This window comes from Amia ocellicauda, chromosome 11, assembly GCF_036373705.1.
Source record: "Amia ocellicauda isolate fAmiCal2 chromosome 11, fAmiCal2.hap1, whole genome shotgun sequence".
NCBI classification, from domain to species: Eukaryota; Metazoa; Chordata; class Actinopteri; order Amiiformes; family Amiidae; genus Amia; species Amia ocellicauda.
Window position 1 is genome coordinate 37786585 of NC_089860.1, and position 106892 is coordinate 37893476.

The 106892-nt window shown below is 43.4% G+C and overlaps 6 protein-coding genes and 1 long non-coding RNA gene across 9 annotated transcripts in view; all 7 read left to right on the forward strand.

Annotated features, from left to right (window-relative positions):
• LOC136762817 (uncharacterized) overlaps positions 1 to 3282 on the forward strand; it is a 3670-nt gene extending 388 nt beyond the window's left edge. The window contains exons 2-3 of the long non-coding RNA XR_010820906.1: positions 1044 to 1156; positions 2901 to 3282. This is a non-coding gene — a long non-coding RNA (uncharacterized LOC136762817). The remainder of the gene's footprint in view (positions 1 to 1043; positions 1157 to 2900) is intronic.
• A 19487-nt stretch (positions 3283 to 22769) lies between these two features.
• csf3r (colony stimulating factor 3 receptor) lies at positions 22770 to 55290 on the forward strand. Of its 2 annotated transcripts, XM_066717759.1 has the most exons (18): positions 22770 to 22909; positions 31703 to 31766; positions 31951 to 32030; positions 37372 to 37446; positions 44097 to 44399; positions 46276 to 46405; positions 46863 to 47029; positions 47376 to 47539; positions 48101 to 48242; positions 48679 to 48752; positions 49043 to 49247; positions 50349 to 50534; positions 50979 to 51080; positions 51696 to 51842; positions 51923 to 52063; positions 52654 to 52750; positions 53232 to 53313; positions 53494 to 55290. In XM_066717759.1, the coding sequence occupies exons 3-18, from the start codon at positions 31961 to 31963 to the stop codon at positions 54016 to 54018; spliced, it is 2610 nt and encodes an 869-aa protein (XP_066573856.1). In that variant the 5' UTR covers positions 22770 to 22909; positions 31703 to 31766; positions 31951 to 31960; the 3' UTR covers positions 54019 to 55290. The 2 variants fall into 2 exon arrangements, with proteins under 2 accessions (XP_066573856.1, XP_066573857.1); XM_066717760.1 differs by lacking the exon at positions 22770 to 22909 and having other exon boundaries at positions 31536 to 31766.
• Positions 55291 to 57846: 2556 nt separating this feature from the next.
• mrps15 (mitochondrial ribosomal protein S15) lies at positions 57847 to 63211 on the forward strand. The gene is made up of 8 exons (XM_066717761.1): positions 57847 to 58136; positions 59997 to 60059; positions 60657 to 60732; positions 61115 to 61163; positions 61520 to 61604; positions 62113 to 62171; positions 62349 to 62540; positions 62994 to 63211. Exons 1-8 carry the CDS (start codon positions 57974 to 57976, stop codon positions 63060 to 63062), a joined length of 756 nt encoding a protein of 251 aa, XP_066573858.1. The 5' UTR covers positions 57847 to 57973; the 3' UTR covers positions 63063 to 63211.
• A 1578-nt stretch (positions 63212 to 64789) lies between these two features.
• On the forward strand, positions 64790 to 68679 carry LOC136763632 (PLAC8-like protein 1). The gene is made up of 4 exons (XM_066717763.1): positions 64790 to 64878; positions 65488 to 65615; positions 65824 to 65960; positions 68075 to 68679. Exons 2-4 carry the CDS (start codon positions 65504 to 65506, stop codon positions 68171 to 68173), a joined length of 348 nt encoding a protein of 115 aa, XP_066573860.1. The 5' UTR covers positions 64790 to 64878; positions 65488 to 65503; the 3' UTR covers positions 68174 to 68679.
• A 97-nt stretch (positions 68680 to 68776) lies between these two features.
• Positions 68777 to 79044, forward strand: oscp1b (organic solute carrier partner 1b). The gene is made up of 10 exons (XM_066717762.1): positions 68777 to 69100; positions 71550 to 71704; positions 72200 to 72367; positions 72876 to 72956; positions 73235 to 73338; positions 74270 to 74398; positions 75054 to 75123; positions 77445 to 77581; positions 77731 to 77794; positions 78151 to 79044. Exons 1-10 carry the CDS (start codon positions 68989 to 68991, stop codon positions 78268 to 78270), a joined length of 1140 nt encoding a protein of 379 aa, XP_066573859.1. The 5' UTR covers positions 68777 to 68988; the 3' UTR covers positions 78271 to 79044.
• A 1079-nt stretch (positions 79045 to 80123) lies between these two features.
• lsm10 (LSM10, U7 small nuclear RNA associated) lies at positions 80124 to 81233 on the forward strand. The gene has a single exon (XM_066717764.1). The coding sequence runs from the start codon at positions 80545 to 80547 to the stop codon at positions 80905 to 80907; it is 363 nt and encodes a 120-aa protein (XP_066573861.1). The 5' UTR covers positions 80124 to 80544; the 3' UTR covers positions 80908 to 81233.
• Positions 81234 to 86859: 5626 nt separating this feature from the next.
• On the forward strand, positions 86860 to 102534 carry stk40 (serine/threonine kinase 40). 2 transcript variants are annotated; one of them, XM_066717765.1, is made up of 11 exons: positions 86860 to 87016; positions 91092 to 91244; positions 91878 to 91963; positions 92037 to 92180; positions 92971 to 93195; positions 93397 to 93449; positions 96579 to 96694; positions 97631 to 97775; positions 97935 to 98054; positions 98465 to 98549; positions 98812 to 102534. In XM_066717765.1, the coding sequence occupies exons 2-11, from the start codon at positions 91127 to 91129 to the stop codon at positions 99028 to 99030; spliced, it is 1311 nt and encodes a 436-aa protein (XP_066573862.1). In that variant the 5' UTR covers positions 86860 to 87016; positions 91092 to 91126; the 3' UTR covers positions 99031 to 102534. The 2 variants fall into 2 exon arrangements, with proteins under 2 accessions (XP_066573862.1, XP_066573863.1); XM_066717766.1 differs by having other exon boundaries at positions 86861 to 87016; positions 91116 to 91244.
• The last annotated feature ends 4358 nt before the right edge of the window (positions 102535 to 106892 follow it).

Below are 106892 nucleotides of genomic sequence, written 5' to 3' on the forward strand. Positions count from 1 at the left end.
TGTTTTTGTGTTTTTCTTTTTGCAATTGTGTGTTTATTTTTGCATTTGTGTTTTGCACTTTAGGGCCACCGTAGTGTCTGGTCATTTGTGTTTCTTTAAAACAACAAAACAAACGAAAATGTGGTTCTTAAGCAGTCAGTGTAATTAAGTGAGGGGAAGAAACTCAAATATAGTAAATAAAACGCAAACATTGTATATAAGATCTGTGCATTAAAAGTGCAAACACAAAACTCAGTGATAGGAACACCCTAATCACAGTTAGTGACATATTCTCTCTGTCTCCCATGACAATGAAATTGAATAATAGTGTATTGAAAAGAGACTCGTTTGCCTTATTTTGAAGGTGTTCATTTCCGTCTGAAATCAGAAAGTTGTGTTGTGCAGGAGAACAGCTGCATTTAAATCACGTTATTTGTGTACCTTTATTTTGTATTTGATTCTTCTTTGGCTGTTTTTGTGGAACTAATTTTGTAGACACTTTCTGTTATCATTATTATTATTTATTCATTGTTCTCTTTATATTTGGCACTATTTTTCATTGTATATATTGGCTGATCAGGACACAGTAAATTAATCTCGTCTTCCTTTTACCATTTGGACTCCGGACTCAGGTTTATTATTGTGCATTTGTCAGCAGGGTACCTCACAGAGACACGGCTGGTGGCGCAGTTGTGTGACAGGGGGGACGGGTCATGGGTGGGGGGCAGCGCAGGTGCGTGTTAGTCAGGCTGTCAGGAGTCATTGAAGCAAAGCAGGAAAAACATACCCCATTAATCAATGCAAAGTGAAACAGTGCACAAATTAAAGTAATGATCCAAATAATAATTGCAAGATATGATGTTAAAGAATGTGAAAGTAAATGTGTAGTAAATAGTAAATAACACCAATTACACATTTGAAGGGAACCTGCACTTCAGATTGCTGGAATAATTAAGCTTTTTTTAAATGGTATAATTATAGTTACTAAACAAAGTGGGGAAATATTATATAAAAATCAATCATTGAACACGCTGAATCTGGTCATTATTTTCCGATGGCTGTAGGAGACGCGCAGTTCAGCCCAGAGCCAGAGAAGCTGCTGAGTGTCTGAACGGCCCGGCAGCGCCACAGAGAAGCAGGGCTCCATATCCTTTGTAGGCGTTAAATGTGTGTCGAAGTAAGTTAAGTTCAGTATTTGAGAACTGTAAAGACGCTGCTGCTACAGAATATTATTTCAGTTGCAAAAGTATTCACACCCTTCCTATGGTGACCCATTTGGTGAAATTACAAACATTTTTTTTGTACGTAATATTTTTTCAAAACTTGAATGCTCAGACTGAAGACTTCTAAAGGTAAGTTACAGTAAATTTCAGTAAGAACTAAAGAGAACAAACGTACGTATTTTGAGTGCATGTGTTTTCAAACCCCTTAAATCAATATTTGGTGGGAGCAATTACAGCAGCAGATCTTTAGGTCTCTAACAACTTTGCAAGCCATCTTGGTGCAATGTTTGCCCATTCTTCTTGGCAGATATGCTCAGGCTCTCTCTAGTTGCTTGGGGAATCACTTAAGGACAGCAGTTTTCAAGTGTGTCCACAGATTCTCGGTAGGATTCAAGTCTGGACTTTGACTAAGACACTCAAGGACATTCACTCTCTTATTCTTTAAGAGTACGAAATCCTGACCTGTCCTTTTCCTTGTCCTGACTCTATCCCTGACTTGGTCTGAAAGCTCCTTGGTCTTCATAGTGGAGTCTTTGAGTGAAATTCATTGCCTGACCAACGAACCTCACAGAGACGGCTGCTTTAATCTGAAATCATGAGAACCTCTATTATTGCACACAGTGGGGCCACTTGAGTAACTGTGTGTGTCATTAAGGTCATTCTGTGCACCTGATTTAGTTTAGGTTTGTGTAATGTAACTCCTGTCCACGGTGAGTCACGTGACACAGACGACTGCAGGTATTGAGTGTGAGGACGTTTCTCCTGTTCTCTGTCCCTAATGTCTTTAAACTCCATGTCCGTTTGTGTCCCTGGGTCTTTCATGTAAATATAAAGATTAATTTCTATCTGTATCTTTTACCACCTGTTTTATATTGTTTGTCAAGGAAATTACAACCAACAGAAAGATTTTTAATCAAATGTAAACAACGTATTCTGCTGCAGGTTGTTTCTGGGTTACCTTTGCCTTTGAAGTATTTTTGCTTCACAAATCAATGGAGAAAAAATTAAAAATAAAATACAGTGTGTCTGCTTTAAGATTCCTGTGTTGTACCACCGGGAATCGGTACAGCACTGATACGGCACATCACATTTTGCAGGGCATGGCCTGTTTGAGGCCCAGGCACACTGGAGCATCACTGGGGAGCCACAGTGAGCTTCAAATTAGTCTCAGAGCCATATCAGGTCACAGCCAGCAGGATCCAGACACAAAGAAGTTCCCTCATTGTGCCACATCGATCTGCAGTGAGTGTGTAACCAGCAATACGGGCCGAGGTGGTGCAGAAGCAAATTCCTCAGTCTGAACCAACGGCTGGGCAGCGATCACTGCTGACACGCTTCAAGGGCAAACAGTTGGCAGATTGAGTGGAATAATGTGAATGTAATTAATGAGATTTATGTTGGGATTGGATTGGAAATACTAATTATGGCTGAACATTAACAATAACAATAACTATAATCGCTCTGTCAATTCGGCTGAAGGCATTACCAGCACAACCAATTGCCTCTAGTTTCTGCAAGTTTAACTACACTTCTTCAAACTCCTCTTCAAACTTCCTGAAGCCTCTTCTGGCTCATCTGAGTGCAGGTGAAATAAAACTGAAAATGTCTTAATTTCATTTCCTTTTCCAGTGCCTAAGTGATCTCTTGTAAAAACTTTGGAAAATATGCCATTTATCATTTGTCTTTTCATGCTCACAGTGTTTTGACTGGCTCAGATGGCTGGATTCCCCTCAAAAGACTCCTTCATCTGCAACACTTATCTCCTGCGCTAGAGGAGAGCGTCTCTCTCCCGTCCTCCGGTTCACATCACTTCCAATTTGAATTCCATTACAATGATTCCGGTCTCCAATAATGGGAAGTCCCATTAATTACCAAATTATGGAGGCAGGGTAAAGGTGAATTTGCAATTAAGTTCAATCAAGTCACAGTTTTACTTGTCTGTCCTGTCAGAAATAATTTGGATGAATTATGAAATGCCTTTTCTAGTTTCGATACAATAATTGGAGAACATTTTCATGTAATATGTGTCAAGGTGAGACTATAATATGATTATTAATGGTATTGCATTGGTTTATGTCCACATATCCTGTACATATCAGATACATTGTATAATATTGTTTTTGTGTATCATGCCCTGGACAAGGGCATCTGTTAATAAATAAATAAATAAATAAATAAATAAATAAATAAATAAATAAATAAATACAAATAAAATGCTATTCCTTCAAAACCTCTGGATGATGGTTTTTTTTTTTCATTTTTAATCAGATCTCATGTTAATGTCTCCCTCAGGCTGGAATTAAACAAGTAAAGTGTGTTAATTTGTGCTGTTAGATTTACACTTGATGCATTTAGACACATTTAGTCTTCAAAGACACATACATACTATTCTGAACAGCTTAAACCTCCACAAATCTTTTTATCTGGAATCAGGAGGTGGCTGAATTATACAAACACTCGCCTGTTTTAAATGTATCCCTTCAGTTAATTACAAGTTAAACACATGTACTCCCGTCGCCATGGCAACAGGAGGAGGATGCTCCTTATCAACTCCGCGCAGAATCGCTGCCTTTTTTGTTTAAAATAAGCTGCCTTAGTATTTTACTTTCCTCGTGAAGTTATTTCAAACTGCCAAGCCTGGCCCAGTTCTACTGAAGGGCGAAGAATCTGCAAATCTCTGAATCCAGGCAGAAGAGAAATGTGTTCATCGTGTCAGTCTGTCCTCACCCTCATCCTGAAGAGGAATCAGACTGGTCTGTCTTCAACAACAATACACAACAAGCCCAGTGTTTGGAACCAAAACACAAATATGTCGAGACAGACTGGAGCACAACGCAACATCGCTGCTTCCCTCAAATATAAATCTTCGTTTTCATAGACAGAAAAGTCTCTTTTTATGAAAACACACTTTAGATGCCGATGAATAAACTGAGCAGCAAAACAAATTGTAGGAAATAGTTTGTCTACATCATCTTTCTACTCCCTGCTTCAGCCCCTCGACAGTTGATAAGGTCGTATTTTAGACAGTACTTTACATGTGCAGTGGTTGCACAACATTTAACACGATTGGAAGAAAGCTATTGTGTGTGTAGTTGTGGCTCAGAGGCCTCTCTACTACTTAAAGTATTTATTTTGATTATTTCTGACTGGGCCACCTAAAGACAGGTACAGGCACTGGGATACACTGGGGACATCATTAATAGTTCTATGATGAACAACAAAGTAAACAGTTACAATTTGTTAAGGTACAACCACTTCAACAGAAATGAACCCTTCAGGTTCCCTGGACTAGGATAACCCCTGGACTAGGATAACCCAGCGGCGTTAGTGCTGGATAGTGGATCCTCAGCAGGAGATGAAGTCGGGAAGAAAAAAGTCACCGACACAATGCCAGATCATTCAGTTTATTTCTGCCGCAGCACACACTTTTATACATATCAGAAGTCTGTTTTGGGGCAGGACATATTACAGATCTAGTTGCTAGGCAGACATGGAATGTCTCAATATATCACATTATTATTACATACAGTTACAGATTTATACAGCTGGGGTTGTACTGGAGCATTCTGGGTAAAGTGCCTGGCTCAAGCAGTGCCCCCCCCAATTGGGACTGACGCCCCCCTCAGTCCACAACCCTGACCGCCACTCCACACTAAAAAGATAATATGCAAACTGTTATGTTAGACTCCACATTATTAAAATGTTCTGTAAATCATAATAAAAAATAAAAAGCACTAAAAACCAAAAGGGAGTTCCAGGCATCTCAAACACTAAACAAGCATGCAGCTCAAAAACACACCGAGCAAATGGCAAGGGTGCACAATGTCTGGTGCCTTAAAAGCTTTCCAAATCCAGAAAGCATAACTCACCAAAAACATCTGACAAAAGATCAAAGCCATCTTTAATAAAGGGTTAAAATTCAGCTATGCAATGTATGCACAGCAGCCTTGTGCACATATATAAGACTGGCAGAATTTATTTACATAGAAATACTCACAATGTACACACGCTAAGAGCACATGTGACCTCCTAGACACTTACAGAGTCAATGGCAAGCTGTGGGGGTGGGCCGCCTGGGGGACTCACACTACAGCGTCTCATCATCTGGCATGACCTGCACGGTGCCTTGATGGCCGCTGCCCGTACCAGGGGACAGATGAGCATGAGTAAACTGCTCCAGGCAGAGCACATCAGCACGGTAGACACACTTCCAGCATGCAGGTCACGCCGTTGTCTGGATTTCAGTGCGGCTTTTATAGTTGTGTAGAAAGGGAAGTGGCAGAAGTATAGTTTGTGCTCAGAAGAGTTTTTTGTTTTTGTCTTCTTTTATTTCTTACTGTAAATTATTAATCACTTTCCCCTCCATTCAGTCTGTCACCCTGAGACCCTGCTATTGCAACAGCCCTGACCGAGCCAGCCACCAGCTCAGATATAAGAACGCCTGAATCGTTTTATTTTTTCCAGAAGAAGCTAATCACCAACTCAGATCCATTAGGGACACACACACCTGGGGACACAAATGGAAATTAGGCATTCAAAACGGAAAACAGGAGACGCTTCTTCACACAGAGAGGCGTCACAATCTGAACAAACTCCCCAGCAATGTGGTAGATGCTGAAAATTTGGGAACATTCAAAAACAGACTGGATAGGATCTATGGATCACTCAGTTATTAATGGACACCAAACGAGCACGATGGGTCGAATGGCCTGCTCTCGTTTGTAAACTTTCTTATGTTCTTATTAATGCACACACGTGCCGTAAGGTGCCTTCTCGTATTAGTTCCACTCTTGTTCTCAGTTAGCTTTTCAAACAGAACCAAACAAATAGAAACGCTGATTAAAATCTCCCTGGGAGAGGTGTCAAAACACATAAAGTGTTGTCTTTGTCAGCAATGTCATATTTAGACGCATCCGTGGGGCAGGTCTGTGCAAACATCCTGTGACTGGTGTTTTGATTAAAGTGTGTAGTCATACTTCAGCCTCTGCCGATGTACAGTATAGCCCCGTGCAATTAAAGAGACAATAATAAGTGTTCTGGAGAACTCTGCCAGAGATATGAAGGGTCAGGTTGTAAAACTGTTTCTGTTCTTGTACCCTGTTATAATGATTACTCGTTTACTCCTTCACAGGGCGTACAGTGCCTCTGACAGCCAGGGCAGCCAAGGATACTTTACAAAGGAAGTCTTATAGGAAGCTATTAACCTGCTGCTGATTTGTTTTTCAATGTATAGGAGATCGTTTAATCAGGGATCTTGGCAGAAACCCTGCATAGATCCTCCGCTTGGGGAAAGTGAAATTGGAGGGCAGTCATTGTGTGTGAAGCTCCTGTGTAGAGACTGTAACCACTGGAGAAGGAAACCTGTCGCTGCCTCCTGGAGACGCATCGGTGTCAGCAGACATATTACTGTGTGCTGCAATATCCATGGATCCATTCAATCATTTGACACGGACACTGTACTGTATATTTAACATTCCTGATTGATCGGAAGATTGTGCCCAGTTTTAGCGCTCAGCTCATTTGCTTTAGAAGCCCCCAAAAGGGAGAATCTCAAAATAAAAATGAATTATTTCTGTCAATTCCATTTTACATGGTAACCTGTGGGCCAAATGAACAGGATTTTTATGTTTTTTATAGTACCAATGTGAAAATTTAAACAATTCATGTTAAGCTGTAACTCTTTGTACATAGAGACAAAATTGCACAATTGTATTCAGATACCACTGACATGACTATATATCAATGTATGTAAGTATGTATATGTATATAGCTCTGTGATGGCCTTTCTCAGGTCCCTGTCGTAACAGCTGGGCAGCTGCTGCCAATACGAAACACACCAGACAAACAATCAATAGATGAACCGCTTTTCAGCAGAAGGACCGTCTTCAGTGACAGACAGTTCAGTGTTGTGTGGGATTCTAGTACCAGAGCGAGATCTGATGATGCCCCGAGCCAGCAGGGTCGACTCGCACCTCTTCTTGTTGACAAGTGTGGGTATTGCTTCATGCCGAAGATGTGGTGTGTGCCAAAGCCTGGAACAGGCAGTACGTGCAGCAGAGGTGCGGACATGTCGCTGGTACGGGGCTCAGGTGCTGATGTCTCGCTGTACCGGTGTGGCAGCTACACGACTGACATATTACATGGGTGTGGTTTGCGGCTTTGTTGTGAGTGTCGTTTAGTGTGTAGTGTTTGCCATCAGGGTCTCTGAAATCGCAGTCTTGGCTCACAGGCGGAAACAGCATAAGAGTCCTTGGCAAAGCAGAACACACTGTTCCCAATGGACTCAGGAGGAAAAGAAACCTGTGCAGACAGAAGGAGAATCATGAGTCCTAGCTGCTCCCTTTGTAGACAGCGAAGCTCAGTGGGGGGGGTTCAGGTGTGGACGAGCTGTTGAAGGCTGTTGCCAGGGCGACCCTCCCCCACTGCAGGTGTGCCTTTCAGCTTCAGACCCTCGATACCAAAATACAAGAGTGGTGAAGCAATTACCACAGACAGGCACACATGATTTTGAAAAAGTCATTATTTATTATTAATAAATGCATATGCATTAGAAAGTAGACTGAGGGAACTGAACCTTCTCACCCTGGAACAGAGGAGACTACGTGGGGACTTGATTCAAGTCTTCAAAATCATGAAGGGCATCGACCACATCAAACCAGAGGAGCTTTTGCAGATCAGCAGGGACACACGCACCCGGGGACACAAATGGAAATTGGGCTTCAAGGCATTCAAGACAGAAAACAGGAGACACTTCTTCACACAGAGAGGTGTCACAATCTGAACAAATTCCCCAGTGATGTGGCTGAAGAGACAATTTGGGATCATTCAAAAACAGACTGGATAGGATCCTTGATCACTTAGTTATTAATGGATACCAAACGTACAAGTGAAACATTAAAATAAATAATAAACAATTAGTGAATAATGGAGCTTCTAATCACCTCCTTTGAATTAAATGATTTATGCCAGCTGCTATAATACCTTGAAGCCTGGCTGGATGGAAAACCAAGGTGTATGAGGTTGCTGCTGGAACAGATGACATGGCCAACGAACAGGGACACCAGGCCCCTAACCCGTAAACGAGGCTTAGCTCTTGTAGCTGGGGGTAACCTGGGCACACTGCTGTAGTGTCCAGAAGGAACGTATTTTTTGGGATATTCCACAACTTTCTCCTGCCAGTAATGGGTTGTTCTAGATTGCGTTGCAGTGCTTTTCTCTAGGTGTCTTCACTCTGTCCTGTCGCTTTTGATTACTGAAGCTTCCGGAGCTCATACGTGTTCAACAGACAGGTTTGGCTTTAGCTCCTCTGGCTTGTCAACAGAAAAAGCTTGAATTCTCCATGTGCTTGTAGGCCGGAGTTATCTGTGCAGAGGGTTTCTAAGCTTCCTCACAAAGCTGTTTAAGTAGAGACTCAGCCCTAGGCAGAGCTGTTGTTGAGCTGTGGAAGTGAACGGAATTGAGGACTATCACAACTGCACTGAACGAGAAGAGGTTGAGGAAAGAGAAAACTATGGCAGACAACCCCGCTCGAGATTAAATCATATCTGATGCTGGTACAGACTATAAATCCTCAACATAATCCTCGACACAATCACTGAGAGAATGCAACGCCATTTTCTCATCAGCGCAGCACTGGATGTGGATTGTGCTTGTCTGGACTGTCTCTGACAGAAGAGATTGTGAAGTTAAGATACCAGCACTGAGGCCTTAGTTTTGCCAACCCTGCCATGATCATGTATTCATTACTGTCATTCACCTGGGCTATACTTCCTGCCCATCCTGTGTGTTTCCCACTTTTGTCCCGTTCTTTGAAATCTGGTCTCTGCAGATTAAGATGTGCTAGCTCTCCTGAACGTCGTTTTTCAGGCACAGCAGCCTGCACTTCACATTCACATGTTCCAGTTCTGGCAGCTGGTCGTTTGACTCTACTAAATTATCTGCCGTTTTCTTAACAATATTAAAATCCGTACACACTGTTTGAGATTGGGGTTGACTCCTGGCCAGTGTGACAATAAGGTCAACATGCAAAGCACAATCCAGTTTTGAAATTGATCCAAATGTCTGTAGACCACCAATGAGTTTCACCAATCATGGCGAGTCTTCGACGATAAGTCGATATGAGTAAACATTGCGATGTCATTCGAATTACTATCAACATTTTTGTAGTAGGTTTGCCAGTGGGAAATGTAGTACCTGTGCAAAGCACCAGACATGAACCTGGTCTGGAGCCACGCAGAGAATTCCTTACTTTCTCTTTGCATATTTGCTCATCAGTTGAATTGCCATGTCGATTTTTTGAGAACTGAAATTACATTAGAAAGCAAAGCTAGTATGCCCTGACTGAAGATTCATACTCGTCCAGCGCCAGGAGCTGGTTTCACATCCAACCAGAGGCATGGTGGCATCTTGATTGCAGACAAGGGGAGGGTCTATTCTGTCACTGCACTCAAGGGCCAATCAGCAGCTTTGTTAATGAATTTTCAGTGCTTCCTCCTACTGCCTTTTGGGAAATATATTCTCTTTCAGGTTTTATCTACATTGGCATAGGCTTAAGAGTTGTCTTTCTTTTCTCAGCTCCCTCTATTCACTTTATTGGGGGAAGGGGGTTGTCTATATCTCTGACAGCAGTCTGCAGCAGACCGGGAACACCCCACAAGAGCTGCAGTTTTGGAGATGCTCTGACCCAGTCGTCTAGCCATCACAATTTGGCCCTTGTCAAAGTCGCTCAGATCCTTACGCTTGCCCATTTTTCCTGCTTCTAATACATCAACTTTGAGGACAAAATGTTTACTTGCTGCCTAATATATCCCACCCACTGACAGGTGCCATGATAACGAGATTATCAGTGTTATTCACTTCACCTGTCAGTGGTCATAATGTTATGGCTGATCGGTGTATATGGACCAGTGTGAGGCTGTTGTGTTAAATAGTGAGAATTTCAGTTAATATTTGGTTTCATTTTTATATCCCTTTCTTGTGCAATTGCTTCTTGTATTAATAAACCATGTAGTGTAAGAGTGCCATCTATTGGTGCATTTTGGATTAACAAAGCAGTCATTGTATGTGTAGCTATGGTATGGTATACGTTTTTTTAATTCCATTAATCATTATTTTTACAGGAATTGCTTTGATTCCATTATATTACTGTGTGAGTAGTTTTCTGTTTATATCTATTAAAATCTGGTAAAGCTATTTACATTTTTACATTACATATTTGCATTAACACATTTATTCACATTACAATTTCCTCGTAACCTTCTGTGCTTTTGTGTTTGCCAGGCTGTGTGTGAAGAGCAGACGTAATCCTGGGAGGGAAGATAGTTCGGAGTCTGAGTGTGTTTTAGAGAAAAGGAATATTTTGGGTCAGAGACTGACTGACTGAAGCAGATCTGTCTGGGAGAGACCTGTGTGTATTTAAGACACCTGTGTTGTTTTGTGACTCGGAAAATACTTAGTCATTAAGATGTCTAATTCTGGTAATTCTTGTATGTTTGTGTATCTTAGAAACATCATTTTAATATATAATCTGGCAGCTTTTTAATTAAGAGATCAGCTGAATTAGGCATAGTATCTAAATCTACACAAATTGTGATTTGTCTGCTTTGGACTGAACTCGTACTGTAAGAAGTATTTTTAAGATATCAAGTATTGTTGCTGTGGAATTATAATCAGCCCATATCGATCCACTGAAGGATGAAGGCCTCAACATCTTCTCTGTCATTGTATATCTATCCATTGTCTCACACACACACACACAATAGGGGGGAGTTTATTAGTAGTTCTTCCATTTTCAATGTGTTTAATAGCTGTCTAGAAAGAATAGATAAACGTGTTATTCATAGACTTTTTAGTTTCTCCGTTTCTCTGAAAAAAACAACAACACACAATGCGCTCCATTTTTCCTTCCCTGGGCATTAAAGCGTCATATTAAAAAGATGTGCTGTGCTTACGCTGGGATATGATTAATTAAAGAAAGCTTCCGCTCACATCTTCCGAGCCACAGATAAGGCCTTTGTATGTCACTTTTACTGGCGTTCTTGGCTTTCATTTCTATCTGAAAATGATTAGATGAGTGTGAACAGGAGACAGATAAGGTTGTGTAGAGCAGTTCATAAATCAATCTGCGCCACAACAAAAAAAAGAAAAAGACAGGAGATATGAATGGCCCTCCAGCGAGTAAATGAGAGAGTAAGTGACAGTACAAAGTAATACAATTAACTATGGTTTGGGAATAGGAGGCCAGACCCATACATCATGTATCGAACAGGTGCTCCATGTACGTGTGGGAAGAGTCCTTGCTGGGTACCATGTGCACGTGTGTTTGTTATGGTTTCATGGGGATTCATTTCATTGTTGTGTGTTCATCTATATTAGAAAAAGCAAACTGTCACTCTGCCTTATCATGGTGCCAGTGAACAAGTCATTAGTTAGTTATTAATGGACGCCAAACAAGCATGATTGGGTCAAATGGCCTCCTCTCGTTTGGACACTTTCTTATGTTCTTCTTATGTTCTTACGTTGGTGAGGACTGGGACTGTCTTAAGAACATAGAACATCAGAGAGTGTCCAATCGAGAGGAGGCCATTCGCCCCATCGTACTCGTTTGGTGTCCATTAATAACTAAGTGATCCAAGGATCCTATCCTATCCAATCTGTTTTTGAATGTTCCCAAATGGTCTCTTCAGCCACATCGCTGGGGAGTTTGTTCAGATTGTGACGCCTCTCTGTGTGAAGAAGTGTCTCCTGTTTTCTGTCTCGAATGTCTTGAAGCCCAATTTCCATTTGTGTCCCCGTGTCCGTGTGTCCCTGCAGATCTGGAAAAGCTCCAGTAACTGCCAGTATCTTCACTGAGCAGGTCTTGAAACATTCAGATTTATTTTTAATGACTTATTTCAAACCTTTCCTATCAGCGGATGTTCGTGTGTATTAAGGGTCTTTTCCTGTTCGTACACCCCTGCTCTGAACCGCAGTGTCTGATCTTTTTAAGGAGGTGTCACTCTGTGATCCTGTTGGCATTACAGCACAGAGAACTTGCCAGACAATGCAAGCACATGAATAAATAAGAACATAAATCTACGGCTGTTGAAAGTTGTCTGCGGCTCCTTTGTTCTCTCTCCTCTCTCCCCCCCACGGCTCTGATGTACGCCTCACTCACTGCAGACGACAAGTGCTCCGGATAAAACAAAGTTTGGGGCCGGGCTCCCTCCCCGACTCCGCGGCGCGCTGTCAGGCTCGCTCTGCTCAGTGGCAGAGATTCCTGCGAGCGCGTGTGTTGTGTCTCACCAAGGCCTGGCGACTCACCACGGTGGAGGTGCTGTCACTGTGATGCCAGGCCCGGGAGTCACCGTGGAGCAAAGTGACAGAGACAATAGCACCTCTGCGAGTCAATAACAGTTTGCTTTATTGAGTAAGGACGAAAATAAATGCCAAGGATCCTCCATTGCTATCTTCCCCCTGTCTCTCTGTGGAGGATGAGCTTACCTTGGCTGCTGCCTTACATGCATTTCACTGTTGTTGTTTTCACCTGTATAATTACAGTGTGTATCTGCTGCAAGCATCCAGAGTGGGGCTTTAATATACATGGGTTTAACTGTGCTGCTTGCTTGGCACTAAGAAAGGACTGGTTCAGACAATGCTATCTTTTCAGGGCACAAACAATACAAGCGTACAAAGCACCATAGCCGCACAAGCACACTACACAAAGCAGTGGCACAATGATTCGCTGTGTGGAGCCACAGTGTGAGAGAGATGAGAGAGGAGTGTTAATGCTGATCACCTCGTTTACACACACACGGTCTTGTTGTCCATAAGTGTCGCTGTTGGCGCAACATTACACTGTGCTGCTGTAGACTGTGGTGGTGAAAGACCCAGCGCTGCTTGTCATGTTCACACATCACGTGGCAACATTACTGTAGTGTGCAAGACTTTCATTGTTTATGTTATTACCTCTTTACAAGTAGAGAGTGTTTTATACCCGTTATATTACACACTTGTTCATTGTGTTTAAACTTTTAATGGACACACATCTGTCCCTCATTATATAGTCAACAATCCACTTCAATGTTGCAGATTCGTGCTGTGTGTCGCAGTGGCGTTGTTTCAGTTTTATACTTGTACAAACCCTGCTGCAGCTCCCCCGCACGCCAGACCCCAGCCACACTGTCCATTTTCATTCCTCTCTGTCCCCTGGGCCGACGGCAAACAGACCCCCGTGAAACCATTTGACACTCGGCTGCTGTTCCTATTATTACAGCACTAACCCGCCTTATGGGCCGCACTGAGGCTCATTCCCTCCCTAATAACACATGTACCCAACAGTGGCAGTGTGGCTAATGAGGGTTTTCTCTCTCTCTCTCTGTCTCTCTCTCTCTCTCTCCTTTTTTCTCTCCCGTCTCTGTTCCTTTTTACCAGCTTGTGCAGCCGAGAGAAGTCCCCTCACGAGCCTCCCCTCCCTCTGCCTCCCCGTGACCGGCGGTAAGAGGAAAATCAATAGTCAATTCCATTTTGCAGGCCTGGGCTGACAGCTACTAGATGAGGGTGGATTGGGAGCTTGTAAGAAGCGGGACTGTGCAGCTGAGCTTGTCTTTTTTCTAGGCAGCTATCAAACGCATTAAGCCTGGTTCTGCCTGTTTCCTGCTTTCCACAGGAGGTACTTAGACAAATGTACCTAAATGTACAGTCACGGAGCCCTGGCAGCATTTGGAGTAAATAAATAAATAAATAAATATGGGGTTATAGATGATGGATGTGCAAACTCTGGGCAAGCACAGCACTGCTGCCACATCAAGCCCTGCCCGGACGCCTATCTGTGTCGGTTGATAAACTGTGTTGGGAGCCGAGTCGCTCAGCCACAACAGACAAGGAAACCGGCCCTGATTTCTGCGGACGTTAATTGATGACACAGCGTGGATTCGGTTCAGCCCTGCTGACACCACCTGCACGGTGTTCAAAAGGAGCTGCTTGCAAAGTGATTCTTAAAACATGAGCTATGTACCGAATTACTTCATGTTTACCGGTCCGAGTGACATGCAGATGATATACAATACATACTACTGACTCTGCACTTAAAACAACAGGATTTGTTTGATTTGACCATTTTGTGCCAAAATATTTTACAAAATGTTACAATGCTGGGGTGGGATAAATGGACAAATGTTAAGAAATACATTAATTAGATGCCTAGTTTATAATTAAATCAATGCTTTGTTATAATTAAAAGGTATATAATGTCTGCACAGGCCTACACTACAACTCACGTGCACACAGCATTGATCTTTATTTTATTGTTGACTGAGAGTTTTGATTGTGAACATATCCACGTGTTACAAATAAAAAGTAAGAATTGTCATTAACAGCATAATATTGCAAAGCATCCAATTAGTTAATGAGTGACCAGCCGTTGTGAACAAAGTGAGAACAGTTCACTATTCATATTAAGAACAAAAGAACATAAGAAAGTTTACTAACGAGAGGAGGCCATTCGACCCATAGTCCTCGTTTGGTGTCCATTAATAATTGAGTGATCTAAGGATCCTATCCAGCCTATTTTTAAATGTTCCCAAATTTTCAGCATCTACCACATTTTTGGGAAGTTTGTTCCAGATAGTGAGTACTATCTGTGTGTAGAATTTCCATTTGTGTCCCCGGGTGCGTGTGTCCCTGCTGAGCTGGAAAAGCTCCTCTGGTTTGATGCCCATGTCACCACCTAGTGGGTGATTAGGGGGCGACTACGCAAGACCACGCCACCTCCTTTGATTAACGAGGGAGGAGCTCGTGTCACCCACACTTTTCTCCCCGAACAGCCTCGACAGAATCCCAAGACAAACTCCACACGAACAGGAAGAACAATAATAACAGTATTTATTATTACAGATCCAGGCAGGGCACGAAGGCTGTCCTGGAGTTTACAAAAGAGTAAATTCAAATAACCTAGCTAAAACCGCCTTTCCATTTGTGTCCCCGGGTGCGTGTGTCCGTGCTGATCTGGAAAAGCTCCTCTGGTTTGATGTGGTCACTGCCTTTCATGATTTAGAAGACTTGGATCAAGTCCCCACGTAGTCTCCTCTGTTCCAGGGTGAAAAGGTTCAGGTCCCTCAGTCTCTCAGTAGGACATTCCCTTCAGACCTGGAATAAGTCTGGTTGCTCTCCTCTGAACTGCCTCTAGAGCAGCGATATCTTTCTTGAAGTGTGGAGGCCAGAACTGTCCACAGTATCCAGATGAGCTCTAACTTGTGCATTGTACAGTCTGAACATCACTGCCCTTGTTCTCAATTCTACACTTTTGACAATATACCCTAACATCCTGTTTGCCTTTTTTATTGCTTCCCCACATTGTTTGGATGGATAAAGTGAGGAGTCCAAGTAGACTCCTAGAACTTTCTCATGCATTACTTCATCTAGTTCTATTCCTCCCATAGTGTAATTATAGTGGACATTTTTGTTACCTGCATGTATTACCTTGCACTTGTCCACATTGAATTTCATCTGCCAGGTGTCGGCCCACAACTGAATATTATCTGAGTCCCTTTGAATAGCCTGTGCTGCCGAGATTGTATCTGCTGAGCCACCTATTTTAGTATCATCTGCAAATTTGACAAGTTTGCTAACTATCCCAGAGTCCAGATCATTAATATAGATTAGAAAAAGCAAAGGCCCTAGTACTGATCCCTGTGGAACTCCACTAACAACCTCACTCCAGTTAGAAGCAACTCCTCTAATCGACACCCTCTGTTTCCTATACATCAACCAGTTCATAATCCATCTACTTACATTACCCTGAATGCCTGCAGCTTCCAATTTGAGGATATTGCTCACATGTTCTCATTTCTCAGTTTTCTGTGATAAGGTTTGATAAGGTTCCACACCAAAGACTGATCCTCAAATTGGAAGCTGTAGGTGTCACGGGGGCGGGGCATGACAGTAGTCTATCACTTTATTGATTAATTAATTATTATATTATATCACTTAACTAATTATAATGTGTGCACTTTATTTTTCACGATTTTGGTTGTTTTCACTTATGAAGTCTGTTGTTTTCTTTCTTCCTTATATTGTTTGAAGCACTTTTCTTCTGTTATTAGTTTATTTGGTTATATTGATTGTTTGTTTCTGCCGAGCGCACGCCACCCGCCGCATTCTCACCTGGACTTACCACCTGCACCCCTGTGTATTTAGGCTGAGAGACCGAGTCATAGGTGCGAGAACGGAAGGCCAGACCGGCATGCCCGGGTTGCGCGTAAAGGAGGAATAGCCAGTGCTGAAGAAATGAAAGAGGGAGACTTGGAGCTCGTTCGTTCGTTCCCTGTAATGGATTACAAATAATAACGCGGAGCTGCAGCCCGGAGACGGCGAGGAGACCCACGGAAGACAGCAGCGGAGCAGGACGGCACGGGCTTCAGCAGCAGGTCTGTGGGTTTGTGTCTGTGGTCGCGTAGCGAGGGTGCAGTCGCGGTCATTTATTAAAAGACCCTGAAGAGACTTTCGACCGGCAATTAAGAGACTTGGACAGTATTTGAGAACGGCTTTTATTAAATCAGCCAGATCATTCTCCTGGTTTTTCATCTTTTTGGGGGGGATTATTTTGTGTGGAACTGCCTGTGGAGAGAGAAAGTATAAGACATTTTAGTAGTATGGCAAGATACTGACATTGAGTACTCAATCTACAGGACTGCGAATGTGACCGGTTGATTTTGTTTGGCCAACGGCGCGCCGGCCGGGTCTCTGGGTGGGGGAAGAGACGCCTGCGAGAACTGTGCACTTACCCGGGAGGCTCAGTGGGGGGAAAAAAAAAAAAACTGTTGGGGGGCGGGGGGTGTTATTTTCTTATTTTTAGCGCCGGGGATTAAAGGCGGTTTTAGCTAGGTTATTTGAATTTTCTCTTGTAAACTCCAGGACAGCCTTCGTGCCCTGCCTGGATCTGTAATAATAAATACTGTTATTATTGTTCTTCCTGTTCGTGTGGAGTTTGTCTTGGGATTCTGTCGAGGCTGCTCGGGGAGAAATGTGTGGGTGACACGAGCTCCTCCCTCGTTAATCAAAGGAGGTGGCGTGGTCTTGCGTAGTCGACCCCTAATCACCCACTAGGTGGTGACATGGGCATCAAACCAGAGGAGCTCTTCCAGATCAGCATGGACACAAATGGAAATTCGGCTTCAAGGCATTCAAAACGGAAAACGTGAGACGGATTACTCTGTGTACTCTATCTGGAACAAATTCCCCAGCAATGTGGTAGATCCTGAAAATTTGGGAACATTTAAAAATAGACTGGATAGGATCCTTGGATCACTTAGTTATTAATGGACACCAAATGACCATGATGGGTTGAATGGCCTCCTCTCGATTTAAACTTTCTTATATGATCTAAACTGACTCTGGGGTTCACCAGTGTAAACATCGTTTTGGACTTTTCAAATATTGTGAAATGTATATTATAATCAATTGAAAGAGCATTTTCAATTAACTCATTTACCCAATTAATTTATATATTTTAGATGCCCGTCGCAAAACATTTTACTGGCAAAGACTATATAGGATTTATTCATGATAAATAATCCAAAAACTGTGAATCATTTATTAGTATCAAGCATGTTGTGACTTCTCTGCTGCACAAGTTTGAGCATGTTGCTGGGGTGGAAACTGCAAGGTCTGAGCTTAAAGACCGTGGAAAAACCATTGAAGTCCCTTCTAGACCTAAACGTGTACAGAAGCTGTGCACCCACTTCAGGAATTGGTCACAGGACCCCGACACCAAGTGATGTGCCAAGGTTCTTGTTTGAGTGGACATCCACCTGGACACAGTGCAGGCACTTCTGCAGCTCCTCGGTGAGCGGTGGCATTGGTGGTGTGTCTTCTTTGAGGTGCAACTTTTCTAGCTCGGGAATTGATATTTCAAGAGCTTAATTGCAGAGATTGATCTGAAGGATGTGAGAAGTCAAATAAGTAAGGCCTTGTCAACTTAATCATCATGGGTCCACTGTGGGAGCTGGTGAGGTTCTTGTAGTTGAGAACTGATTGTGCCTTTAAGGGGCTCAGTTCTGGCTTTTTTTATATATAACATTTTTTTAAATGCGGGTTAAAGATGAAGCCTGTTTAGCTTCTGTGCAGTAGAAAGATCGTGTGTGTGGTGTTGTTGTATTTGTAAGATGTACAATTCATAAAGGATACCTGACAGTATACCTTACAGAGAAAAACAGAGATTGGGTATTAAGATTTGCCTTTATTGTCCAGCCAATCAAGCAGCCAGGATTTTTCTCAAGGGCCTGTCTATTCCCCTGCCTGCTCAAATATAGTGTGAAACAAAAATTAATACAATGTGAACACTATCATCAGTTAATTACTGTCTAGTATTCAGTCTATTTATGTATTTATTTTCATACCCCTGCTCCTGCTAAGGGATTGTTTTATGTCTTAATGTCAGTGAATGCTTCTTTGATTTATAAACCCTCATATAACTGTTTTACTTTACATATTTTACAGTTATAATGTATTGCATGTAAGCAGTGTCTGCATGTTATGGTCATTGTTGTGTGCGTTTTGTAGCATTATTTGGGGAACTCCAGTAACATTTTGAAAAGACCCGGATTGATATCTAATTGATATTATATGGCGTTCTCATCCTAGGAAACAAATCCCATGAGAACATGCAAATTGATTTTAATCTCTTCATCTATTGTATAACACAGATGATTCAAGACATCAAAGCAAACCTCGTTGTAAAAAATAAGGTTTCAAATCATTGTAAGTGCTTATAATGCATTGATCTTCACTGGAACAACTCCAAGTGCTTCTAACATGGTAAACGCCAGAATTGTCACGGAGCATCATGTGTAATTTGTTTCCTGCTGAAGATGATCATTAAGGCTGTGTGTTGCTGAAGTCTTGACTTTTTGTTTATTTCATTGTGAACATTTTAATATTAATATTGTGCAGGTTAACTGTGCATCATGTAGAAATCAGAAAATATTGGCAATTAAATCTTTCAGCCCTGGGCCTTACTGTCTGAGAAGGAAATAATAAAGGAACTGAAATGTTAAACTGTTTTACCTGCATATTAAAACAAAATGTCTTGGTTGTCATTTAAATCTGTAGTTGTGTACAAGCCCACCACCTTGTGTTCCTGCCAGATTACTGCAGCCCATCTTCTTTTTGGATGAATATAGTGCCTTATTTTTAATTCTATAATTTTACTTTGCTCCATATGTATAAATAAGATCTGATTAAAATAGTCTCTTTAGGTACATGGATACCCAACATAAAATAAAATTGATTGACTATCAGAACTGAACAAATCAATGCTATTGTGCCACAAAAACCTTCCGATATTTGCAAACAATTAATTTTGTATATCAAACAGGAGCCCTAAATACTGGGAGATCGTTCCATAGTTTCGGGGCCCTATAACTAAATGCTCGACCACCTGTGGTTCTCATGCATGTTGCATTTGCCACCCCCAGTTTCATTATAGTGAGGAGGGGGCCTCACAATCTCTCTCCCCGCACAGGCTGAGCTCAAGTCGGACACACACCAGGAGCAGCACGTGGTTTAAAGAATTACAACAACGTTGCACAAGTATACCAGGAGGACCAAAAGTACAGAAGGGGCCATCCTAAAAATAGTACAACCCATTTAAAATACCTTTAATCTAGGGGCAATAAACTAAAATAGAAAATAAAATGGGCAATTGAATAATTCTAATCTATAAAACTTAAAACAAACCCAGGCCAGCTCTAGCCCGGACTCTAAATACCCAGTACCGGAGACCAATTGTCCAAACCAAGTTCTCCCTAGTCCTCCCCTGGCCAGAAGGCAGTCTCACACTGCTCCATACTCCGCATCGCCTTCCTCCTGGTCTGATCACAGTCGGCGTCCTCGGATGCCCACCGGTGAGGGGAAACCCCCCCAGTTTCTCCTCTGTTCTACTTCCCTTTCTGCCTTTAATCACATTTCTCTCCCCACAGGCTCACCTTCAGCAGGCCCACAGTCATCTGTCTTCCAAGGGATCCCAACTCCACTGGCCCTAAAAGGTCTAGATCATACACATCACTGGTCATATGCAAGTTTCGCAGACCGCGTAATCTCTTCCTTTTCTACAGGAGTGGGAGAGAGAGAGTGGAGGAGGCTTCAAGAGAGCAAGAGAGAGCAGGTCCACAGCAGCAACAGCTTCCAACCAAATCAACACAGCTACACCTCAATGAGGGTCTTAACCCCACTTCCCCCACAAGAGGAAAAAGAAGGCCTCTGTTGCTCCACGGACAGGCTTTTTAAAGTCCACGTCCTTGTTGCAGAAGGCAAAAGGTGCATGGATTGGTCAGTCAGGAGCCGACACCCAGCGTGACAGGTGCGCTGCGTTTGGGCTCAGGGGCTCGTAACAGTGTAACCGAAAAACCTGTGCAAAACAATAATTAACAAATTAAGGTAATGTAACAAAAAAAAAGACATTACAATAGTGATAATAAAACACAAGTAGTGCATAAAAACATAAAACACCTAAAAACAAAATAAACAACCCAAGATACGCCAATATAAGTCAAGGAATAAATAACTAACCCATTATCACCAATAATGAGCTCCAACGCACCATGGACCACTAAACAACGGCTTCCTCAGTCTCAGTGGTGTATCAGTTTCTCAATGTCAGTCGCAGTGCTTCTGGGCTGGAGGAAGGAGGATCTGGACCTATTCTGAGTGTGTGAATCAAAGATTATGTTCACAGATGATGCCCAGGTTTCACATCATCTCCTTAGGGGTGTGAAATGAAAGTTATCATTTCTTAGTTCTGTCAGCGCTTGATGAACATTTAGATTGAGCAGAAGGAAAAGTCTTGTCATCCAGGTTTTAATCTCAGACAGACAGCAGCATAGTTCTGTATAGTGGTTTATTGGATCTAGGATCGGGGGCACAGGCAGTTACAGGCAGACTGCAGGGTAGGACTGCGGGGCTGCAGCCTGACCGAGCTGAGCTGTATTATTATCAGATCACATTAGGGCTCCTCTCCTCTCTTCTGTATAAGACTGGCCTTTCCCAAAAACAATCCCAATCATCCAAAAAAGCCAATTTCAGGGGAAGTCGAAGCACAGAAGGGAGAACACAATATGCTGCCTGTTGAACAAGCAAGTGCACTGTGATCCACTGCATTATAGTGAAACAGAGAGGGCTTCACATTGCAGAGGGAAATCCTCGCCACGCAGATGTGCCATCATTAGACCCAGATAGCCGACTCCATTCAGCAGTGACTGAAGATGCGATTTCTGCTCATTTGCACTGCACAACCCACATGTACAGATCCGATCACTGCCGCCAAACAGATCTTCTGCACCGTTTTCTGGAAAGTCGTGCAGCTCTGGACATTGGCGCCATCGTGTTCATTCAACACTGAAGTGTGTGGACCCAGGCAGCACTCCACACTGCACACTGTAGTTATTTACCATAACTGTCATTCTTCAGAAAACTGCTGTCCTTCCATGTCATTCTCCTGTTATTCAGTGCCTTAGTTTGTCTGAAACAGTATTCCTGGTCCTGGTTCCTGGAATTGTAAGATATAAGTGTATAAGATATTTGTTCCCCAGTATAGTAACGGGCATTCGGGTTTGTCATAATGGTCTACATTATTAGTTTGTTATTTGGTAGTCCAATCAAATAAAATAAGGTTGGATTAAAACATTGCATTTACCTTGATATTAACCTTTATTATTTTTGTTAATAATATTATTTTATTGTAATGTAGGGCCTGATAACCATCGCATGGTTGAGGGCCTCAGCATCTGAAGCCCTGTTTGTAAGTTGCTTTTACATATCAGGCTTTTTTTCTGTTTTGAATTAGTGAATAAAGGTTTCTCTTGCTTGGTTTTACCTGAGAGTCCTCTGCCTTTTTAATCTCCCTGTCTATTTCACAGTATAATGAATCTAGTCTACTAGAGTGTGTCTCTCACACACACAAGGCCCACACCGCCATGTAACAATATTCTGCAATGTGTATCTTTTAAAGTACACTGAACTATTTGTTAAAAAAATAATAATAATAAAAAAAACGTAAATCAAATGTCGCAGAAGTCTTTCAAAATGTTAGAAAATGTCTCATGTCTTTTGACTTCCCACCTGCCCAGCAACAAGGCTGGACAATATGGAACAATATTGAATAATAATAATAATATATAAACCACTTACCACTCATTAGTACATTACTGGTGACCCTGACACTATTGTGCATTGTCGTTTTCTAGCAAACACACATGTTGTGTACCAGAACAATAGGCCAAACGTGCGTTTCACTTACAGGACATATATAATGCATGACCTATGTCTAGCTGCATGTATAATTTATGAACCGGTCATGTTCTATGCAGAGGTGTGATGTTCATTGAAATATACAGTATACAGGAGGCTAACACGCATGTCTGAAATATAGAAACAACAATATCTATAAAGAATGTTTGATTAATAGCAGTTCTTTCAGTTAGACGTTGTTCTAAAAAACGTTTTCTTGGGTTTTGGGAACTTCATCAAACTGGGAAGATGATGTAAAGTGAGTAACGACCGCTAGTCCACAGCGCCTCACAGCGCCGGAGTGACGCGGCTCAGACCCGGGCGGTGCGATCAGTCTCCGGCTCAGAGGACAGACAGAGACGCCGCTGTTTGACACAGTAGCTGTGTTACTTGTGTAGGTGTTATCTGGACCGGAGCACTGGGGCCGCGCTGAGGACCCACACACGGTAAGACAGACCCAGGAGCGGCTGTGGCTCTGAGTCACTCAGCGCTGTCAGAGACATGGAGGAGTGAACAAGGCTGGCGTGCAGTTTCGTGGGCAGATCATCTGAACGAAACGCAGTTTTAACATTGCCTGCAGTTTCGATCGGTTTCATCGCAGTGATGAGTTGAATAAGTGATTGGGCTTCAGATGAGCTCTGCAGAGTCGGAGTTTCTAATAGTGTCAACTTAAACCTGCAACACTTTGAAACTATTTTCCGGGGCACTTGAAATAAATTGCCATTACTAAAATCAATCAAGTGTTTCCAGAGGCAGTTGCTATCTGCCAGTACAGTTCAGCAATAATAATACAGACTACACAGCGCAGTTATAACTCTGAACAGGGAGATGGGTCATTTCACTGCGGTTCAGCCTTTTCTTATTATAAGCTGATTAATAACGTTTTGGTAAGATTTCAATATTTTTAGAATGTAGAATGGTATTTTTTATGACTTGTTTACCTGGACCGAAATATAATCTTCAGTCCTCAAAAAATACAAGAACTGTTTAATTGATTAACTTCTCATTTCACACCTTTAAGTACACAACACTGACGCATGCCACGGGATTGTTTTTATGATTATGATTATTATTATGATTATGGTTATTATTAATATGACTATGCTCCAGAAGCCTTGTATTGAACTGAAATGTGGCAGGTTGTCCAATTGTGGCATTCACTGTCTACGTGAATCCGGTGGCGCAAAGTAAGCAGTCAGTGGAAATGCTCTTAATGAAGGACATCTATGAGATGTCCTGTGCTGCTTGAGGACATTGTGGACTAGTCCGGCCTTCGTCTTTTGCAATTGTAATGAATTTGTGGTCCTGCAAGTGTCTCTGCTGCCACTCCAGCTCACCTAAAACAAATCACAATCATTTTATGTAGCGAATGAGGCAAGAGCAGCCCTTTTAAGTCATTTCTGTGGGATTATAATAATGGAAGAAATTAAAATTTGACTTTACAAATGATTCACTTGCTTAGCCTAATAGTATGACTTACTCAAATTAAATGTATAGTATCGTGCTTAAATAGGTCTCTGCTAACCTTTTATAACAGACATAGTGATTTCAATAATGTGTTTCTAGAATCAATGTACATAGACTTAGACCAAATTGTACAATCGATTTGCTTATTATACTTCTAGTAATAATAATAATAATGTATAAATACAATCTCCAGGGACAGTAGAGTTTCCTTATGAAAACTGAATACTAACTACAACCCAGATCAATGCAAAAAAACAACTAAAAACAGGTTTTTCAACCAGCTGGTGTCTGGGAGGCCCTGCATTCAGATCCCAGGGTCTGCTGCTGTGACCAGACTTGCCAGGAGTGAGCGGCAGAAAACGGAAAAGAAATGGCATATTTGAATAATATTTGGTTTCAAGTTGAATAACCCTACTGACTTCCCAATTTAACACGGATAAAATGAATTTGGCAATTCAGCTGGTGTTTTGTGGCACATGGCAATGTTTTCACTGAACACATTCGCAATATTAAGAATTGATGTTATAAATACATAAATATGATGCTCTGGGATGTTTCCTCCATGAAATCTTATTTGTTCTTCACCTAAACATTGCATTTGTATTGGTATTCTTCATTCTTTAAATTATAAGCACATACTGGACAGCTTAAATTTATTTTATAATTGATTTTGCCATCGATGTGCTCCTGGTAGTAAATTGAATTTAGCCACGTCTGAATAATACTGAACACAGCATATCGCACAGCCATGATTCAAATGTCTTCATGATTCAAATTAGAAAGATTTGAGATGATTAAAGTAACACAAAGGGATGATTGTTAACGATTACTCAATAGGTGGCTCAATGAGGAACTCTGTTGGCCTCATGGGGCTGAAATACAGAAACAAGTCGTGCAAAACGCAACACCCTACAGGTCGGCCATATAGTTTGACAGCCATATTTGTTTTTTAAAGAATTTACAGATACAAAGGTTCTTACTTTCATGATTTTCTCTTTGAAAAATAGAAGTTAAAATTTTGATACACGTTTATCCTTTCATTGTTATATTTAAACTACTTCACTCTTTTTCACATATTATAATTATTATTATTAAGAAATTCTATCAGAATTTGGAGTAGAAACCGGATCCTCCTACAGGTTTGGTTGTAATTGGTTACATGGTTTGGTAAGCATGCTGCATTTGTTGAAAATGTATCATTATAACAAATTATAATTATACCTGATTAATATCAAGAAATGGCCACCACTGACCAATCAAAATGCGTGCTTTTCAAATCGAAGTTTGTAAATGAAAAAGTGTCCCTGTTAAAGGCCACCCCAAAGATGAATGTTTGAATTGTCACACCATTACTGTTTAAGGTCAATAAAATGCCCTATCGGTGACAGTAGGATACTGACAGGAAAGTTCATATGACACAAACAAGCATGCAGGTCCTACTAAATCATTCGAGGAGACATGCTTTAAACAAGGACCTGTAAGAATACAGTAGAGTGATCAAACAAAAAGAATGAGAACTACAACATTCAAACTCAATACAGCGCAGGAAAAAGTACACTTAACTAGGAAGCATGTACAATATGAAATAAAGGGTCTTTACTAATCTGTCTTTGCTGACCGTGTCAACCAGCACAGGACAATAGTTGATCAGTTCAGGTGCATTCAATGCAGCAGTCCAGATGTTCCTGCTTTGAATATTTTATATAATTTTATAGCTAAACAGGAATACTTTGTATCAGAATCTGATAGCATTGTGCTTCATAACACCTTTGTCTGTTAAAGCATCTTCCAAGAATACAAAAGCTAGTGCACTCCAATAACCCCAGAGTATTTTGAGTTTTTAGTTTGGTTTTGATTATGTTCATAATTTAACTTTACATATTTTAATTGATTAAAAACAAAAACATCTCAAATGGTTAAATAAGGAGGGCATGACAATTAAGATTCTCCAGTTTCCTGTCTAAACGCGTGGATTGATTTATATTTTAAATGTGTCAATATTTGACAATTTCCTCAAGAAAGGCTTTGTGTGCAGAGTTTCCTTCCTCTTTTTTCCCAGTGAATTGTGTATCAGTGGCAGAGGTTTGTTTCCACACCACACTTTACTCTGAGTTGAGAAACGTTTTTGCGTCCTTGGTAGTTTAAATTGCATGATCACAACAGCATTTGATTAAATACACACAGATCTTTCTCTCTCTCTCTTAGTTTGTTTTGTTAACGTCTAGTCAAATTTGATGTAATTTCAAAGACTTGGAAAGCATACTGAAGCACATTATATTAATAACTGTGTGTATATGACTGCTCTAGGTACAGAATAACAAAGCCAGACCAAAGGGTTAAAGAGATAATATCGGCCCGTTTAAAGTAGGCAATTAAAAAGTAATAAGGCAACACACAGATAGACAGCTTCACTCGTATTTAACTGACATGACTTCTGTAGCCTGACTGGGATAAAGTATAACATACATTGTTTTAAAAAGCAATCTGAAGCTTGCTACATATGTCTGGAAAAGCTTCCTTTATTTTTATAACACCTCATTTTGAAAGGGCGAGAATCACAAAATTAAGAAGTGTGCTGGTAAATCTGTGAGAAAGAAAGAAGGAAGTTTGCTCCGTCATTGTGTTCCTGTAAAAACAGATTGCCTCACGGCGGATGTGTGGTAACTGAGCATAAAAGCCAAGGAGGACAGATTCGCTCGACTTTGCACACCACCATCTCGTCTCGCTCGCATATCGAGACATCTAATTACAGAGGAAAGTATCCACAGCCTGCACTCGAGACAGTAGGGTCTGATGCATCGCTTAGTCAGTTAATATTCAAATATTTTAATTCAGATTTTGTTGGCCATTGATTCAGCTTCAGCTTCAATAGACTTGTGCAAATTCCAGTTGATTAAGGGAGGGGCAGTCAAATGTTTGCATACCCTCTGTCTTTACTCAATTCAATATCGATGCCCCCTTATAGTTTCCTCTAGGTTGAACTCTGAAAGAAACTATAAATTAATGAACTTCTTATATTTATTAAACTACATTCATCACAGTATATACATGCTCTCTTTGCCTTTTCTAATTATTAGAAAATTTCTAAAATTTTAGATTTTATTGAGGTGGGAACAACTATAAAATGATTATGGTTACGATGATAGCTGTTGACTGTGTGTTTCAGAGTGTTTTTATCAATTGTTGTTGAACTCCTATATTGTATATTGTTCCCTCTTCCTGATTTGGTAAAAACCCTGAATCAAAAGAACCGTCATATCATGTGCAGCTTTCACATAATAATATGGCAAGACTCAATCAAAGTTATAGACATAAGAACACAATAAACATATCTGTTCAAAGCGTATTAGTGCCACTGATGGATATCATTAATTTGAGGCTGCGGAGATAGACATTGCTCTGTGATTCGAATGAGGAAATTGGAATTGCATTTTAAAGCTCATAAAGTGTTATTTGTGTGACTTTGTTATAAAGCCCAATAGGAAATAACTAGATCCTGTGGAACTGAACTAGCTAAGATAATCAGAGCTGTGTTGTCGAGAGCACAGGCTTTTATTATTCAGAGAGATTGAGCTCAAGTATAGACTGTGCTTTCCAAGAACATGGTAATAAGGCTGTTGTGTGTGATTATAAGATTGGATGATGCTGATGTTTAACTCTGTAACCTTTTATAGAGGGGGGGAGTTGGATATGTATAGAGATATGTATAATCTGCATCTTTCTTATGTGAAAGTCACCAGGATACTTCTAGTGTCTTTTTACAGTGAGAGTCAGATAAGATGCTGAGAAAGAGGAATCGGTTTAGCTTCGGGGGGCAGGAATTCAGCAACATAACTGAGGAAGTGACCAATTTAACCTTCGCCACAATCAACCTAATTCATCTATCCCTTTGAGGTTTCCAGATATTGATCATTGAATAGATGCTACTGTTGGCTTCTGGAAAGGTACTTCCTCTGTTTATTTAAGAAACGTAACTTTGTTATTGAAGAGGCAACGAAGACCAACTCTCCTTGCGTTGGACTGCGGGACATATCACTGATGAGTTCTCCCCTTGCCAGCCAGCACAGAGATGGCTACAGACTTTAGAGCAAAGGGAGAGTGTTTTATTGTGTTAGTTACATTGTGAAAAGCTTTATTTTGTATTTGTATGCCATCGCAGAACAGTATATTTATCCTTTGTCTTTCTATTACCACGCACAAACCCAGGGGCAGATCCAGATCACTTCGAATCGCTTCATTCGGAAAACATTCATTGACAATTGGAAACATCTGTAAGTGTGTGTTTTTAATGACGTCAGGATTTAACGCAATGCGTACCTTAAACAAAGCTACACCTGAGAAGTGAGAGCTTGTGTCAGGAAACCGTCTCTGGACCTGGAGGAGAGCACTGAATCAGTAAACCCACACACTCTGATCTGCCCCGAACCCTGTGTCTATTGTGCACACTGTGCTAGTGGAAACCTGCAAGCTCCACTTGTTTTATTTGATTATAGTTCATGGTCATTGAAACCCTCTTCAGTCCTGGCTGTATTAGCAAAGCTACACAATGCAACAGCAGATCTCGAGAGGATGCAAAACTTCCCTTCTGGTCAGTTTCAGAAATCAGTTTTGTGCCGAGTGCCAGCCAGTGGTGAGAAATTCAGAAACCTTTCCTAATCTCAGTCGTCTTTACGAGCCGGCGACTGGTACCCAGGGTATTCAATCATGTTGTTGTTTAGCTGCAAATTGCACAAGAAGTTGTCCACTTCCTTGTGTTCCCAGCTGTAATGCAATTTTGGGGAATGGTTTTGGTTACCATCAGTCAATCAGCAGAGACAGACCGCAGTGTTTACAAAAGAGTCTGAAGTAAGAATCGCACCCTCACTCTACCTTTACTGGCAGATCTGTCTGCAAGGTGATTGCAATAAATGCAATAAATTAATGAACTTGTAGAAAACACTGGTCGCATTTGGAGAAGGGAGTTTTTAATTAAAATTACAATTAGTTGAAATGGTATCACCCAGATGCTCTTATAATAGTGGCTGGTCCGTTGTTTTAATTGAGAAGAACACGATAAATTACATATTTATTTATTTTTAGGCATGAAACTGATGCCTTCTCTATATGTATTTCTTGTGTGGTTCCACTATTGCAAAATATTAACAGATTATATCTCACAGTGACAACAAGAACACCATGTTTATTTTCCATGTCTGCACGAAGACTCCAAAGGTAGATGTACTGGTGACAGTAAAGAATAGGTTGAGCCAATGAATACAAACCACAACATCAACAGTGTTGTGTTCTTCCAACGTTACACAAAGAAGTGTAATTTAGAATGCAGGGTCCTCGTCATGAAGCCTGTATTGTCATCTGCTGTCATAGGATTGTTTGAGTATTGTACTGTCCCATTAGATATAATGGTCTGTAGTTTAGTCAATGCTTTCATCTCAATAGAAATCCAGAACAGCAGGACCGAGCGATGCATCAGTAACACCGTCCATGGAGAGGTTTATGATAGATAGACGCTCGATGACTGCGGGCCATGTCTGAATGTTTTTAAATTGTGAAACAAATCCCTGAAATCAGGGGCAAGGGGTGGTTTACAGAGACTGATATTTAAATGTTTTACGTTCTCAATAGGAAGAAGAATGGATTTTGATTTTGAAAAGTTCTACAGAGAGCTCCAATGCCATGTTGGGTTCTTGTTGTGTGCCATCATTTGTATCTATTAATACTCTCTTTTTTATCTACCTGCACTGCTGTTTCCATTTCATTTGATTACCAGAGAGGTTGACTTAATCAAGGTTTCCGTGCTTCCGTATCGCAGGAAGATCTCCATGGCCTGCATGGAAACTCAAGTGAAATGATTTTATTTGAGATATTTTCCTAAATGGCTGCATGATTACAGTTTCTTCTGGTCGTAAACCTGGCAGAAATCTTTCAATAATCTTAAGAAAAAGTCCTGTTTGTAGGTCTGTAACAAGTGTTTGCGTTTTAAGGAACAGAGCCAGCGTTTGTTCTAAGCAAGCAGAGACACCGTACTTTCTGTACCCCTGCTGACTTAAAGAACTGCTAGACTCACAGGTGGGAGAATGACACAGTTTGGACGAGGTGATCCCAAACATATTGTACGTTCATAGGCTGTCCCATCCTCTCTGTCACCCCGCTGTTGCGTTACAGATTTGTGTTAAAGCTTTGACTCTAAGATTATTCTGCCTACTTACCAAAGAAAGCCACAAATAACACAATAATTGAGTTACTTTAATGGAAAATTGAGATGGACTGCATGTTCAATTATCATGTTAATTCATAATGGCTTTGGATCAGCCCCCGTACAAATAAGCATACTTAGGGACTATCCACATAATGAGCTTCAGTGTGACTCAGTCGAGGAGATTCTAGATACTCACATGTTAACTATTTTATGCAAATTGCTGATAAGATGCGCAGTAAAAGGACAACACTTTCTCATTCCTTTGTTAGTGTTGTTCATGTATGAATATGTACTGAGAATAACTCTTGAGTGTCTTATAGTTGTATATAATCACTAGATGTGAAGCACAAAATGGGTCCCTGTGTGTTACTGCAAAAATGTAACCCTGTGAAACAGAATCGCCAGACCTGGAGGGTTCGGTTTAGCTGACTGGCGTTTTTAGTCAGAAAAGAACAATATCCTCCTCTCAGAGTAACACAAGAAAGGCAAATAAGACCAACAAGCACGAGAATCTATGGCTGATGCTCCGAGGCTCAACACTCGCTGAGGTGTTGTACTGCGGTCTATGCCACTATTCAGCTTATTTGTTCTGCTGCAAATGAGGACTCAGTTAGACACTTTGCCGATCTCTATGCATGTACACACCCCAGCCCATTGATGATGAGCCATCATTATTGTGAGAACAGAGCCCTGTGGCTGCCCTGGAGTTGCCAGGTGTGTGAATGCAGACTGTTGCAGTAGACGTTGCTCAGAGACAAAACCCTTCTTCTGCACATCGAGTCAAGAAAGTGAGTCTTTGTGAGCATCTCTCCGTTGTATGTTTGTTTTGTTTGTTTTATTCATTTATGTATTTGTTGAATGGGGGGTTAAGAGATTTTTATAGATGGCCCATCCTGTGAATGTCAATAAAAGCACCTAAAAGCATCACAGTAATCTGTTCACATTGTACTGGCAGTCCTGTGAGATCTGCGCTCGCCTTTTTACTAAAAGGCAGTCAGATCATCCAGCATTTTTCTCACGTTTCTCGCAGGTTCTCAGAACAGCCCCTGCTCCCCCACTCCGCCACTCCTCCACCCCCTTTATTGCCTCTTAATCAGCAGCATCTCTTCACTGCACACAGGGCCTGTCCTCTCCAATTCAATCAATGCCCAACTACTCAGAAAATGTCTTCAAAGTTCAGATAAACAGCAACGATAAATCACAGAGAGCTCAGATAGGAATCAAACTCCAGGTTAAAGTGTGAAAAAAAACTGTCACAGAGAAGGATTGTCTGTGCAAGGTTTAAACAGCCGAGCACAACACAGGACGTTTCTCAACCATGTGGTTTAGCGATCTGACTAAGAATTGTCATCTGCAAGACTGTCGTGCTTCAGGATGGAGATAAAGCCAGGCTGGTGTGCGCTGACTGGCAGAAGATAGTTGTGAGGCGGCGGAGGCAGGGATAGCCGACGTCTTGTTCCGCACCGGACGTCTGGAGTTGTCTGTCCTCTAGAAGGTGCACAGTCAGCCAGGTCAAGACAAGAGGCGCCTGCTTGCTGTTCAGAAGGTTTATTTCCATTTTCATTCCCTCCTCTAGATATCAGATGACACACACTGTGGCTTAAACTGGGCAGAGCTCAAACAGAGAGAGCAACAGAGCGGTGAGTTTCATATCTAATGACATTATTGTGTTAAGTGAGTACTGAAATAAATTTGAGGCAATGTCACACATCATACAAATTAATATATTATTGTTATTATTATTGTTTTGTTCTGTTTCTGAATCATCTGCATCATCGCTTATCGAATCATTCTGTTATTCTCTCTACTTACTCTGCGATCCAGCTCTCCTTGAATGGAAATACTGGCACCATTCTGTGGTAAAGAAAGAAAGACCAGGAGTACTTTCATCAGATGGGACACAGGTAAGGCAAATTAAAAAACGCACATTTGTAACTCCACATTCAGCTGTTTGAAGACACACATGTAGTGCACATTATTATTATAATGTGATTATTAAAACACGCCTGTGATTGAGCCATGGACATATGGATAATACTGGGCAAACATACTTCAGCAGAGATCTGCATCTGGAATGTGACTGGATATTGTATTGTCTTCATCAGGGAAGCAGTTTTCAAATCAAACCCTGCTACATTTTATTTATAACATTTATAACAAACAGCACAGTCAACATTTGAGCTGATGTTACCTGCCTAAGTCTGCAATATATATATATATATATATATATATATATATATATACAAAGCACAGGCTGCCTTGCAAGCAGACTGCGTGTTTTCTGTCTCATCGTGTTGCATGGCTGCTGTTATTGTTGACCCTTTCCTGTCTTGTATAACAAACAACGACGAGTTCATCTCTGTTCTGTTGCCAGAAATCTGTGAAAGGAGTTGAAGATCAGCCATGAAATGACTCAGTCTTTACATATTGGATGTTATTTGTTCACAAGATTAAAAAGATAAAACCAATGCCATTATTTTCCAAGCTGTGCCACAGGCGTGCATTAGCTGTGATTCCCAGTAATTTTAACCTGTGTGACATGCCATATGTGTAATATGAATAGAAAACTAAAACTCTAACGTCACAATCAGTTCATTGTTATTTAATGAAAGTGAGGAATGCTGAGTGAAGTTTGTGGGGATCGCATGAAGGCTCAGTCAGCTTCTCAAAACCTTCCACTGCTGTTGGATTTGTCAGAGTGAAAAGGTATCTCTCTAGGTTGGGTTGCACTTGAACTGATTAAATGTATTTTATTAAGACAAGGCCAGTCGTTCTTACTTGTAAAAGCTTCTTAAGTTAATAAAGTTGATTTGATAGCTGGGTTATTATTAGTAGAATCTCTACAATTTCTGTTCTTTAAAGTGTTACACTGTATACCCACGCAACGCACCACTGACTGACTAGCGCGTCGGTCAGATCCAAACCATGATGAGATAGTCACAGCTCTTGTAATGTCATGTCTAATTAGAGCACTCAAGGGAGCTACAGTTGTGACCACAAATCACTTTTATATGGAATTTATATGGAGTTCACAGCCGAAAGATGGGGCAGACAATTAATTGATACCAAAGCCGTGTTTGCTGATGAATTAGAGAAACGTTTTGATTTTGATGAACAGGGTTGTGTATGTGAGTTAATCTCCCCATGAGCGCTGTTGGTCACCTGTGTTTTTGTAACACAAGAAGCCTGATTGAGGATCTTGTAGGACTTTTCCGGTGAACTCAATCAAATAAATCAAATAGGTTTTCCAGGGTCTAATGCCGATTAACACACTGGGTACATTTCCTTCCTTCTGTGTCTGATGTCTGATGTGTCACAGCCTTATCTGTGGTCAGAGGTGCATGAGCTCATAGAATAAAGCCTGTCCAGTGTGAGAATTACAGAGATGTGAGGTGAATGACAACGGGCTCATAAATAATCATTATTATCATATGGCTTAATCACACTAATTGTGTGGGTGAAAAGTGTGAAATGAGTTCCTGCCAGCCACCGCAGTAATAATTATAAGCATGATCAAAGTATTATTTTTCTTATGTTCCTAGCAATTGACAGGTGTCATAACATAGTAGTTGCTACTCTCGGGAGCTTCATGTGTTTTTGAGAATCACGTTAAAACCAAAAGGTATAAAATGCATTTATCTGTCCATAATTACTCCAGGAGGTGTTCTGAGTGAGTAAGAAGTGCTGCTGCAAACGCACAGCTGTCATTAGTGCTGCGGACACCCATTGTTCACCGGAAACACCTTTAAACAATCCTTCAGATAATTGAATTAGCAATAAAGAAAATACATATTGTTTACAGAAGGCAAAAAAAGCGTGACTAGTGTCTAGTTCTGTCATTTGGTTGAATAATTTACTTGATAAGGACAGATAAAAGCTTTCTGAACTGGTGCTCAGTAGAGTCCCTCGGCAGGTTTTGTGGGTCTTGCTCAACAGCAGTTAGGGAACCGGAGGCACATTGTATTGCTGTCTGTCTGGACCATGCAGTGGTCAGATGTTCACAATGTTCATTTCCCACACACAAAGACATGCACACGCACACGTACACGCACATCAGATCACAGAATCAACTCTGAGATAATGTTGCTGCCCCTTCAGTTCTCCTTAGAAGATTTAATATGTATTGTACTTTCCTGGGTACAGCACTTTTTATAAGTAGTTTAAACAAACCATTTAAAAACTGTAAAACATGGCACAGTTCATTAAATCAGTGATCAATGAATGGAATGAATGCTTTATAAAATATGAACTCAATAGGAACTGAAGTAACAGTGTAATGTAGATCATTTTGAATCTAATTCTGAAGCTCAGACGGATCAGACCAATGTACACGGATCTGGACACGTTCAAGTATAGAAAATGCATCATGGATTCAGAATGCTGGCATATATAACAAGAGCCTGAGCACTGCTGCAAACATGTTTTGGGATTCCTAGTTAAGGGTAAATAAACTCAGCAAAAAAAGAAAGGTCCTCTCACTTTCAACTGCTTTTATTTTCAGCAAACATGTAAATATTTGTATGAACTTAAAAAGATTCAACAACTGAGACATAAACTGAACAAGTTTCACAGACATGTGACCAACAGAAATGGAATAGTGTGTTCCTGAACAAAGGGGGTCAAAATCAAAAGTAAGTCAGTATCTGGTTTGGCCACCAGCTGCATTAAGTCCTGCAGTGCATCTCCTCCTCATGGACTCACCCAGATTTGCCAGTTACCCCACTCTTCCACCAAGGCACTTGCAAGTTCATTTCTGGGGGGATTGGCCCTAGCCCTCACCCTCCGATCCAACAGGTCCCAGACGTGCTCAATGGGGTTGAGATCCAGGCTCTTCGCTGGCCATGGCAGAAAACTGACATTTCTGTCTTGCAGGAAATCACGTCCAGCAAAGGTGGGTTTGTGCCCAAAGGCATGGTGATGTCTGGTAAGGACCTGCCTTACAACAGGCTTACAACCCCTCAGTCCAGCCTCTCTCAGCCTATTAGTCTGAGCACTGATGGAGGGATTGTGTGTTCCTGGTGTAACTCAGGCAGTTGTTGTTGCCATCCTGTACCTGTCCCGCAGGTGTGCTATTCGGATGTACCGATCCTGTGCAAGTGTTGTTACACGTGGTCTGCCACTGCGAGGACGATCAGCTGTCCTTCCTGTCTCCCTGTAGCGCTGTCTTAGGCGTCTCACAGTACAGACATTGCAATGTATTGCCCTGGCCACATTTGCAGTCCTCATGCCTCCCTGCAGCATGCCTAAGGCACGTTCACGCAGATGAGAAAGGTCTCTTTAGTGTTCTAAGTTTTTATAACTGTGAGCTTAATTGCCTACCGTCTGTAAGCTGTTAGAGTCTTAACGACCGTTCCACAGGTGCATGTTCATTAATTGTTTATGGTTCATTGAACAAGCATGGAAAACATTGTTTAAACCCTTTACAATAAAGATCTGTAAAGTTATTGGATTTTTACAAAATTATCTTTAAAATACAGTGTCCTGAAAAAGGAACGTTTCTTTTTTTGCCGCCTACGGTCTAATTGTGTAACTAAACACATTTTAAATGTTCTCAGCTTTCAAAGACTAATTCATCTTCCTTTTTCCACATGTGCTTTCTTATAATTACAGTCAGAAAATTGGAAGCAAATTTTTCACACATTTTACTTTTTAAAAAACATCCTGTTTGTGTGCAAGTTAAGACAATGTGTGTTCAGTGTGTGTAGGTCTCATGTTAAAACATAAAGGAAAACATTGGAGTTACCAAAATAATTCAGACTCCTGTGTAGATCTCAGGTGAAATGAAAAGCAAATGATACATTGCCTCCTGAAACAGTGAAATACATCTGAACTAATTATTATAGTTTATCCGGCCAGTTCTGATCCTGTTATGTTTTGCCATATTGTTCCCAAATGTGTAACTCTGAATTTACTGGAACATGTTGCATCTTGAACGGTTGCATTTGTAACAGAAAAGCCTGGATTGAGCGACAGAAACAATGTTCTGACACAGAGATAAGAGAGTGAAAGTCAGAGCAAGATAAACACTTTTCGCCTGGTGCCACATTGTAACTTCTTGTGGTTTTGACTTCCTTTTGCTCTCAGAATCAGATTAAAAATGTAAAATAACACACACATGCACCAGTGTCTTTGCAGCTCATGCCTCTTGCTTATAAAGAGCAAATCATTTTGGCTGATCTCCTAATCAAATGTACAAACTCTAAAGCTATAGATTCAGAACTCACTCTCCCACGCCTCCAGTGATAAGATCACCAATTACCATCCCCCCCATTGCGTTCATCAGGAAAACAGCACCCAGCGTACATTCAGACACCCACTGAAGAACATGAGACAGTGGAGAGGAGCCCATTCGCCCCATCGTGCTCATTTTGTGTCCATTAATAACTAAGTGATCCAAGGATCCTATCCAGTCTGTTTTTGAATGTTCTCAAATTGTCTCTTCAGCCACATCGCTGGGGAGTTTGTTCAGATTGTGGTGCCTCTCTGTGTGAAGAAGTGTCTCCTGTTTTCTGTCTTGAATGCCTTGAAGCCCAATTTCCATTTGTGTCCCCGGGTCCGTGTGTACCTGCTGATCTGGAAAAGCTCCTCTGGTTTGATGTGGTCGATGCCTTTCATGATTTTGAAGACTTGAATCAAATCCCCACGTAGTCTCCTCTGTTCCAGGGTGGAAAGGTTCAGTTCCTCAGTCTCTCAGTAGGACATTCCCTTCAGACCTGGAATAACCTCTGAACTGCCTCTGTCTTATTTGCATGCTTCCCTTGCAACTTACAAATTGACCGTGAGCTGCTTTTTACACCCATCCCTGGGTACAGCAGGGCTGATGAAACTGCAGCATTTTGACCGCAGTGTCCCTCTGCATTTTACTGCAGCTTCGATGTCTTTCCCTGGGCTTATCAAGGGTTCAGTGGTCTTTACTACACTCAATTACACAAGTCCTACAATATAGCCATAGCGCACAAAGTGAAGTGTTCCACGGAAACCAAGGTAAGGTATGGGAATGTGGTGAAAGTGTATAATGACCATGGAATCAGCCATGGCAAGATTCACATGTGACACGCTAGTGCCAAGAGACCCAGTTCAGTGTATCTGCTGTAATCTGCTGCTACAGGCGGATTAATCTGATTTGAGCATCACTATGTTTGTTGAAGTGTCTGCAGTGCAATAAATCACAGCTTCACGATCTTAAACAGAATATAGTTTTGATATTCTGCAAAATAACTTTTTTTTTTTTTTTTTGTTCCTCAGGCTTTTGTGCCATGCCTTCTCCATTAAAATCTCAGCTTTTGGTTTTGATGGTAATGATGTTGGACTCTGCTCAAGGTAGGTACTGAAGCTCAGAGACGTACTACAACTATGACCTGCTGTCGGTTTGAATCGTTTGGTTTGGTTTTGCTCTGCTCTTTCATTAATCACGGAGTTTCATCTCTGACAGCAGAACATGTTACCATTATCAGTCTTTAGTTTTCACTGATATTTCGGGGGGACTGTTAGGGACTCTTCTGTGGAAATCAAAATTACTGTCAGAGCTGATTCAAATGCCAAGAGATTTTAATTCTAAGCAAAACGTTTCTGCAGAAAGAAAATATAGCTATATAATAAAGATAAGCTACCAGCAAATAGAAATGAGGCTTGAATTAGAGTCAATAGATCGTATCTCTAGCCTGAGACTGGCGAGGGTGGGTGTCTCTTTCCTGTGAAGGATTTGCTGATTTTGTGCCACATTCATAAAACTTTTAGTTACCACTTGTTTTTCTGGCTGGAAACACAAAGAAGTAGGAATAGTATAACATTAAACTCTCAGGGTGCTAATTGTAATTAACAGAAGTAAATATGACTCTTCATGTGTTTTATTTTGTACCTCGACGGGCTGTTTTTTTCCATCTTTTAAAATATAAATTGAACATTATGTTAATGTTTTACAAGTCTGGGACTGGGTCTAGCTTTTGTCGTTTTAGTTTTTTAATGACATCAGGTCAGTCATTGTGCATCCTTCCATGAACAGTGTAGCTATATTTCAAATGTCCATTGACAAGTGAGTTCCCATTGTTTAAATGTATCAGTTTTTAGGGGTTTCGTCAGGCCATGCACAGAGAGCAGTAAACATGAAACCACAGGAATGGGAAGTGTTGGCGTGAGCCGCCCTGCTCGTTCATGGGTTTCTGAGTTGCCTGCCATTACACAATCGGGGCTGAAGTAACTCTGGTTTCTCCTGGCTTTGTCACAAAGTGAAACCAGACATCCAGTTGCAGCTTGTGTGTAGGATTCAGAAAGATCAAATTAGGGAAGTGCATCAGTGACAACATACACTCACCTAAAGGATTATTAGGAACACCATACTAATACTGTGTTTGACCCCCTTTCGCCTTCAGAACTGCCTTAATTTTACGTGGCATTGATTCAACAAGGTGCTGAAAGCATTCTTTAGAAATGTTGGCCCATATTGATAGGATAGCATCTTGCAGTTGATGGAGATTTGTGGGATGCACATCCAGGGCACGAAGCTCCCGTTCCACCATATCCCAAAGATGCTCTATTGGGTTGAGATCTGGTGACTGTGGGGGCCAGTTTAGTACAGTGAACTCATTGTCATGTTCAAGAAACCAATTTGAAATTATTCGACCTTTGTGACATGGTGCATTATCCTGCTGGAAGTAGCCATCAGAGGATGGGTACATGGTGGTCATAAAGGGATGGACATGGTCAGAAACAATGCTCAGGTAGGCCGTGGCATTTAAACGATGCCCAGTTGGCACTAAGGGGCCTAAAGTGTGCCAAGAAAACATCCCCCACACCATTACACCACCACCACCAGCCTGCACAGTGGTAACAAGGCATGATGGATCCATGTTCTCATTCTGTTTACGCCAAATTCTGACTCTACCATCTGAATGTCTCAACAGAAATCGAGACTCATCAGACCAGGCAACATTTTTCCAGTCTTCAACTGTCCAATTTTGGTGAGCTTGTGCAAATTGTAGCCTCTTTTTCCTATTTGTAGTGGAGATGAGTGGTACCCGGTGGGGTCTTCTGCTGTTGTAGCCCATCCGCCTCAAGGTTGTACGTGTTGTGGCTTCACAAATGCTTTGCTGCATACCTCGGTTGTAACGAGTGGTTAGACATTCAGTTTGGAGTTCAGGAGATTGTCTTTACCAGGACCACACCCCTAAATGCATTGAAGCAACTGCCATGTGATTGGTTGGTTAGATCATTGCATTAATGAGAAATTGAACAGGTGTTCCTAATAATCCTTTAGGTGAGTGTATACTGTTATTGTTAATTACATTACTGTGATCAAAGTCACTAAGGCAGTATTTTAAATATTTAAATGCAATGACAAAGTTCAGACACAGAAATCCAGATGGATGACAGAAGAGGGACAGACAATTAATACATGAGAGAAGCACATCTGGCCCATCTGGCCCATTTGTTTTTGTGATCCATGAATCTTGAGCTTTTTGGTTTTAGAACCACAGCTGGACTTGATAGACATCAGATATATTTAAAAATCTAGGAACTGTGTCTGATTACAGCTGGAGTCTCCAGAGGGTCATTGTTTCAGATGAGCTCTCAGTTAATGTGCTTCTCAGGGATTGTAACATATTGTATCAGCTGAAAACAATGACAATAGTTTTGTGAAGCACAGAGCACAAACCAGATGTCATAGCTGTCCCCCAGATTTTAGGAAACATCTGGATATCTTTGCCTGGGCCACGCTGCTTTTCCAACTGTGACTTCACATGAGGTTATTAAATAGTGTCCCTTATTAAAGGTCACTGTGGAGTACTCTGGTAGAATCACAGTAAAGTGTAGGAAATTAGAACATATTATAACAAGGAGAGGTATGGTGAAGGTATTACAAACCATGGAAAACCTTAGCAATGCAGAAGAACATAAGAAAGTGTACAAACGAGAGGAGTCGATTTGACCCATCGTGCTCGCTTGGTGTCCATTAATAACTAAGTGTTCCAAGGATCCTATCCAGTCTGTTTTTGAATGTTCCCAAATTTTCAGCATCTACCACATTGCTGGGAAGTTTGTTCAGATTGTGACGCCTCTCTGTGTGAAGAAGTATCTCCTGTTTTCCGTTTTGAATGCCTTGTAGCCCAATTTCCATTTGTGTCCCTGGGTGTGTGTGTCTGCTGAACTGGAAAAGCTCCTCTGGTAGTCTCCTCTGTTCCAGGGTGAAAAGGTTCAGTTCCTCAGTCTCTCAGTAGGACATTCCCTTCAGACCTGGAATAAGTCTGGTTGCTCTCCTCTGAACTGCCTCTAGAGCAGCGATATCTTTCTTGAAGAGTGGAGCTCAGAACTGTCCACAGTATCCAGATGAGCTCTAACTAGTGCATTGTACAGTCTGAACATTACTGCCCTTGTTCTCAAGTAATGTAAACCAAAGCCTAGAATCTTGTAGAACTCTATTTCTGCAATAATTGGACGCAGACACCAATTCCAAAGATATAAATTCTCAAATGTATTAAAAACAGAGATAAAATGTAGCACTACACTAGTTATACAAAAAGGGAATAACTAATTAAAATTCACTCAAGATCAGCAAATCAAAGACAAATCACTTCCGTGATCAAATCAAAGACCATGGAATCACATATGATGACACACAAAACGTTACACAAAATTACAAACACATTAACTACAATAACGGTTAGTAAGACGAAGGTGAGTCTCTCATTAGTATTGTTAGTCGGACATTAAATAACTAATGCAAGTTTGTATTTATGTCAGGTAACTTCTCGTTTTATATATATCAGTCTCATTTACATTTGGGTGCCGAGAAAGATCCTATCATTTCTTGTTACCACAATTTCCCTTAACTGATTATTATTCAATGATTAAGGATAGGCAGGGCCACCTATAATCTAGTGTCTATTAACATGTGTCAATTTCAGACTAAACAGTTAAACAGGAATGAGAAGATATTTCTCAGGGTTGACAGATTTTATTTCTAAAATTGTCAAACAAAACTGTTCAATGTGTGATTTGGAACAAAGGCAGTCCGGTTCGGCTTTGTCCAAGAATTTCCACTTCAGTCGATGCACCTGGAAGTTGGGGTTTCGTGAAAGTAGAGTCTTTTCCAAACAGATTTTCCACTGGTTTGAAGGCTCCAAGGTTGTGCACAGGATCTTCTTTGCAAGCAGAGTTTTCCACCGTAGTTACTTACAGGGTCAAGTTTCTTGACTCAATAGCTATTTAAATGACTGAACAATACTGTATTACAGTTGACTGAGTCAATTGTCCAGCTGCATACACTCCACTGATCAGGTGGGTACACCCGGGCAGGCACAGTTGCTAAAGTTCTTTACTTGATTAAGTCCTTTAAAAGAATTCCTCGTACGGCTCAATCTCCTTCTCCCAGTTTAACTCTTCTGTTGCCGGCAAAGACTTAGTTGGTTTCCGGTTCCATTTCTGGCGACAGAGCTACAGGTTGAGTTGTGGCAGCGAGTTACTGGTTCGGGTGAGAGAGAGATAGTGATGCTTTGCGCTAGCTTTTATGCCCGTTAGATCAATAGACGATTGGTTCTTGAGTTTGTGAGATTGGATTTCGGTTTCAGCCCCCAGTGTCCTATTGGAGGGGGCTCGATTTATGACTGATGTCAATCCATGTCATCTTTTGGAAATGCCGGTTGGCCTGGGTTCGTAGCTCTGTTTCAGGATTTCGGCTCTCTTCTACTTCAAAGAGTTTTATGACCTCCACGCCATATTCACCAGACATTTTCACAGCAGGGATTCCAAGCCATTTTGCCCATTCTAGGTGCCATCCTCCCAAGACTGCCACTTTGATGTAGAACAGTTCACATGCCGATGAGCTCAGGAATTCTGGTAACTTTGGGGTCAGAGCTTCAGCTCAGAGCTAGAATGCTCTATCAAAATACACCCCCCCCTCCTTAACGCTACAGTCCTCTTGCTGTTGTAATATTGAAAAAAGCTCTTTGCATTAGTTTTAGCTCCAATAGCTATGTTTCTTTCTATTTCCCTCTTTGCTTTCCTGATCCCTTTCTTAAGATCTCTTTGCAGCTCAACATATTCTATGTATTTTGTTTTGTCTCCGTCCCTTTTGTATGCGCTATACAACATTTTCTTCCTCTTAATATTTTTTTGCATACTTCTATTAATCCATTTTGGCCACTGTTTTTTGGTCCTCAATTTGTTACGTTTTGGTACAAATTGCTCCTGAGCCTCAAGTAGTATGTTCTTAAAATATACCCATCCTTTTTGAACTGACTCTGTATCCAGTGTGCTCCAGTCTACCTCTTCTAATTGCTGCCTCATACCTTCAAGGATTGCTTTTCTGAAATTGTAGGCCATTGTTTTAGATTTTTTAAAGAATGCCTCAAAGCTAACCATGTTGTGATCACAATTTGCCATTGATTCTCTAACTAGCGTCCCTCTGACTCTGTCTTGGTCATTTGAAAAGATCAAGTCAATGCATGCTCTCTCCCTGGTAGGTTCCCTGTCAATATGAGTTAGAAAGCAGTCATTTACCATCTCAACCATTTCTATTTCTGCTTCTGTAGTCCCAACTGAACTTTCCCAGTCTATGTTTGGGAAATTGAAATATGCCATTATAACAGCCACATCCTTGCTACATGCAGTCCTGATTACACTGTACAATGCAACATCTTGCTGAATATCTGAGTTTGGTGGTCTATAACACACTCCTACCACTAATCCTCCAGATCTCTTGTCCAAAAGTTTCACCCACAAAGATTCTGTTCTGTTACTGGGATCTAATTTGAGTTCTTCTGATTTTACCAGTTTCTCCTAAACTGTGTGTATCCTTTGAACTTGTATTCATCCCCATCATTTTCTGTAAGCCATGTTTCCGTCACTCCTACAACATCATAGTCACATATCCCATTGTCAGAGCTCCCTGCCCCCCTGGTTCCTAGTTTAAAAGATTCTCAATTTCTCTGCACATACGCTCTCCCAATGCATTAGCCCCCCTTCTGTTTAGACGTAGACCGTCCAGTTTGTACAGGTCCCATCTATCCCAGAATAAAGACCAATGCTCCATAAACCTAAAACCCTCTTCCCTACACCAAGATTTCAACCACGTGTGAAACTTTCTAATCTCTCCCTGTCTCCCTGGCCATGTACGTGGTACCAGAAGTATTTAGGAGAAAACTACCGTGGAGGTTCTGCTCTTTAGTTTTGTATCTCTTTAAATTCGTCTTGCAGAACCTCTGTCCTACCTTTTCCTATGTCATTGGTTCCAATGTGGACCATGACCAGTGGATTCCCCCCGGCTTTGGCCAGTAGCCCATCTACTAGTTTAGGGAGATCTGCAACCTGAGCACCAGGCAGGCAAGATACCATGCAGGTCTCCTTATCACTAGAACACACTGTGTGATCTACACCTCTAAGGATCGAGTCTCGTACTATAACTACCTCCCTCTTCTGGGGGGGAGTAGGCACCATGGTGCTCTGATAATCAACTGCCCTCTCACCACCCTCTGAGCTGTCACTGTCCATCCAGGAAGGCAATCATTCTGCAAACCTGACACTGTAGTGGCCACATGCTTCTAAATGTTGGTTTGTTTTTTTGTTTTTAAAAGTCCCTTGGGTCCTGTTGCCTAGTCAACTGCTTTACTTTTGTGACCGAGAAACAGCGCAGCTCCTGCAATACAATTCCTGCTATTCCTAGACAAAATCTCCTTTCTACAACCTGTTTACTTTCACCAACTGAAACTGAATTGACTTCAATTTAGGCAAACTACAGACAATGCTAACTTCAATTTAGGCAAACTTAAAACAAAATGAGCAATGCTAAGACTGGTCTGAAACGAGTCAAACAACAAGATGGCTGCCTCTCACCTGTACTCTCCTGTGTCTCTCTGTGCGGCAGATGTGCGGTACGGCAGATGCTTACTTGTCAAATGACTTCTGGTCTTGATTCTTGGTGTTGATTGTTTCGCTTGGTTTCTTGTCATGATTGTTGTTGTGTTTTGCCCCTACAGTTACAGAGGCCTCAGGATGTGCTGCAATATCAGTTGAGTCATCTGTGGTTGTCCTGGGTTCGACGCTGAGAGCTTCCTGTGCTGTCAGAGACAATTGCACTTTAGCTGAAGGGCCGGATGTCCAGCTGGAATGGCGTCTCAATGGCAGCATCGTCCCCCGGAGTCGATACGTCCAGCCAGCCGGCAGCAGAGTCTCCGCACTGTCCCTCCCTGGTTTCAATGCCACCCAGGGGTATCTCGCCTGTTTCCTAGTGCATCAGGGAGAGCCCCAGATGACTGATGAGGTTGAGATTAAAGCTGGGTGTAAGTACATCATAGAGTAACCGTAATTGTAAAATGTTACTCTTTCATTAGCAAGATTAGCAAGGCCCAACTGGACAGATCCCTCGTTCAATCACTGACCTCAGGCCGTGTGGCAAAAAATGATCTATGAATTGAAACATAATCACATTAATTTAATTGATATGAAATGAGGATAAATCCATCAAAATAATGTTGTTTTCCTTCTCTATTAATGGTGTGTGGGTAGTTTAATAAATCAACTGAAGTGTTGCACAACGTACATGAACACACTGAGGTCAATCTGCTGGCGAAGGAGAAAAGCTTTTCTATTTAAAAAGTATTCAATACTTCAGGTTTTTTATCCTGAATCCTAATGAATTTATGAGCTAAGCGTTTCGCTCTTGTACATCTCCTGTGTCTTGACACGTGTGTGAGAAAGTGTGTGGGTTTATTCTACAGATTGTGAATCATAACGCACTCTGCTGTGAATTGCAACTTGTAATATTTACACCCATCTAAGGTTCGCTGTTATCAGTATTTCTCCTTTTTTTTTACATGTCTCTGACATCATTTTGCCTGAAAAGACTTTCTCATAAGACCATAAGAAAGTGTCCAATCGAGACGGCCATTCGCCCCATCATGCTCATTTGGTGTCCATTAATAACTAAGTGATACAAGGATCCTATCCAGTCTATTTTTAAATGTTCCCAAATTGTCTCTTCAGCCACATCGCTGGGGAGTTTGTTCAGATTGTGACGCCTCTCTGTGTGAAGAAGTGTCTCCTGTTTTATGTCTTGAATGCCTTGAAGCCCAATTTCCATTTGTGTCCCCGGGTGCGTGTGTCCCTGCTGATCTGGAAAAGCTCCTCTGGGTTGATGTGATCGATGCCCTTCATGATTTTGAAGACTTGAATCAAGTCCCCACGTAGTCTCCTCTGTTCCAGGGTGAAAAGGTTCAGGTCCTCAGTCTCTCAGTAGGACATTCCCTTCAGACCTGGAATAAGTCTGGTTGCTCTCCTCTGAACTGCCTCTAGAGCAGCGATATCTTTCTTGAAGTGTGGAGCCCAGAACTGTCCACAGTATCCAGATGAGCTCTAACTAGTGCATTGTACAGTCTGAACATCACTGCCCTTGTTCTCAATTCTACACTTTAGTGCACATCAGCAGTTTGGGTAGATATTCCCTTCTTAGTTGACCTTCTGTAGGAATTGCTCCCAACATTTACATGTTTGTTCAGAAGTGCACATAGTTTGGGATTATCATTTGTTTTCATACGTATTTTCCTGAAGGACGCCGTCTCATAACTATCCATCTCAGCCATTTGTTTCTGTTCTTGACTTTCACGTGTAGTGAATATCAATATCAATTACAAGTTGTGCAAAATAAATTACACCCCTCGGTGTACAGAACACCAGATGGATATTGTTGTGTACATTTGCTCAATCAAAAGCATTTGATTCCCATGTCTTTGAAAATGCATCCGTTTATTAAATTACCAGTTATACTCATCATAATTTGCTTTAATTTTTCTAATTGGTCAAAGCATAATGTGTTGATGTATTAATTGTGAATTTGATTACTGTATCTGGAGAGGCTGCAGGGACATCTAGGGCACAGCAGTTACATTACACTTGAAAAATACAAGGCACATAAAACCCAGAGCCCTAATCATTAGAGCTCTGAGATTTAATCACTAATTACAGCTGTAAGGACAGGCAGGGACAGCAGAAATATACATTGACTTAAACTGAGCCCATTGAAGTCTGAATATACATTGCGTTGTGTTAAATCTGCCGCCACAGCCTTACAGCCCCGTAGTGAAACAGGATTGTGTGGGAAGCACATTTGTTCCTTTTCTTGTTTGGATCCTACATGAACATGCTCTTAACTCTCCCTAGATCCGCCTTCAAAGCCCATGAACCTGAGCTGCATGACGAATTTAACTAATCCGCCCACATTCACTTGCACGTGGATGCCTGGAAGAGAGACGCACCTCCCGACCCGGTTCTCTCTGCACACCAGAGATAAGTAAGGAAGCTCAGCTCCGTTGCCTTTAGAAATTTGTGAACAGATCACGGGGAAATCAAAAACCCACAAAGATGGGTGTCGAGTAAAGGATGCAGTTCAGATGCAAAGCTTTGGATTGTTGTGCAAATAAAAGTAATTCTAATCGTGTAAACATTGTGTATCTTGACAGCCTCTAGCAACATGAACGGGTTGTAAAACTGAAAGGGGGAGCAGAGGAGTTGTTTAATATGAATATGTACCTATTGATATGGAACATTTTCCATTTTGATATGTAGAAGTCAGATAGTTTTTGAAGGACAGAAACATGACTGTTATACCTAGCACAGTCTCATGTGCCCAGTTTAAAATCAAAGCAAGTATGGAGGGATGGACCTACCTGTGGTTCATTTCTTAGCCAGTTTTACTGTGTTTATCTCAGAAAAGTAAAGTAAAAACACTGTCATCTCATTATTCTCAGGGTGGGAAATCCTTCAAAGTCCTTCATGCCGCCCGATGGAAGCAACTCCTACTCCATTCCGCGCTTGAGCTTCCACCTGTTCTCTGAGATGGAGGTCTTCGTGACCGCAGTGAACGCCCTGGGGAGCGCCACGTCCGATTCTCTGTTTCAGGATCCCATGGACGCTGGTACTGTCTGTTAGAATTATCACAAGAGCTCCAGTGTTCATGTCACAAGGAGGGGAAGAAAGAAACTTGACTTGCAAACTTGACAGCTTCTATCTGTGCTATTATGCTGATAGTGTTTGAACATTCCTGAGTCTTCCTGTGTTCGTGTTTGTTACCTCACTTAAGTCACCTGGGATAAAGGTATCGGCTAAATAACTTCCACTACTACATCTGGTACTACTAATAGTAGTAATAATAATAGTTGTAAGTGTTATTATTACATTAAGTTAATGATGATAAAACCTGTCACTTGGCAAAGCTTGTATGAATATGAAAACCTGATGTTTTGCTTTATTGATGTTTTCAGTGAAATTGGATCCTCCGAATATCCAAAGCATCCGAACAGAGGACGGGAAATATGGCTGCCTAATAATCGAGTGGACTGTATCTGACTCGCTGGACTGGGTTGGAGAATTGGAAGTTGATCTCCGTTTCAAAGCTACGGACAGCGAGCGCTGGACGACAGAAAGAGTACTTACATACTTCTTCCTTTTCCTTTTACATTTACTCAAGGTTTCAGTGTAGGATTCAGCCATTTGAGTTATTAGTTGACAATAAATACCACTGAGGTGTAGCTGCCATAATCACACCTCGTTCTGAAGGGACTTAATCATTGAATGAACTGGCTGCTCTGTCATTCAGTCTTCAGTGAATCTTTAGTCAGCAAGTGAATTGTCGAGGTTTGGGACAGAAAGCAAAGCACATTGAGAGCTGCAGGGTGTCTTCTGTTAATTTATCAGCCAATTCCATAAGTCATAGAAATACATCAACCGGTTCACTTGGGATGCATGTTTAATCCAAGGCCCTGTCCTGAGATCTCAGACTCTTAAGCTTATGAAGAAAGCACATTCTGCCCATTGTTTTGTTTGGTTAAAGTAGGCAAAGCATGATTCATATCCGTATTGTCAATCCAGGCGTAACAGTCAGGTCTGTCTCAGAAGAGCTAGTAATCGGAAGCGGTTCATGATCCGTTTCAAGGCCATGGAAGTGTGTGACTGTTCTCCTGCTAAAACTCAATTGTTTTTGAACTAGAAAACGGTGGTGGATTGGAAACCCGTCCAGCAGTGTGCTTTGCTCCACGGGACAGAGTACGAGTTCCTCATGCGTGTGCGACTCGATCCCGGGTTCTGGAGTGACTGGAGCCGAGGATCAAAGGGCTACATGCTGGAAAAGGGTGTGTTGACACCCCTGGGGCAGGACAGAGCCTCCCGATGTCCACGGACATGTTTTTAATATTGACTGCTTGAGAGAATCTGCTTTGATTTAGTGAAAAATTGTCAAGACAATGTGGAAGCTTCTCTGGGGTGGGAAAAAAGCTGAATAAATACAATACAGATATGCTACCTCTATAGCGTGGGCTTAATCAAGGATGGAATGCATTGTGTGTGTTACCTCGATGGACAGAAGCACCTTTACTGCATTTTTAAACATTTGCACTTTCTTATCCTCTTGAGTCTCGTTGTGGTGGTTGTGTTTAGTCTGAAATTAAAGGTGCAGATTGATCGAGAAGACTTGGTTTCCTTTTGAAGTCTTACTACAGGACCATTGATGAAGTGATACAACAATATTCATGTTTTCTGCTCTATTTACATCAGCAATATTTCTTCCAGCTCCCTCCGGAAAACTCAGCTTGTGGTGGAGAATGATGGATGAACAATCCCGAGTGTTGCAGCTGGTCTGGAAGGTAGGAAAACTAGACGCACAATCTGTAGATCTTGCTATATTTAGGTTGTTTATGGGTTTACAGTTAAAGGACATATACACCTGTCAATTTCATATAAAATACCTTTGTTTACTCATACTTGTCAGGATCGCTGAATGACTTTATCATATAAGAACATCAGAAAGTGTGCAATGGAGAGGAGGCCATTCGCCCCATCGTGCTTGTTTGCTGTCCATTAATAACTAATTGATCCAAGGATCCTATCCAGTCTATTCATCGTCTCACTCGTTGTTTCTTTGTTTTTCCTGCAGCCTACAAGCCAGTTCAAAGCCAACAGCAAAAACGTTTCCTACCACGTTTTCCATGGTTCGCTGTCAGCCAGAACAACCTTTTGTAGAACCTCAGAAATGCACTGCGAAGCCTGTCTGCCCCGAGGAACCAAGAAGCTGTACATCAGCGCGATGAACGCAGCAGGAGAATCCAACCCGGCTGAGGTCACGTTCTACCAGGACAGAGGTTTGGCCTGGTTGTGTTCAAACACACATTTAGGAAATTAACAAATGCAAGAGAGGAGTTAAGGAAGAAACATGAAGCAACAAGCTGGTCTGAATGTCGTTAGGGCACCAGTAGTCACCAAACATAAACCTAAACGTCTCACTGCATGTATTCAAAATCTCTGTCTGGAAGATGAAAGCCTACAGCTCTAAATCTCCAGAGAACCAGTCTTTACATGAACCACAATCATTTCAAGGCTGAAACCAAACAGAAAACAGGAAAACATCCAAATGCTGCCAGAAACAAAGATATTATTGGAAAAAAAAAACCTGCACGTGCTGTGCTGGTGAACATCCTGTCTGCTAGGAAAGTATTGTTTTGGCAGATTTATTACACAAAACAAGCAGCTGATGAGGAGACCTGCTCTGAGAAATATAGCGCCTGGATGAACGTTGTCATATTAACTAGTGTTTCTGAAATGACTGGTTATTTGCCCTTATGTGTTGTTAGGAGTGTATGAATAACAGTGCCTGTGATTTATCTGTTCAATTATATCTGATGAGCAACTTTTCAAACCAAAGGTTTGCTCTTTCTATGTTTCTACAAAAGCCCGGGATCTGTTTTCCCAGTAACTCCAGTCAGCGTGTCAGTTTTGGATTATGCAAAAGTATTACTATAGAAGAGCATCTCAAAGGTTCATTGATTTGGTTTTGACACTTTATCACTCCTTTTTTCTTCTTAATATTCCTCTTCACGGGGCTGAGTTTGGGTGATTGGTGTGAGGGTACATTTTGAAGATAATGAGAAAATCTGCAGCTACATAGCTATTATTATTATTATTATTATTATTATTATTATTATTATTATTATTATTATTATCATTATTAGCTGAGTGGTCCCAGGCAACACAGATCCTGCTCTTGTAGTTTGCAGTGTTTCGCTCTCTGGTGAATGATTAAACATCATATTGTGAAACGCTGAAAGGGCTCCTCTGAGTCGGAGATTAATCTTTCGCTCTTCAGATGCAGCCGATGAAACTCTCCTGACTGAGGTGACCTGAGGTATTTGATTGAGAGACCTCGTGTCTCATGTCAGCGCTGTGTTCTTGTCTGCTTTCCCCAGCTCTGGAGCCCGTGTCTGGCATCAGTGTGTCATCATATCGACACACTGGCCTCTGGGTTCACTGGACACCCCTAGCATCACAAGTTGTCAACTATGTGGTCGAATGGTGTGTCGTGTCGGACACAGAGCCCTGCCTGATCTCTTTCCTAGTGGTGCCGAGGAACCACACGAGCGCCGCGATCACCGGTACGTCTCGCCAGCATCCGGCCTCAGATTTCGATTGCGTCCAGAGTCTTGGGCACCTGCCTGGGGAGTGACTTCTGGTGCTTTTCCTTTGCCATCGTAGTTCATATCAATGTGGGGCGTGACTGTGTATGACAGACATCAGACTTGATAGAAAGGCCTTTATCCAGTAGATCAGGGAAAGGGCTGTAAAAGCAGGATTCCTAAAGTCACATCAAACCAAGGTGCTCTAGTGAGTCTGCGGTTCAATCCTCTTCCCCCCCAGAGTCTTTAAATTGATGTGGCTGAAAGTGTGTTTGAGATGAATTATGATTAAGGGGAATCTTGCCCACAGTCACAGGTCAGCTGCTTGTATCTCATTGTCAATTTGTTTTTCTAAAAAGATACCAAACGCACTGATGTGCCAAATGCACATTAGAAGGTAAATGTAGCTTTTTGTTTTTGTAGAAAACGTGGAGCCCTACAGACTGTATAGAGTCTCTGTGTATCCGCTGTACAGGAATGGGATCGGACGGCCTCTTGCTGCAGAAGGATATTCAGAGCAGAAGGGTAGGTGCAGATGTGTCTAAATATTGAAGAAAAAACATCTGGTTTCCTCTTGGGAAACTACAGACACAAGACAATGACAGAGCAGAGGATCAGAGGCCCTGAGAGTGCAATGCTTTGTTCTCCCTGCATAATACAAAGCAGATGCTGGGGACTTATCAATACATTTATTTTATTTTCCATTGCTCTGTAAAGCGCTCTCTGTCTACCCTGTGAAGGGCTCCATACAAATAGAAATTGATTGAATTGATTGATTGATTGACAATTTGTCTAATTCTGAATAGCTCAAATCCCAAAAATTCATATTAAAGTTGGGCTAAATCCAGAATTAAATCTTTAATACAGATTTGCTTGTTTCCTTCATGGAGATCCCCCCCCCCCCCACCACTGGCTGTTGAATAAGTTCATATTCTTGGTGCTGCGGTGCCTTTGGAGGCCACAAGGGGGTGCTGTTGTTCCAGGTTTAAGTGGCTGCAGGTTTCTGTCCTTCCCCAGCCAAGTAAAAGCATCTGAAATGTGACAATTATTCTTCATATCTGTACAAGTACGGTCATGTATTTATCAAGCATCCAGAATGGACCCCTACACCCTGAACACCTCTCTCTGTCCCCCGTGCAGCCCCCTCGACAGCTCCAGCGATGGAAGTAGGAGCTATAACCGACTCCCAGGTGGAGCTGAGCTGGCAGGAAATCCCAGTGGATGAGAGGAACGGATTCATCCGGAGCTATACGGTTTTCTACTCAGACGAGGGGGGCGACACTGAGGGTGAGCGAGGAGTCGCATCATCGTGTCGTGGGCTGGCGGCCGGCTGTGGCTCCTTCTGACCCCGAGTCTTGTGATTTCAGGAGTGATTGTCGAATCTCCGCAGAGACACGTGACCCTCAGAAACCTGAAGCCCTCGTCGCTGTACAAGGTGTTCATCATGGCAAGCTCTGAGGGGGGGAGTGCGAATGGGACGCTCATCATGTTCAGAGCAAGCGAAGTGGGTGAGTGCCAGTCTGGGAGATCCACAGCATCCCTGGGGTGAAGAATGAACGCAATTAAATCACAGTGTGGGCAATTCAGTTCATCACATCCAGAGCATCGCCGGAGTCAGATCAGGGGTCTGTGGGTTCAGGGGTCAGATCAGGGGTCTGTGGGCTCAGGGGTCAGATCAGGGGTCTGTGGGCTCAGGGGGTCAGATCAGAGGTCTGTGGGTTCAGGGTATCAGATCAGGGGTCAGATCAGGGGTCTGTGGGCTCAGGGGTCAGATCAGAGGTCAGATCAGGGATCTGTGGGTTCAGGGGTCAGATCAGGGGTCTGTTTGCTCAGGGGTCAGATCAGGGGTCAGATCAGGGGACTGCGGGCTCAGGGCATCAGCTGCTCCATCTGGAAGCACGTTCTCCCATCGGTGTGAAAGATGCACTGCAGATATTTTAGGCCAGACTGGGGTGAAAAAGGAAGAGGGAATGATGGGAAACATGAAAAAAAAAAAGAAAAAACAACTCAAATACAGTCGTGATGCAATTTCACTCAGATTTCTGCAGGGTGTGACGGCGGTAAAAACGAACTCCTGTCAACATGTGTTTCTTTTCAGATTCATGGAATTTTCTGTCCACCGTTTTGCCTGCCTGCATCGGTCTCCTTGTGTTCTCCGTGGTCACGCTGTCAGCCTGCTTCACCAAGAGGGACAGGTGCGCTGTAATATTATCACTGGGGGAAGAGGAGCTATGTGGAGAAAATAGAATCAATGGAGTGGCAGTCAAACGTTTTACTAACTCACTAAAGGTTTTAACTCAATCAATCAACTGGAATCTCAACGTTTTCTCTAAACTATGAACACGTCTCATTATTATTATTATTTTAATTTCTTGGCAGATGCCCTTATCCAGGGCGACTTACAACATAAGTGCAAAACACTTATTCATAAACAAGTAGAGTTTAATATATTATATTGCTTAAAATAACTGAATTGCTAAATAATACAGTTTCAAATGAGGGATGTGAATAATTTAATCTACATTTGTATACATATATGTGTTTATCGAGCCTTTATAGTGCTTATGAATTCCTCGCTGTCATGTTTTGATGTTAGATGTAGATCTCATAGCTGCTGAATCGCAATGCATGAAGCTGAAGTGATTTTTGTGTAAACCTCTCGTTCTGTCCCTGAAGTCTGAAGCTGCAGTTTTGGCCGATGGTCCCAGACCCAGCAAACAGCAGCCTGCATAAGTGGACCCAGACTGAAACTCTGAAGGTGAGAGACAGTGTGGAGATGATTATTATTATTAGAATGAGATTAGCATTATTACTATTGATTTTATTCGTATTTTATCAGATGATTATGATTAAATATTTACTTAAACTGGTGGTCTGCAAGGTCCATAATAATAATAATAATAATAATAATAATGATAATATAACTTTTCCCTTGAAGGATATTAACCCTTTCCAAGACCTGCAAGACCCCTCCCCAGTGAACATCTCCAGGTTCAGTATTCTAGATATTTCTGGACACAAGTCAGAAAAGGAGGAACAGAAACCTGATGTCACGGCTGTGGATGGACCCTGGCCATCACAGGGCCGCTCCATCGGGCTGGACGGCACCCCCCCCGCCTCCGCCCCCTTCGAGAGGCGCTGTGAAGGAACTCAGGCTAAGGACTACCTGAATTACTCGGGGGTGCCCTATGCCACCGTGGTGTTCAGCGCCTACAAAAGCCAGCAGGGCGCCCCGCCGGCTTACCTCCGGTCCGACTCCACTCAGCCGCTCCTGCAGGACCTGTCCCCGAGCCCGAAGCAGTACGAGAACCTGTGGTTCAGCGCCAATAAAGATGAGGACGCCTCCTTTATAGGGAGTCAAGTGACCAAAGACAAGGAGGTGGGGAGCAGTGCATTCTGGGATGACTTCCCCCTGCTTAGTGCCCTGAAAATAGAGGAGACTGACATTGAGAGTGTTTCCTAATTATATAGGGGGCAAGAGGTCCCTACTCTTGATCTCTTGAGTGATATGAGAGACGTTGTCTATCATTTTCAGAAGCAGTGATGCTTTCCCGTAGTGCATCTCTGTGGCTCTCGAGGCATCGGCTCACAGCAGGAGACTCAGATCTCGAAATGAGCGGCCGGGGCTCGACAACCACAGCAGCCAACTCAGCAACAACTGTGTCTGAAAGTGTCCGCACCCGTCGCTCTGCTCCGATTCATTCCGCTTCAGAAGTTTTTGGGCATTAAACTATACCGATGTGTTTGTTAAGCGCTGGTTTGGCCGAGAGGCATCTGTACATGGAATTGAGAGGACCATGCGATCAGTACAGTGTACTTACAACTAAACAAATCTGTGGATGACGTACTTCTTCTGATCGCAGCTGTGCCTGCCAGGGCGTCGGCGCAGGGATTGTTCAGCGGGTTTTGTTGTTCTTGTTTTTTAAATCTCCCCAATGGAAGTAGGGAGATCACATTTTGTTTTATTTGTTTGTACAGTTTAGTGTCAGCGTGTCAGAATGCTCACCATGAGGGAAAATAAAATGCAAATATAGCTCAGCTGTTGGTTCACACATTTAGCATTGCTTGCATGTGCACAAAGGTATCTTTTTTGTTAATGTTACATTCTTGTAAACTGAAATAATACACCAAATGGTGTTCAAGGTCAATGAACAATACACTACCACACAAATGAATACAATAACCAGTCACGGGTTTCTTCCTTCAGTGTCTATGAGAAATATGATTATAAATGCCTAAAGGTGTGCTGAATGTATGTTACTTAAATTCAGCAATAAGACTTTGAACAATTTAAAACAATACAAATCTCTATGGGAAGTCTTGCTAAGTGTACAAATACTATTTTAACCAATAGTAATTCAGTAAGTAAGTAATCCCATAAAGAGTGAATATCACAGAAACAGTAAAGGAGGTCATTATAATGTCGTTATACTTTGAAACTGAGGTTTTCCAAAGCACATGATATTTACTTTTGTGTTACAAAAAAATAAGTCAATTCATATTTACACATAAATGTGAGGAATTTATTACATTATATTTCAGGTAATGTAGACAATGTGTGAATAATCTGAATGTGCTCTATTTGTGTTGCTGAAGTGATGCCACTGTAATATTACACCAACTTTAAATCTCCACAGCAAACCATTGAACGTGCAATATAAGCATAACTGGCCTGGAACAGTTGGCAACAATTGATTCAGTGGCTCCTGTATTACATTAAATTTCCTTTCTTCAATTCCTGCTGCCGTGTCTGATTTCCCTACCTCATGTTATTAACATAATTTAAAACATAGTTAATAGGCAGTACATGTTAAAAAACTAACTTAATCACATCTGATTGGTTACAGCAGGGCTGCACAGTCACACCTGATTGGCTACAGCAGGGCTGCACAACTCTGGCCCTTAGGACTACAGGGTGCTCTGGGTTTTTATGCCTTTTGCCTTCATTATTAACTAAGTGGACTCATTAAACTGGACCCCTCTAACTTTTCCCTGGTATGAAAGGATCTATAAAATGTATCGGACTGCATTTCACAACAACATTGGTGCACTGTAATTATTTGTATGATTGTTAATAGTATGGATGCAGTGATATATATATATATCGGCCAGCTATCCGTATCAGTCGATATTGGCAAAATGTAAAGACTACTGGCCGATTGCTTTAAAATGATATTGCTGACGTCTAAATACGCATCCAATTTGCTCTACTTGTGTGCCTTTAAACACATGTGGATGGCATGCACGAACTGGGATGGTACTTAAGCGCCAGGCTGCTGTGTTGGGCCTGGTTAGACGAGAGTGCCGCAGTGTCAATCAGGACAGCAGCGGCCATTTGTAACACATGTTCCACTGAAGTGTCAACAGGAAGCTTGGGAAACTATTTCAACACATCAATTTCAGTAGCAAAATCTACTTTTACTGAATAATATTTATATCCAAATGTTTTTCTTATGATCTATATGTATAATTAGTATAATTATTATTGCTCAGTTGTTCCAGTTGGCAATGCACTGTTATGTTTGTGTGTAAACTACATAAGATGGCAATTTATTTTTAAGGAGCATTTTTAATATATTGGTCCATTTGACTGGTTTTGGTGCTTGTACTAGGCAGCCTAATTTGAAATGTTGGCACTTCTTGTGTTAAACCATCCCTGAACAAGTTTGAAACACACGATTACGGGTCAAAATGGAAAGACAAAATAAATAAACAAAATAAATAAACAAAAATAGGTCTCTGGGAGCCGCACGTTGGGACCCCTGACCCGACCCAACCCCCTAGGCAGCTTGTTCATAATCTGTTGCAGTTCAGTTAATAAAGCCTAACACAATTTACATCCAGGGATTGTAGCTACAATTACACATAAAGAGAGATGTGTATTTTTTTTATTAATTATAATTTATTTTTCTACTCATTGTGCCTGGTTTTTTTTTTTTCAATAAATGGGAAAACAACGTTTGTTGTGGAAGAATGTTACAGAAATTAATACTAAAAGTTGTTCCATTACTTTGTAGTTGTATAATTTAATTTGTGTTAATTAAAAATCATAATCAAAAGCAAAAACATGATTTATTTGATGCCAGAGAACAAATACGTAAATAAATAACAAAATCGGCATCAACGGCCACTTGTACTATATGAATATCGTCTATCAGCTCAGAATTGTCATATCAGTGCATCCCTAGTTAATAGTAGTAGTGTTAGTAGTAGAAAGTATCAGTATAAGTTGTACTAGCAGTATTATTGCTGTGTCTTCACATATTTCTGTTTATACGTTGCATATACTTATATTTGATTTCTTTTTTGTTGTTGTTGTTCTAAGTGCATTTCTGTATTTTTTATTTTATTTTCCTCAATGATTTGAATAAAGCCTACTGCTGTTTGATTGTCATACTATGGCAGAATTTGAATAAACTGTAGTGTTTGTTTCTTTATTCTGTGAATGGGGGGGGTCCTTTTCCTCTGTTTTGTTGTGGGTGGAAGTATTACAGGAAAGCTCATTTGTATGGATTACAATATCATTAAGGGTTGTGTGTTTTGAATAAAGAGTTGTTTAAAACTGTCATGTGTCTGTGCATATATTGTCATTAAAATAGCACATGGAAACCTCTTGGATTTGTGACGTACAAATGACTGCACAACCACTGTGCATGTTCTCAAGACGTTCAATCTACTTTCTAAATCAAATGAAAAGGCATAAATCAGATACATTTGTATTATATTATGGGATTCCAAATAGTAAACTATGAGACATATAGAGAGTGATATTTATTATTGATTTCTTATCCAGGGCGACTTACAAAACATAAGAACATTATAAAAGGGCAGTCTAGAATACAGATCAAAACATAGTACAACGTTGTGTCATCCTTCTTGCTTTGCATTACTAGTACTCGTATTTTATCTCGTATACACTTGTGTAACTTGGAATTTGTAAAATGTATTATGCCTTGAATTGCACTGTGTTATTGCACTTTGTATTGCTCTTATATTTTGTCTGGACAAGGGCGTCTGCTAAGAAATCAATAATAATACAAAAATAATAGTACAAATTTCAAGTTCAAAATTTGATATATAATATACATCTATTTATATAAGTATATATAATATAAATAAAAGGAGGGGCAAAAACAATAATCCTACAAATAATTACATCTAAATTATGTTTAAATGCAATGCTGATCGTGCAGGAATAAAGTTACATAAATTAAATATTAATCTTCTCTCCCAAAGCATCACACAGTGAGAGTGTTATCGGGCATCGATTACTCTGCCCTTCCTGGAAGGACATGCATTGCTCCTGTCTGATGAAAATGGCCGCCACCAGGTAGGGACGGCAGCGGGGGCATTGCACGGAGCATCGCACACTGTCAAGGACTTTGATTAAGTGAAGCGTCCGGCGTGCGAAGCCGAGGATGCTCTTAAGAAGGGCGCTGAGAGCCGCGTCTTGTGTCCGGGAATGGAGCTCCATCGCCGTCGCTGCGCAGAGCAGCGTGCGGCCGGCAGGACGGGCTCCCAGCGTGGCTGCGGTCCGAGCCGTGTCGGAGCGGTGGACGAGCGGGCAAGGGCTCCCCGGTGGTGAGTCTGCTCTCCGGCTTCCTCTCTCCCCGCTGCGGGGCCGACATTTCATACCCACCCAAGCGCCGGTGTGCATGGGAGTCTACAGACTACATCACACACCGCACAACACAGTGGACGCCATTGTCATCGTAATGCCGCTGTACGTGCCCTTGTGTGCAGTGCTACACAACACAGTGGACGCCATTGTGGCTCAGATGCCGCTGTATGTGCCCGTGTGTTGACAGTGCTATACAGCGCATCGCTACACAACACAGTGAACGACATTGTGGCTCAGATGCCGCTGTATGTGCCCGTGTGTTGACAGTGCTACGCAGCAGCAGCGCTTCTCTCGGCCTGCACTGGAGAGGGGTCCCATGGCCCTCCAGCAGAGGGCGTCCGTGCGGAACAGCGCTGTGACGGGGCTGGTTAAAGCGCCACAGAGCGACGCGTTTGCTCGGCCTGCAGCCCGGGAGAGACGCGTGTTTCCGGGGTCGCGAGAGAGTGACGTGCGTGTTATCGAGGTCGCAGGAGTGTGACGTACTGACGTCCCCCTCAGATGTGCGTCAGTGTGTACTTTGTGAAGGCTGGTCTGTCAAAACCCGTATGTCTTATTGTACGTCTGATCTCTGAAAACATTGTCCATAAACACAATAGGTATTCATTTTAATGAAGCTAATAATACAACTCGAATTTTCGTCCAATTTTCTATAGAATAACTGCCAAGAACACGTTAAGTTGTGTTGATTTGTACTTTTCTTCTTTTGCACTTTAAATGTATTCCGTGTAAATAATATTTTTGTTAGCTGCGGAGGTGAGACTTCAGGAGAGCGTGTCCCTGTGATGTCATTCCTCGCACATGCGTATTCAGCCCTGGGACACCGAGGGTGCGCTTTCTCCTCCAAGCCTGAACTGGTGTCTTTGTTCTATTTGTATATTATTTTTTTGCAAATTTGTAAACCCTTTAATGTCTCAAAATTATAATATCAACCAAAATCATAATCTAAAGTTAGGAATCAAATCAGGAACACATTGCACATCTTTATTGCTGTCACTTGTATCCATACCTTTAGTCAGACAGCTGTGAAAATCCCAGCCAGTTTACCAAGCATTTTAGAAAAGTTTTCATTATTTCACAGACTGAAGTGTTGCCAGGGATTATTGTCTGTAATCGATCTTCAATTTTAAAGATTGATTACTTTCAATCAAAAGTAAAAGTGTGTGGGGGTCCTTTTATTGATGATATTGGTTTAATTTGTATGATTTTTCTATATTTCTAATGTTATATTATACATCATTAGAAAATTGCCAGACCCCATTTAATGGTATTTGAAGAAAACAACTGTCAGCCTTTATTTGAAACTGATCAGCTGATCAACTTAATCCATTAAAACACGAGAGAAAAGAAAATAAGTGACTTGAGGACACTTCCTTGTCAACTTCAGTACAAACTGAGTGAGGTGTCGGACCGAAGCTCACCAGGTCAGGATGTGGTTAGCAGTGAGTGACTCTCTTTTTCCTGGTGCAATAGAAACTACAGCAAGACTTACTAAACCCAAGTATAATGATAGTAAACTGTGCTGCTATAATTACTACATTGTTTTGTGTATAAGCCGGTTAGAGTAATACATTAGGTTTGACAAGGAGCTAATAAGCAGTTCAGTGTATGAAGGTTGTGCAATATATGAAATGTTTACAGTTGCATTGATATGATATCTCTCTCTCCATCCTTTTTAGCAGAGGCAGGATACTGATCAGGCTTTTATATTTGAGATCTGACATCCTTTATTGATCCCTGATGATCTGCCACAGCTCAGATATGTGTTATCTGGCATCAGAGTGTTTTATGAATCTATTGACCGGCTGTTTTCTGCGCACCAGGTAACGGGAGCTTCGCAGTCCAGCCTGTCAGGAGTTACGCTCGAGCGATACGGAAGAAGCAAGGTATGTATGACCTCATAAATGCACGGTGTGGCCTGTTAGACGCCTGGAGTCAGATCTCTCTCCTGCTCGAAAGCACGTCCTGATTCTTCATAAGCTCGACTCGGACTTAAATCCTGTCCTTACATTGACGAGGCTGGACCGTTGCTGGCTATGCTGTGACTCCGTGTGTTTATTGAGCCACTGAGACACGACACTGCAGGCTGTGCCACAGCAGCGCCCCCCCAAGGCCCATCCCAGCCACTGGCATGTGTTAATACTAGAATCGCACATGTTCTCATTCATGTGAGGAAGAAGAGATTGCAGGGGTGCATTTTGTCGGGATTTTGTCTTGTAATGTCCTCTCATCGCGTACGTTTTCCCACACAAAGCCTGTCTGTGAGGAATGATTCGGATTCCCCGTCCCGGCACCTACAGACCCTGCAGTGTGCTCTCTGAGCGGGTTGTCAAACTTGCCTTTACAAGCCTTGTGTAACAAACAAAAAAATTAGATCCTAACAAGTACGAGCCCAAGGTGACATTGAAGGTCAAGTCGTACGGATTGTGAACTCTGATGCCTCATGAGTGTTTTGCTCTGTAAATGTGCATCTGTGTTTCTAGCCTCTCCCAGTCAGCTGAGCGACCTGCCCCCCACCCTGCTGAAGAAGGAGTTTGCTGCGGTTCAGATTGCCCAAACGTATGTGTTTATTCAGATGCTTATTTATACAGGGGGAGGGGGAGGGAGGGATCCATCTTTCAGGAAAAGGAATGTTGCACCAAACAATGTTATTTAACACATCAGCGTTGGTTTTAAGGAAGAATGAGTCATAAAAAGATGGCAGGGTTTAAGGAAAGAGGTGGGGTGGGCAATAGGTGTGTGGGTGGATGTGTTCAGTCTGTTCGTTAAGTATTGCATATGAAAGTAAGTTATAAGTGCAGATAAAAGTAGTCAAACTCTGAAATGCAGATTGATTGACATGTTTTTATAGATCTGGTGAACATGTTGATTATCGATTAAATCTCTCACTCATTCTATACGTCAGTGTTTCTATGTATGAATAACCCTTATTTATGGACAGGACTGATGCTGTCGTCCGGAAGCTGCTGTCCCTGGAGCTGGCGAGCCACGTGAGTCGCCTCTGGTCACTGCGTGTGTTGAGCTCCTGCAGTTGCTCTGTGTGCCTGTGTTTACAACGGCATCTGCCATGAGGCGTTTCACCGCAGAGTGAACACAAAGCCTTCTTACAGTAGAACACTTTCAGAATGTGATTATACTGAAGGCCTCCCGGCGCTGAGGCGCAGCCTGCAGGGCTGGGGGTGAAGACCCAGGGTGTTACAGAAGTGCGTTCCTGTCTGCTGTCGGGGCTTGTTTAGATTCTGACGGGGTTTATAAGACGGGAACTTTCACACAGTGGACAAGTAAGCTCTGCATGATTCAACACAAAATACCATTGTATTCATTGTCTGTGACATTTAATCCATAGAAGGAGAAAGTCGATCTCAAGAAAGAGGAGCTGGTGGCCAAAGTGCGGCGGAGCGAAGCCGACTGCGGCTCCACAGAAGTGCAGGGTGAGTCGGAGTGCGATGGCTGTCTGGCCCGGGGGGTTGTCTTTAAATGTGCAGTACGCTCGTGTGTCTGATTTCTCAACGAGGAACTGGAATTGCTTCCCACCGTACGTCTCCGTGCACGTCAGTAGGGCTTCATTTATAAAGAGGAACTGAGAATAATAAAAATCGTGTTAATGCGAATCTTTATATTTAGTTTTTATTTTTAACACACAAGACATACAGGGAGGGATACATTCTTGTGAGAGGTTGTGTTGTGCAAACCTGGCAGAGACTCACGGCTGTAACTGCTCCCAAGTGTCGACTCCAATATCGAACACGCCTCTCACCCAGACGTCTCAGTGTATTTAGTTTTCATTAATGATATCAATTCACTTCAGTGTGGAGGAGGTAAACCAGGGGAAATCCCAATGAAATGCATCAAAAGTTCAGGTGTGTGAGAGTGAATCCTGAATTCTGTATATAAATGATGCTGTTCTATGAATTCTTCTCTCATTTTGTTTTCTTTCAGTCGCCATCCTGACGGCAAGGATTCGAAATTACCAAGAGCACCTGCAGACGCATGGCAAGGCAAGATTAGTCATCAGCTGTTAGCTGTGTGATGTGTGACGTTTAACACACTGTGTGATCGTTTCCGTGAGATGCTCTGAGCGACTCTTCCCTCTTCCTGGCCGCTCGCGTCATCCTCCTGACTGTTTAAATGTAGTTTTCTGTGAGACTGACCCCCGCTGTCTCTCGATCCTGCAGGACAAGGCCAATCGGCGGCGCATGCTCATGGCCGTGGACCGGAGGAAGAAGCTGCTCAAGTACCTGCGGCGCACGCGCTACGACGCCTTCGAGAGCGTGTGTGACCGGCTGGGCATCACCTACTCCTTCCCCCCCGAGTACTACCGGCGTGTCACGCGGCGCTGGGCCGCCAAGAAGGCGCTGTGCGTGAAGGTGAGTGGCGCAGTCGGCACGTGTAGTTTGAGGGAGCAGAGCTGGTGTCACGCGAGTTCAAGCTGCCTTTCCCCTCTAGTTCAGTAAAGACTCGTTTCTATCCAAACGCATCGTCAGACCCCCCCGCACAGCTGCGCTCAGCCGGACCCCAACACCGAGCGCAGTGGGAGGAAGTTTCCACTATAAAGACACAGCAGGCCGTCTGTAGGATGACATGATTGAGGAGTGGAAACAATTAAAAACTATTGGGTTACAAGAAATGTACAGAACTAATGAGGTATTTTTTGTTTGAGAGATTCGCTCTGTCTCGGTGGAAGGAGCCGAGTCAATGGCTTCCTGCCTTGAGCATCACTGTGAAGTTCCGCATTGAGCAGAAAGCCCCACAGTGCGGCACTTTCCAGTGACATGTGTCAGTGTCATCAGCCTAAACCGACACCTTTGACCTTTCCGCAGGTCTTCAACGAAGTGAAGAAGCTGAAAGCGGCCAAGAGGATGACAAGGCAGGAAGCCGAGGCACAGTGAGGGGCAGCGCAGACACCGTCTGGGCCCCCGGGGACCCTGGTTTAGAGTCACATGACTCAAGCACCGACTTAGAAACTGGATACACTGTTTATTTCCAATCTGTCGCCACTCAAAACCCTCAAAAATAAATGTTTTCTTCCTTTAACCCATTTCTTCATTCTGTCTGAATATTTATTACTGGTGTGAAACCCTGAGTCTTGCTGAAAGAATTTTTTTTTTTTTGCCTTTTAATCATTTCCATTTGGTTATTAAAAGTGCAATTGACATTCACTCAACAGAGTATTGAAAACTACGGGCGTGCCATTATCCATCGATGCAGCACAACACGAGGGCCGTCCGATCAGTCTCGCACTGTGCTTCTGACTGAAGTAGCACAGACGACTGAATACAGGCCAGCTGATCAATTACAAAGTGCCACGGTGTGTTTGTGATTTTATTTAATTACTGTTCTGAAGCAGCACAGTTCTGAACATGTGTGTATGAAATGATTAAATGCATTTCCTCTCGATAAAGGTCTGGGCTTTTAATCTGCTTGTGGTTTGAGGGAGGGGCTGCAAATAGACTCTGTTGTTTTCATTTTTTTCCACTTTTAAATGTAAAGATCTAATTACTGTATATTTAGGCATCGAGGACCCAAAACATCTTGACTTTGCAAAACATACACACTGGGTCTGGGTGGGGCGGAGAGGGAGAGGGTTCTGCTGGGAAGCTGATGCAACTGGATTTAAAATAATCTGGTAGCAACAGAGGTGGGCTGTATTTAGAAGAGAACATTTTACACCAGATGCAAACCCCGGTGCATCAGTGTCTTCTAGTTTTAGTTCCAACTGGAGTGCAATTAATTAATCTAGTTGTTTTATTAATTCAACACGTTTAAGTTATTTTACAATTGACAAGTTAAATGTATTTTCAGTCACAATTAAGCTGCTGCATTGCACATATTTGTAGCCGGGATTGAAGTATTGTATCTATTTTTAATCCACTAATCAGCCCGGTGATGTAACTGGGAGTTTACTCTGCACAAGGTGACCAGGAATTCATGTTCAACATTAATAACACAAAGGTGCAGTCGAACCAGTGTTTTTACCCTGGATTTAAAGCATACTAAGGTTTTGTCCTTTTTAAGATAGAGCTGAAGAGAATTTCACATGCAGGGCAAATAGCAGCTAAATGCCCAAAGTCCAAACCTTGGAGCCAGCAGACAGGCCTTCGTGATCGCAGGAATTCAATGAATAAACGATCTGTGTGAGAAGGATCTGAAAGACTTGTGTGACTTAAAATGAAACTCTTACTGGTAACCATCCAGTGGAGGAATCTGTGTACTGGTGGGATGTCCGAAAGACAGGACTTGTGTTTGAGTGTGTGTGTGAGTGAGTGCGTGTGTCTGTGAGTGTGTCTGTGAGTGCGTGTGTGTGTTTGTGAGTGTGCATGTGTCTGTGTGTGTGTGTGTGAGTGAGTGTGTGTCTGTGTGTGTGCGGAGTCTGTTTTGATGTCCTCAGACAATCCCAGGGAGGGAGTTAGTTATAATAGTTAAGATGGCATCATATAAACGTAACTTCTTAAATTTTTACTATTGATTTTTTCACACGCATGGTCTGGACCTCAGGGACAGAATGTACAGAACACGGCTCTGATGTCTGTGTGTGCGCGTCTGTGTGTGCGTCTGTGTGTGCATGTATCTGTCATCAACCTCAACTCTGCAGAGCGCTTGTACAGCACAATTGTGCAAGTTTGTTCCGCTTTGCGAGGCTAGTCATTTCCTGTGTTTAAATATCACCCCCAGTTCTGCAGAGGGCCAGTGCAACGTATGTGTGTGGTAAGTCAATATATTCCTTTTTAATTCTTACGTCCTTTACTCACAAATGTAACTGTTTTACATGTGGAGTTAACTCGTTAAAAGTAAACGGTACAAAGAAATATGAATTGCTTTATTTCAATGTGTGGTTGAAACTACAGTTATAAACTGTCAGATTGAAATTCACTTTTATAAATGTGATGTTAATTGCATATTAATTATTCTAGATATAGATATTTGGGGTAAGGAAGTATACAATTAGGAAGATAGATATACTTCACATAAGTACATTTTGGAAACCATGTTCTTCTCTATTCATATTTTAAGACATTGACAAGGAAGAAGTTCAGTAAAATAAAGGAAATAAGAGCAATGGTATATATTGATCCCAGTGATAACTGGATCCTCTTGACTTGTTAATTAACCTGTATCTGTGCGGAGGTCAGTTACTGCACTGGGCATTTATGTGAGCTGATATTGTAAAATGTTAAAATGAGTTTCTCAACAGAAGAGTAACTGAATAAATCTCCATCAAATACATTTTCTCGATTTTTTGTTTTCCGTTTTTTCTTTCCAAACTTGGAATAAAAGTGTATTTTGAGTTTTCACAGTTTTATCTGCAATCCTCAGCCCAGCGTCTGTTGAAATGTCGAGCCCAGCCATCACTCAGCAGCCGGCCGCCTCCGCCTACGGCACCAACGTGCAGACGGGGGACTGGAGCACCGGGCTGTGCTCCTGCTGCAGCGACGGGCTCGTCTGTGAGTCTCTCTGTTCAATCTCCTAAGCAGGACCAGGCTTACAAAGAGCACGCACTGCGTGACTGCGATGAACAGGAATAAAAGCTTAATTTAACCCTGAGATCATTTCTGAACACCAGATGCATCTCTGACAGTTGACAGATGAAGAAAGCTGTGTGTGAAACTGATTGTTGTGGCTTTCCCTTGTTGATTGTCTTTGTGATTTCAGGTGCATTGGGCTTTTTCTGTCCCGTGGCGCTGGGCTGCTACACTGCGCATCTCTATGGAGAGAACATCTGTCTGGGATGCCTTCCAGGGGGGGCCACAGCTCTGAGAACCCACATGAGATTGACATATGGCATTCAGGTGATTCACTTCCACAGACTGTCTTATTGGGTGGATAATAATGTGTCAACGTGCCACGATGACAGGTAAAAGGCAAAATGGAATGAAACAGTCGAAGACCAAAAAAGAGACTTCAATATGACTTGGCTGCAGTGAAAATCAATGATAAATAATAATTATAAAACATCTTACTTCTTCATCTTTGTAGCCGTTTACAGTTCATGAGAACGCAAAGTGATGAAATAGAGAAGCCTTCTTTCTCAGGGTTGTGAAATGCATTAGGCAAGCAACACAAGGAAGGTTCATTTCACAGAAGTTCAGAAACCACCACTGCAGCAATTCAGCGTTGAGCAAAATTGACGTGATTTTGTGAAATTCAGGGGACACAAGCAGTGGAGAAGGACAGGAGAAATGTGTCGCTGCGTGGGTACAGAGCCTTGATAAAGTGTAAACCTGTGCGTAGACATACACTCACTACAAATAAATACCAATAGAAATAATTGCATAACTATCAGTATTGTATACATCAATAGCATATCTGTCAAAAATAGTTATGTTTATTTCATAATACATGTATGCAGACCTTAGCAAACAGTATTTAGTGAAAGCACTTAGAGAGCGAGCAGGAGGTGCTTCCTGTCTTCTTTTAATAGGTTTATCAAGCTCTCATGGAAAGTCAACCACTCCCCCTGCAGAAACCCCAGCTCTCTCAGGCTGACAAAGTCAGACAGCATCTTCTGAGGCACAGCTCTGGAGATCAGTGTTGACATTTTGCTGCCTTTACCATCGGCACTTGGACTCAGATGTGCACTATTTTGTGTCAAATATTTGACTGGTCTGCTTGCATAGTAAGAAAATGCCTAAATTAAGCAAAAATCATCTGGATTATTCTCAAGTCGGTTGTCACCCTGATTAAGCAAAAAGTTTTGGACAGAGACTAGTGTGAAAATGTGTGGCATTAACAACAACAGAAAAGCAGTGCGCAAGTAAGCAGCTCGGCACAGAGGAACTGGACAAGGTCTAGAGTAGTGCATGATTGTTGTATTTTCTTGCTCGATGGGCTTTTAGTTACACTTCATCTAGGGGACTGAATATATTTATTTATTATTATTATTATTATTATTATTATTATTATTATTATTATTATTATTATTATTATTATTATTATTATTTATTTCTTGGCAGACGCCCTTATCCAGGGCAACTTACAAAATGTAAGCATAATACACAGTGCAAACATACAGTTCAGTACAAATCATGAAAGGCATCAAGCACATCAGACCAGAGGAGCTTTTCCAGATCTGCAGGGACACACGCACCCGGGGACACAAATGGAAATTGGGCTTCAAGGCATTCAAGACAGAAAACAGGAGACACTTCTTCACACAGAGAGGCGTCACAATCTGAACAAACTCCCCAGCGATGTGGCTGAAGAGACAGTTTGGGAACATTAAAAAACAGACTGGATAGGATCCTTGATCACTGAGTTATTAATGGACACCAAACGAGCACGATGGGGCGAATGGCCTCCTCTTGATTGGACTCTGTTTCATGTTCTTATGTATTTCCACCTCTAGGTGTACAGTGGACTGCTTGAGTATTCACCCCCATGGAGTTTTGTACATGTTGTAGTGTTACAATCTGAGCTGAAATTAATTTAATTGGTATTTTCTGTAACTGATCTACACAATGTATTACAAAATATCAATGTTGGATAAAAAAACTATTATCCTTTTAATCAACTTTAAAGTCTTGATTGCATAAGTATTCACCCCTTTGCTGTGACACACTTAAATGAGCTGAGGTGCAGCCCGGTGCTTTCAGAAGTCACTAGTTGATCAGAAACCACCTCTGTGCAATCAAAGTGTCACATGATGCCAGATGGTCCCAAGAGGCTAGTGGTACCTCTGAAGGAGCTACAGAGGAAAAGTCCTTGGGGGAGTGAATACGTATCCAATCCACTGTATATGTTTAGATTACAACTGCAGAGCTCTAATCTTCTCTTATACCTTAATATAATTAATTGTAATGTGCAGATTATTCGTACGGTGATGTTGTAACCCTTGTGTTATTGTAATCACAATATGGTATTCTGTTTGTTAATCATACACTAAATGATTTTTTCTTTGTCATAGGGGACGATCTGCAACGATGCGCTGATGGTGTTCTGCTGTGGCTTCTGCGAGACGTGCAGGATGGCTCGGGAGATCCGTATCCGCAGTGGAGAAGTGTGACCAGGATCCTGTGTGGAGTAGCGGTTGGAGCTCATGGCTCTGGACTCTGGGGTCGTGGGTTTAATTGCTGCTTTTGTACCCTTGAGCAAAGTACTTTATCCAGAGATCCTCGATCTAAACTGTTTTGTTTAGATCGAGGATCTTTGTTCACATTTGATATGTGTTGGCAGGTGATTTGGAAAAGATCAAAATAGGCCATTGTCTGTGACTTTTGTATTTAGTACGTTTTAGACCTTTTTGCCAATTTAAATAAACGGTTAACAGTGAAACACAGTCCACATTGATCAGTCTCGGATGTTTTAACTTTCTTCTCACGTATTTCCCTTTTTTAGTGTTGCATTGTGTACTTGTATCATGCAAGTCCTGCCAATAAACAGTAATAACATTGTGTGTGTGGATTACAGCAGCTTCGAAAGTGGGTTTGTAAATGTCTTGAGAAAATGACTTCAATCTCAACCTGCAACAGTGTGCAGTTCAGTGCATGAATAATAAACAGCCTGACTAGGGTCTCTGGTGAGCACGTCGTTATTGTCCTTAATGATAGAGCTGCTTCGACTCTCAGGACCCTCGCCTGGGGCGGAGAGTGCGTGATGCGTGCGTGATGCGTGATGCGTGATGCGTGGCTGCAGTAACGCGAGCCCTGATTGGTTCATCTGGGTGACCTGGCAACCACGCTGACGTCCGGACGCTGTTTCCTGGCGGCATCAGCAGCAACGACCTCAGTACCGGTACCGCATCACACCCGCCCACAGCTCCGGTACCGCCCGCCGGACCGCATCACACCCGCATCCAGCGGCCCTCACACACACGGCGCCATGTCGATGCGGACGCTGCCGCTGCTGTTCATTAACCTGGGCGGAGAGATGCTCTACATCCTGGACCAGCGCCTACGAGCGCAGAACATCCCGGCCGACAAGGCCAAGAAAGGTACCGTATCGCCGCCTCCGCACCGCGCATGACACCCAGCGGGACGGGCCTTTGGATGGGCGTTTCACAGCCGCGCCCTGCCTGATGCGGGGCTGTAGGGCCGGCTGCGCTGGGACAGAGACCGAGCATCCGCAGAGCAGCAATCCCAGAAATAATACGCCCCACCTGCCCGTCCCATTGTCGACCCATTCACTGTGACAGTTGCACCGATAAGACCAGCTCCGGTGTCTGATCAGAACCACCCCACTGCTGCCACCAGTACTTAAAGCACAGCGTTTCCAGTTGACTCGAGTCTGATCTGAAAACACTGTTTCTGAGACCCCGTTGTTGAACGCCTCTTTTATTTGTAAATGCTCCATGTAGCTGAGTGGACAGATGGGGACAGGAGACGAGGTAATTGCTTGCGCAGATTGCACCCCGCAGTAGATGTGTGGAGAGGAGACCCGAGCCCGACCTCCAGACGACCTTAGTGCAAAGCAACAAGTGCATCAGTTGGGATAACAGTCCAAACAGCTGCATGGGACAAAAAACACCTATAATTCAGTAACCATAAAACATCTGCCCTAGTAAACCAGTGTGTGTTTTTAAACATATTTTTAACACTGTCGAGTTTGCAAAAAGTAAACAATATTGAAGACACATCAAGACATTGGTTATTAACAGTTATTATATTTGTTTTTAAAAAGAACAATACAAGTATTTTCACAACTACAGTAACATCGAATTATTACATAGATAGATAAATAGATATACAGTGTCTTGCAGAAATAATCAGACCCTCTCACAGATTTCACATTTTGTTGCTTTAAAGCTCGCAGTCATGACATGCTGAAGTAATGAATAGGCCATGTCTTACATACACAACTGAATCCACACATCCAAAGCAAAAACAAAGAATTAATAGAGAATTAATATGAAATATAAAAAAACCCGAATGATTGCATAATCTGAACAAACTCCCCAGCGATGTGGCTGAAGAGACAATTTGGGAACATTCAAAAACAGACTGGATAGGATCCTTGGATCACTTAGTTATTAATGGACACCAAACGAGCACGATGGGGCGAATGGGCTCCTCTCGATTGGACACTGTCTTATGTTCTTGAGCTCTTATAAGTATTCAAACCCTTTGCTGTGGCATACCTAAATTAATTCAGCTGCAAACAATGACCTTAATGAGACGCACAGTTAGTTGAGTGGCCTCTGTCTGTGCGCAATAATAGTGGCTCTCATGATTTCAGAATAAAAACACCGGTCTCCGTGAGGTTCCTTGGTCAGGTAGTCAAACAAAGACTCAACCATGAAGACCAAGGAGCTTTCAGTCATGGAAAAGCACAAGTCAGGAGAAGGGAACAAACATATGTGTGCCCAGTGTACTCAATCATCAGTGAATGGCGGGTTCATCAGCCAGCAGTGTCCAGACCACGGCACACAACTGCCCTGGGTGGCAGGGTGGCGAGACGGAAGCCATTACTATAATCACAGTGTGTGTGTATGTATGTATGTATGTATGTATGTATGTATGTATATATATAATGCAATCCCAGTTTGTTGCTAGCTGTTTTTCAAGTCATTATAAAGTCTTACAACTCGTTTAAGGCTTTCTGTTTTCTTAAAGGGACAAACAATACTCCCACCTACCAAATATATAATTTGAATTCTCTCACTTGAAAGCACACAATATCTCTCTTTGCCTATTAATGGTGTTTGGCTTCCAGTCTGCTTTTTGTGGTCTCGGCAACAGGCAGTGTACTCTAGCTGAGAATCAGAAACGTCATTGACTGAAAATCCAGTTCACTACAGCAGCCTCTGTGCTTTTACTTTATGGAACTACGAGATAAGTCTTAACGAGTCGTGTTCCAGGATCTGGGTCGAAAATAAATTATTTAAAAGAAATTAATCAAACCTCTTGTCGAGAGATGCAGGCCAGAGGGTGTTAACATAGCATTTTCATTTTGTTTTTATTCTGTTTGTTTGGTGCCCAATCATTAACATGAAACCTAATCTAGTTCTTCAGAATTAGGTATCAGCCCTTTTGTTACAATCTGCCCCTGAAAAGGAAAGTCTTCCTTCTGTTTGAATAAATTGATGCACTTTCTTTGCTTTCCACTCTGCTATGCTTACCCATCTTCTGTGGTGCTTTATCTTGTTTTCTGTGCAGTTCATGTCTATCAGTCATCCCTATCACCACCATCTTCTCTAACATGCTTTCCTTTGCTCACTAACTTCAATATGGGCATTGGAGTCGGGCAGTGCTGACGTTAGAGCTTCTCCTGAGCTACGGCTGGTACTTCCCCATCTTTCCTGCTTTCTGTTTGTATCATACATGCATCATTTAAAAACATATGCACCTAGTTTGGGGATCACTGTCTGGCACAATGGGTCGAATGGCCTCCTCTGGTTTGTAAACTTTCTTTCTGTGTCCTTTGCTTTTTGTTTCCCGCCCTAGTTATGAATGACATCATCACTACGATGTTTAATAAGAAATTCATGGAGGAGCTGTTTAAACCTCAGGAGCTCTACTCCAAGAAAGCCCTCCGGACGGTGTTTGACCGACTCGCTCACGCCTCCATCATGAGACTGAACCAGGCCAGCATGGACAAGGTACAGAACCATGGCACCAGCATGTGTCCGCGTGGAAGCGTCTGAGGGTCGTGTTCGTTTCAAAGGGAACCAAACAAACAACTGGGTTGAAGTGAAACGATAATCCACATCTTGATTTTCTGTATGATCAGCCTACTGGATTCACACCTTTAAAGGTCAACTGAGCAATATTACTAAAAAAAGACTAACAAAATCCACTGTAACTCATTCTTATGAACAGTAATACGATGAGCTGGTTATTTGCCTCTCACTCTACAACACAGAAGTACAGGACAGCACTGGGGCAAGAGCAAGGGACACAGTTCTTATTGAATTAAGTAAATGTAAAAAAAAAGCAAGTGTGATTAGCAAAACAAATGCAACATAATCTAAATACTAATAAGGAAACTGTGTTTTTTGCTCAGTTGACCTTTAATTGCTTTCAGAAGAACTGGGAAAAAAGACGGCGTAACTCTGCACAATGAATGAATGAAACGTATTGTGTTTGATTTACAGCTGTATGATCTCATGACCATGGCTTTTAAATACCAAGTGCTGCTTTGCCCCCGGCCCAAAGACATCCTCCTGGTCTCATTCAATCACATGGATGCCATCAAGGACTTCATAAGAGATTCCCCAAGCATCCTCAACCAGGTGGACGAGACTTTCCGTCAGCTCATCGAGGTGCGTCTAGAAACCCAGTCTCGCCGTCATCCTCTTCTCATGGTCATTGAAAGTGTTTTCCTCCTTCATCTGATTCTGTGATTTGTGTTGTGTGATCTGGTCATTAGATAACTCTTATTCATCAATGAGATCTTTTCAGACGAACACTGATCAATAAGTGTAGTTAAATTAACTGTCAGAATTAATCCTGAAATACCAATGTTTCAGACCAATGGTGTGAACAGGGGGTTGAAGCTCAGCTGATGAAGGGACACAGTCTTCTGTTTTATTTAATTTCCACATTCAGCTCATTATTTTCCCAGTAATGCCTATTAACACAGTTTCACACTTTATGCTGTTCTTTCAAGGTGTACAGAACAGATCAGTTAAACTAGTCAGCAGGGTAATTAGATCAATTAGCAGCTGGGAAGTGAGTTTGTCCCTTAGACCTGAGGTTGGTGATGAAGTGGCTGGGTTTGTGTCAGTGGCGATGTCTGTTGCACCGTCACTGCTGTCTCTGTTTGAATAGATGTACAGCTGTCTGCCAGCCGGAGAATTTCAATTGATCAGACAAACGCTACTCGTCTTCTTCCAGGACATGCACATCCGGGTGAGTCTGAGCACAGTGTGTGTCCCTGTGTGTGCCTGTGTTTCTGTGTGTGTGTGTGTGTATGTCTGTCTGTGTCTGTGTGTGTGTGTGTGTGTGTGTGTCTCTGTGTGTGCCTGTGTCTGTCTGTGTCTCTCTGTGTGTCTCTGTATGTCTGTGTGTGTGTGTGTCTCTGTATGTCTGTGTCTGTGTGTCTGTCTCTGTCTGTCTGTGTGCGTCTCTGTGTCTCTGTGTGTGTGTTGAGACTATATGTTCAAGCCCCTGTCCTGTTTGCTCTGCAGGTGTCGATCTTCCTGAAGGACAAGGTGCAGAACTCTAACGGGCGCTTTGTGCTGCCCACCTCCGGGCCGGTTCCCTGCGGAACCGAAGTCCCAGGATGCATCAGGTAGCCATGGCAGTCCCTGGCTGTGTCACGCAATACTCCACAAACACACGCGTGTATCACAGACCATGTGTGCACTCAGAGTTCATACATGTAGCATTTGTTTTCAAAAAGATTATTAATAATCATAGTAAATATGAATGTGTGAAACCTGTTGGGATAGTTACAATACAGTAACCAGTCGCACAGCACTGTTCACAGACTGCTGGGGAATGAAGTGCGTGGGCTGGACACTCGGACAGCACTGTGGGTCAGGTCTACAGGGCAGGAGATACAATAGTCTTATAGTCCGCTCATCTGATGCAAATCAAATGCGCGGTTTTATGGTGTGACTTGGTGGTTGAGCTGCCGTTAAACACAGTCTAGGCTTCGTCTTATTGTAACTGGTTTCACGTCTTCTTTTAGAGCAGTTCTGTATGTATCAAAGCTGTGTGTCTGTCCGTGGGCAGTTAAAGACCTGCCAGAGAGGGAGGATCCTTAAAGGGGAACCAGGATTCCTTATCACTGGTATTGTGTGCTTGTTGTGCTTTATTGTTTCCTGACCATCCACTTTGACAGATTGTTACATTTAACAATCACATGCAGTTACAGGATGCATCTGAAGTTGCTGCAGTAATAATATTGTGAAGATGAGATTGTAAACAACAATTAAGATTAAAATAATAAAAGCAAATCTTCCGATTCCGAAGTGAAACTGCTTTAAAACTGCAGAATTTAAAAGTGAATCTCGCTAGCAGCACCGACCCCACACTCCTCCGGGAGTCCAATTATCCAATTAAGGACAGAGAAGAGAAGTAGACCCTCCCTCTCTGAGTCACACGACCGAGTATTGTGATTTACTGCGATATCCTCAGGCCTGCATGTTTTCTTTGATCTTTTCTTACAGGAGCCCAGGAAGACTCTTAACATCCACTCTCTTTGTTCCCTCCAACAGGATGTTTAATAGCAATGGGGAGGAAATAAAACGGTCTGTGTTCCACAGCGGTGGCAACTACACGAGCCCCCTGAGGGAAGGATCCTTCGACCTTTTTGGAGACAGAGTGATCAAACTCGGCACCAACATGTAAGTGCTGCAGTCCCTACAGTAAGTAAACCCTGAGTACCACTTAGAACATAAGAGCGTTTCCATGTGTGTCCATTAATAACTAAGTGATCCAAGGATCCTATCCAGTCGCCTCTCTGTGTGAAGAAGTGTCTCCTGTTTTCTGTCTCGAATGCCTTGAAGCCCAATTTCCATTTGTGTCCCCGGGTGCGTGTGTCCCTGCTGATCTGGAAAAGCTCCTCTGGTTTGATGTGGTCGATGCCTTTCATGAATTTGAAGACTTGGATCAAGTCCCCACGTAGTCTCCTCTGTTCCATGGTGAAAAGGTTCAGGTCCCTCATTCTCTCAGTAGGACATTCCCTTCAGACCTGGAATAAGTCTGGTTGCTCTCCTCTGAACTGCCACTAGAGCAGCGATATCTTTCTTGAAGTGTGGAGCCCAGAACTGTACACAGTATCCAGATGAGCTCTAACTTCAGCCTGGATCTTTCAAATAGAAATATATATATATGAGAGAGAGGGAGAGGGGGAGAGAGGGATACTTGGCACAGCAGGTCAGTGGTAATTCGTTACCATCTTGCACTAACAAAGGGCTAATTGCCTGTGAATAATGCAGCTGTGATTGGGCCCGGGTCGGTCAGACAAGTGCGCTGATGGTGTGCTGTCGTTCCCTGCAGGTACAGCGTCAGCCGCCCTGTAGAGACACACATGTCAGGGTCGTCCAAAAGCTCAGCGTCACACACCAAGGTAAGGCTTGTTTTATGAGTTATAATCATATTTTAAAACCACTAATAATAACCTTTATAATCATAATTTTAAAAAGCATTCGGAAATAAACAGGAAGCGGAGTCAGTATAGTTTGGTTTCCTCATGACGCCTAGAGAAACCATTTCCTGTCTCTGTGCAGATCGAGCACAAAGTACAGACGCTCAGCTCGTTAGAGCAACTCATCACAGTGCAGATGGCATTAACCCTTCATTAACCAATTAAGCCACAAAGCAAGATTGAGGATGGTCTGTTTTAAAAGCCCTGGGACGTCCACAGCAGTCATTCCAGTGTTCAGAGTTGCACTGAAGAGCTTCTCCACGGTCACTGTGGCTGTTGTGCTGTCGGAGGCAGGACGGCTGTGTTGGACCCCGTGTTCAGTGTGGATGCAGAGCACAACACCTCAGAAACTGCTAACTGTCACCCTGTAGAAAAGCCCAAAGCCCTGCTCGACGGAGGGAGGTCTATCTGAGGTGTTTCTTTACCTTTTAACACATTTAATCAATGGTTTTCTTTCTACATTTGTAATGCTTCAATATGTTATAAAGGGTTCCATTAAAAATGGTAGTAAACTGTACTTCAATGTGGTTAATTTAGAGTTTAACATTATCTCTCACTGCTGCTAAGCTGTATCCTGTTTCTGTAGTTTTATCTCACTTGGTGAGTTGTGTAACCATAGGGTCACAAGGTGGGATTGAGCAGTGAGGTCACAGTAACGACAACATCTAATCACAAGCCAGACCGATATCATTTATACTGTTTTAAGACACGACAGACACTCGGCGGCGAGGATGTCCCCGAGGACGGGGGCCTGGAGTAAATGAGGCATAATCCTGTCGAGGTCCAAGAGAGGAGGAGGAGGAGGCACGGGAGCCGGAGCAGCGGACCGAGCGGGATCAGACCACACTGGCTTCAACAGGGAGACGGGAAAGGTGGGCGAGATCCTGTACTGGGAAGACAATTCCAAGCAGTATGCGGAGCTTTCTGCAGGGAAGCCTGAGACTAATGTCCCTCGTGGACAACCATACCTTTAGTCCAGGAAGGTACTGAGGCACCGGCCATCTGCGGCGATTAGCTTGCGCCCGGTGACATCTGATGGCTGCTGGAGACGGACATGGGCTGCCTGCCAAACCTCATCACTGCGCCTGAACCAGTCGTCCACTGCCGGCACCTTGCAGCACTCGTCAGAACAGGGAAACAGAGGAGGTTGGTACTGAGGATGCACTGAAAGGGGGTGAGACCTGTGGAAGAGCTGATGAGGGAGTTATGCGCATATTCAGCCCACGGCAGGAACCGGCTGCACTCAGACCGGGATGTGCTGCAGTACGACCACAAAAACCGGCCGATCCCCTGATTCAGCTGCTCCATCTGGCCATTCGACTTGGGGGGGGTGACCGGAGATGAGGCTGATGTTGATATTGAGGGCTTTCACGAATGCTGTCCATACTCGTGACGTAAACTGCAGACCTCGGTCGGACAATATATCCTCTGCCATTCCGGAAACACCGAAGATATGCATAAAGTGGAGCTCCGCAGTCTCGAGGGTGGAAGTAATGCCCTTCAGGGGAATCGGTCTGCACGCCTTGGGAAAGTGGTCCACTGGCATCACCAGACACTCGTAGTGACCACTGTTGGTAATGAGCGCTGTCTTCCACTCCTCTCCCTCTGGATCTGGATCACATTGTATGCGCTGCGGAGGTCGAGCTTGTAGAAGAAGCGAGCTCCTCGACCTCGCTTCAGTGCAGCAGGCACTAACAGCAAAGGTTAGCGGTTTGACTGTGGTCTCGTTTAGGCCCTGATAGTCAATACACGGCACAAGTCCTCCATCCTTTTTGGTCACGAAAAAGAAACTGGCGACAGTAGGGGAAGTTAATGGACGAATGATCCCGAGGTCCAAAGCCCCTTGTGTGTACGCCTCCGTAGTCTGGGACTTGGGAATGGAAAGGGAGGCGATACACCTGAGAGCAGCTCGACGTCATGATCCCCTGGACAGGCGGATGCAGGCGGGAGGCCTGACTTTTATTGAAAGTCTGTGTATTCCAGTGGGGTCTCTGGTGCGGTGGAAAGGAGAGGGCTCCCTACTTGAATGGCTACTAAATAGCAACAAAGGTGTGCTGGCTCTTCATTTTAATCTCATTCGGGCTAAAATCACATAGTGTTCGTCCTTGCTCTGACTGTATTGTGTTCCTTCAGATGATTGTGTCCATGTGGCTTTTGTAACAAGGAGATGGAAAACGATGAAACTCCTGGAGACGTGTCCCTCGTGGATGTGGCCCTTGACTCTTCTTGTGTGTCTGTTCCAGGAGAACGCGGCTCCCAACCCCCTGGCCAAGGAGGAGCTCAACCTGCTGGCCAGACTAATGGGGGGTCTGGACGTGAAGAAGTCCAGCTCCGACGCCGGGTTCAGAGTCAATCTGTTCGCCACCGACGAGGAGGAGGAGTAGGTTTCCTGTCCGCCATGCTGCATGTGAACTTCTTACACTTTCACTTTGCTGTATTAGAGACTGGTTAAAGTGGCAGATTTGGCTTCAGTGCACTTAGTCCGTGTCGTTCCTTATTGTGACATTAATTTTAATATTTTAATTTCAGGGAAGCTTTCATGTCAAGACCTGCAGAGCTTTCTTATCAAGTTATAAACATACAAGCAACAACGGTAAGAACAACTCAAGTTCTTGAGGCCGGCCTGGTGCTGCTCATTGAATGTGCACTGACACACACACACACACACAGACAAACAGAGATGCACACACACACAAGGGCTGAACGTCTGGAGGAACAGGAGGTTTACATGGTTATTAATATCGCATTATTTATCAGATGCCTCTGTCCTGGGCAATGTATACAAAGTAACAGTTGCCTGTGGAGGAAGAGCGGGCCCAGACTGAGACACGGGGGGCAGGCGTGACTTCTGGGCCTGTGGGCGGCAGGGAGAGAGCAGTGTGTGGAGTGATATGGGGGGCTGCTGTGGTCTGCGGAGGTCCCCTAGTAAAGAAGAGCTGTGTGTTTCAGGACCAGCAGGCCAACGCAGAGCTGGCACGCATCATGGGCGAGTTCACGGAGGAGGCTAGGTCGCCCCAGAGCCCGGGCAGCAAGGGGGACGACCTGCTGGCGCTGATGGACGGCCTGTGACCGGGCGTGCGCGGGGCTCTGCTCCTCCTGGACTGGAGAGAGAGGCGCCGCGTATCGCACCAGGGAGAGGAGTCGGGGGTCTGGGGCTGCGGGCGTGCGTGTTCTCTAGGTTGGGTTGAGTGGGAGTAGGGTGGTGGTGCCAGTGGGTCAACCGGTTCATTTACATGATAGAGCTGAAGATGGAGTGCAGGACAGGCGCTCTGGGGCGTCGGTCACAGGCAGGGACGCAAATGAGCATTTTACCGCGGATCTCATAGTCATTGTAGAAGGATCAGCCCTGTCACCCTGTGTCCGCAAAGCTGCGTCAGACATCTCTCTGACTCTGTACCCCGCAGTGCTACTGCAGATCCACCCTGCACGTCTGCTTTCCAGTGCGCTGAGACTGAGCCAGTATAGCTGTGTCAGTTATATCGGTCGAGGGGGCATTTAAACCCCTGCCCCCGCCGGCTCATTTCTGTCATCATTCGCAGCTGGAAAGAGAACGATAACGCAGTTTGGGGACTAGATTGCTAGAGGGCCACCTTGTCATATTTAATTCACATTTCTGATGTAAAGAGATTTGTTATTTTCTGCAGAGACGATATATATTTGTTACATAGATGTTTAAAAATAAACTGTTCTGTCTTTGTTAATAGAAATACAACTTATCCTTTTTTCTTTCTTCCTGAAGAGGTCAGATGAAGCGAACTGTGTGTACAGGTGGCAATGTGTGTATAATGCTCTTTGTGTGTCAGTTTAATTTAAAAAACAATAAAAATTGAGTTGGAGATCAAAGATCAATGTGTGATTCTATTAGAAATGCATATCGAGCAAAGCCTGCTAATAACTGGGGTGTTTATTTCATTATTTTACATGATTTACAGCTTTTAATGTGTTAATGTTTGTAAATTATTATTATTTTTATTTCTTGGCAGACGCCCTTATCCAGGGCGACTTACAACATACGTGCAAAAATACAGAAAAGTACAAGGCATCAATCATTACAAATTCAACTTAGCTAAAACATAGCATTTCAAAATAATACATTTAACAAATTCCAATTACAATTTACACAAGTACAGTAAGAGACTTCCTACATCCTGGACGGTGAAAGCTAAGTGCTGTCAAGATGTAGGGTTACAGACTAGGGCTACGGGAAAGGGAGCAAGGAGGAAAACATTCAAGAACGCGAGGAGCATAATAAACTGAAGTGCTATCTAGCAGGGATAGAGGACTAATATTACAAGTGCTGTCGGAAAATATGCGTCTTGAGTAAGAGCCGGAATGAGGTCAAGGACTCTGCTGTTTTGACTTCGGTGGGCAGGTCGTTCCACCACTTAGGGACCAGAGATGAGAAGGAGCGGCTCTGGAGGAAGGAGAGTGGAGGCAGAGTTAGTAAATATATTTAATACTGTTAAGTTTTAATACTCATAAGCAGCATTTGGCATGAAAGGCAATGTAGAATTATGTTTTATAATGAATCTGATCACTAGTTGGATGAGTTTATTAATTAAGTTTTAGATTTAAAACATTTCGGTTGTAGGTCCATTAGGTTCATTTTTGTAAAGTTCTAAAAATGTTTAATAAACAAATAACACTTGTTTCTGTTGAATTCCGTTATTAAATGACTGTTGTTGTGATAATAGTAATACACATTTAAACATTGTGTTCTTCGCCAATATGAAAATCAAATGTAATGTTGGTTTTAATTCTGCATCTGTAGTTTGTTTTGGAAGCAAATCAACCCAGCTGTTAAACCCAATGTGAGCAGAACTGGTTGCAGGAGACTGACGCTGGGGGGAGACAGACGTCCGTCACTTCCTTCCTCCAATGCGTGACGTCTAAAACCAGCGACGTTCACGTCATCAGCCTGGGAAGCGGAAGTAAGCGCGTCAATGCGTTTCCTGATACGCGCCGGGCCGCAGGGTTTAAAGCGGTGCTCTGCGTTACTTAAATCGCATTGGCGTTATTTAGGCAATATAAATACGCTACGGTAATTAAAATTATATTTATAGGGCTGTTCCGCAGTTATTATTATTATTGTTAATTATATATTTCTTCATTAGCTAATTAACGCTCGTTTGCATTACGATTTGAATCCACATTTGGGTACAAACGGATGAATTATTTATTATTAATGTAGGCTGTGTTGCTCCCAAGCTTGCACCAGATCTGGAGAGAAGCAGCACCGTGTTAAACATGTGGCGCCCATAGCCAGGCACTGGGGCACAGGCACAGAAATCATCACTGTCTAGAGCCCGTCTCCGCGGTGCTGTCGTGTTGATTGCGGGCAGGATGGAGGTGACCCACTCCATCAGAGAGCGCACCATCGCCGAGAACAGTCTGGTCATCCTGCTGCAGGGCATCCACGGCCAGGTCGCCACGGTGGACCTGAGGGACGAGAGTGTGGCCCGGGGCCGCGTCGTCAACGTGGACGCCTTCATGAATATCCGCCTGGAGGAGGTCGCGTACACGGACCGGCGCGGGAGGTTCAGCCGCCTGGCCGACCTCTTCGTCACCGGGAGGAATGTGAGGTACGTCCACATCCCGGACCAGGTGGACATCATCAAGACCGTGGAGAGCCAGCTGCAGAAGATCCACCGGGTCCGGCACTTCGGCGGGGACGGCAGGAAAGAGTATTTAACCAAGAAAAAGTGACGTTATTTTCACAAAGACTGCAAAACCAAGCCTTGGCACAGCACACTGCCCCCCAAACGCAGGACAAGGCGAATTAGGGAGATGAAGGGAAACCCAATGTTGTCCTCCTGAACACGCCTTTCTTCACACAGTTGGTTTGTGTGCCTGATAACCGTGCACTCCACCCTGTCATTACAGTTGGGTTTCACTGTCATTCCTCATATGCTTGATTAAACCTGACGTATAAGCACGGAATAGAATAATTTACTGAATAAACCAGAAAAAATGCCAATGAAAATCTACAAAACCATGTTTCTGTAACAGTAAAAGTGACCTAAACACAGTGACCCGTTTCAGCACAGCCTTATTGCCTCTTTTGGAATTGTGATTATTTTGTCTTAACTGGTACCTTGGTTTAGTGTTTTAATATGGTGTTGTCGGTGTCCCCCAGCCTTACAGACACCAGTGTCAGTCTTCAGGTGGAGATGGGCCTGTTTCAGGACAGGCTCGGTGGGTCTCACTGGCAGTCAGAGGTTTGACTGTAGCTTTGATGTGCAGGGTAGAGAGCGAACTGCTGTGTGTGTTTGCAGTGTGTTTGTGCTGCTGTGTGTCAGTGTGTGTCTCTATTTGTGTGCTGCTGTTGTGTGTCTCTGTGTGCTTTTTGTGCTGCTGTTATGTGTCTGTGGGTGTTTGTGCTGTTGTGTCTCTGCGTCTCTGCTGCTGTTTTTCTGTGCGTGTCTGCTGCTGTGTGTTTCTGTGCTGCTGTGTTTGTGCGTCTCTGCTGCTGTTGTGTTTGTGCTGCTGTTGCCTTTGTGTTTGTGTGCTGTTGCGTCTCTGCATCTCTGCTGCTGTGTGTTTGTGTGTGTCTGCTGCAGAGATGTGAGGGTGTCGTTTGTCATCCTGCCCGACTCCCACGCTCCCACAGTCTCATAACGACTGCTTGATTGCTCTTCAATCAGATCTGATACTGCCGAGCAATAGCAAAACCCCCAGATGTGTCAGAAACACCGAGGGCGTCCCTTGAACTCCCACTGCTCTCTCCGCGATTCGGCTTTTCTTAGCATTTCCAGTAAAGAGGCTGACGGAGCAGAGCCTCAAAGCTGGCTGTTTTAGACAAGGCACCGTCATAAGAAACATCCCAGTCAGTGTTCATCCAAGAGAAACCAATTGAACTATTTTGTCTGGAATCCCAAGGAAACCCCTTTTGTTCGCGTTCATGTGTAGGCCCGTGTGCCGGATCTCTCGTCAGGTGTTCCTCCTGTAGTGTAATGTTGGTGTCGTGAGACGGGCACTGGAGGCGGCCCGTCTGTTAGAACTGGAAACTGTAATGCATGATTGAGACGCAGATGATGAGGAAGTGGCAGCAGACGAGCGCAGCACTGGCGATACAGTCCCCTTCGAGCTTCCTCTGTCATAATGCTGTTTCTGTTTCATGATGATGCCATTGTCCATTCAGTATTTGTATTTAATTATTCAGAACACTTACTGTTTAAATTGAAATACTGTATCTTTGATTAATTTATGTCACTCTATTGAGTCATGTTTCTAAAGCATTATTCATATTCTGTAATTTACTTCAATCATGCCCTGATTGATGTGACTGCTGGCTTTAGCTTTTCCATTCTCATTTGTTTTATGTTCTACATTAGAAAGCATAAAATAGATAATGTAGTTCTCTCCTTAAATTATACCTTCAGAATATGTGTGAGGGCTGTACCTAAAAAGCAAGAATGCTTAGTTATGGTTAAGTACTATAAATCAGGCCTATCGATCATTCATTCCTTATAAGACAATCTTTCTTGAACATCTTTGCCCTTGAATTGTTCTAGATTCCCCATTGTAGCAAAATATTTAATTATCTAATCATTTTCAAATGTTAGCCAAAGTTGGCTTTGATATTTTAATTTGTGTGACTGAAGGTTTGTAAATGATAATGTAGAACCCTAACATGTATTTATGTTTTACTGTTTTCTTTAGCAGTTCATTAGACTGACTTCTATACAGTCCTCTAGGGCTATCAGAGTTTGCACTTAATATACAAACGATACACGTTTCAGATTGTAGGCTGAGTCCATGAATTTGCTGGACTGATGCCCTAGGGGCCCGCAGTGTCTGTGAGGTGCGGACGGAGGCAGACACTCGGGAGAGAATTCACAGCCTTCATCTAGTTAAAATATTGTTAATTAAACTGTCCATCTGTAATATATTTTGGGGGAGCTGTAGAGACCCCAGCTGACTGAACTGAGTCAGGAAAGGGCCTTGAACCTGAATCAATGCCAATAAGTGTTTAAAGTGCGTTGTGAAGTTGTGGCAACTCCTACACGCCGTGACCTCCAAGCGCTGATCAATTAATACATCAATCAATCAAAGATCAACAGACACCCTCTGCATGTTAATGACTTGTGCGTTGATGAGGAGTTCTTCTCCAGGCAGCCGAGTGCACAGGATGGTGCTCCGGATGGAGTCTCTGGGCAGCTTTGAGAGTAGAAAATCCCCGGTTGGTGAAAGGAACTCGACTTCACTGCCGGCTCCGACCCTTAACGAGTGTGGCCCCCACGGGTGCGTCCCCCCACTCAGAGCAGGCCTGTAATTAGTGTTCCATGATAGCTGCGCACTACCTGCTCTGTGAGTGCAGTACGCCGGTCCGCGAAATAGAAATGATTAGTCTGAGCTTGAGTCACCCCCTGATTTCCACCGCCAAGCCACAGAAAATACCACATACCGTGCCGAGAGGCGTGCCGGGGCAGCGCAGCCGTCTGTGCAGCCGGGAGCTTCGCTGGGACGGGGATCTGACTGTGTGGCGTTGTCCAAAACAACGCACTGATAAGGAGACCTCCTCTCTGTATTGATAGCAGAAGAAAAAGGTGTTCCAGCTTTTGAGCGTCAGGGTGTGAGATTTGTGCCTGATAGCTGGTTTTCATTACAGTGGCTCTAAGAGAGAATAATGTTGTGAAAGAAGAAATCACACCTAAATAAAAATGGTCAAAATTGCTTCCTACGACTGTCCTGGTCTGGTTCAGTGTCTGGAGCTCATCTGTTTATATCGCAGAGCAAGGCTGGCCATCGTCACTGTCCTGTCCGCTCATCTCGTGGGAATGTAACTGACCACACCTGTGATTGCTGCTATAGAGAAACTTGCTCTAACTAATCCAGCAGGATTTTTATTTACTATCCCAAGAAAGTTAGTGGTCTGATTGTGAGGCTCAGTGTTTTCTGTTCTATTCAGTTTGGAAATCTTCTCTTAAACCCTCTCAGAAGTGAGCAGAGCCACAATGTGGACTGAAGTCTGTCGAAAGCTGACAGGCCGATCAGGGCTGAGGAAGGCAAGGCCAGTCAGTCTCAAATATATTCTCTCCGGTTATAAATAGACACCAGGTCTGGGTCCAGTGATTAGAAACTGAGTACAAAAATCACCCGCATAACAACACTGCAGCAAACAGATGCATTCAAGCCAAGCCTCTGATATTTAAAAAATAAACTTTGCACTGTTTTGTTTCACTGATTGATTTGCAGGCATTGTTTTTACTGTGATCCCTGAGAGAGGGCTCTTCAGCTCGGTGTCCAGGGCAGGTTGAGCCGGGCCTGTACAATCCCTCGGCCCTAATTCACTCCGCGTACGTCTCTCTTCCAATCCAATTTCTCTGGCTGTTCTCAAGGTCAAACAGCATAATGGTGCTGACAAGCAATCATGGTCTGTGAGTCACTGCGATGTAAAGACCCTAGACCGTTGCACTTTACATATTTTATACAGCATGTGTAGTGATTATGATGTAGCAACTTTAATATTATTCTCATAATCCTTACTGCTAATACAGCAAGTCGGTTGGATTTCCACCGATTGGGTCAACATTGTTCTGACTCGTTAAACATTCAAATTAATGTTCAGTTTTAAATCTACAGCTTTGTGTTGATGTTTCTGCTTACTTTTCACAAGCAGGTTTTAGTGAAGGTCTTATTCCCCCCATCCGATTTCAGTTCAGTCAGATAATTTTCAGAAGGTATATATCAACCTAATTCTCATTCATTCCTCAATGTTTTTAATTACCTATCCTGCAAGATATTTTTTGCTCCTGACCAAAATTGCTAGCATTTAATGCACACTAAAGAACTTGTCTTTCAAATGTATCTGACCTTTTATTTCCTGTGAAGACAAGGGAAGAAAAGGGTAAATGTTATGACTGATACACTGATTATTAAATATAATTGTAAATTGATAATTTATTAACATATGCAGGGTTCAATCACATTAAAGTATTTAAAAGATATGAGAAATGCAGTCAGACGTGCAGCTAATCAAGCCGGGACAGTCACTGTATAATTCCCTAATTTCTAATTGCTGTTTTATTTACTTTGGTGACCTAATGTGTGCCAAAGCACCTCAAGGCTTTTAGCTAAAGGTCACAGAAAAGCTCTCATAGACGGGACATCTCTGGCATCTCTTATTAATAATAATAAAATAAAATGTTCCTACAAATTGCTTAATTCCATAGAATTGGGGTGTGGCTACATCTGCTTTTGTGTCTTTGAACTAGAAGGCAAGAAATCATTTTGGATTGCATTGAGCGTGCTTTTTTCATTTCTTTTTACCTGTGGGCGCTTTCTGGCTGTGATTCATAGTTTCCACTTCATAGATGTGGAGTGGCTAATGTGTTAACCCCTCCAGTGGAAAACCGTTTTATGTGGCTGATCAGTTGCACTGAGTCATGAAGGATGTGTAAAACTGGGCCTGAAACTAGCAGGACAATTGTGTTTTTTTATTTACTTACAATATGTATTCTGTTTTTTTTTGTACTGCACATTTTTTCACCTGCCTACTCTTTGTGTGACGGTGTGTGGGGTTGTTGTTTTGCCTGAAGGGTCTATATTTGGCCCAGCAGAAAACAAAACAAAACAAAACACCTCTGTTGGACTAGAACCAAAGTGTTTCCTGTTTAATATCGCTTTTCTGCTTCACTACTGAGAGCCGCTCATGCAAACCGATACAACAGCAAATAGATCCTCAACATCTGCACTGACAAAACATTTTTTATTTTACTAACATTAAAAGCAATAGAGGTGAGACTGAGTTCCACTGGTGTCCTATGATATAGAAATGCTGGAGGTTAAAGTTGGGATATGCATCCTCATTTTTAGTGCATCCTTAATATGCCTTAGCTAATAAAGAGCTGCTCAGATTGTACTGTAGCTCCTGTCTGATATCAGTCTAAACCTGACTGACATATTTATTCTTAGTAAAAATATACCAGGTATTTTAATGGTAATACCCATGAACAATGATATACAGAAGGAAAGCAGACGTGAAAGCATTCTCTCACGATCCCTCAAACCCAATCCACATAATTACCAGGGGAACCATACTTAAGCAGCGTAAGCATGGTGGTGGCCACACGTCCACAGTGGAGGTTTGATAGAGAAGTGTATAAAACTGCCTGTTAAGAACTTTGCATGAGCTAGTTTCATGATTGTCATTTTGCAAAAAACATTGAGCATTGAGGCACAAGTGAGGATTCAAACCAAAGACTCAGTTACAAGACTAAGAATACAAGCTTCTGTAGTTCATGTGTGTGTAGGAGGTCTCATGCAAAAGTGAGCAAATTTTTTATCTGTTCATTTAATTTCTCTACATATGCGTTATTTCAAACTAAACTGCACATCAATATTTTTCATAAAACGATGCCCCTTAATGAATACATGTCACTACATAAAACGTGGTCGATGTGCCCTCTGACAGTAAGTCCCGGTGGTTTACAGCTGTCCTGCAGTGTCTGTGATCAGAGTGCACTGCTGTTTGTATCGGTAGAGTACTGCACACAGGGGCACTAGGACAGTCCTGCAGATTTTGTGCCAGATCGGCGCTACATGCCCTGCGCGCAGGGACGCTCATTCTTTGGGCATGAGTGCGCCGTAGCTGCTGCGCTCCCATTGGCCGAGCGGCCCGTCGCTCACGCATGTGCGTCATTTCCGTTGCCAGGCGGCGCAGTGGAAAGATGTGCTCAGGCCGAGGGGCGGGCCGTGCTGATCGCGTCTGAGGAGCCGCAGACACGGAGCTCAGCGGCGCGTCGAGCCTGAACCCCCAGCGGACGCCATGTCCGGCCAGTAGAGGCGGATTCCCCGGCGGCGGTTGGCGAAGGTAAGTTGTTGCCCTGGCTCGGACCCGCAGACACGGCGGTCCGGTCCCGCACTGCGAGTCCAGGGCCTGGTCCGCTGCCCCGAACAAAGTGCGGAGCCCGTGACGGGGCGGTGGAGGGGTCAAACCGCGGGCAGGACAGCGCGCCTTTGTTTGTCAATATCAACGTCTGTGCGCCAGTGCCGGCGACTCGGATCGTGAGAGAGAGTGTGTTGAGTGTGTACTGTGTGTGTAGAGTGTGTGTAGAGTGTGTGCAGGATGTGACTCCATTTGTTCTCGTTCAGTGTTTACCTCCCACAGTCTGTGTGTTTGTAGTTGTATTCCTGCCCAGATGGACGGGCTGTGTCGGGCTACAGGTCTCCATAAACACGGTGGTGGGACCCGTCTCCCACCCCGAAGGCCACGGGGATTTAAACGCGTGGGACCCGGGAAGAGAGGCTGGAAAAGCGGGGACGCGGTGCGGCTCGGGCTTCGTCGCACAGCCGCGGATTTAAAGCTCATCTCACTTCCCTTTTCGGCCTCCCGTGTGGAAGTCGGAGTCCTGCGATGCGCTGCTCTGGTCTCTCACCCGGGGACAGCAGCCCCGTTCCCCCAGCTTTACTTTCACTCGTCCGGGGAGAGAAGACCTGGCCCGTGTGCCAGTCCGCGCCTCAGTTGATGAGTGCACTCGGTCTGAATCCGGCCCCCGTCTGCGGGTTTACAGGGAGGGGAAAGTGCAGTCATTCACAGTCTGTGCCGACCCAGACATCGGTGCCGAACAGGGAGCCCGTCCTGTGCTCTGCTGCGTGAGTTGCATGGTCACAGATCTGCTCGGTGCCCTGATTGACACCCAGTCGCCTTCACCTCCGCTTTGTTTTCAAATTAAGCTTTGCGTGCCGGCAGCATAAGCACCAGTGAGTCCCCCAGCGAAACCCCTGAGCCGCCACAATATACGCGTCTCCATACGCCCGGCCTAGGCTTGTGTTTGCACGGCGGCGATATTCTTCCCGTTCAAGATCTCTAATTGGAAACATTTGCGTGTGCTTTTCCCCATCAGCATGCTGAGCATTGAGAGCAACCATGTGGCGCTTGAGCGCAGTGAAGTCCAGGGCACTCGGGTACTAGTGTGATGCCCCCCGCCTCACTGCCAGGCCTTTTTACAGTGGTCTAATGTCATACTCATTATTGCAGCAAGGCTATAGCAAGGACATTTGTTTCGTCCCCAGCAGTTTTATTTCCCCATTTGGTGTATAATGGTTAGAATTGTATAGCAGTGAAGTATGATCTTTATTTGTGAATATCTTTCTTGCATGCATGTGGAAAGGGGGTGTTTTGGCATTTTAGAAACGGATTAAAAATGATAGCAGTGGGCGGAATACTTTGCAACCCACAGTTGCTCAGTGCTGTCTAAAGCTATTTCAAGACTGCACTCTTTTTTATAACCGAAGCAGCAAAGCCTAAATGTCTTTGTGTGTCTGAGGTGACTGGGATACAGACGGCCTCTTCTGTCTCGCACTTCCTCAGACTTGTTAATCAGTAATCGTACTTCTATGAACCGCTATCGCAGGGCTCTGGTAAGCAGTTTGATTGATGCTTAGTCTGTCTTCTGACCCCTCTACATTAGGGAGACCTATGCAAGTGTTTGTTCGCTTGTGTTCAGAGCAGCATCTCAAAGTCAACCAATTGGATACCGAATTAAGTCTAGTATGGTATTCTGCAAGTTCGTAACTTTGCTTTCTGGGCTTGAGTAGCATAGAATTACTGATTTCGTTTGTTGCAGAAAGCTTTAGAAAAATGTTTAATTTCCTGACAATTCTTTAGTCCTTAGATAGTTTCTCTATAGTGCCTTAAAAGTCACCAGTGCTTTGTCTTCTAAATAATGAATGAACTCATTTACAGCCCAGTTACAAAAACACAATCCATGCCTTTAGATTGAAGGCTGCTGAAAGCTATGAGGTTTCAGTGAAGATGGCATCTGATATGCAGATTTTTTACAGTTAGGCTAATTTTTCCTTCCGGATAGCCCGTTTGAACTCCTTTCAGTGATGGGAATTTGTTTTGAGTGCTTGACCCATCATTGCAGTATTTGAACCTGTTGGAATATGGTGCTAATGGGAGCACGCAGTGTTGGATTAGGTAGCCTATGTAGTAGATTTGAATCTGCATTGTAATACATAGTAAAAGTTATTCTTGCTTTAATGGGGCAGCACTATAACTGCGGTGTAGGATTTGAAGTTTCACTTTTAAAGTCTTGAAAGTTCTTAGTGCCTCTAAGTCTCGTCTCGTGCTACTTATTGTGTTGTAATGATTATGATCTAAAATGATGTAATTGGCTTTGGTTTTGCACTCATCAGTTCTATCCAGACATCCAAATGGTTTAGACCTATTATTTTTTTTAACTTATAATAAAATTCTGAGACATTGCAAGAATACGTACTTGGCATTAAAAGTGATTTGGAAGCAGTTTATTCTGCTTTGTGATTGTAGTATTTGAGGTTCCTGTACTGAGAAAAAGCTAGTTCATATCTGTGTTGCAATCAGCTGAAAATGTTTTTTTCCTGTTTAAATGATGCAATAATGTGACTCTCTATGGGAGATGACCTGACAGCAATAGTCCTGGGTGACATGAACACAACACATTTGCAGAATCCTGCAATAACCTTTATTCATCACACTGCTTTCCGTCTGTTCGGAAGAGTACTGTTTTACATAGGAATTCATAAACAATGCTGTCTCTGCCAATACCCATGTTTGTGCAACAGCCAGTCCTGTGATTTCTGGCAAAAGATTAGATATTAGAACGGCAATCCTTTGTACTAGTTATCCTCACTATTAATTTATATACCTGCTGTATACATTGTACTGGTATCAAGTTTACTCGAAAGCATTTTCTCCTGGCATATTTGTTAAAAGCCATTTAAATAAGGGAGAATGCGCGATTGGCAGGGAATGTTGCTGTTTTTGGTCTGCTGTTACTTATCCCACATTAGTATAAGGGCTCTATTGTTTCTGTTCGTGCATGTAGTCCAAAACCCCAAGCATGCGATCTGATTTTTAAATTATTCTGTGAGTTTACTGCTGCACACGCCCTCATGATTCAGAATCCTCACAGGATTTTTTTTTTTTAATTTTTTTTAAAATGTATCCTTTGATACATGAGCATACTTCAGTGTTTTTAAATTTGCTTTGTTTCAGATAAAGGATTTGTTTCATGGTACATTGAAATATGTTTATATATATTATTAATTAGAAAGCACACACCCTTGCCGTTTTCTCTCACTGGTCCTGTCCTGTTGACATCTATTTTTCATGACAAACTGTAGACACTGAGCCTTCAGGGAAGATGTGATTCATTGTTGTTGATCATAAACTGACTTCTGTCATGGGAACTACATATTAATAGAAGTAATAAACAAAGGGAATTCCTAAAATACAAGAGACTCCTTACAGGCCAAAAACACCTGGTTCCATACAGTTCATAAACAGGTACTGCTGGGATTGTAGGCTAATGGTTTCTTTTGTAGTCTTTCCTTAATGGGAAGATTTATTATTGTAGATTAACCGTAGTACTGTGTTGCTCATGCACAATCCTTTTATAAACGTGTTAGGTTAACATGGGACTGTCTGTTATGTGTTCATCAGAGAGATTGGCACGTCTTGATTTCCAGATATTGAACCATCAATACAGCAGATAAAGCCATCGGTCATAAATGGAGGCACTGTTTTATGTATTTGCATGAATATATTCATCCAAGCTTTCCTAGTCCTCAAGATGTCATGTTTGAAACTTTCTTCTCCCAGCAATTTGTATTCGACTGGTATTTTATCTTTTTGCAGGTAATTTAATTTGGTTCTGGGTGTAACAGACATCATTGGCACCTTCATCCCTCCAGTAAAGTTGCTAATTACCCTTGAGTGGCGTGTTAAGCACAAGTGTTTTTTGGTAATACTCCTGGGGAGGGGGGGGTCTGATGTGTACACAAGACACCTCCTCCTAAACATTGTTCAGGGAAAGTGGGCCAGTCATCTACTCAGTGGGACGTGTACAGGTGTTGATGGGAATGCCTACAGCTCTGGACTGTGTCTTTGTCTTCTAAAGGTCTTGTCCTGGTTGTCCATTCAGAGCTGAATAGGATGTCCAAACGCAGAGCATCGGAGAGGGGTGCAGGGGAGACCTCGGCCAGGGCCAGCAAGATCCTCTGCACAGGAATCACAGGAAGCAATGCCAAGAGAGCCGGGCCCTTCATACTAGGTAAGGAAGCCGGCTTCATATCGTGTTTCTGTTGCACAGTGAGAAATGCAATTCAGTGAACAGTCCCAGCTGTTGTCCAGGCGTTCTTGGTGAGTTTATAGTGCAGGAGCTGCTTTTTAGATTCACATTGACAGAGAGAGGAAGAGAGACGGTTTTGGAAATTGCTGGCATATGTATCCCTTTGGCAGTTGTATAAACCGAGGTGTGTCGTTTTTACACACGGCGAGTCAGAGTAGTGCGATTGGGGCCTCACAGTAGTTCAAGCTTTATTAACATAAAGAACAATGCAACTCGTATCATTAAGGTACGTGAAACCATGCGGAGATTGGGGAAAGATTCAATACAAGGTCATTCAAATCTCCTGCCTGTTCCAAAATCTCAGCATTTTAAAGAGATTCCTGTCCTGGTCTTGTGAAGAGATTGTGCTCAGGTTGCAAGAATATCAAGTAGCCAAGTGAAGCGTCTTTTTATTGCATATCTCTACACAGAGCTCTCGATACACGTCCTTTCGATTGTATTGATACTGTATTGTTCTAGAGGCACAGAACACGTCCTCCTCTTCAGGTCTGCTGATGTTCGCTGGCTTTTATAATGGAGAGAGGAGTAAAGAAACTTCGCTTCTTGTGTTCTCAGGACCCCGGCTCGGGAACTCCCCGGTGCCAAGTATAGTCCAGTGTCTGGCCAGGAAAGATGGCACGGATGACTTCTACCAGTTAAAGGTGAGTGAGAGTGTGAACTGCGCTGTGCTGCCCGCTGGTCTCTGTGATGCTTATTCTTGTGTTCTGCTTGAAGATCCTCACTCTGGAAGAAAGGGCGGACAAGGCCGTGGAGACGCAGGAGGAGCGCCAGGGCAAGATGCTGCTGCACACCGAGTACTCCCTGCTGTCTCTGCTGCACAGCCAGGATGGGGTGGTGCATCACCACGGCCTGTTCCAGGTGAGAGACGAGCTTCTCCATAGAGGAGGTCCCTCTTCTTCGCAGGGGAGACCTGGGCGCCCCAGGCCTGCACACTAACGCAGCGTTGGAGCGCTTCTGTGTCAGATAGGGTGAACGGTTTGTGTTTCTGGGAGGGTGGGCGACTTTGTTTTGTAATGTTACAGAGGGATGTGACGAGACACAGCTCCACTACTGAAGACCATGAGGCAAGGCTGGGGTCCATTCTGACCCCAGCCTCGCCTCATGGTCTTCAGTAGTTTAAAACAGTCATGAGCAGCGATGAAAAGCAGGCCATGTCTGTAGTTTTGTTTTGTTTGACTCAAGTCTAGATCAAATGAAATGCTGCACTGCGAGGGTGAAAGAGAAACAAACCTGTAACGCATCAGAACTGCCGATCTCGAAGGTTCCCTGTTGCTGGGAGGGAAGGGCAGTGATCTCATTCCTTTCACGCTTTGCAGTGTGCAGTGTGCGCGACACTGTCAATCTGTGCCAGTTGAGAGGAAGGTACACGGGTGACGGTATTGTGAAAGTGCAGTGGTTTACTCGTCAGTATCGCACTGACGGACATTCCTGTATGAGTGGCAGGGCTGTTCAGTCAATGTGGCAGCGCGGTCTGATGTAGTGCACGAGTTCGGTGTCTCTGAACACGTGTTCCTGACGTGGCATTGACGGCTGCAGTGTGAGGAGCACCGTGAGCGCTGCTTTGTTACGCGTAACCACTACAGTGTTTTAAATACTGTGATTCCAGTGAGCTCCGCACAGTATTAACAGTGACCGTCCTTTCCCTCAGGACCGGGCCTACGAGATCATTGAAGACCATGAAGCCAACAAAATCCGAAAGATGAAGAAGCGGATCTGCCTCGTGCTCGACTGCCTCTGTGCTCACGATTTCAGTGACAAGACGGCGGACCTCATAAACCTGCAGCATTATGTCATCAAGGAGAAGCGGCTCAGCGAGAGGGAAACCATTGTCATATTCTACGACGTGGTACGAGTTGTGGAAGCTCTGCATAAGGTATTGCCCTTCGTGCTCGACGTTCCTGTCTGTTCTCATGAGTCGCAGGGCTGTGTTTGGGACATGCGTGGGCCTTTAGATTCATCGCTGCTGGGATGGACCGCAGCACACAGATCCCCGCACTGTGTGTCACTCTCCCCGCGCTGTGCAGTCCTACATCAGCACGGCTACTGATGTACTTTCTTGTCCTTTTTTCTGCAGAAAAACATTGTTCATCGAGACCTGAAGCTCGGGAACATGGTGCTCAACAAGAGGTAGGGTTTGAGCTGGGTTATGGCTGATCTTCTGCAGATCGTTTCCATCAGACTGTATCAGAGGTGGCACAGCTTATACACACAGCTGTCCAGCCCATCGCTGTCTTTACAGTGTCCTGTGGGAAAGTGACTGTTCTCAGGGGTCTTGACATGTGATCCCAGGTAACCACCCTGAGAGGCATTTCATAGCACTTCTACACATCCTATAATGAACTGTAGATGTGTATATATAGTATTTAGTGTTTGAATGTACTTCCAAAATGCAGATCATAACTTCTTGGCTGGCAGAACCTGAATGAACCTGTCTGGTCAGGGATGACATTCAGAAGCTGAAGCTCTAGAGCACAATTGATCCGAGCGACGCATTGGGGGCATCGTATTGACCCATCCTGCACACATACGGCATCTCAGCTGTGCGTCTTCTGTGAGAATACGAGGTTTTAGGAGTATGTTGAGTTCCAGCCTTCAGTTAAAACGATGGAAAATATTAAAGCACTTGTGTAAATTAGTGATCACAGGGCATGCTTCCAAGACTGAGGGTGCGTAGAGCCTCGTGGAGAATGTGTGTCCTCGTCTCTCTGGCGGTTGCTCTACCTGTAACGAATCCCTCGTGCTGTTAAAACACCGGCTCAGTTACACGACTGTCTTGATTTACCCATTTTATTTCACATGCAGGGAGTGGTTAGTGGCCTGAAATGGGCTTTTCCTTTTGTGAAATCCGATGCTGGGGAGAATGACTGTATTAAGTGCTTCAAAGGCAGGTGAATATCTAGAACCGTGAACAGCTGTGTTCTATGTGACCAAATCCAACGGTTTGTATTTTGTCCAAGTCTAAATGTGTGCCCTATTCAATATGAATCTCATTGTCATTTATTAATCAAAAGCCACAGAAGTATAGATGCATTCGGATAATGGGATATGGGCTGAAATGTGACAATCTCTCAAAGGAGAATTACGTTTATTATGGTTTCTGCTGCTGCTGGTGTTGTGGTTCGAAATTGAATGTGTTGTGCACATTGTGAAATTGAGTGAACGCGCAGTTCCAGGGAAACAATAGACCCTGCGGAGGGTGGGGGGGAGGGGGTGCCTTGCATGAGTCACCAGAGCCAGCGCTGCTGACGCAAGACACTGTTTACTTTCATTCCCCATACAAACCCCGGTCGCAGGAATACTGATCGCCGCATGAGCACAGAGCCGGTGTCTGCCCTTGCAGAGACGGGGGCGAATTAACTCTGAGCAGATCAGCCCAGCGCGAGTGAGATGTGTCTGTTGTCCGACGCACTCCGCCTCGATCGGCCCTCTCAGCTGCCAGTTACTGCTGATGATGGTTAAATGTCTTCAACATTTATTCATAAAAGAATGAACTGTAATTCCTGAAGGATGTTTACCGCTCTAGCTTTAGTAAGGAGGCCCCCGCAACACTTCTCACCTGCACTTGACGCTCTAAGCCTGGAAATCCTCCTGAGGCGACATTTCCGCTTGCAGAGCGGTTGCCCTGCTTGTGGTTGTGACGGAGTCGTGCAGCTGGGGATTCCCACCATCCCACGGCCTCTTACTTTTGCATTTCTCTGAGAAGCACAAGCTGAGGAAGAGCTGTCCCCCCCCATTGAACTTACATGGCTGTAAATCTCATCCAAGTGATTTGGTCGTCTTGGCATTTAGTCTGCAGAGAATCTCAAGTTTTAATAGATTTGTTTTCTTAATTAAAATGTAATTGATTGTCCATTCAGTGGACATATTGTTTGTTATGGATTAAAATACAATCTGCTCACACCACATATGAGTAACATTGCCTAGTGCGGAGGCGGTGTTTTAAATATGAAGTGCAAGAGGGGAGTTTATTTTTAGTCCGAGCAGTTGTTTGCACATTTTATTGGAAAGGTGTCCAGAGTATCTTCTCAGAGGGGTGTCTGTTTTAACGCGGGCAGTGTGGGGGTTTCTGGCTCCCTGTCCCCTGCACGCCGAGAGGGTTGCTAGACAGAACGGAAGTTTTTTTTTCAGGACACCCTGTGATCATTGTCGTCTCAAAACCATCCTTGTCCTTTATAGACCGCAAGCCCCTCACTGGAGAGTGTGGCTGGCTGATTCAGGCTTTGATGAGCTATAAATAGTCTTGCTCTATTGATCTATTCCCCCCCTTCTCCTCTCTTCTTCAGATGTGCACAATTAATGAGTGCATGGAGCTTAAGAGGGTATTAGTTTAACCCAAGGTTGTCATAAGTGTAACTTAATACCTGAGTAGAAAAAGTAATTTGCATTTCCTGACCGCGGGGATTCACCAGATCGGTTTCTCGCTGATCTTGTATGTTTGTCTCGCTATGCGGTTGCAGTAGTCCGACCCAAGTCACAGCGTTGTGCGTTTTGTGGGATGGTTCTGGCTCGTTTTAATCGGGGTATCTCATCTTCCTATCTCAAACCCAGCTCAGTGTATCGCAGGGAGGCGCCTGAGACGAGTCGTTATCTGCTGCTTCGATGCAGCTGTCCGGGGCTCCGAGCCCAAGGCCAGGCTTTACTAACTGATCCAGGGTGTAGAACGGCCTTGACTGATAGTAGTTTTTTGTGTCTTTTTCAGTTCCAGAATTGTAGTGTTTTATTTATATTTTTATTGATTTCTCTAGGAGTACATTTTAATGTCAGTTGACTAAAAAGCATGCATTGTAGTCTTTCTAGTTTTGTTTCAGAATATCAGATAAAGCCGGTTTTATTTACTCTTCGTATGGAACTTTATGTCCTTCAGGGAGTTGGTGCTATAGACTCAATCTGCCTAAAGAAACAAGAGAGGTTGCTCATCGCAGGATTAGTCATAGTTGTTTAACTGGAGTCGAATGTTGACTCATTTGTTTGTCAAAGTGGCCTTTGTTTTCTTTTCTGCACACGTGACACATGAGTGATCTGTTCCGTAGACCTTGGCCTGAACCTCCGTCGCCGTCACCCTGAGCTTTGAAGTAATAAACACAGAAAACGATATCTGCAAGACCCGCTTCGAGTGCTTACTGTGTGTCTGGAGCAGACTGTCTCTAATGTCCATGCTGTTTTGTTCTCGTGACCTTAACGATCTCTCTAATGAGCTGCTGTTCGAGAGAGCTTCCGATCTCCGCTCACTGACATTTGAATTGGCTTGTTTTCTAGGACTCATAGAATAACCATCACCAACTTCTGCCTGGGGAAGCACCTGGTGAGTGAGGATGACCTTCTCAAGGATCAGCGGGGAAGCCCGGCCTACATCAGCCCAGATGTGCTCAGCGGTGAGAGCCCGCGATTTCAACTTGCAGAAACCGAAAGGCAGTCGCCAGCAAGGGTTTCACTGCTGCTCGGGTTTGTGAAATCGGCCTGAGATGCAGTGAGGCAATGCTGTCGAGAGCTGGAGCCTCGTTTAGGCTTCCTGTTCAGTTTAGCAATCGGCTTTTCAAGAGCTTGGAGTCTGAGAAATAGGGGTGTAAATAATGGTAATAAACCACTGATTCTTTGCAAAGATAAAATGTAGAGCCCATAAAGTGTTGGTTATATTGAGGGCATGTCAGTTTATTGGGCCCATAGTAATACTTTGCCATTGCAGGCGACATAAACCATATTAAACCTTGCTCTGTTTTCCACAGGGGCGGTATAGATGCGTTTTAAATGTGTATCTTGGCCTGGACAGCAATCCTGTGCTTGTGTGCCAAGACATGTTTAGGTTTGCATTGATGCTGAAAATCTTGCCCACTCCCACTTTTGGGAGATCGCTGTAGACCAAGTTAAACAGGGAGTTTTGTTTGCACAGAAAAGCCGAGATCCGTCTGCAAATTAAACCGGCGTTTGCTTGACTTGAAAATAATGAGTGCTGCGGCTGTGATTCAGCGCGTGAGTCAGAGCTACTCCAGGTTACATGTGTTTGTCAGATGGTGACCATAATCTTTCAGTTGACCCGGCTCTGGGAAACTGGCTGTTCCACTGAAGTGCTGTTACTGAAATGCGGCTCTTCCTGTCACAGCAGTTGAATATAGAAATTTAAGTTAAATGTGCAGAGATCTGGAGTGCTCTGATCGCGCAGAACGCATTCACCCCCCGGAGGCTTCAGATGAGCTTCCTGGCAGCATAGGATTGTAACAAACAGTGCTTTTCCAGACTAGTTTCTCTGTCACGGTTGAGATCCTGCTGGCAGTAGCTGCTCATTCATGAGTGCGATGGTTTCTCCTCCTCAGGCCGGCCGTACCGCGGGAAGCCCAGTGACATGTGGGCCCTGGGCGTGGTGCTTTTCACGATGCTGTACGGCCAGTTTCCCTTCTACGACAGCATCCCTCAGGAGCTCTTCCGGAAGATTAAAGCTGCCGAATACACCATCCCCGAGTACGTGCGCTGCTCGGCCCTCTTCATGGGGTTGTTGTTGGCCTTTGTTTTATTGTCTTCTCTCTGTTAGTGCGTTTGTCTCCAGAGCCAATTCAAGCAAACCAACGCCACGATCTTAATATTGGTTATTAAAAGTTCCACTCTGTGCGTCCTCCTCAGGGACGGGCGGGTGTCGGACAACACTGTGTGTCTCATTCGCAAGCTGCTGGTGCTCGACCCCCAGCAGAGACTGACGGCGGCCGAGGTCCGGGAGTCTCTCAGCAGCATCATTGCATCATGGTGAGTCTCGCTGGGGCCCCGGGCTGTGGGCAGCGCCCACTGAGGAGGATTAGATGTTATAGTTTTGTGTGTGTGTTTATTTTTTTTGTACCGAGAGGTAATAAGTGACAGTAATGGCTGCACACTCACCAGATCTCAGTTCTAAAGTCTCGTTTCATCACATGTAGCTCACAGGTAAAGTGGAAAACCTGCCCTTGATCACCACCATTGTACACAACACACACACGGCAGCAGAGCACTGTGTCGCACGAGCTTCAGGTCGCAGCCGCCACGTCCCTGCAGTAACGCGCTGAATACAATCTCTACTGAAGTGCGTTTAAAGGAAGCCGTTGCTTACACTGCAGATAGTTTAAGGTTTATTTGATGCACCCTGTCTCTCCCGCTCTGACCCGGTGTCTGCTGTGTTGCAGGCAGTCCATGTCTTCTCTCAGTGGTCCACTACAGGTCGTGCCTGACATCGACGACCAGGTCAACCACCCCGAACATCTCCAGGAGGTAAGGACGGAGCTTCGGGGTTTACCCGGAGCCCCTGCTCTGGGGTTGTGTGTTGAATGGGGATGTGAGGGTTTGTTCCACCATGCGGTGAACAGATGTGAGTAAATTGTATTTAATTTAGTTTATTATTCTTCAAAGGGAATTTTGCTTTTCTTTCACTTCAGAGCTCAGTACGCAAGGTGAGTGTTTAGGTGTAGTAGCATGTTTATTTAACAAAGCAAGTACGAATGTGCTGAGAGCCTGTGCCCGTGTCGCCCTGCAGGCCAAGGTGATGGAGGAGTCCTCGCAGTACGAGTTCGAGAACTACATGCGGCAGCAGCTGATCCTGGCCGAGGAGAAGAACACTATCCACGAAGCCAAGAGTTTCCTCCACAAGCGCCAGTTCGGCAGCATCCCCCCGGTGCGGCGCCTGGGCCACGATGCACAGCCTGTCAGCCCCCTGGACGCCGCACTCCTCGCCCAGCGCTTCCTGCGGAAGTGAGCCTCGGCCGGCGGTGCCGGCGCTGTGCCCGCGGGTCGGCCCATCGGAGCAATAGAGTCATGTAGCAGTCCACCCCCGCTCTATTGAGGATCCCTGGGGCCGCCGGCGCCCGTGGAGTACGGTCTGCTCTTTTAATTGAAATGATCTAGATTAATTCTCTAATTGTGACTGTAAATCTACCTCTCTTCATCTTTTAATAATGATCCGGTCCTCAGGACTCGGCTCGCGAGACGGCGACGTCGGCAAAGCATTATCTTCGGTGCGTCTGGTAGTATGGAGTCTCACTGACCGCAGCTCTCCGTATGATCTGAATAAGCTTATTTTCCTTTTTCTACAATAAAGGTAGCATTGTTTTGGGTTGCGTGTTGTTTCTGGTCTTTTGGCAAGCCGCGTTTTAAAGACGCTAAGTATGGTGACGTAAAACCACCGTCCCACCCTGCGTGAGATCTGTAAAAGCACGGAACCGCTGTAGTCCTGTGCATCTGTGCAGAAACATCACGGGCTGCAGCGATGCAGAGCTGTTCAGTCAGGCCATGATTCTGTTCGGCTATGAAATCATGTCACGTGACCGCTTCCTGTAGCAGTGGACACGCATGTCTGTGTGCAAATATATAACAAACGTGTTGATTTAGGCAACCAACCTGATCTGGGGTTAATGGAGCCTCTTTAAAATGCCCGTTTGCCAAGGCAAGTGACCATTAGCTTCTCCTCTTTGTGTCGATTCACTTGTTAGTTTTTTCAAAGCTATACATATAAGTATGTGTATATGTATGTATGTATGTATGTATGTATATGTGTGTCTTTATATATATATATATATATATATATATATAATGTATGTGTATCTATAGATTTTAATCTATTTATACATGTATATAAATATGTATGTGTGTATCATTGTGGTACAAATATAATATATAAATGTGAAAACCAATCTACAGACTAGGGTAATTAGGCTGCAGCATCTATAGCTCGTGTCCATGATGGGTAAGAGATTGCATCGGGGGGGGCGTTTTTGCGAGGCAGCGCCTCTCCTGTGTTTCACCAGCGGAGACTGACTGCGCAGGAAGCTTTCACTGCAGGACTGCCTGTGAATCCGGCCCACAGACCGAGACGGCCCCGTGCTCCGCACTGACCTGTCTGAGGCTTCGAATTCTGAAGCGGCTCTTCTAGGGCTTCAGACACGATTGATAAACGCTCTAAAATCCTTAGATATATCAGATTGGAGAACACTAGCAAGTGACCAAGATCTGTTTTCCCATGTTGATGCCTTTCTTGCCAAGTGACATTGTATAGTGTTCCCTCCGCTGTGCAGAATATTGTTTTAATGTGGACCGGGGTCAGACAGGACCTGCTTGATTTTCTGCTTCCCTGCCGAGAATAGATTTATGAATTTGAAATGGTGCTTCTTGTAGTAACGCACACACATCTGGAGGCTGTCCTTGTGTTAGATGTCCCAGGGCTGTCAGCTCTTCCTTCCCAAAATATCTCCACAACTTCCCCCCACCGATCAACAATCAAACCAGAGGAGCTTTTCCAGATCAGCAGGGACACACGCACCCAGGGACACAAATGGTAATTGGGCTTCAAGGCATTCAAGACAGAAAACAGGAGACACTTCTTCACACAGAGAGGCGTCACAATCTGAACAAACTCCCCAGCGACTCAAAATCAGACTGGATAGGATCCTTTGATCACTTAGTTATTAATGGACACCAAACGAGCACGATGGGGCAAATGGCCTCCTCTCAATTGGACACTCTGATGTTCTAATCAATAACGCACTCCTGCAGCCCCAGTAAAGCCGTCGCTAGAAGAGCATCTGAGCTTCTTTCACCCTCGGATAAACGTAATTCAGACCCGACTAAGCTAAGGACAGAATAAATTAAACGGGCAGTGCTCTAGGTCTTACTTCAGAGGGTGTGATTTGTGTGAAACTGCGTACATACATTAAACTATTGGTTTATGTTTTAGTTTTATTTTCCCCATTTGGCTTTAAAATGTGCTTTTAATTCAGAAAAAGCCCTGACTGACATTGACGCAGAAGTGAATGACTAATCGTTATTGCAGTTTGTTTTCTGTCCAGTTTGTGAATTTTATTTACTCAAACCCCCCACCCCCCGGCTTGTATAATGTCCAGTGTGTCTCTAACCGCATCGTAACACATTGCTGTGATTGTTCTTGCTACCTTCAATAACCAAGATTTGTTTTCTGTTCCTTACAGTCGGTGACCACAGCTGTGGTTTGATTAAGCTACACTAATGACATTAGAATCCTGCATAGGTATATTTTTTTAAGTAAATATAGCACATTAGTTGGATTTATGAGATCTGTTTATGGCAATCAGATTAATATTATGTGGCACCATTTGTTGTCCTGAATAAATCTGCATCGTCGCTGCCGGCACATCCCGAGCCGTGGTCCTGCAGAGCATCTCGGAGGTTTGAGTTTTCTTCTTCAGTTGGAGACCTAGGCTTCCACAGTGACATTGTATGTAATTAACTTTATAAAGACGTGGGGAATAAACCATCAAATGCATTCCCTGGGCTGCACATTCATCAGTATTGTAGTTATGGGTATGATTCCGGACTGTCAAAGGAGAACAGATGTTAGAAGCCCATTGTGATTAGGCCTGGTCTGTTGGTGCGTTCATTTCTCCTCTTCCTGCCTGCCTTCAGAGTCATGTTTAGCTTCGATAATTCATGCCAATGTCTCGATTTGCATAATGGGGTATGATAACTAATCACACTTTCACCAGTAACCCCTAATAATGAATAACCCTTTCCATCAGAAGAGCAATCGGACCTGTCTGTGCAGACCGATGAACTCGTCTGTCCCTGTGAGGGAATGAGACCCACAGAGCTGGCCTTGTGCGCCGGGGAGCTTCGTTTCACAGTTTTCATCAAACTTCAAATACCTGCGCATTTAAAGCCAAGTAGGCGAGCCTAGCTACGAATGTCATTGTGCAAAAGAAGTGTCCTGTCCCGTCTACTGCCACCCCCCCAGGGTGAAGACCGCCCTTCACAGGCTGGACACGACGATTATGGACTCTGCCCCTCGTCATCCAGATTGTTACCTCAAGGGTTTGTGAAACTTGAAGGATGCAGATGTCCGGCACTGTAAACCTTGTCAGCGTGACGCTGGTGTTGAGGTGTGTGCAGTGCATGCTGTCCCTCGGCACGCTGCGCTCGGGAGGCGGCCAGTGCCGCCGTTGTTCAGGAATAAAGGAAAGGGACTCTTGTGACTCTGAGCGCAGCTGCGCGTCTCTGATCTGCCCGGCACTCGTCGAAACTGGAAAAGGATTGTGTCGGAAGAGCAGACGTGGGGAAGAGGTTGTAAAGCAGAGGCTGTCTGTGTGAGCTGCTTTTCTGGGCAAGTAGACAAGGAGATGGTCGTTTAGATAATGACTATATAGAGATGAAAAACAAATTTGTATAAAAGACATATTTTTGTACTTCATCAAACCTCTACATGCATGTCAGCAATAAAGAGTTTCATATGGAACCCTGGTGTTCTTGCATATTTATTTTTTAAAGCCTTTAAATTGACTTTGACCAAGTTTCCCAAACCCAGGTGAGTGTTTGAATAGGTTTCTCTCAGTGGTTTATTTATTTGTTATAAATCCATGACACACATTTTAAAATAGACAAATGTTCTGAATTAATTTTGGTGCCATACAGTAGATTTCAGAAGTATTTGCCCCTCAAGGCCATATTTTTAAAGTAATTAATATTTAATTTGGATTCTCTGCCTTTGATTAACACTCAACACCTTGCATGTGCAGAATATACATGTTTTATTGTGAAGCCAAACTTAATTAAACCTAAAAAACTGTTGTGTTCACTGCGGAAGTATTCCAGTCAGTACCTGGTAGATCCACTGCTGGCCTGTGTATTTGGGTCTGTCTCACCGCCTCTGCACATCTGGTTGGAGGGGCACAGTTGGTTCAGGGCAGCGTTCAGGTCTTGCCAAAGAAGCTTGGTGGGATGGAGGTCTGGGCTTTGACTGGGCTGTCCTGGGACTCGACTGCATGTTTAGGATCATCGTCCTGCTGAAAGGTCAACCTCTGCCCCAGTCCAAGGCTCCTGCAGACCTTTTCCACATCTTTGCTGTGTCTTCCACGTGCCTTATGGCAAAATCCAAATGGGATGTGGTGTGACATATTTTGGAAATGGCTTCTTACATACGGCGCAGCTTTGTGGCGCACCAGGGTAATAGTACACGGTTTCTCCCATCCTGGCTGTGGGACTCTGTAGCTCCTTCAGAGTTACCTTTGGCTTCTGTGACCACTGCCTGGTCGCTCAGTTTCGGTGGTTCATTTTTTCCCCTATAGTGAATGTTTTCCAAGTCAGTATCTCCTCACAAGCCGATCTTAACAGTCTTGGTATTTGAAAGCCCTTAGTTTCTAGTTTCCAGTGATCTAAAAACATAAAACAATGTTTCTGGCTATACTAATGCCAGTGTTATGAATGGGTATATTTGACCCCGCGGGCAGGTTGAAAACGGGGCTGAGTGTAAACAGATGAATATGTCTCTGATGGTCCTGTGCTTGTCCTCGGAGGTCATGTGCTGTCTGCAGCCCCAGCAGAGCTCTGCAATGCTGAAAGACCTGACCTTGGGGGTGCGTTGGATGCCCTACCATGTATGGAGGGAATGGCATCACCACAGCAGGGTTATTTACATACAAAGAGCCCAGTTACACAGACCCCAAGAACCACAAAACTATTCTGGACAGAATGTGGGAATTCCTGGAGCGAATGCCAACTCCCGTCTGCTGTTTGCGATATCTGTATTGTCTCAAACTCCCTGCTGGCTCCACCTGCTGGCCTTGTTTCAGCAAAGCTCTGGCTATGCAGTCCCTGCAGCCGGGATTGCTCACTTGCTGATGAAGCTGCTCTACTGACAAGCTGAAGGATGCCGGTGACTTCTGGTATGGCTTTCAAACCCACAGATTGCAATCTTATAGACCCAGAGATGAAGAAAGGACTTACACTCCCTTTGCCGCAGAACTAGGAACACATGTGTGCGTGCACACACACACAGACACACACACACACAACAGCACTGTTACTTGTGCTCAAGAACATATACAAGACTGATACAACAGCTGTGGACTGGAATACATGAGTCAATGAACTGAAGTCACCCCATTACAGCGGGCAAAGCATTTGTCACTGATAATAAGGTCTTCCTCTCCCCTCCAGAGCCATGAGAGTCTGTGCTAATATTAACATCCTACGTTCGACATCTACTGCACCACGGTGAGAATGAACTACCTTTACCCAACCACCTCATTTGTAACACTTGCTACTGATGTGGGCGTTGTCTTTATTTCCCTAATACCTGCAGCTGCGCTTCCCCCCCCCATTGGCTCCAAGGGATTTAAGAGGATCTAGTTCTTCTACAGGAGGGGAACAGGTGTGGTTGTATATACTGGACACAGCAGGACAAACAGGGCCGGGGTGACTGGAGACCATAAGACCGGTGCTGTAAAGAGGTTAGGCTGCATGTTGAGACTGTGACACTATCGTGCCGTGTTTCTCTCTTTCGGCCTGTGTGTTGGTTGAGTAGGATGTTGTTTTAGTGGCTGGGCCGGGTCTGTGCTGAACTGTCACTGGTCTATGTTGAGACCTTAGCCAGACAGCGAAGACTGACCTCAAGCACCTGGCCGCAGTAGGCTGGTGTTTCTGGCACCTTCAGTCTCTGTGAATCAGTAGATGCTTTTGTCACACAGCTGTATGAGTGCAGAGGGCATCAGAGTTTAAGAAGACGCATCTCAAAAGCTGCGAATGCAAAGTGAATGCGCTCTCAAGGTTGTTGTGAGGAAAATAGTTACATTTCCTGCACATATTTTAGGTATTAAGTGAGGAATATGAAAATCTGTGAAAACCACTGCAGTGGCTCACCTGGTGGGTTTACCTTTAGTCAGTGACTCAGTTCCAGAGGGATACAGTGTATCTTCCAAAGTGTGCCACAGCAACACATACAGTGCACTCAGGACGCATTCCTCTGGGTGTCGTTCAGGTGAGTGAAACGACTGCGGAGACAGTATCTGCTCTCTGTGGCGGAGAGCTCAGAGGTCCGGTATGGCAGAGACTGACTGACAGACAACTAGATGGGCTGCATTCTTCACGAGTGGCTCTAACAAAAGGTTTGACGAGAGGGCCGGAGTCAGTCATGCTGGTATGCAGCGAGTGAATCATCATTCAGGTTCTCTGGCATGCTGTCCCTCGTGGCAGAGCCCTCGAAACTCTTCACACCGATAAAGGAAGACAAGAGCAAAGGCAGAAGGAAAAATGTGGTTCAAACTAATCCTAAAATACTGGTTTGTAATTGCACTGCTCTTCCACTTTGTTGACTAATTGATATGCTATGCCTGTTTTATATATTATTTGTGTTACATGTTATTTACTGTTAGTAAATTGAATGCAATTCTAAAAGATGTTTAAACTATTGTCAGAGATTAGTTTACTACCCCTGAACACAGCCCTGAGGCTGCTGATGCTGGTCAGTCCCTGACAAATCCATATTGTACAGAAAAACAAATGAACACATGTTTGCATTAAGCAAAAGTGTTTGCATTTAGTTCCTGCAAAAAGGGTAATCTCTTGTGCTTTTAATGTGTGATCTAGAATGTTCTTCTTGACAATTATTTGAAGGTCACAGATCAATGATTCCCAATTTGTATCATGGGAACCAAATACTGTACATAGAGGAGTTATATGTATCTCCCTGCCACCAACTACTGAACTGCTGCAAATGAAACAGGTAGTGAGGAGATCATGTCAAAGTAAGTCCAGAGGAACAGATCCAGTGAGTGATGCTGCTGAGCATTTCCTGAAAGACACTCCTCTGAAGAGACATGTCTTCAATTGCCACGGACATATCGAGTGCTCTTAGTTTTGGACTGGCTGTCGTGGTACTTTCCTGAAGATCATCCCCAGCTGTGCCTCCGTGTAGCTCCGACTGCAGTGGGATCAGCTTACCAGCCGGATTACAATGCAAACCAAGAGCAAGATTCTGCAAACAGAAAAGTTAGGGTCTGTTCACTAAGCAACCGATCAAACCGGTTATAGTTTAAATGGTTTATAGGGTAAGGCACAGTACCCCTTTTTCACCCTAAATTAATACATACCCCATAATTACAACATCAGCAACACAATCCAGATAAAATAACACCCACATGAAAAAGAAAATTGTGCACAATGAAACTCCAGCATTGCAAATTGAGCAAATGAGTAAATGAGCAAATTGGCCATGTGTCATTGCGCTGTTTCAGGGAGAAAAGCCCGGGACTGTTAATATTATTAATATTATTATTATTATTATTATTATTATTATTATTATCATAATGTATTTATTAGCAGACACCCTTGTGCAGGATACAGTGCAATAATACAGTGCAGTTCAAGGCATAATACATGTAAGGAATTGTATATAACATATTCAAGTTAGGAATTAAGCTTTGTTCTGATATTATGTAGGCATACTGGTTATTTAACCGTCTGTAACCATGTAACGGCTGTATTATTTTAGCATTGTGCTGTTGCAAAAATAAACTGAAGAGAAACAAACTGGCTTTGTCTCCTGCGGAGAGTCTCCACTGTTGCTGAGAAGCGCTGACTGGGTGTCTGATTCACTGGGATCCGAAGGGTTGCTTCAGCTGAAGCTTTGTATCTTAACAATACATTTTACAAATTCACAGTTTACACAAGTGTATATGAGATGTACAGTAAACAATATTAAGGTCTTACATCCTAGACTGTAAAAGCTGATGAGTGCAAACAAGATGTCAAGTCACAGTCAAGGGCCGAGGGAGAGGGAGCATAGGGGAGATCCATATCAACAATACGAGTGCTGTC

Excerpts from the sequence above, each read along its gene's own strand:
- csf3r (XM_066717759.1), top strand. The coding sequence starts at position 31,961 with ATGGAAATACTGGCACCATTCTGTGGTAAAGAAAGAAAGACCAGGAGT. Across the intron at positions 44,400-46,275 it reads GGTTGAGATTAAAGCTGGGT|ATCCGCCTTCAAAGCCCATG; the intron begins GTAAGTACATCA and ends AACTCTCCCTAG. Across the intron at positions 51,843-51,922 it reads CGAGGGGGGCGACACTGAGG|GAGTGATTGTCGAATCTCCG; the intron begins GTGAGCGAGGAG and ends TTGTGATTTCAG.
- mrps15 (XM_066717761.1), top strand. The coding sequence starts at position 57,974 with ATGCTCTTAAGAAGGGCGCTGAGAGCCGCGTCTTGTGTCCGGGAATGG. Across the intron at positions 61,164-61,519 it reads CCCTGGAGCTGGCGAGCCAC|AAGGAGAAAGTCGATCTCAA; the intron begins GTGAGTCGCCTC and ends TTTAATCCATAG. Across the intron at positions 61,605-62,112 it reads CGGCTCCACAGAAGTGCAGG|TCGCCATCCTGACGGCAAGG; the intron begins GTGAGTCGGAGT and ends GTTTTCTTTCAG.
- LOC136763632 (XM_066717763.1), top strand. The coding sequence starts at position 65,504 with ATGTCGAGCCCAGCCATCACTCAGCAGCCGGCCGCCTCCGCCTACGGC. Across the intron at positions 65,616-65,823 it reads CTGCAGCGACGGGCTCGTCT|GTGCATTGGGCTTTTTCTGT; the intron begins GTGAGTCTCTCT and ends TTGTGATTTCAG. Across the intron at positions 65,961-68,074 it reads GATTGACATATGGCATTCAG|GGGACGATCTGCAACGATGC; the intron begins GTGATTCACTTC and ends TCTTTGTCATAG.
- oscp1b (XM_066717762.1), top strand. The coding sequence starts at position 68,989 with ATGTCGATGCGGACGCTGCCGCTGCTGTTCATTAACCTGGGCGGAGAG. Across the intron at positions 69,101-71,549 it reads GGCCGACAAGGCCAAGAAAG|TTATGAATGACATCATCACT; the intron begins GTACCGTATCGC and ends TTCCCGCCCTAG. Across the intron at positions 72,368-72,875 it reads CTTTCCGTCAGCTCATCGAG|ATGTACAGCTGTCTGCCAGC; the intron begins GTGCGTCTAGAA and ends CTGTTTGAATAG.
- lsm10 (XM_066717764.1), top strand. The coding sequence starts at position 80,545 with ATGGAGGTGACCCACTCCATCAGAGAGCGCACCATCGCCGAGAACAGT.
- stk40 (XM_066717765.1), top strand. The coding sequence starts at position 91,127 with ATGTCCAAACGCAGAGCATCGGAGAGGGGTGCAGGGGAGACCTCGGCC. Across the intron at positions 91,245-91,877 it reads AGCCGGGCCCTTCATACTAG|GACCCCGGCTCGGGAACTCC; the intron begins GTAAGGAAGCCG and ends TTGTGTTCTCAG. Across the intron at positions 98,055-98,464 it reads AGCAGCATCATTGCATCATG|GCAGTCCATGTCTTCTCTCA; the intron begins GTGAGTCTCGCT and ends GCTGTGTTGCAG.